At 34.0% G+C, this 109808-nt stretch overlaps 1 protein-coding gene across 3 annotated transcripts; it reads left to right on the forward strand.

Moving 5' to 3' along the window:
* The first annotated feature begins 15679 nt into the window (after nt 1–15679).
* On the forward strand, nt 15680–109521 carry LOC114330804 (zinc finger protein 501-like). Of its 3 annotated transcripts, none has more exons than XR_007696894.1 (3): nt 15680–16245; nt 41808–42647; nt 61242–61518. XR_007696894.1 is itself a non-coding variant. In XM_050645852.1 (3 exons), exons 1-3 carry the CDS (start codon nt 15819–15821, stop codon nt 109437–109439), a joined length of 1362 nt encoding a protein of 453 aa, XP_050501809.1. In that variant the 5' UTR covers nt 15680–15818; the 3' UTR covers nt 109440–109521. The 3 variants fall into 3 exon arrangements, 2 of the variants coding, with proteins under 2 accessions (XP_050501809.1, XP_028136011.2); XM_050645852.1 differs by lacking the exon at nt 41808–42647 and adding an exon at nt 108613–109521 and having other exon boundaries at nt 61242–61349; XM_028280210.2 differs by lacking the exons at nt 41808–42647; nt 61242–61518 and adding an exon at nt 108613–109521.
* Nucleotides 109522–109808: the final 287 nt, after the last annotated feature.

A 109808-nucleotide genomic window follows, 5' to 3' on the forward strand; every position in this document is an offset into this window, starting at 1 on the left:
GTGGACATTGCTAACCAGTGCTTAGTAGACAGTACGACAACCCTTCGAACAAAGGGACTCGTTAAAGAGTGTTTCGACGGCAGCTTAAAGACTATCGCGGAAACGTCGCGTTACAACGAACTGCTGCTACGATTTCCGGAAATCACGCGACCCGCCGGTATCGTGAAAGACATTCAACATCAAACGAAGCACCACATCGATACAACACCAGGTCCACCCGTTTTTTCGAAGCCTCGACGATTAGCACCTGACAAACTGCAATGGGCTAAAAAAGAGTTCGAAAATCTACGACTAGGCATCATAAGACCATCGAAAAGCAACTTGTCTACTCCACTGCACATGGTCCCGAAGAAAGGTGAGGAATGGAGACCCTGCGGAGATTATCGACGTCTCAACCAAAAAACAGTTCCAGATCGATATCCAATTCCGCACATCGAAGATTTCGGTCAGGCGCTAGCTGGTAAGGCTTATAATAATGTAATCTTAATATTAAATAAAAATTAAATAAAGTTTCTAATATAATATTTCGATGGGTGAGTTGCGGAATTTAATTAAAAAATGAATATAATAAAACAAACGGTAATTTTATTGTTGTAACGAAAATGTGTTTAGGTCTCTCGGAGAGGGTTCAGCCGGTGCGTGTTTACCGTTCGCATGCTGAGTAGTGACTAAAGAAAACAACCACAAACGATGATAATGTTTGTGTTCCTTTTCCCCTTGACCTGACCAGATGATCAAATAAATCACTATCAAGTCTGGCGTCTACTTTTACGGTTTTAAGAAAAACAATTTCGAATGCATAGGGAGCTGTTGACACACTAACTGTCTGATAAAATACTTAATTAATGAGGGTGCAGTTTTGTTGCCGCATAGACGAACAACAGATGTCTTTCTTAACCTTCGTATTTGAATATGCAGTTCGAATGACTAACGTTGTTTTGTTTTTGAGAAAAAATATTAAAATTACAATTAGCAAAAATAGTAATTAAAGCGTATCGCTATAATAATATATCTTTCCATATTAGCAGTGGCGTATCTACGAGGAAGGGAAATTTCATTTTTCTGTGTCATTTTATTCTGTTAAATAATCATGTGGACCAATAGGACTGAAAATACTAAAGCCTTTTTACATGCTGTTGTATTTGATTTTTTTATTGGACCAATAGGAGTTCGATTTTTTACTTGTGTATATATAATTTTCACAATCGAATTAGTCTAAAAGACTTTTGCTTTGAAAATTTGCAATCTTTTTCTATTAAATATCTTCCTTCTAGATTTTTTTTGTCTTTGTCATTTATAATGCACTCAGTCGCAGTTCTTTTTCATATCGACAAATTCAATTTGTTTTATGTATGGAATTTTATTTGAGATCATATTTAGAACGAATTATGGTAGATTCGTTCAATGTAATATCTGTGGCAAGACAAATTGGAATAAAAATAGCGAATTGGAATAAAATGGTGAATTTAAATAAAAATGGTCTAAAAATGGCGTCATCTAGCGGCTAATAGGTAAACTATGGTAGATTTCTTCGACGTAATGTCTGTGTCAAGACAAATTGGAATAAAAATAGCGAATTGGAATAAAAATGGTGAATTTAAATAAAAATGGCATCATCTAGCGGCTCATAGGTAAACTATGGTAGATTTCTTCGACGTAATGTCTGTGTCAAGGAAAAATGGACTAAAAATGGCGAATTGGAATAAAAATGGTCTAAAAATGGCATCATCTAGCGGCTCATAGGTAAACTATGGTAGATTTCTTCGACGTAATGTCTGTGTCAAGGAAAAATGGACTAAAAATGGCGTCATTTAGCTAAACTATGTTCTTTGTGACGTCAGCATCTATCTCACTCTTACTCATTGGAAAGGTACTTCTCTCTTTAACACATTGATTTCCCTATCTCTATAGCAGAATCTGTTTTGTTCTTCTACTTTTAGGCATGCTACCGGCCGCTTTTAAAGCGGCCGGTAGCATGCCTCGCGAGGCTGCATTACTTTGAGATTCAATGTAATGCCAAAAATAATTTTGACTATGGGTCTGGATATACGAAATGCGATTTGCGACTAAAGTTTTAAACCTAGAAGGTGAACTTTTAATCCAGTGCAATACTATTTGCGAGTCTACCCAAGCATACACCTTTTGAAAGATTATATTCTTCCACGACTGACACAAACGACATAAGTTTGACCAAATGAACAGCAGCTAACAATTCTAATCGAGGGATCGTAATCTGTTTCATAGGAGCTACTTTCGACTTGGCACAGAGTAAATTAACTTGAACCATGTTCTGACTATCAATACTACGAATATAAACGACACAAGCGTATCCCTTTTCACTGGCATCGGCAAATCCATGAAGTTCTAAGATGGGACAAGAGGAAATATTCAAAAAACGAGGAATTTTAAACTGTGAAATAAGAGATAATTCACTTTTATATTGCTCCCATACACGAATCATTTCTGAGGGAGGACGATCATCCCATTCAAGACCAGTTGCCCAAAGTCGTTGGATTAAATGCTTGATGAAAAAGGTAATAGGTGTTAAATAACCACACGGGTCATAAATTCGAGCTAATTCGGACAAAAACGATCTTTTAGTACAAGGGACATCCTGCAATTTAACTGAAAATTGAAAGACATCGGACTGTGAAATCCACTTCAAACCAAGGATTTTTAAAGAAGGAGCATTTGATTCTGGATAAAAATTAATAGAATGGATTAATATGCGATTCAGGAAATTGCGACAACAATTTGGGTTCATTCGAACACCACTTCCGTAACTCAAAGCCTCCTAACTTCAACAAAGCGACTAATTCTTCAACTAAACTTTGTGCTTCTTCGAGCGTCGAAGCACCGAAAACGAAATCATCAATATACGAAGCATTACAAACGAGCGAGGCGGCTTTAGAAAAACGAGAGCCTTCGTCCAACTCTAGTTGTTGAAGGGTTCTTAGAGCGAGATACGGTGAGGATACAACTCCAAAAGTGACAGTTAACAAACGATATTCCTGAATCTTCTCAAAGCTAGAAAATCTCCACAACACACGTTGATAATCCGTATGCTCAGGAACTACTAAAATATTACGATACATCTGACGAATATCAACACACAACGCAAAACGATTAAGTCTAAAATTTAACAAAAGCGAGACGATGTCCTGTTGTAGCTTAGGACCGACTAATAAACAATCATTCAACGATTTACCAAGCCTGGGACTTTTCTGAGACGCATTATATACCACTCGAATTTTAGTAGAGACACTTTCCGATTTAACAACACAATGATGTGGGATATAATACTTTCCCTTCGTCTTTTAGACCTCAGGGACCAACTGCATATGACCTAAATCAATATATTCCTGCATATGGGACGAATATTCCTTTTGCAAACTCGGCTGACGAAACAAGCGACGTTCTAATGAAATAAATCTGTTCAAAGCAACATCATAGCTATCTTTTAAACAAGGCGGCGATTCACGAAAAGGCAAAGACACAACATATTTTCCCGAGACGTCCCGACTATGTGTTTCCCGATACATGGTTTCGCACAGAACGTCTTCCGGTTCTGAAACTGGCTCTTCCGGTATGTTCTCCAGTTCACAAAATGCCAAAATTTCCTTAACGAAGAATCTAACGAGTCTTCCACATTTGAAAGACAAACAAGCGACGAAGAAGAAGAACAAGTTGACGAAAGGTTAGGTGCGCTAGTTGGGCCCAACAAAATATATCCAAAAACGGTATTTAGGGCATCAGGTTGTCCCGGTTTACCTTAAATTTTACCCTCTAACAACACCTTCGAAAATATACTACAACCAATTAACAAATCGACCGACTGACTACAATTAAATTTGGGATCAGCTAACTTCAAATTTTTAATATAATTCCAAGCAGAAATATCTATTTGGTTGCTGGGCAAATCCGAGCAAACCCGATCTGTAATAATAGCCTCCAAATGAAACACCGGTGACTCCTGATGACGAGGTTGGATAGATAACCTTATTTGCCCCTGATTCAGTTTCGTTTGCATCGAATTGAGTCCGTTAATTTCGAACGAGCAAGTTTATGCCATCCCAATCGATTGGCAGCCTTTCGACTAATGAACGAACTCATCGAACCCGAATCAAGAAGACATCTCAAGGGTTCTTTACACCCTTTACTGTCAATGGCATGAACCAAAACAGTACCGAACAAGATTTCCTTTTTGGTTTCATTTTTCTTTCCTACAAAACTAGCGGCACAATGGGATACTTCAGTAGACGATTCGATTCCCGATGACCCTGGACTATTATTTTCTGAGGACGATTGACTATTGGAACGGTTTCTATCGAAGTGCAACAAACTATTATGGAGATGACTACTACATTTGCTATATTTGAAGGATTTAGGACACGACTTAACTGAATGGTTAGCCTGATTAAGACATTTAAAACAGGAAGAAGACTCTTTACAAAACTGATATCTCTCTTTTGGCGATTTTTTCAAGAACAACGAACACTGGTTGAGATAATGGCTTTGTTTGCATAGAACGCAACATACTGAAGACGAATTTGTCACGAACTACGAGCTACTACGATTATGTCTTGAATCATTAGCCTGGTATTTCGAGTTGACCCTTGGCTCCGTGTTATTTGGGGCCCGCGACGACTTCTTTCCCTCCCCTGTACTACGGTCTAAGTTATCATACGCTATGTATTGGGTTTCGATGAACGCTACTAATTTTTTGAAGGGCGGAATTTCATTAGACTTATTTTCCAACTCGAATAACTTAATGGAATCAACATCTAATTTGGACAAAAGCAAATTGAACATAATGAAATCCCAGTGCTCAGTGGGAAGGCCTAAAGTTTTCAATGCGGCTAAGTTTTCTAAAAAGGTGTCTACCAATTTAGCTAGATTTTTCGAGTTAACCGCAGAGATTTTTTGAACGCCCATTATCGCATCCCAATTGGCGGTCGCACAACGACGAACATTTGTGTACCGTTTAACAATTAAATCGTAAGCAACTTGGTAATTCTCGTTAGTTATGGGCAAATTGCGAATTAAACTAAGCGGAGTCCCGTCTAAACAACCTTTCAAATATTTGAATTTTTCTACGTTTCCTAGGGCTGCATTGTTATGCACTATCGAATTATAAAGGTCTAAAAAGGATGCAAAATTAATAAAATTTCCTTGAAAACGAGAAAGATCAATACGAGGCAAACGAATGTGGGATTGATGAGCTCCACCGGACGCACAAGACGCTGGACCTGGACTTTCAGATGGTGACCCGAAGAATTCCGCGTTAAAAACCTTGATTTTGTAGAATAAGTCCAAGAATAATTCTCGGACTTTTTCTTCTTCCCCCGTATCTGAATCTGGTACCGACAAAACATTATTAATAATGCCTGTATGCTGCTTTAAAAATTCCTCCTTGATCACGTCTAATTCGCTACATCTTATTTTAAACAACGATCGTAAACTCTGATCAGAAACAGCTTTACTACCTAGTTCATAAATCGACTGAATGTCATTAAGCGCTGTATGACGAAGGAATTTTAATTTTCTGGATTTATCCATTCTAACTTTTTATATAAAAATTTCAAACCGAAATGAAATGATCAAAATAAAATAATATTAACTGTACTATAAATGAGACGATCAAAAAATGCAATAAAATAAACCCACAAACTCAAGTGTAACAAAAAAAAATTACCTACGCCCTTTGGGACGCGACGACCCGAATAAATGCAACCTAATATTTTGTTTCTTAAAACGGAGAAACGATAATTAAATCTTTAGACCCATTCAAGGAACCGAAACTCAAAACTATTTAGTACCTACTTTGGATATACAAAACTTGAATCGACCCTTGTTCTATTTAGCACGCCCCTCATTAATCACGGTTAAACAGATAAGCTTCGCTTCGACACAACGCAATACCAACGATAAAATCTTCCCTAATACATATCCCGATATCAAACAAATATAATCATTAATTAATATATCAATTATATATTATAAATATATTACGACAATTATCAAACGACAAATATATATTTTTACCGACGAATCAAACAACAAAACAAACCACCATTCAAATTTTAAATATATGTGTATCAAAATAATATTAACAATTCCGCGAGATGGACCAAAAATGTTGGTTATTAGTAGGTATTGAACGAAAACAATAATAAAATCAAAACGCGCAATCAACAATAGTTACAATACCTACACTTTAACTATGCCTTCGATAGCTTCTATTGGTAGAGATGAATGGAATTTTCCAATAGGCGCATATACACATATTTAAATCATTGGTTTGCTGCTAAATAATTCAAAAAAATATGCGAAACACTAGCGAACGAACGAACATCGATGTGTGCACACAGGTTTCTCGTCTCAATGTGTCTCATAGGGGGAAGAATTCTTTGGACCCTCAACCACTCGAAGTCCATTTCTTTCGCGACACATGTTAACCTCGCTAACAGGCGAACAAGGAAGAACACAGGAGTCGACAAGGGAAAAAAGGGAAAAGATTTCGAATTATTTAAGACAACCAAATCAATTTTAATGGAATTCAAATACATTATACGAACCGTAAACAAACTTTGTGTTTATTTATTTATACTGTTATTTATTATAATATTTATCCGTTTTGTGTGTTACAATGGACTAGGAAATACACGAAGGAATAGTTTGTTTCATTTCCTGGTCTTTAAAATGTTTATTGAATTTACCTATCATATATGTGTGGACAACCCTAATAAACAACTCATATTTGTCTGAAATATTGAAATTACACTATGATATATTTTTATTAAATTAATAACTTAACATCCATTGTAACAAATAATTAACAAAATTCGAATATGTTGATAAAAAACTTTCCAAATGGATGAGGCCGGGTTTACTTTGGGCGACAGAACAAAATTCTTCCTTTTGATTGGCCAGACGTAAGGTCCGCTTGCCACTATGCTAAATTTAGTACTGAAATTAGTACTAAAAATATTGTATCTACAAATTAGATGCGCGCGCCGATTTAGTACTAAAAATTAAAACATGTTCTAATTTCTTGTACTAAAATTGACACAATATTAAAAAGTGAGGATATATTATATTATTGTATATTACTTTTGTTTTGTTTATACATAATAGAAGTGTATCGTTTTTTTTTCTTAATTGCTAGCATCATTGTAATTACAGCTGCTGCACATAATTTCAGCTTCTGCTTCCTATTATTGTTCGCATTCATTATTTGCCTCTTTAGCTCTTTATTTTGTTTACTCAAAAATAGGATTAGAAAGGTTTAAAATACTTCTTCAACATCAATGGGTGCGTTCGGACGACCACAGCGGCTGGACAGCTGAGCCAGCAGTAGCTGTCAGACGTCACCGCTGGAAGCCAGCCGCTGAGAGATTTACTAAGCTTTCCCTATCACGGCTGGATGCAACCACTCAGCCGATTTCTGCTGGCAGCCAGCCGCTATGGTCGTCCGAACGCACCCAATATCATCAATATAAAATTAGTAGAGCGCATGCCTACATGCTGATTGTAATTCGGATAGTTGCAAACACAAACTTGATACAAACTGACATTTTTCATACTAAATCGACTCGCGCAACTAACCAATTAACCAATATTTTTAGTACTGAAATCAGTACTGAAATTAGTATAATGGCAAACGGGTCTGTAAGAAACGCACTGTAAAAGATGAAAGTTGGCGAACTCCTCAGTTCCGTTACGTTTGTCTTAAGTCCCGTCATGCGCTTACGTTTATTTATAAACAAGAGTACACAAAATTCATAAATATTTCAACTCTTTCATAGTTTCTTGCATCACCTATTATTTCTTCAGCGTCATAAAGTTAGCGAAACGGTTTTTTCAAAGTCGTTATTTTGACTTCTACCACAGCTCAAAAAATTGCACCTCGTTTGCGGATAATTGCACCATTCAAAATTTCATTTGCGGAGTTTCCGTTTTCGAGATATAAGCAAATCAAAAGTGGAGATTTCGGCGCAGCGCTAAAAATAAATGTCGATATTCAGGGTATAAAATGCCGTAAAGTCACTAAATAACCATATCAAAAAATTGCACCGCGTTTGCGGATTATGAATAAACTGGTTTTAATTGAAAATTGTGAAAATTGAAAATGTTATAAAGGAAAAACGATATTAATGTTGGTTGCCTATACTGTAGGGGCAAAGGAATGCCAGAATAATTTTCACTTTTGGTAAACCTAAACTGTAAGGCTAAAAGTAGTATGTATCATAGTCAAAATAACTCCTCCTGACTTAAAGGTAATCCCTCCTTTGAAATTTCATTTGCGGATATTCCATTTTTAAGTTATATCAAAATGAAATTTCTCGGGACAGCGCCAAAGTATATATTTCCATTATCGGGATATTTATTAAAAGCTGTAAAAATAACAATAACTATATCATTTAATTTCTTCTGGTTTGAGGATTACGAATAGACCTGGTTTAAACTAAAAATCATAAAGCTAAAAATTTTCCGAAGAAAAAAATTTTCCATTTTGGTGGTCCTAAACTTTATTTGCAAAAGTATTATCTGTATTGTAATGTATATCTAAAATGACTGTTTCTGACGTAAGAAAATCCCTCCATTCGAAATTTTATTTGCGGATTTTCCGTTTTCGAGATATAAAAAATAAAAATTTTCGGCGCCGCACCAAAGTGTTTATTTCCTTTTTGTAAATATCAAAAGCTATAAAACCACTAAATAATCATATGTATTTAGAGGTAATCCCTCCTTTGAAATTTCATTTGCGGATATTCCATTTTTAAGTTATATCAAAATGAAATTTCTCGGGACAGCGCCAAAGTATATATTTCCATTATCGGGATATTTATTAAAAGCTGTAAAAATACCAATAACTATATCATTTAATTTCTTCTGGTTTGAGGATTACGAATAGACCTGGTTTAAACTAAAAATCATAAAGCTAAAAATTTTCCTAAGAAAAAATTTTCCATTTTGGTGGTCCTAAACTGTATTTGCAAAAGTATTATCTGTATTGTAATGTATATCTAAAATGACTGTTTCTGACGTAAGAAAATCCCTCCATTCGAAATTTTATTTGCGGATTTTCCGTTTTCGAGATATAACCAAATAAAAAGTTGAGATTTCGAATATATTTTCATTTTCTGGGTATAAAAAGCCGTAAAATTGCAAAATAACCATATCACCTAATTGCTCCTCGTTTGCGGATTATAAATAAACTGGCTTTAATTGAAAATAATAAAAATTGAAAATTTTATAAAGAAAAACGATATTAATGTCGGTTGTGGTTGCCTACACTGTAGGGGCAAAGGCAAAGGAATAGTAGTGATGTTGATTATAGTTACTTTCGAGGATTCGTTACAAATCGTTACTTTTGTATAAAGTAATCATTTACAAAATAAAAATGTGTACCATTTTTATTCAGTTACAATGTGAAGGCAAAACAATCTTACTTTTCAATTAGAATACGGAGTGCAATCCAGCTCTCTGAATCGAGATTTTTGATTCTTATAGGAATCTCATCGGAGAGAGCTTAGGCTGGTTCTCCATATCCTAACTGACCAGCACCGAGAGCTTTTCCCACACATTGCAACTGAAACAAATAGGGTAGGTGACTAGCGTCATCTGGCAATTGAAAGATGAAGTTTTTCAATCCTAATAGCAACATTAATAATATTGAAAATATTAAAAATATTACTAAAAGATTTTTAAATTGAAAAACTTATTGGTACATTTTCCTGCTGACACCTCCATCCATCCATCCATCCATCCATCCACCCAATGGCACTACAGCCCAAATTGAGCCTTGGCCTCCTTCAACAAGTTTCTCCAATCATTTCGATTTACCGCTGTTCTTTTCCATGAACGCGTTCCCAGGAAGTTCCTGGCATCCTCATCGACTTCGTCTTCCCATCTCTTTTTAGGTCTTCCAACAGGTCTTTTTCCCTGCATTCTTGCATTTAGCAATTTTCTGGGGATTCAATTCTCATGCATGCGGACCACGTGCCCTGCCCACCGTAATCTCTGCAGTTTAGTGTATTGTGCTAGAGTTGGTTCGCTATATTGCTCGTATATTTCTCTATTATACCTAATTCGCAAGTTGTTATTTTCACTTATTGGGCCCAGTATCCTACGGTATATTTTTCTTTCAAACACATCTAATGCATTGGCAGATTTCTGTGTCACCACCCATGTTTCGCAGCCATAACTTACTATGGGCCTGATTATTGTTTTATATACCCGGAGTTTTGTTTTCCGGTGTACGTCTCGCGATTTGAATATGTGGCCCATCGCGAAATAGGCTTTATTTTCCAGCACAAGCCTTTTATTTATTTCCGGTTCTTCTTTGCTTGCAACCAGATCCATTCCTAGGTACGTGAATCTATTCACATGTTGTATATCGTCAATAAAGTGTTGTTGCGCCGGTCTATTTGATCTGGTTTGTATGTATAGTTTTGTTTTATTTGTATTTATTGCTAGCCCTACTGCTTCTGCACTCTGTTTCAACTCAACGTAGGTTTCTTCCGCTGCATTTATTGTTCTGCTCATTATGTTTATATCATCTGCGTATGCTGCTAATTGGGTAGATTTGTTTGTAAGTATGTTATTTCCTCTCACCGTCAACCGTCTAATTACATATTCAAGAACAAGATTAAAAAGCGTTGGAGCCAGTCCGTCGCCTTGTTTCAGTCCTTGCGTTATAGTAAACGCATCAGTGATCTGTCCTTGAATACATACCTGTGCTTCTGTTTCTGTCATTGTCATTTGCACTAGTCGTATTAATTTTGATGGTATGCTAAATTCTTCCATTATATTAGGTAGAATTGTTCTATCTATTGAATCATAGGCTTCTTTAAAATCTACAAAGAGATTGTAAACGTCCATGTCATATTCCCATGCTTTGGCTAGTATTTGTTTAACTGTAAATAGTTGGTCAATGGTAGATCTATTTTGCCTAAACCCTGCTTGATATTCACCGATGATTTTTTCCGTGAGAGGTTAATTGAAGTCTTCGATTAAGAATGTTTGTGAATATTTTGTATCCCGAACAAAGTAAAGAGATGCCTCTATAATTCTGACACAACAGTTTTTCTCCTTTTTTATGAATAGGGCAGATTATACTTTTCTTCCATTGCTGGGGGATTTCTTCTTCTATCCATATCTCTCGTATTAGCTGGTACATCTGTTGTGTCAAATTCCTTCCTCCTTGCTTGAGTAGTTCTGCCGGTATTTTATCTATTCCCGGTGCTTTATGGCTTTTTTGTATGTGGATTGCCGTTTGGACCTCCTCTAGCTTTGGGGGTCTAGTTAATTCATTTTCTTCTCCATCTTCCCCCAGTTCTTGTTGTTGTACCTCCTGCCATGTCTGCTGCTGCCTCTGTTGTTGTAATGGTGGTTGTGCCCCTTTGTTTGATACTTCCTTAAAATATGTCATCCAGGTTATCTTAATTTCGTCCATATCGCTAAAGATTTCACCCTTCTTATTTTTGCAGAGGCTAGTCTTCGGTTTGTATCCCTGTCTTAAATGTTTGATAAGTTGGTATGAACTACGTGTTTCATCGTTTCCTTAAACTCCCTTTCTATATTTAGTATCCGTTGGTTTTCGTACTTTCTCTTTTTCTGCCTGCACAGTTTATCTGCTCTTCGTCTCTTGTACTCAAATTCTGTTTTTCTCTCTCTAGTACGTCTGAGTATGTAATTCTTATGTGCTTTATTTCTTTCCTGTATAGCTTGTTTGCATTCTTCATCGAACCATGTTTCTTCTCTCCGTTGTGTCTTTGTTCCTAGGACTTCTTTCGCTGTGTTTAGTATGATACTGCTTATGGTGTTCCATTGATTTTCTATTGTGGAGTCTGCTCTGTTTTCTTCTAGTAATTTTTCATCCACTGTTCTCTCAAATCTTTCTTGTACCTCAGGGACTTTTAGGTTATCTAAGGTTAGTTTTTCTTGTTTTGGATATTTTTCCTTTACCTTTCGACTGATTTTGCATCTAAACCGTGTCTGCACTAGTAGATGGTCTGAGTCACAGCTTGCGCCACGTCTGCTTTTTACATCTAATATACTCGTCGCCATTATTTATTGTGTTTCCCTATGTTTCCCTATTACCCCTATGTACTCTTCTTCTTTTCCGATCTTGGCGTTTGTGTCGCCTATCACCATTTTAATATCGTTTCTTGGTATTGAGTCATAGATTCGTTCTAGATCTTGATAAAAGGCTACCTTAGTGTCTTCTTCCTGTTCATTTGTGGGACAGTGCACATTTATAAGGGTTATGTTAAGAAATGCGTTTTTATCCTAAGCTTGCAGATTCTTTCATTAATGGCTTGAAAATTTGTTATCAGGTGCTTCATTTTATTATCTACGATAAAGGCTACTCCAAATTCTTTATTTCCTTCATCTTTACCGCTATACAGTATAGTGTGTGTTTTAGTGTCCCGGCTACGTTTTCCCAACCATTTAGTTTCTTGTACTGCAGTGATTCCTATTTTATATCTTTTCAGTTCGTGTAGAAGGATCCTCTGTGCTCCTGGTCTATTTAGCGTTCTGACATTCCATGTTCCCAGCATAAATTCCATATTCCGTTGCCAAAGTCGTCGTCTTGATATCCGTCCATTCCGAGGCCTATCTGAAGGTTTCGTAGTAGTACTTTTTTACAAGAATAGGTTACTGGCCTATCGCCCAACCCCCTTTTCGGAGGACCATTTCTCCCTTCCTCGTCAGCCCTTACCCTACTTTCCACTGGGGTTGGTTACCCAATCTCCGGTAAGGTTGCTCAGGTTCTCCAGGGTTCACCCGTTGGTGACACCTCCAAGGCTTCTACAATTTGCAAGCCAAATGGATGCTGCAGTGAAGACAAAGGGAAGAAATTCTACACTATGCAATTCACATCCCCGTTTGCAGCTTGGTAAAGTTCCAAAGGAAAATGCACCTAGTTACTCTACGGAGTAATACGACTATAAAATAAAAATGTATACCATTTTTATTTAGTTGCAATGCGAAGGCAAAACAATCTTACTTTTCTTACTTCATCTTTCAATTGCCAGATGACGCTAGTCACCTACCCTATTTGTTTCAGTTGCAATGTATGGGAAAGCTCTCGGTGTTGGTCAGTTAGGATATGGATAACAAGCCTACGCTCTCTCCGATGATATTCCAATAAGAATCGAAAATCGCGATTCAGAGAGCTGGATTGCACTCCGTATTCTAATTGAAAAGTAAGATTGTTTTTCCTTCGCATTGCAACTGAAAATGGTATACATTTTTATTTAATACGCTCTGAGCTTCGCTGGTGTCGCTCCTAGCGGATTACTAATGCAACTTTTACCGGTAATTTTTAAATTTATTATTTAATTGTTATCGCTTAATTCTTACAACACAAAAAAGTAATTAAATTGTAATCGATTTTTTAAAGATTTTGCTAACCATTTTAACGTTCTATTAATGAAATATTAATTTCTTACTTCGGATACTTTCACAATTATCGTGTAGATGGCGCTTAGATTAATTTATAATTACATATTACAAAATATTAAAAAAACTTAAAATTCAGTATTTAAAACGTAAGTATATTTAAGGTAAACATATACACCAGAGCTTTGACCAACTAATATTATTTCCTATTAATGTTTTTAATTTCAATGTTTTAAATTAATCACTTTGACATTTATGTCAAATTTTCGGTAAAGGTTTACATACTTGTCACTACTGGCGCTCGCGACTTTTTAATTATCCCCTCTACCTACGAGCTCACAGCGTATGTCGTATTACTCCGTAGAGTAACTAGGTGCATTTTCCGTTGGAACTTTATACCAAGCTGCAGACGGGGATGTGAATTGCATACTGTAGAATTCCTTCCCTTTGTCTTCACTGCAGCATCCATTTGGATTGCAAATTGTAGAAGTCTTGGAGGTGTCACCAGGAAAATGTACCAATAAGTTTTTCAATTTAAAAATCTTTTAGTAATATTTTTAATATTTTCAATATTATTAATGTTGCTATTAGGATTGAAAAACTTCATCTTTCAATTGCTAGAAGTCCCCTACCCTATTTGTTTCAGTTGCAATGTGTGGGAAAAGCTCTCGGTAGCTGGATTGCACTCCGTATTCTAAATGAAAAGTAAGATTGTTGTGCCTTCGCATTGTAACTGAATAAAAATGGTATACATTTTTATTTTGTAAATGATTATTTTATACAAAAGTAACGATTTGTAACGAATCCTCGAAAGTAACTATAATCAACATCACTACTATTCCTTTGCCTTTGCCACTACAGTGTAGGCAACCACAATCGACATTAATATCATTTTTCTTTATAAAATTTTCAATTTTTATTATTTTCAATTAAAGCCAGTTTATTTATAATCCGCAAACGAGGAGCAATTAGGTGATATGGTTATTTAGCAATGTTACGGCTTTTTATACCCAGAAAATGAAAATTTATTTGAAATCTCAACTTTTTATTTGGTTATATCTCGAAAACGGAAAATCCGCAAATGAAATTTCGAATGGAGGGATTATCCTCAAATCAGGAGGAATTATTTTAGATATGGTGGATAATACTTTTGCTAATACAGTTTAGGCCCACCAAAATGGAAATCTTTTTTCTTCGGAAAATTCTTAATTTTTATGATTTTTAGTTAAAAGTTAAAAATTTTAGTTTAGTAAAAAGGTATATTCATATTCATAATCCTCAAACGAGGAGGAATTAAAAGATATGATTATTTAGTGGTTTTATAGCTTTTGATATTTACAAAAAGGAAATAAACACTTTGGTGCGGCGCCGAAAATTTTTATTTTTTATAACTCTAAAACGGAAAATCCGCAAATGAAATTTCGAATGGAGGGATTTTCTTACGTCAGAAGCAATTATTTTAGATATACATTACAATACAGATAATACTTTTGCAAATACAGTTTAGGACCACCAAAATGGAAAACTTTTTTCTTCGGAAATTTTTTAAGCTTTATGATTTTTAGTTTAAACCAGGTCTATTCGTAATCCTCAAACCAGAAGAAATTAAATGATATAGTTATTGTTATTTTTACAGCTTTTAATAAATATCCCGATATACTTTGGCGCTGTCCTGAGAAATTTCATTTTGATATAACTTAAAAATGGAATATCCGCAAATGAAATTTCAAAAGAGGGATTACCTTTAAGTCAGGAGGAGTTATTTTGACTATGGTACATACTACTTTTAGCCTTACAGTTTAGGTTTACCAAAAGTGAAAATTATTCTGGCATTCCTTTGCCCCTACAGTATAGGCAACCAACATTAATATCGTTTTTCCTTTATAACATTTTCAATTTTCACAATTTTCAATTAAAACCAGTTTATTCATAATCCGCAAACGAGGTGCAATTTTTTGATATGGTTATTTAGTGACTTTACGGCATTTTATACCCTGAAAATCGACATTTATTTTTAGCGCTGCGCCGAAATCTCCACTTTTGATTTGCTTATATCTCGAAAACGGAAACTCCGCAAATGAAATTTTGAATGGTGCAATTATCCGCAAACGAGGTGCAATTTTTTGAGCTATGGTAGAAGTCAAAATAACGACTTTGAAAAAACCGTTTCGCTAACTTTATGACGCTTATTTCTTCAACGTTATACATTTATAACATTGACATATCTCTGGTTTACTGTCATAATGTCACTGTCAAATAACAAATAAGTCATAGTCATTTGTCATGTCTTTGTCAAAAGACAAAAATAAATTTTGAATTTTTAGTAATTTAAAATTTTAAATTACATTTTTGCATATTGGAACTGAGTGCGAGTGGAACCAGTAATTTAGTTTAAATTCGACGAAATGGAGCTAAGTGACGCTTCTATAAAAAGAAACCAAAATGTTTTAATGTGTGACAAAGATGGAGATCCTCTTGTTAATGCACAAGTAAAATCAGAACTGGTAGAATGCTTGTCTGAAAGTAGTTACACACAGGATTCTTTATCAAACTCATATTGTTCGGACGATATTAAAATAGAAGAACATGTATTACAATATGAAGTAGATAGCCCATTCCCGATCATCAAGCAAGAAGTTAAGACAGAAATCAAAAAAGAACTGGATGAACAAGATTTAGGAGTGAATCATGGTTGTGAAACTCAATATACGAAAGAATTAGACTCAGAAGAAGATACAAAATTACAGATAGAAGCTTCCACTGAAATACACCATGAAAAACATTGTAGAAGTATGAAAACATCAAAATTACGATCCAACAATGGCAAACAAAGTAAGTTTGTAAACCAAGTATAAAAGTTATAATGAGAATAAATCAGGTATAGGCAAAATCACTAACAATAAACATGGAATAACTTAGATATCATCAGTATACTGGGAAAACCAGATAAACGACAAATTTTTAAATATTGAGTTAAGTATACCAAAATGCTCAGCTTTTTACGCTCTACATACAGGTAAAACCCAATAAATGATACGACTTACCATTCAGCAGATAATTTGTGTAATAAACAAATAAGTTACACCTAACTAACTTTTCATTTTCAAATAAAACAATATATCGCTACTTACTTCCATTAAATCAAAGTTCCGTTGCATGTAAAACCAACTAAGCACACATATATATTTGTTGGACAACAATATATTTCTACTGCTGTATATCTACCATATTCAGTAAAAAGGTGATTAATGTCTTTAACCCTTAAACGCCCAAGAGTGGGTAAAAAATGTCCACGTAATGCGTATTCCCTTGTAACATATTTATTATGTGTTTAACAATTTTCCAAAAATTTATTTATTGTTAAAAAGACAGCCTTTTGTCGAATGTTAAATTGGTTCTACCGATATTTTTGAAAATAAAAGTAATTTCTTGAGTTAAATATGGGTGGGCATAAAAAGTACACCCTTCGTAAAACTTGTTACTAAAGGTTTCTATATAATTTCTTGTTGCTAGGAACATAATCCATTTAATTATCGACGTATAATTACATAATTGACATAATTATCCGCCAATGAGGAGGCTGAAAGAAGAATGTGAAGAAAATCGACAAATCTGAATTACTGGCGTGTTAATTTTGATGTACATTGTAATGTTGTTGTAGGGTTTGTAAATTGTTTATCTTAATATTTTGAAGATGCTGTGTTTATTAAGCATAAGATTCTTAAGTTCAATCCATTTCCAATAACTCTCAATAAATATATTAGCTATTTTCGAGGTGGACATTTTTTACCCACCCTTGGGCGTACATGGAACCTAAAAAAGGTTGGGCGTTTAAGGGTTAATACAGTGTGATTTATTTTGATTTACAGGTAAAACCAGGTAAGTGATCGCACCTCGATCTTAAATTTAGGTTTAATCAGCTAGGTCTCTTAACTATTTCAAACTAATGATAGAATATTATTTCTGATATATGCATCTTTTACTAGCATATCGAATATCAAACACAATTGGTACGCTTAATTCAAAATAAAGCACTAAACTTTAAAAACGTTTTTTCTCGATTTCAGTAGAGAGAGAGAGACATACTTTATTGATACAATGTACCAAAAGGCCATCGACCGAAGTCTTTCAGCCACTTTACACAATTAATATACATTAATACAGGATATGTTTTTTGTTACTAATAATACAATACAATAATTAAAAAAAATATTTGTATGTGGCGGTAATCACAATATCACTGACAATTAGTTACAATACAGATGATGATTTAAATAGAGTTGTTTATTGTCTTGATGTGTAGCAGATTTCTTCAAAAAGAGTTCTTCCTGGATATCTACGGGCACTGTCCTCTGGTATCTTCACAATGTGGGGCTCAATCAAATTTTTGTTATTGTCATTAATAAAGAGTTATTTAAACAGCTTATTGAGTCTCTCATTAATAGGTTCAATTCCAGTTTTCTCGTACAGCATTCTGTTTGATGGATTATGAAGTGGATTATCAGGATGACGCATTCTAGTAATTTGTCGAACGCTAGTTGTTTCAGCCACTTTTATATTATTTTTGGCAGGACCTTTAGAATTATAGAAAATTGCAGAACCATACTCCAGCATGGGCCTGCAAATCATTTTATAAATATTGGCTGCTGTTTCAATCGTAATTCCCTCATTCTTGTATGTTAAACTTCTGAAGTGTTTTGGTCTAGTTATAATTTTCCTTTTTATAACTGCTGTGTGGTGGTTGAACTTCAATTTGTTATCTATTTCTATTCCCAAATACTTAACAGTTTGGGAGGGTTTAATAATATTGTCGCATATGTTTATAGTTGGTGAGTGATCTTTGATTCTATGGTTAAATATTATTAGTTTTGTTTTAGAAGGATTTATTGTTAATCTCCATTTATTCATCCAAGCTATTGTGTCATCCATCTGCCTCTGCAATAAGTCCATTGTCTTTATTAAATTTTTTCCATATGATATCACTGCAGTGTCATCAGCAAATTGTAGCAAATTAGTATTGGTTAGTCTATTGTCGCATATGTCACTGCAATAGAGATTATACAATAGATTGGAGAGTGGTGAACCTTGTGGAACTTCTTGTTGCACTGAAAATGAATGGGAATATGTTTCATTGATCTTAACTATACACCTGCGTCTTCTAAGAAATTCGGCAATAATCCATATTAGAGAAGGGGAGCATTTCATTCTGTGAAGTTTATATAACAATCCTCTATGCCAAACGGAGTCAAAAGCCTTCTTGATGTCCAAGAAAACTCCAGTGGCCTTTAGTCTTTGCAATCTTGCTGCCTGTATATTGGATGTTACTATTGAAAGAGGAAGGATTGTAGATGATTTTTCTCTAAATCCAAACTGGTGTGATGGAATATGTTGGTTTAATTCATTTATAATCTTCCTTGGATAATTTTCCCTAAATTTTTTCCAATTACTGGGAGAAGGGTGATTGGACGGTAATTTTGGGGTAGTTGATGGTTAGTATAAGGTTTAGGAATAACTATTACAATGCCTGTCTTCCACTCATCAGGGAAGAAATGATTCATGATACAATAGTTATATATGCTCATTATCTCCTTATGAATATCTGGATCTAGTTGTCTAAGGATTTTACGATTGATGGAATCTTTGCCTGGAGCTGTGTTTTTTCCTTTATATAGAGCCTCATCAAATTCTTCTTCTGTGATGTCCTGAAGAGCATTCAGATTACGACTATTTTCATAAAAACTTCCAAACCAACTATAGTATTTTTACTACAAAAGCGATATTACGTAGGTCAAAATTTTTGACGTAAGAGAACTGTCAAAACATTAGAATGTGACTTTCATTATTGTCATGTTTATTATAAACATGGTAATAATGAAAAGTCACATTCTAATGTTTTGACAGTTCTCTTACGTCAAAAATTTTGACCTACGTAATACCGCTTTTGTAGTAAAAATACTATATCCACCTCCTCTAAGGTATCTCTATCAAAATTGTTATCCTCATTAAATTTGTAGGTTTCTTCAAAGTATCTAGCAAAAGCACTACATTTTTCTTCATCTGTACTATATGTCTGCCCATCATATATCAGTTCTGAAATCTGTTGTCTAAACGATTTATATTTAGACAGTTTTTTTATTTCATTCCAGTATGTTTTTCCTTTCATGGAGTTTATACTTTTACATGCTAGGATCCATTTATGTTGTTTAAATTGTGATATAAGTTTGTGAATATCTTTGTTTAGTTCATTAAATTGTGATTTTAATGCATGTGTCTCATTTTTTTGGATCTGCCTGAGTAACTGTCTCTTCTATTTAATCAGACAAAATGAAGGGTGGAAGATTGTAATTAAAGGGTGATTTCTTCTGCTTGGGCGAATTTTCTATTATTAATTTTGACAACACAGTGTTGAAATTTTTAATGTAATTTGGGCAAATGTCATGCCTTATATTCAAAAATTCTTTCATTCTACTATTTACATTTTGTACATTACATTTTGCTATATTGGGAAGATTAATTTCATTAATGTGGTCAGGATCATGATGTAGATTAAAATCAAATTGCAAAGCCAAGTGATCACTTCCCAGATCTGGAGTTACAAGTATATTTGTGATATTGTTTACAATATTTTTAGAATGAAATAATATATCTGGAGTTGTGCATGGGTTACCTGCCATTATAAACGTAGGAGGAGTAGGTATTTGACAAAAATTAGAATTTTGAAGAAAACATTTGATTTGCTTCATACGAGGGGCTTGATTTTGGGTTAAAATCGCCAATGATTATTGAATAATCATAAAGGGATGCTTTAATGAAGATAGTTTCTTCAATTAGTGAGGAATTGTGAATATAGACTACGAAAATATGTAATTTGGAGTCTTTAAAAGGAAATGAGACATGAATGCAGTTATTAAGAGGGTTGTTTATTCGTGGAGGATTTTCTTTACCCATCTTCCATGTTTTCTGGATTGTATAAGACTGCCTCCTCTGAAGTTTTGGTTTAATATATTTCCTTTTTGTTGGAAAATAGATAGTGTTGGGAAATTCTCGAGAATGAAAAATCAGAGAATATTCTCGGGAATATTCTCGATATGGAGAATTTTATGAGAATGAACCCTATGACGCACTTGGGATATTGTTGAAGATGAAATAGGGTATTAAAAATCATGAAATTATATACAAAATTATGAGACTAAACAACAGTGTTCTTTATATATAAACAGAATACAAAAACAACAGAGAACACAAAATGTATTTAATAAAAAAAATGAAAGTTTCCTTTTAACGATAAATAATGCAATGGATGTAATGGATGTGGTGATTTAATCAGAAAACATGAGGCCTTAGGTTCAGAATCTATTTCTATCATTAGCTCATCCTGGTCATCTACATTCTGCATTTCGCTCAGTCATGGATTGAGCACGAGTGGCCAGCTCAGTCATGGATTGGTCTACATCTAAAGGGGCATTTAGACGGGCTAGTTTTTGAAGCAACATGTTGCCGAAAATATATATTTGGTATGTTTCTGGCAACATTACAGCCATCTAATAAAAATATCGCCATTTGACTGAGCCATGTGGCCGAAATCTTACTGGTATTTGAACACTATTGCAGTGCCTGATGCGTTGCCGATAAAGTCGAACTGCTGTGGAAAATTTTGCATGTTGCTTTGTATTTCTTCTTTATTTCGTGTACTCTGTTGAAATTTAATTTGGTGTTGCCAAAACATACAAAGAAAAGATGAATACGTGGTCAAATGAAATCACAATAAGGTTTATTAATGCAGTACATCGAGAGTTGTTGAACTTTGCATACTTCTGGAACTATGAGACAAATGGAAGAGTAGTGCACCCTGAATAAATACATTAAACTAAAACTTTTAGTATATATAAATAACAATTGCTAATCTTGTTGAGATTGGTATTGCGTTTCTCATGTTCATTCTTCTTTTTTATGTATCGTCTTAGCACGATTAAGGACGCAGCAACTGTCAAGAGAATATTTTTGAGAACGAGAATATTCTGGCCGAGAATATTCTCTTGAGAATATTCTCTTCTCACATCACTAATTATAGACCAGTCACAATATGGGTTAATAAAATCTTTATTTTTCCTTTCCACACACATAAAACTATCGATATTGTGTTAGCTTGTAAATAGTTGTATGTTAAATATTTCTTTGGAATACTGGTCATTTTACTCCAAATTGTATTAATGCTTTTCCTTTCAAGTCCAAACATATTGTTTTACTATTCTTTCCCTGAATAGACCTTCTTTCTCATCTTTTAGCATCCACCACTTGATTTTTTGTGGTCCTCTCCAATATTTAAGTGCAGCTAAGGTGTTAAGTGTGGTATAACCTCTTTTATGACTATCAAAGTCATCAGAAACAAGAATATTTTATTTTTTGATGTGTTTTGTGGGTAGGTATATAATAAAAAATGTGTTTGAGAGGTGTTGCAGCTGTCGAGGAAGTTGATAATTTAATTAACATGATGGAAAACTTTCAAAGAAAGAATAAATCCCTTTTCAAAATACAGAATTCAGAATAAAATTTCGGTTTTTTAAAGATGATGCAAGGTTTTTAGAAAACTTAATGGGTGATTCACTTATTATGACCGATCATATTACCCATATGCACGCTAATGGTGAATATAAAATTCTTAATTTTATGTCAAAAAATCCCCAATAACAATCTCTTAAAACCTACCAAATTTCATTTGCATATACCAACCGGTTTTAAACCAATAAAATAAATCGTCAGTTTGTAAGAAAAAATTCAACATCCCGTATCTCGGAAACGAAACTTTTGCGGACATACGTTTATAAAGCCAACTGTCATTATTTTTTCATGCAGAATTACCCCTTAAAGTTTGTCTCACTTATTTAGAAACACCGTGTATTGATGAAGGACATGTCTAGTATTATACTAGTACCTAACTTTTTTATTATCCAACATAACCGAATGAATCATAAAACAGAATGTTAAGAAAACCTGAACCTGAGGTTATAGTTGGGTTTTAATTCAGTATTTTATAAATGCTAGAACATTACACAGGATGATGTGAACTTTGAGAAAAAAATACAGTTTGATTGGTACACCCGGTATACAATGAATGTTTACCTGTTTAGCAACAATATTATTACAGTGGTATTGTTAAAGAATCAGGCTATAACATGTTCAAAAAATCACTTTAATCGGCCAACAGGTTTAGAAAATATGAGACATCAAAAATGACCAAATTTTTAAGTGGGCCGATTTCTATGCACGTAAGTTTAGTATTAGTGAAACACTTCACTTTATTAATGACTTAAAAATGTTTTTCTTTTCTTTCGTTTGTCTAAAGAACAATTATGATAAGTTTTTAATAAACCATATTTTGACCGAATAACTAAAGCTTAAAAATAACTATACATCTCGCGCCATGGGGGTTACTTTATTTTCACACGAACATTTTGTTCATCCACGAAAACTGACAAAACTTTGTATCACTTACAGATAACAAAAAAACAGGTATATATACTGTTATTGTTTTCACAACTAGCACCCCTTATTACTTGTCACTTTCCACAAGGAATTCTAACTCATAACTCTAGGAACTCTAAATAGCAACTGCCTTGAATCTCCCAACTTATACACACTCTGTCTTTCCTACTGCCTCCTACTACAGCATGCTTTAACCAATGAATAAAATCAAACATTCCTTCCATTTACTATTGATCAATAGAAAAAATCAAAGCATGTTCTTGTTGGAATATTCAACTATAAATTATTGCCTATTTTTATTAGTGTTAGAATGGACACACGCAGTCTTAGTGGGCGGACCGATTCTCCGAAACTATTAACTCGAACACACTCTTACATAAGATTGCAAAAAGTATTATGTTACAAGGGATGTGAATGCCAGAACTGTATGTTAGTTCTGCGTTCGATATTTAGTCTGTAAGAATATTTCGTTGTAGAAACACGTATCTTAATTTCTTTGTTTGTATATTATTATAATACGGTTCGGTTAAAATAAATAGTTTGTTTACGTTTATTTGTACCTTTTATTATCTTCTATTTCTAATAGGTTCTGGGCTCGGTTACGTTTTAGCTCACCTGTATTAAGATAATAATTAAAAGTGTACAGTCGCGAAGTTTTCGTGTTAACCGAATACATAATGGCGGAGAGTGCGAAATATAACGTCGAAAAGTTGAACAGCCAGAACTATCAGTCGTGGAGTTATTTAGTGAAAATGTTGCTCATAAATGCTGATTTATGGGAAATAGTTTCGAGTGAGTCACCATTAGAAGCAGACCGAAGCAGTTCTTGGAAAAAACAAAATGATAAGGCTTTATCAACTATAGCCTTACTTGTTGACGTTAATCAATTAGTGCATATACGGAATAAGGAATTCGCGCGCGACGCGTGGGTAGCGCTAAGGGAGTATCATCAGAAATCAAGTTTGTCTAGTATGGTGTTTTTGTTAAAGAACATCTGTAGGCTATCGCTAGAGGAGAATGGTGATATGGAAGCACACATTAGTTTATTCCTAGAATCGTTGAATAAATTGGCCGCCTTAGGGGAGGGAATTAAGGACAGGTTCTCAGCAGGAATTTTGCTGGGAATTCTTGCAGACTCATACAGTTTTTTTATTACAGCGCTGGAAAGTAGGCCATCGAGTGAATTTACTCTAGAATTTGTCACGAGTAAATTAATCGATGAGTACAGGAGACGTCAGGGAGCTTTGGGAAGAAATCAGGAGGAGTCGGTGATGAATTCAGTATACAAGGGCAACAAAAATAATGGTACTGCAAGCGTAGATGTAAAGCAGTGTTATTTTTGTAACCGGAAGGGCCATTTTAAACGAGATTGCTTTAAGTACAAAGTGTTTAAAAAGGAAAAGGCCAATAAAGTCACTGAAGGTATTGATGATGCATGTTTTATGGTCAATTATAGCTCAAGAGACGGAAAAAGGGATTCTGCTTCGTGGTATGTGGACTCAGGAGCTTCGAGCCACATGGCTAATTACAAAGGATTCTATACCCAATTTGACGGTAGCAGAAAGGACGTTGTAAGTTTGGCGGAGAAAGGGCAATACTCCGAGGTTCAGGGTATAGGGACAGGACTTATTGAGTGCGTGACTGGATCGGGAGTGGAAAATTTAAAAATCGACAATGTGTTGTATGTGCCGGGATTAGACTCAAATCTGCTTTCGGTGAAAAAGCTAACAAGTGCGGGACATAATGTGCAGTTCGATAAAAACGAGTGTAAAATCGGTTTAAGCGGAAAAGTTGTCGCGAGTGCGGTGCCTTCACCCGACTTATACAAACTTTCAACTGTGGACCATGGACTGAGTGTTTTGGAGCACTCCAGCAACTGTCAACATACATGGCATAGACGGTTTGGACACAGGGACATGGATGCAGTCAAACGCTTAATGGAAAAGAAAATGGCAGTCGGGATTGATATGACAGACTGTACGATTAGGGAAACTTGTGAATGCTGTGTGAAAGGTAAAAGTTTACGTAAGAGTTTTCCAAAATTTTCTCATAGCAATACATTTAATATTCTTGACTTATTACATTCGGATATTTGCGGGCCCATGAAGACTGTTACTCCAGGGGGTAAACGTTACATTTTGACTTTAATTGATGATTTTTCTAGATATACAACTATATATGTGTTATATCATAAAAATGAAACGGTAAAATGTATAAAAGAGTTTATAGAATTTACGAGTAATCAGTTAGGTAGGGTTCCAAAAATAATTAGATCAGATAGATAGGGTGGCGAGTACGTAAATAATAATTTAAGGGAATTTTTAAAGGGTAAAGGTATACAAATTCAATATACAGCAGGGTACTCTCCAGGGGTCGTATTTTCGAATTCAATAGAATATTTTCGCATACGTGTTAACTCGAATGAAAAATTTCGTATACGAACGTGAATGTGTATTTTTGAACGTCCTTCGAAATGTTATACGTATACGAGCAGAATTTGCACCGGCAACACTGCAAATTCGAATAACATTGAACTTATTTGTCATCTGAAGAGTCACAATGTTGCCATATTTGTTTCGTCTATTTCTTGTATAACAAGAATGTCTTAACTGGGGTATAATGTATAAGAATAAGATTGTATAAGAACGTTTAATGTATAAATATAACGACTTATAGTCTGAACAAATTATAAAAAAGGGCCATTTTTGGGAGAAAAGTTGTTTAGAAGTTATTTTAAGTGTAATCGAATATTAAGATTGCATAGGTATATTAGTAATATCAATTTGCAAAGTCCGCAGAAAGTGTGCCATTTTGTTTAATATTATTTTTATATCCAGTATTTACACTGATACTTTACTATTTACTTTTCAAAACTTTACTTCAAAGCGATTTTTTAAATGCACCTGTATGTAATGTGATAGTATGAACAAATTGAGGATATGGCAACGGTGTCATATGTCAAGTTTGGAGCTTAGATCCAATACTGAAATGCGTACATAAAGTTAGGTTAGGTTATATTTTCAAGGCATAATCGTACAACATGTCCTTTCTTTCTATTAAAGAATTATTTAAATGAGCCATTGAAAATAAATTTCAATGTAAAAATATTGTAGACAACAACACAATTAACACTATCAGCTAAAACTATCATGACATCTGAAATGACCTTGAAATTAAACAATAATTCGTATACGAGCATCACGATTCGACTGGTTCATACCCATTCGAGTCGCCGTATACGAAAAAATTCGTACACGAAGTATTCGAAAATACAAGACACCGGATTTCAAGCGAAATTCTTCTAATTTCGTATGCGAAATATGCTCGAATGAATTCGAAAATAGGACCCCAGACCGGGGTTGCAGAGAGAAAGAATCGATCTCTAGTTGAAATGGCTAGGTGCATGCTAAGCGATGCGGGTTTGGCAAAGAAATTTTGGGGGGAAGCGATAGTGACAGCCAACTATTTGCAAAATCGATTACCTACTAAGTCGAAAGAAAAAACGCCCTATGAATTGTGGCATAAAGTAACATTGAATGTGTCGAATTTGCAAATATTTGGGTCTACGGTTTATAGTCACATTCTCAAAGAAAAAATGAAGGATAAATTTGATCCAAAAGGTGAGTCACTGGTATTTGTAGGTTATTCTGATGAATCAAAAGCATATAGGTTGTTAAATGTAGATACAGAACGTATTACAATTAGCCGTAGTGTGGTGTTTTCCAAGAGAAATATATGCGTCGAGAAAAAGAAGGCAAAAAGTGAGGAAATATCCATTGGGTCCATGATGGAATGGGAGAAAATAGAGCTAAACGACGTACAAGACAGAGAGGTTGCAAATTTTGAAAACTCTGAGGAAATAGAAAATTCTACGGACACATCTAACACGTATGAGAGCTTAAATTGGGAACAATCCCATGACGATGACGGTGATTCTAACTATCAATTAGATACAGATCTCGATATACAGAATTCAGGTGATCGTAGATCTAGCAGAGTAAATAAAGGTGTTCCACCTGAGCGCTACATAGCAAAGTTGACAGAACTCCAAGAAGTAGAACCTAGAAACTTTAAAGAAGCGCTTGAAAGAAGTGATAGTGAAAAATGGAATCAAGCTATGGAAGAGTAAATCACGTCCTTAAGGAAAAATAAAACTTTGGATTTAATACAAGCACCAAAGAGAAAGAATATAGTCTCATGTAAATGGGTATTCAAGTTAAAAACAGGCGAAGATCAAAACTCGAAGAAGTACAAAGCAGGGCTGGTAGCAAGGGGTTTTAGCCAAAAATTCGGCGTAGACTACGATGAAGTGTTCGCTCCGGTTGCGCAGCAAGCTACTCTTCGAATTTTATTAACAGAGACATGGAGTAAAAAACTCATAGTAAGGCATATATATGCAAAAACAGCCTTTCTAAATGGAGAACTGCCAGAAAAAATTTTTATGAAACAGCCTGAGGGATTTGAAGAAAAGGATACAAGTTTTGTTTGCAAATTAAATAAAAGTTTATATGGTTTGAAACAATCTGCCAGAACTTGGAACCAAAAACTTGATGAAGTTTTATCTAAAGAAAATTTTTGTAAAATCAATATTGATACATGTTTATATATCAAGGTAATAAATAATGAAAGGGTTTACGTACTTATACACTGTGTCCGTAAAGTATGGAACAAATTATTTTTTAGCTAAACAGACCATTTTAAGAAATAATCCTAAAACACGTCGATTTTTGATTTTAATTTACCGTATTTTAAAATAATATTCTAATACACAGGATGAATTACTTTCGAGTAATGACGTCACCGTCATTTTCTTTAAATGGAACACCCCCATTTTGTCTCAATTTTCGGATTACTCTAGCTGAGCTGATTCCAAAAATGTATCACATGTTGATTCAAATTGGTACAGGGTGGACAAAAATACAATAGTTTTGTGTGTGCTCATAGAGTAACGCGTTAGTTAAATTAACAATATCAAAAATATCTACTTATTGTCTAGCGGACAGAATATGAAAGAAATTATTTCTTATCAATTTAACAGAAACATAGTAGGCAATGTTTTTGTTAAATGTCATTATTTGTTTAGTAATTTATTGATGTTCAGTGACAGTTTAGTACTACAATATTTTTGGTATTTGTGAATGTTTTAATTATTGCTTAGATTTAATTTGAAGTAGATATGGAGTTAAGTGTAAAGCAAAGAATTGAAATACTTATGATGATTGGGTATGGAGACAGATTGCGATGGAAGTGTGCAATTTGTTTAATGATAAATATCCAGAAAGACCTATAACGCGTTCAACAGTCAGTAAGGTTGAAAATGCACGGAAATCAGGTCGTCCCTCTGCAAATTCTGATACAGCATTAGATGTTTTACTTAGTTTTGAAGAAGATGCGCACACTTCTGTGCGTAAAGTTAGTCGCGATATCGGTGTTAGCAAAACAACGGTACATAAACTATTAAAGCTTGAAAAATGGCATCCTTATAAAATCAAACTTGTGCAGGAATTAAACGAAGGTGACCCCGATAGAAGAATTCAATTTTGCGAAGCAATGATGGATAACTGCCACCGAGACCCTCTCTTGGTACAAAACATTATTTTTTCTGATGAGGCCACTTTCACGTTAAATGGCGAGGTTAACCGTCAGAATTGTAGATACTGGGCAAAAGAAAACCCCCACTAGATGCGTGAGCATCATACACAATACTCGCAAAAGGTAAATGTATGGGCTGGAATTGTAAGAAATCGAATCATCGGACCCTACTTTATCGAAGGTAAATTAAACGGGGCAACGTACCTTGAGTTTTTAAGGGGGTATCTCGTACCTACTTTACGTAATTTGTTTCCCAGCAGACGTAATCCTGAAGGTTTTGATGAAAGTTTATAGTTTCAACAGGATGGTGCACCTCCACATTATGCTGCAGATGTTAGAAGGTACCTAGATGAAATTTTTCCGAACAGGTGGAATGGTAGACGTGGACCTATTGAATGGCCAGCGATGTCACCAGATTTCAATCCTTTGGATTATTTTATGTGGGGCCATCTGAAGTATGTTGTGTATCAAACGAAACCAGCAAATATTCAAGAATTAAAACAGAGAATTCGGACAGCAATAAACAATATTTCTCAAGACACAATAAACAAGGTTCAACAAGAATTTGTACAACGTTTGGGTTACTGTCAAATACAGCAAGGGCTGCAGTTCGAACATTTATAAAGTCATGTATTTCATCATATTCAGTCCGCTAGACAATAATTATTTTTGATAATATTGTTAATTTAACTAACGCGTTACTTTATGAACACACACAAAACTATTGTATTTTTGTCCACCCTGTACCAACTTGAATCAACATGTGATACATTTTTAGAATCAGCTCAGCTAGAGTAATCCGAAAATAGAGTCAAAATGGGGGTGTTTCATTAAAAAAAATTACGGTGACGTCATTACTCGAAAGTAATTCACCCTGTATATTAGAATATTATTTTAAAATACGGTAAATTAAAATCAAAAATCGACGTGTTTCAGGATTATTTCTTAAAATGCTCTGTTTAGCTAAAAAAGAATTTGTTCCTTATAGTATAAGAGCTGTGAGACATTTTTGAGTAGGTATTTTAGGCAACCTGAAAATTTTTCAGGTGACTCTTCTGTGATAGCCTAATTCAAAAATGCCGGTCTGGCTGGAGGGTAGCGGTTATTTTCCCCAAAAATCCCCACCAAATTTAAAAAAAGGGTAAAAATTATTATTACAAAAAATATCATTGACGTGACTTTAAAGTAAATTTAAATATTCAAATATAAAGAAAATAAACAGGCCAGGCGATTTGAGGGCGATTTTAACTCTGCAAGATACTTGCATGGGCGCCCCAGGATTATTTTCAGGGGATGAATCTGAACTTCAGAAGATTTCATCTGAATCTGTACATACTACTAACGAGTATAAAATATACAACTATACATGCAAAGCTATGTACATTCCTTCCGCACAGGGAGGTGCAATTGTTATTTTGACAGGGTATTTTTTAATTTTAAAAATAAATATTCTAAAAAAGACAGGTTTTTTTTTGGTGAAATTTTCCAACTGCCATGTGATCGAACAAATTACGCGTGCATATAAATGAAAAGCGCTATAGGTAAACAGGAGTGTGAGAAAGAGCGTATACCGATAGCTGTTTGCGTCCTCTGTTGTACCTGGGCGAGTCCGTTCGCTCGAGAAAAATCACGTGACCTGGCGATCCCATATTGTTGTGCCTCGAAACGTCAGAGTAATTATTATATATTATAGTTTTTTAAGTAACTTTTTCTTAATTAAAGGAAAATAATACGTACTATACAATAGATTTTGCAAATATGATAGAAAAAGACAGATTTATTATTATAAAGATGTAGGTAGAAAAGTATAAAAGTGTAAACTAAATTAATTCTGTGTCCGAATCTTGTACTTCTTCTTCAAACTCCTCATCTGAGCTTAAATATTCACTGTCTTCTTCTTCGTCAGACTCCCCTCGAGACTCAGATTCATCTTCTATATGATCTGTAAATAGTTGTAATATGTATTTAGAATTAAATAAAAATTAATTACTGAAAAATTAATTGAGTTGCTACGTATTCTCTCTCCTTTTATAGGGAGTCGAAGCCTGGACAATCACGGTCGCATCTGAAGATAGACTTGCCATTGTCGAGATGTGGTGTTATCGAATAATGTAAAAAATATCATGGACGCAACACGTAACAAACACGGAAACATTAAGGGGTGGGTATGATTTGAAATCAACATACCAAGCACATTTTTGTGATTTTTTTCGAAGCTATGGTAGAATTATTTTATTTTTGAATTAAATAAACATATTAAGTACAATTCAAAGAATATTTAAGAAAAAATTAAATCCAAAATATTGAAAAATAAGCCATGGGCGACAAATTTTGGCAGGCAGCTCAAAAATAATGAATTTTGCGGAGGACATCACTGGACTCATCACTGGATCATACGAAACAAAAAATTCAAAAATATTTAATTAGCTTATGAGTTTCACGAGGTAACAACGTCGAGTTTTTTTATTTTTAGCGATTTTTGAATTTTTGGGATACTCAGAAGTCAAAAATACTAAATTTTTGATAAACATTTTGTGAAAACCAACAGATATAATATTGTTGAACAAAAAATAAGCAAAAAATGAAAAATATCTCGACGTTATTACCTCACGAAATGTCTAAAGAAAATCTATGCAAAATTTCAGGTAGATCGGTCGAGTAGTTTTTCAGTTACAATGTCCACCGCATTTGAAAAAGCAGTTTTGAGAAAAATGCGTTTTAACTTTTGACAACTGCATCTTCATCTTCTGATTTGTCTGCCAAATCGTAAATTTATGAACATTGGAATATGTTTTTTAAATTGCGGAGTAATCTACAAAAGAGAAGGCGAACAGTTGTTTAACGTTTCTCACTACGCTCAAGCGTGCTGGCGCGAAGCCGCGGCAACGCGAGTCGAAGATAGGGATATTCAACACCCTGTGTCTCTGATAATTTTACTCCGATTATTTTGAAAATTTCATAGAGTATTGTTGAAAGTATGCACTTTTATTTGAAGTAATAAAAAAATTAAATATTTCAAACCATCCCCCCCCTTAAGAAATATAAAAAAAGGCAAAACAAATACTCAACACTATGAAGGAAAGAAAAATGAGCTACTTTGGTCATATACTAAGAAATAAAAAACGTGATGTAATTTATAATATAAGAGAAAGTATTAAGTATTAGTTATATAAGTAATAATACGTAGCAACTCAATTAATTAATCACTAATTATTTTTTAATTAATTCTAAATACATATTTACAAATATTTACAGATCAGGTAGAAGAGGAATCTGAGTCTCGAGGGGAGTCTGACGAAGAAGAAGAGAATGAATATTTATTTTGGCTTATTTTTCTTTCCTTTATAGTGTTGAGTATTTCTTTTGCCTTTTTCATCTTTCTTAATGTTTCCGTGTTTGTTACGTGTTGTGTTCATGATATTTTTTACATTATTCAATAACAGCACATGTCAACAATGGCAAGTCTTTCTTCAGATGCGCCCGTGATTGTCCAGGCTTCGACTCCGTATAAAAGGACAGAGAATACGTAGTAATTCAATTAAATTATCGCTAATTAATTTTTAATTAATTCTAAATACATATTACAACTATTTACAGATCATGAAGAAGAGGAATCTGAGTCTCGAGGGGAGTCTGACGAAGAAGAAGACAGTGAATATTTAAGCTCAGATGAGGAGTTTGAAGATGAAGTACAAGATTCGGACACAGAATTAATTTAGTTTATACTTTTATACTTTTCTACCTATATACTGATAATAATAAATCTGTCTTTTTTTTATCATATTTGCAAAATCTATTGCATAGTACGTATTATTTTCCTTTAATTAAGAAAAAGTTACTTAAAAAACTATAATATATAACAATTACTCTAACGTTTCGAGGCACAACAACATGGGATCGCCAGGTCACGTGATTTTTCTCGAGCGAACGAACTCGCTCAGGTACAACAGAGGACACAAACAGCTATCGGTATACGCTCTGTCTCACACTGCTGCTTACCTATAGCGCTTTTTATTTATATGTACGCGTAATTTGTTTGATCACATGGCAGCTGGAAAATTTCACCAAAAAAAAACCTGTCTTTTTTAGAATATTTATTTTTAATATTAAAAAATACCCTGTCAAAATAATCATTATACTTCCCTGTCCGGAAGGAATGTACATAGCTTTGCGTGTATATTTGTATATTTTATACTCGTTAATAGTGTGTACAGATTCAGATGAAATCTTCTAAAGTTCAGATGCATCCCCCGAAAATAATCCTGGGGCACCCATGCAAGTATCTTGCAGAGTTAAAATCGCCCTCAAATCGCCTGGCCTGTTTATTTTCTTTATATTTGAATATTTAAATTTACTTTAAAGTCACGTCAATGATATTTTTTGCAATAACAATTTTTACCCTTTTTTTTAACTTTTGGGGGGATTTTTGGGGAAAATAACCGCTACCCTCCAGCCAGACCGGCATTTTTGTATTAGGCTATTATAGAAGAGTCACCTGAAAAATTTTCAGGTTGCCTAAAATACCTACTCAAAAATGTCTCACAGCTCTTGGACCATTACTTTACGGACACAGTGTATACGTAGATGACATTTTAATAGCAGCAAAGGATACACAGGTAATTGATACATTTGAAGAAAATCTAAAATGTAATTTTGAAATAACGAGTTTGGGATTATTACAAAATTATCTAGGTATGCAGATTGAAAGGTGGTATCAAGGGATATATAGTTTAAATCAAGCCAGTTATATTGACAAATTGCTGAACAAGTTTATGATGAAAGATGAAATAGAGTCTAATATACCGCTGGATGTTGGATACTACAAGCTTAGCAGAGAAAAGCCGATGAAAAACAGTGAAGTATATCAACAACTGATTGGTGGTGTATGTCCCTGTAAGTTGTATCCATATGGAAAACTTTTTTTATTATTAATTTTACGAAAAAAAGTTATTCTTCATAAAAAGCTCTGAATAGTCCAAAACCTAAGATTTAACCATCAAATATCAAATTTTTTGAATATTATACGAGGTACGTCAAAAAGTTTGAATTTCACTCAGGAGTAAAGTAGCTTTATTTTTCACAATATTGAAAATTGCTATTATGAAAAATTGTTTGGAATTAAAAACTATATTCTAGTATGCAATTACATTCTTCTAATTGAAAAAAATTTTTTTTTGAAAAATTATGGATAACTAACATTATTTTCAGTTATTTCAATTCAGGTAACTCTTTTATTATTAATTTTACGAAAAAAGTGATTTTTAATAAAAAAAAAGTTTTGCATGGTCTAAAACTAAAATACAACCATGTTATGTCAAATTTTATCAATTTTATACGAGGTATGTCAAAAAATATAAATTTCGCTCAAGAGTAAAATACGTTTATTTTTCACAATATCGAAAATTGTTATTATGAAAAGTTATTTAGAAATAAAAACTATGTTTCAGTATGTAATTACATCCTTCTAATTGAAATATTCTGAACTATAAAGGTACTTTACTTTTGATCTAAATTTATCTTTTTTGACATACCTGTATAAAATTCATAAAATTTTATATAAGATGGTTGTATTTTAGGTTTTAAACCATCCAGAACTTTTTATTAAGAATCACTTTTTTTTTCGTAAAATTAATAATAAAAGAGTTAAGAGAATTGAAATACATATCTGAAAATAATGTTAGTTATCCATAATTTTTCAAAAAAAAATTTTTGTAATTGCATATTAGAATATAGTTTTTAATTCCAAACAACTTTTTATAATAGCAATTTTCAATATTGTGGAAAATAAAGCTACTTTACTCTTGAGTGAAATTCAAACTTTTTGACATACCTCGTATAACATTCATAAAATTTGATATCTTATGGTTGAATCTTGGGTTTTGGACCATGCAGAACTTTTTATAAAGAATAAATTTTTTTCGTAAAATTAATAATAAAAAAGTTTTCCATGTGGATACAACTTACAGGGACATACTGTATATTGCGGTAAATACTAGACCGGATATATTGGCAAGCGTCACCATACTAAGTCAACAGAATAAAAATCCAAAAGAAGTAGATTGGAACGAAGCAAAGAGAGTGTTGAGATATTTAAAGAAAACTAAATATAAAAAGCTTATTTTAGGACAACAAGGAACATATAGTGCATTATACGGCTATGCAGACGCTGACTGGGCAGAAGACAAGCGGAACAGAAAATCAAATAGCGGGTATATATTTTTATTACGGGGTTCGCCTATAAATTGGGGATGTAGAAAAGAGAATTGCGTGTCTCTATCATCAACTGAAGCAGAGTACATAGCATTGGCTGAAGGATGTCAGGAAGCAATTTGGTTAAAACAGGTTATAAAGGAATTTGTGGGTTTAGAGCCGGAATTAGTTATATACGAAGACAATCAAAGCTGTCTAAAACTTTTAACAAATCACAAATTCAGTAATCGGACAAAACATATCGATACAAAGTACCATTTCGTAAATGAATTATATGAAAAAGGCGTTGTTGATTTTAATTATTGTCCTACCGAAGATATGATAGCTGATATGTTGGCTAAACCGCTGAATAGGGTCAAGTTAGAGTACTTAAGTAGTAAAGGGGGTCTGTTTGACTAATTCAAAAATAATTTTAGTTGCGAGGGGATGTTGGAATATTCAACTATAAATTATTGCCTATTTTGATTAGTGTTAGAATGGACTCACTCAGTCTTAGTGGGCGGGCCGATTCTCCGAAACTATTAAGTCGAACACCCTCTTACACAAGATTGCAAAAAGTATCATGTTACAAGGGATGTGAATGCTAGAACTGATTGTTAGTTCTGCGTTCGATATTTAGTCTGTAAGAATATTTCGTTGTACAAACACGTATCTTAATTTCTTTGTTTGTATATTATTATTATACGGTTCGGTTAAAATAAATAGTTTGTTTACGTTTATTTGTACCTTTTATTATCTTCTATTTCTAATAGTTCTTAATCACACCTGCACCATGGCCATGTTATTATTGATAGGCAGAATTGTTTTTACGCTTCTGCTTAGCTTGGTTTCGTTTCGATTCAGAGATGTTCATGTAGCCCCACTGAAGACGTCTGGAGAGACAGAAACGTACGTATGGGTAGTGATGTGGACTGGGAATATTCACAATGGGAAGGAATTTTAAAAGTGGGAATAATCCCGGGAATATTCCCTCGGTCATTATATCTTCCCAAAAAGTGGGAATTTATTAAAAATCCTGCTTACTTTTAACATTTTAGCTGTTTTTAGGATGTATGTGTCTCAGTGTGATTCTGTTTCAACAAAAATGTACTTTTTATCTGAAAATAATGACATAGGGAGGTACTACAGCATTGTCAATGCTTTTTTTTCTTTTTTTATGGCCTTTGGGAACTGCGCCCATTTAGCCAGCAACACTTCTTGAAATCGACGCTTCACCATACACCAAGACCATTACGAATCCATCTCATTGTCATCATCGAATTGTCAGTGGTTATTGGGTGTGTTTTTAAAGTTAGTCTCGAGTCTTTATAAAGGCTATAGCGGGATAAGATGGTCAAAAATGCCCCCGCACCGATCAGCCCCGCTACTTATGTTTTCGATAAAGGATATAAAATTATGCCCTCATGCAAATTTTTAGCTTCCCAGATGTCCTAAAACTTTTCAAATCGAGAAAAGAAGAATTTTTAGGTTTTATTTTTTTTTGTGAGCGCAGTTTTACATTAAAAAATCTGAAAAAATTCGTGAGGTTGTATCTGTTGAATACAAAACAACCTGATTTTTTTCAGATTTTTGTAATAAAAAATGAGCCCAGGAAAAATTTTTGAAATTTTCAAAAAATTTTTAGGTGTTGATAATATGATTTGGCCAACTTTCAAATAGTATTTTTTTGTGTACATTTTGCCGTTCTTTTGAATGGCAGAGGCAGAATTTTTAATATCTGAGCGGAAAGAACGAAAAAATCGAAAAAACCGTTCTTGGCTGTCACGAGATGCATCTCGGGACAGCCAATTTTAGGATTTAGGATCCTTACTACAACAACTGAAAAAAATACTAAGAGTGTGAATTTTGTCATAAAATTTGGTATGTGGGGTTATAATAATATTTAGAACAACTTTTCCAAATAACTTTTTTCGATATCTCTAACGCGAAGCAAATCGAAAATTCACCCTGTTTGTGGATTCGCAGTAGGCCGCGTTTAAAATTTAAAGTTCAGTTGACTATTTTAAAAATTGTGAACCATCAACCTCTGTGACTGCAAAATTTCAAATCTGTATATATTTTGATAGCCGAAACATAGGGTGTCTTCATCTTAAATGCGACACACTGTATCTTATCCATTCGATAATTTATTGCAACTAATATAGTCGTATTTTTTACAGATTAAAAATATACAATGAAAATACTGACTAATTCACTAATTTTATCATGAAAAGTTCAAATTGATTGCATTGAATTATTGAACCAATTAATGCGTATTAATATAATAATATTATTATAATTATTATAATACCGGGTGTCCACTTATATTTTCCCCCATTTTAACTGCCCATAACTTCTAAACGGCTCCAGATAGAAATATGCGAATTTCGCTGAAATGTTTTATTTAAGTAAAAGTTTTGTCTGAAAGCATTGAATTTTTTATATCGCTTTCAAATACGAAAAAAAATGGCGGATTTTTGAAAAAAACGTTGTTGACTTTTTTTTAATGGAACACCCAGTATATTTTTTTGTAAATTGAAAGAAAGGTCATTCACCTGTCCAGCGATATAAAGTTTTTCAAAATCGGTTGTCAAATGACTGAGTAATTAATTTTTAAAATGAGAGGTGCAACATGGATATCACATACCTAAATACCATAACTAAGCAAATTGATATTATGTTATGCGATTTCCACATTGCAACTCTCACTTTAAAATTTAATTACTCAGTCATTTGACAACCGATTTTAAAAAAGTTTAAACTGCTGGATAGGTAAATGACCGTTTTTTCAAGTTTTTAGGTAAATGACCATTTTATCACTTTTAAATAAAAAATGGCGGATTTTTGAAAAATAAAACGTTTTCGACTTTTTTTATTAAAACACCCAGTATATTTTTTGTGACTTGAAAAAATGGTCAATTACCTATCCAACGATAGAAAAAAATTTAAAATCGGTTGTCAAATGACTGAGCAATTAATTTTTAAAATGAGAGATGCAATGTGGAAATCACATACATGTTATTTAGGTATGTGATCCACGTTGCACCTCTCATTTAAAAAATTAATTACTCAGTGATTTGACAACCGATTTTGAAAAACTTTATATCGCTGGATAGGTGAATGACCTTTCTTTCAATTTGTAAAAAAATATACTGGGTGTTCCATTAAAAAAAATCAACGTTTTTTTAAAAAATCCGCCATTTTTTTCGTATTTGAAACTTTTACTAAAATAAAACATTTCAGCGAAAACCGCATATTTCTATCTTGAGCCGTTTAGAAGTTATAGGCAGTTAAAATGGGGGAAAATATAAGTGGACACCCGGTATAATAGAGTGAGTTTTATGTATAGAAACCCTGAAGTATCTCGGAAGCGACTTGCACGTTTTTCATAGGTTTTGGTGGGTAGGGGTTTTCTAATGCAGCCGATATTACAGTGATAATTACATTGTTGTCAGATTTTCCGTTTTTCTGGAAATCTAATGAACTTTCTTATTTCAAATGGAACACCCTGTATATTTTTTGCGTTTCGAAGTGCTTAAGATATACTGATTATTTTGTATGATATATTCCCTATACCTAAATGCCATAGTTTCGGAGTTATTGCTACATTGATTTAAAAAAAAATTAAAGAAATGATAAAATTCAATTTTTTAGACCCGTGTAGGCATTATTTTACGTTCTTTGGATCATTGGGAACAAAAAAGGTCTTTTGTAATTTTTCTCTAAAGTTAATCGTTTTCAAGTTATAAACAATCTAAAACTGAAAAAAATGGAATAATGACGATTTTCAAGGTTCAAAAACAAAAATAAAAAATAATATTTTTGAAACTGCGGTGTACCCAAATTCAAGCTAAACCCTTCTTCCAGGAGCTCGCTATAAAATTTTTTGGCACGTTTTATTCTAAAACATTGCTTTTTAATAAATGTTAATGAAGCGCATATGAGAGAACCGGCGATTAACAACTAAAAAACAATATTTTAGAATGAAACAAGCTCAAATTATTTATTGTTAACTGATAAAATAAGGCTTTAGCTTGAATTTCTGTACTTCGCGGTTTCAAAAATAATATTTGTATTATTTTTGAAATACAAATTATATTTGTATATATATACATATAATATTGATTTGTGTTTTTTAACCTTGAAAATCGTCATTATTCGATTTCTTTTCAGTTTTAAATTATTTATAACTCGAAAACGATTAACTTTAGAGAAAAATTACAAAAGAACTTTTTTGTTCCCAATGGTCCAAAGAACCTAAAATAATGTCTATCCGGCCGAAAAAATTGATTTTTATAATTTGTTTAAAAAGTTTTTTTTAAATAAATGTAGCAATAACTCCGAAATTATGGCCTTTAGGTATAGAGAATATAACATGGAAAATAATCAGTATTTCTTAAGGACTTCAAAACGCAAAAAATATACATGGTGTTCCATTTGAAATAAGAAACTTAATTAGATATTCAGAATAACGGAAGATCTCACAACAATGTAAGTATTACTATAATATCGGCCACATTAGAAAACCCCTACCCACCACAATCTATAAAAATCGTGCAAGCTATTTCCGAGATAATTAATATGACAAAATTCACACTTTTAGTATTTATTTAGTTGTTGTTGTCAGGATCCTAAATCCTAAAATTGGCTGTCCCGGGATGCATCTCGTGACAGCCAAAAACGGTTTTTTCGATTTTTTCGTTCTTTCCGCTCAGATATTAAAAATTCTGCCTCTGCCATTCAAAAGAACGGCAAAATGTACACAAAAAAATACTATTTAAAAGTTGGCCAAATCATATTATCATATAATCATATTATCATATAATTTAATCCAAGATTTAATAAAATGTAATGTTTTTCCACCTTTCAATGTATCCTATCTATTGTCTCTGAACAGCAAGAATATATATGATTGTTTAATGAAATTTATCTGTGAAACTAAAATTAATCTCTAAACTTGTTAATCCTGATAATTTGGTATATTATGTACATATGAAAAAAGAAGAAGAAGAAGAAGAAGATACATAATGGAAAATGTGGTGAGCAACTTGGACAGTCCATAGCGGCCAGCTTTTGAACTGAGTAGAGAGCTGTAGAAGAGTTTGCTATGGAACTCTAAGGACCTCATTGCCTTCCTTATGTATGAACAGAAAACAAAAAAAAAGTTGTGACTGGCTAAATGACACCCAAGTCAATGCCATAAAAACCAAAAAAAAAAAAAAAAAATATTATCATAACCTAAAAATTTTTTGAAAATTTCAAAAATTTTTCCTGGGCTCATTTTGTATTACAAAAATCTGAAAAAAATCAGGTTGTTTTGTATTCAAAAGATACAACTTCTCAGATTTTTTAAAGTAAAACTGCGCTCACAAAAAAATAAAACATAAAAATTCTTCTTTTCTTGATTTAAAAAGTTTTAGGACCTCTGGGAAGCTAAAAATTTGCATGTGGGCATAATTTTATATCCTTTATCGAAAACATAAGTAGCGGGGCTGATCGGTGCGGGGGCATTTTTGACCATCTTATTCCGCTATAGCCTTTGCCTTAAATGTATATATTATATTTAAAGTGTTGGCATCTGAACAAATAGGTATTAAAGTGACATCTGAATAAATTTGCTCGAACCTATTGTAGACCTAAATACTGCGATTGAATCTAATGAACCACAAATTCACGGAGTTGTGAGAAAGTTGGATGATCTGGAAAAGATTCTAGCCCTAAACATGATCGCTTCACCTCTTCAGAAGGCTGAGGAAAAAAATCACAGCCAAATTTAAGGAAAGAAAAGCTTTTGGAATTGGAGATATTCGCTTGGTAGCTTTTTGCTACATCCATTGAAGTACATTTGACTCGACGCAGTTGTTGGATGCCATGGGCTTTATTTGCGAATGTGCTCAAAACATGAATCTTGACGTAATCAAAGTTAGAGAAAGTTTGGCCGATTATCGAGGCAAACAAGGGCTTTTCTCGAGAATGTTCATTTGGGAGGGAGTTGTTGAGGAGGCAACTATTAGACCTCTTTTTTGCGATATTAGACCAGAGATACTTGCGATTTAGCTGATGTGGCAATAAGGATCCTGAGTGTCCCTGTCACTTCTGCCGGCACTGAATGGACATTTAGTACCTTCTCGTGGAGGCACTCTAAAAAGATAAATCGTTTATCATCAGAGCGAGCAGTCAAGCTTACTTACCTTGCCTACAATTTGAAACTAATGAACAGCACTTCGAAGGAAGGTTCTTTAAGCCGAACGACGTTAACCGATGATAGGCTTAATAATGATGGACCTGACGAAGAGAAAGTCGACGACGAGGAATGTGAAGAAGAAGAAGAGGATGATAATAATGATGACGAAGACGACGACGAATATCAAATGGATGTAAATGACAGTGAGAGTGAATAGACTCTGATGTCACTACTTATAGGCCTATTCGTTTTTTAAACCAGTAATTGTTATTTCTGTAGAAGTTTTTTTCACTATTTACATTTTTGTATTTTTAAACTTGAGAAGTTGTTAAATTATTTTCTGCCTAATTTTCATCATATTGAATATTTTTCATTAACGTCGATAACAGACGGGCGACTGTGGCCGGCCACTCTGTGGATCCACAAATTAATGTAGTTTAGCGTGGGTTCTTATGCGAGCGACTGTGTGCGGCCACAGCGCCCACAGTCGCTCGTCTGTGATGCAACGCCCCCTCCACATAAGAACCAACGAAAGGTCAATCATCGGAAACTACTTTTGTGGATCCACAGAGTGGCCGGCCATAGTCGCCCTTCTGTTATCGGCGTTAATGTGATAAATAACTATTTTTAAAACAGTTTCGGTGTAAATTATAAATTCCCAAAAATTGCCGGGAAGATATGGATTTTGGGAATATTCCCTAGGAATAGTCCCTCGAGAATAAATTCCCAGGAATTCTACAGTCCCTTTCGTCTTCTTTATTCGTCGTCTTCTTGCCTTATAAATTGTAAAAGGCAGAGATTAAGGATGTTACCAGAAAGTGGTTCCAAGAGAATTTTCAGGTTTATTGTTTAGATCTTGGACTTCTCATTTCTCTTTAACATTGAAAATTTACCTTACTACCACCGCCCTTACGTACAAGTCTTATAGTTTGATTTTCTATTTTAGGGTTACGTCAGAACGTGACTAAAATGAAATCCAAAAGATCGTTGGTAACGCACACTGGAGAAAAGCGTTACCAGTGTGAAATTTGTTTAAAACAATTTAGCGAAGCAGGAACTTTGAAAAGGCATTTGAGAATACACACTGGAAAGAAGCCAAACAAGTGTGAAATTTGTTTCAAGCAATTTAAGCAAAATGGATATTTGAAAAGGCATTTAATGACGCACACTGGAGAAAAGCCTTACAAGTGTAAAATTTGTTTTAAGCAATTTAGTGAAGCAGGAACTTTGAAAATCCATTTGAGAATACACACTGGAGAGATGCCTTACAAATGTCAAATTTGTTCCAAGCAATTTAGTCAATATGGTCATTTGAACAGGCATTTAAGGATACATAATGGAGAGATGCCATACAAGTGTGAAATTTGTTCTAAGCAATTTAGAGAAGAAGGAAATTTGAAAAGACATTTGAGAATACACACTGGAGAGATGCCTTACAAGTGTGAAATTTGTTTTAAGCAATTTAGACACGTTGGAAGTTTGAAAACGCATTTAAGAGTACACACTGGAGAGATGCCTTACAAGTGTGAAATTTGTTCCAAGCAATTTAGACAAGTTGGTTCTTTGAAAACACATTTAAAGGTACACACTGCTACTGCACTAAGTACACACTAAGCAATTTAGTGAAGCAGGAACTTTGAAAAGACATTTGAGAATACATATTGTGAGAGATCAGTGGCGGCTCGTGACAATTTCAGTTGGTGGGGCCTGGGCCGCATATAAATTTTGACGAAATTACAAAAGAAAAATGAAGAATGAAAATCATGGCTCAAAAAAATACATACAGGTACTGTACTGACCCAAGGCAAATCTGTCTTATTTTTTTATTATTATTTCCTTCGCATTGCAACTGAATAACAATTTTATACATTTTTATTTCATTTTATATTGGTTTTACTCCTTTGAGTAACTAGGTCCATTTTCCGTTTGAATTTACCAGCTGAACAGACGGGGTCGTGAATTGTAAGTTTTTGAATTCCCTCTTGTCTTCTTCGCTTCAGCATCCATCTGGCTTGCTATTTTTAGAAACCATGGAGGTGTTACCAGGAAAATGGTCCAATAAGTTTTCAATTAAATATCTTTTAGGAATATTTTTAATATTCCTATTAGGTTCAAAAACTTTAAACTTTGACTTTTAGTTGCCAGATGTCGTTAGACACCTACCCCATAAACGTCAGTTGCAATGCGGGGATAAGCTCTCGGAGTTTCGTCACCTGGGGCAGAGAGCAGCAAACCTACGCCTCTCTGACGATGACTCCAAATATAGTCGAAAATCGTCGATTTAGAGTGCTGGTTTGCTCTCTCTGTTCTAGGTGAAAAATAAGACAGTTTTGCCTTCGCATTGCAACTGAATAAAAATGGTATCAACTGAATAAAAATGGTATACATTTTTATTTCATACCACTTATTTGGTTTCATTTTTACTAATTAAATACGTAAAGAACTGCACACATTCAAATACACTTCGTAAATAAGTATACAAAATAGTCGTCGATCAAAGACGATACGACTGCTGACGTCATAAACCGTAGCCTCGCTGCAGGGTACCGTTTTTCTAGTCTCCAAGAAAATCAACATTATGAACTCATTTATCTTAAAGAATATACATTTTTAAACAGTTTTATGATTGCTGTTTTTATATACCTTATAATCTATTGAATTTAACTGTATTAAAAATTAGTGAACATCCCTGTTGTTAAACAGTAATAGTATAGCGAAATGCTTAATTTTATTATACAGGGTTGGTCGAAACTCGGAATGAGTATTTTCTGAGTTGTCTTAAATGGAACACCCTGTATTTTAGTATTGTAATGCAATTATATTTTATGGTACGTTTTTATTTCTTAAGTATTATCAACCGGGAAAATAACACTATCACAAAAGACAAAATACTCTCATCAGCGATAGAGGTTGTGACATGTTCGTAGGTACAGCTGTGTAAATCATCTTTATTTCCCATTATAATGCCATTTCTCGGTGTTTCTAAGGTTGAGATTTCATCTCGTATCTTTCTTACATTTGATTAGAGGGAAAAGGTTAAAGAGAACACAGTTTTAAGTTGTAAACAGACAGAACTGGCAGCGCAGGTTCTAGTAAAAGGACAGTGTGCCCAAAAAGGTTATGTGGCCGCAAACGGCGGTAGCTGACAAAGGAGCACGTCAGGTGCTCGTGAAGATCGGAGAACTAAGAGAGCGTTGGTAGAAAATCGCCGCTTTTTATAGTTTTGATTTCCGACCAACCATAAAATTTAAGTGGGCGGAGCCTATGTCCTTCAAAAGACGTGCCCGTGGCGATATAAGCATTCCCTATACCTATGTGCTTTAATTTCGTGATTTCGTGATTCTTTAAGCCAAATATTAATTGCAGCAGAAATTATATGGAATTTTATTAGGTGGCTGTGAAAATATTCAATCAAAAAAAATTTCGAAAAAAATACATATTAATCTAGACTGATCCTTAATTTATTAAAATTCGATGAGATATCCAAATACATTCGATCATAAGAATTTTTCATCAGCAATTCCCTGATAGACGACAACCAAGAAAAGGAACTTTTGAAAATATACTAGAACGGGTTCAACAGACTAGATACTTGGATTATAAGACCGTTCGTACTAATATGCAGATCCTCAGTGACAATAAGGATTACTTTAATTTCCTTTTTTTTTTCATTTACAATAGTTTTTGTTCGATCAGATTTATCGTAATCTAAGTGTCCAATTTATTGATACCGTTCTAGTATATTGTCCAAAAGTTTCTCTTCTTGGTTGTCGTCTATATACAGGGTGATTGATTAGTGGGGTAAAGCTCAATAGATCCGCTATAGTAATAGATAGCAATAAAAGTTAATAACAAAAATTGTAGCCAACTTTAAGCTTCACATTACAAAATTAGTTAGAATGCTACAAGGTGTTCGATAAATCAGTGGCAGAACAAACTTATGTTTTTTTAAATGGAACACCCTATATTTTATTTTATATTCGAAATCCTGCTAACTTCTCAATCACAAAATATAAAGGATTGTTATGTTATACAGGGTATTTACAAAGTTATAGCCAATTTTATATGAAAATCGTAACAAGTTCAACTCCCTGTATTAATAAAAATAAGCACAAGAGCAATGATTTTTTAATGCCATATTTTTTTATTGTCAAAATTTTAAAAAATTATTGACATTGCTAATTTTCTTTATATCAAAGATACCATTTTATTTGTAGTAACTCCATCTTTAAATGAACATTCCAAATACTCTATTTTTGTCCTACTAAGTTTTAAACCTTTTTCCTCCAGAGATTGTCTCCACCGTTCCAGGTTTTGTTCTAAGTCTCTTTCACTATTTCCTATTAACACTACATCATCAGCATACATTAAGCATCATGGAATGTTACCCTGTAGTTTTACTGTTATCTGGTCCAAAACTAATGAGAACAAATAAGGACTAAGTACCGAGCCTTGGTGCAATCCTACTTTCACATGAAATTTATCAGTCTCTCCCACACCTGTCCTAACACTAGTGCCTTCATACATATCTCTCAATCTTTACATATTGACCAGGGACTCTTTTCTTATTGAGTGCCCACCCCAGAATCTCTCAAGGAACTCTATCATATGCTTTCTCTAGATCAATGAATACCATATTAGCGTTTGTTTCTTTATTCCTGTATTTCTCCATCAATTGCCTTATTATGAAACTTACATCTGTTGATCTGTCCTGCATAAAGCCAATTTTATTATCGGATATTTCAGTGTCTTCACGTATCGTGTCTGTCAATTACTCTCTCCCATATTTTCATGGTGTGACTAAGTAGTTTTATAGCCCTGTAGTTTGTACATTGTTTTATATCTTCCTTATTTTTGTAGACAGGTACTAATATACTGCTTCTCCAGGATCTAGGACGTTTCATCGCCGCCGTTTCGATGCCGCTAGTTCATCGCCGGCCGATTCATCGCCAGTCAGTTAATCGCCAACTGATATATTTCTGAATTTTCGACAGTTACATTTATTATTTATTTTTAGTATTAATTAGTAATTCTAGGAAATGCGAGATATGACCAATCCCGTTTCCATACTTTTAATCTTTTAATAGACTTTTAAACTTTTATAATATAAAATATAATTTAACACTACAAATTTAATGCTATTTAGTATCAAATTTAGGGGCAGTAGAAATAGAACAGTAAATTAATATAATAATATTTTTTATCCTTTTATTTGTCATAAGTTTTGAACTGAATTTAACGTCGTGTCGTGTCATCTCCCATAATACAAAATCAACTGACTAACTGGCGATGAAACGGCCGGCGATGAAACAGACGGCGATGAAATGGACTGGCGATGAACCGGCGGCATCGAAACGGCGGCGATGAAACGCCCCATTCCGGCTTCTCCATACATCTGGTATTTATCCAACTTCCATAATAAATTCTATTAAATAAACTTGCTAGCCAACTTGTTTCTGTTTCTCCCAATGCTCTCCATACTTCCCCAGGAATATCATCTGGTCCGACTGCTTTTCCCTTCTTTATTTTTTGAAGCACTTGAGCCACTTCCTCGTTTGTTATTTTGGTGACCATTGCTGTTACTGTCTCCGTTAACTCTACAGACTGTGCTGTCTGTCAAATTCTTCATTTAATAAACTGTCAAAGTACTTTCTCCATCTCTTTTTGACATCCCTATTGTGAATTAGTATTTTATTATTTTCATCTCGGATACATCTTTTATTTATTTATTCACGGGCAAGCCCTATTCAGATATAAATGTTACAGTGTTCTAAATTATCATAATATAACATAACAAAGTGGTTTGAGAAAAAATAATTCTATGAGTAGTACAGTTACAAAAAAAAAATAAGATAACATATAGGTCAGTACAATTACAAACAAAAGATAACACATAAATCAATTCAGAAATGTTCCAAGGTATAACGGTTTTGAGTTATCTAATACATACAGGTCATGTAACACTAATCACAATACAAAAGCTCTGGCCGAAAGTATTAAAAGTTAAAAAGTTAGGGAATATGATTTTTAAAGCTGGAAACTGATATATTAAAAATTTCGAGGTTACATATTTAATGAGTTAGCTAATCGAAGAGTTCTAGAAACATAAAGACACATAAAAGGTTTGCACCTGCCTAGTCGAACGACTGGGGACAAATAGAGATATTTTGGAGAGAAGCTCGGGGCAGTTACACAGCCCGTTGATAATTTTAAATAAAAGTATTAAGTCTCTTTGTTTTCTGCGTACCTCAAGCGGAGGTAAGTTCAGTATGCGCTCTAATGCAGAATAGTCGTAGTATACATGCATCTTAGTGGCAGTATGTCCCAGAAAATTGTGTTGGACAGCCTCAAGTTTCAGTTTATGAGTAAAGTAATAGGGGGACCAAATTGTGGAACTGTAATCAAAATGAGATCTAACCAGGGAGAAATAAAGGGATTTAATAGCTGAGATGTTAGTAAAGTCTCGCTGGTTCTCTTTATAAAGCCAAGCATCTTTATAAACTTCTGTATTGTACTGGAAATGTGTGATTTATAGCTAAGGGCGGAGTCAAGGATCACACCTAGATCCTTAGTTTCAGAGGCAGAATGTAAGGTCAGATTATTTATACTATATTCGAAGATGATTGGATGATGAGTTCGATGAAAACGAAGAATATGGCATTTGGATGCATTCAAACACATATCATTTTGGATACACCAGTTAGATAGGCGATCAATATCACGTTGTAGACTAAGTGAATCAGCCTCACATGTGATTATTTTAAAACATTTTAAATCATCAGCGAATAACAAAGTTTCACTTACTTGGAAACAGGGTATTAGATCATTGATAAATATATTAAACAACAGAGGTTCCGAGTGTGATCCTTGTGGTACACCTGAGGTAACAGAGATGGTATGAGAATAGTAATGATTAACGCTGACAATTTGCGATCTTTGCATAAGATAGCCCTTGAGCCACTTCAATATAAGGCGATCAACTCCGTATAAATAAAGTTTATGAATCAAGAGCTCATGATTAACTTTGTCGAAAGCTTTGGAAAAGTCAGTATACACAGAGTCTCAAGAGCATCTGTGAAAAAATCATTATGTTATGAGACCCAATTCTACTGATTTTTTGGATGTAAATCCAAATTGTTGGGCCCCTATAATTGGAGAGCAGTCATAACTTAAATAATCGGAAATAATGCTCTCAAAAACTTTAGGAATAGCACTAAGAATAGAAATGGGACGATAGTTACCTATATCCGATTTTCGACCTGATTTATATATTGGAGTGACATAAGAGTTTTTCCAGTAGTCTGGAAATTCCCCTGTTAATAGAGACTTATTAAATATATAAAAAAGTGGGCGCGATAGAATGAAGCTGAATGTTTTAATGAAAGTAGGGGGAATTCCATCACGACCAGGACCTTTGTTGGTATTAAGTTCAGACAGTTTTTCGTAGATTTTTGAAATTTCAATGTGATAGTTGGACACATTAACCACAGGTAAAATCTGGGTTATATGCGGATGTACGGATTAGTTTGTATAGACGGAAGAGAATTGGTTAGCAAAAAGATTAGCAATATCAGTTCCATTGAAGGCAGTACGATCTGCAAGAGTCATTGTAATAGGTATAGCGTTATTCTCCCTTTTACTACTTACACATTTCCAAAAGGATTTAACGTTATTAATAATAGAATTTTCGGTGCGTTGAATGTAGTCGGCAAAACACTCTCTTGATAAAAATTTACATCTAGTTCTTACGTTACTAAATGCTGCATAACTTTCTGGACACCTTGTGCTCTTGTATATCTTGTGCGCTGATTTCTTCTCGTGAAGCAACTTCTTCAGCTCAGAGGAGTGCCAACATGGATATTTCTTATCACAGATTTTTTTAGCGGAACAAAACGATCAATGATGGAATAAAATATGTCGTAAAATACAGAAACCATGTCAGAGAGCTCTTTTCCTTGAAGTGCAGCATCCCAATTAATTGCTTCGAGGGAAGAACGAATTGCTGCATAGTCAGCATGAACAAAGTCATAATAATACTCTTCACCAGATAGACCAGAGATACTTGCGATTTAGCTGAGGTGGCAATAAGGATCCTGAGTGCCTATGTCACTTCTGCCGCCATTGAATGGACATTTAGTACCTTCTCGTAGACACTCTAAAAAGAGAAATCGTTTATCATCAGAGCGAGCAGTCAAGCTTACTTACCTTGCCTACAATTCGAAACTAATGAACAGCATTTCAAAGGAAGGTTCTTTAAGCCGAACGACGTTAACCTATGGTAGGCTTAATAATGATGGACCTGACGAAGAGAAAGTCGACGACGAGGATTGTGAAGAAGAAAAAGAAGAAGAGGATGATGATAATGATGACGAAGACGACGACGATGAATATCGAATGGATGTAAATGACAGCGAGAGTGAATAGACTCTGATGTCACTACTTATAGGCCTATTCGTTTTTAAACCAGTAATTGTTATTTCTGTAGAAGTTTTTTCACTATTTACATTTTTGTATTTTTAAACTTGCGAAGTTGTTGAATTATTTTCTGCCTAATTTTCATCATATTAGAATATTCTCCATTAACGCCGATAACAGACAGGCGACTGTGGCCGGCCACTCTGTGGATCCACAAAAGTAGTTTAGCGTGGGTTGTTATGCGAGTGACTGTGTGCGGCCACAGCGCCCACAGTCGCTCGTCTGTGATGCAACGCCCCCTCCACATAAGAACCCACGCACTGTCAATCATCGGCTACTTTTGTGGATCCACATAGGGGCCGGCCATAGTCGCCCGTCTGTTATCGGCGTTAATGTGATAAATAACTATTTTTAAATCAGTTTCGGTGTAAATTATAAATTCCCAAAAATTGTCGGGAAGATATGGATTTTTAGAATAGTACCACAGCTATTTCTCAGTCGGAATTATTATTTTTAATTAGTTGGTTAGATTTAGAGAACATGAGACATGACAGTTCAAATAAAACACTAGATAACTATAGAGAATGTAATGTCAACGTAAATTTAAATCCCTTTTTTACATACAAATATTAATTTTGATTTCAACAGTTTATAAGAACAAAATTAGGTAATTAATTTAACAAAAAAAAATAAACCAGAACCAGCTGTTTCCTTCACATAAATATAAAATCTTTTTATTTTAGTCCCCTTTTTAAACCCATTTAATCCAACCTAAATTGTCCCTTGTTTATTCTTGTCTTCTCCCATAAAATAAAATAAAATCTGTTACCGTCCTTTTTTTTCCTTTAATAACAAATCATTTGCCTGGATAAACATACTGCAATCTTCCTTAAATTTTGTCACAATGTCAAATGGTTAAACGTCAAATATAGAACTTCTAAATAAATCTGCCAAATGTATTATTTCTAATCTACTAAATAAATGTACTTTTATTGCCACTTCTTCAAAGCCCCAGGATCGAAAAACACATACATTTACTGTACTACCGGAACACCCTAGCAAAAGAAAAAAAAAACAATAAAAATAACTGAACTAACTTCTTAAAACTGAGAACCAATAAACTGAACAAAAATGACTTCCGCTTACCTTTAACATGCAAAAGGGTCCATTAAACAACTCTCAGCCTGGCCATTAATACATTAAATTAATATTTGAGGGGTTTCCCAAAAATTCTTATCGTGCCCCAAATTTCCAGCACACAAACGGAAACCTCAACAGAAGAATTCTCAGCACAGCCCATCAAAGGATCGAAAAACTACCATTTTCAATTAAAATCTGAGAATTCAAATCGCCGACCAGGCTTCAAGTCCTTTCTCAAAATTTCTTTATTGAAAAAAAGAATGAACGTTGTTGATTTGCTAACAAGGCGTTCAAAAACAAAAAACTCTACAACAAAATTCTTCTCTCACTGACTCACACAAAAAGCATATGCATACAAACTATACATCCTCCAAGGACAAAATAATCGGTAACTAAATAACCAAAATTCAACAAACGTTACTACCAAAATTTTCAACCGTAATAACTCCACCTTTCCTTCCGGAAAGAAAATTATGTTTCTTTGAATTGAATCCCAAAGAAACTTGTTACACAAATACATACTATGTTACACTATCTACATCAGAATCCGATTCAACGTGGCTATCAAAATTATGTGGGTGAGGTTTCAAGTCTTTTACATGCCAGTGACCAATAGACTTACCATTATCATTTACTAATTATATGTACAATAACCAACCTTACGCTTTACTCTAAAATGTCCAACAAATCTATCAGCAAACTTAGATGTAAAATAATTAGCTTTATCAGAAAGAACATAGTTCTTTTTCCAAACTAAATCATTTTCCCTAAAATGAACATCTCTTCTTCTTAAATTATATCTCTCTCTGGTGTTATCTGAAGCTTTATCAATCCGCTTCTTAACCCATTCTTTCAACTTATTCATATTTTTAGAACGATCATAAGCAGGTTGTTTATTTTCTTCATTCCCTATTTTTAGATGATATTCACTTCCATGAGTCATCATCTCACAACCCAAATTAATGAAATATGGTGTTTGATCTGTCACCTCATGTTTGGCAGTTCTAATAGCACAACCTAGTTCAGGTAAATTAACATCCCACAACCTATGATTATCTTTAACATAAGCCATCAACATGGTTTTCATGATACGATTAATTCGTTCAGTAGCGTTTGGATGAGGGGTAAAATTTTGAGTAAAAAGAAATCTGATTCCAAACTCTTGACAAAAAGATCTTAGAATATTACCTTTGAACTGACTTCCATTATCACATTTTAAGACTCTGGGAACACCAAACAAAAGAAATACATTTTCTTTTAAAATTTTACTTACAGAAGTGGCAGTTGCCTTTCTCAGAGGGAATAAAAGAGGAAATTTACTGAACTTATCAGTAACTGCCAAAATCCAAGTATTACCAGCTGAACTTCTGGGCAATGGTCCAAATAAATCTGTGAATTACATTGAGGACAATTACTTTTAGTAAAACCTTCCTTGATACAACCAAAGCATCTAAACACACGTTTTGGCCTCTTACAGTCCTTAACCACGTGACCATACTCATTACAGCGCCAGCATTTAGGTACAAACGTCTCTACTTCTTGTACAACGTGATGACGAGAAGAATTCGCTCTACTACTAGAAGAAGGCTTAAACGACTCAATATTAATTCGAGTTTGCTCAATTTTTCGACACAAGTCAATTAAATCAAAAGGACTCTTTACTTCGACTAAAGTTCATCTTTCCTGATAAAAGGTAAAATGTTTTTAAGTAACATCTGCATTTTTAAACTGTCCGGAACTGGTGTTGGCATTTGTTCGAACTTACTGGTCATCTTGGCAACAAACACCAATAGATTCGTTAGATTCCTGAGTAGTATGAAGAATATCCTGCCAGATCTCATCTGCAGAAAGGATAAATTCTTCCTTCATTAAGCTCACTAAACTATCCCAGTTGCTAGCATAGTTCCTATACAATTTATAAAAACCTAAAGCGTTACCAGTAAATAAATCTCTAGTACAAGAAAATAACTGAATTTTATTTACATTACGTGACCGACAATACTCCTCAACTTCTTCAAGAAATACAGAAAAATTTTGCGGTTTACCAGAATACTTAATTCCCCACTTATATACAGGTTCTGAAGGAAAATTATTAGATGACAAGGAAACAATGGGATTAGCTGTTGAATTCGAAGTTTGATTTGTTTGGTTACTCACATTCGGTGCAGAAATATTTCGAGTAGGGGTAGAATTACCATTAGGATCATTTAAATTAAGACCTGATAAATCAATATGATGATAAAAATTAGGATCAGTAGGCATCTCTACAGAAACAACATTACTAGTTTTCAAAACATTAGACTTAGTAGTATATTCACCTATCAAATCCATCAATTTCTTTAACAATGCAGAACGCTTTGACATTTCATCAGTGTCTGTACTGTGAATACGGTACTACCAGAAAGATGTGCAAACTAGTCTCAATTCTTCTTACTTGGTTTGCAGTACCTGTAAAAACATTAACAACATCCTGAATCTCTTTTAATTTATTTTCACAACTTGTCAACTCAGCAAGAATATCAGGGGGTAAATCAAAGTTAGGGATTTTGCCAGATTTTTCTAAAACAAGGCAACTACGCAAAGTACTCTTTAACTCTTCTACCTTACAATTAGTCAAAACAATATTTGCAACTCAACTTCAAGTTCGTCTTTGACCAAACGGTCAACATCAAGTTTAAACGACATTTTCTTTTAGAGAAATTAAAATACACAAAAAAAATAAGACAAGAAAACCTCTACCTCACTTTAAATAAAAGTACATTTAACTTTTGATTATTAATTTTCAACTCCTGTAACTCTACGTAACCTATGTCTTTCTCAGGGGCGTAGCTACCGCCGTATCAGCCGTATCAATTATACGGGGCCCCCGACATTCAGGGGCCCCAGTGCGGCATGTCGAAACAAAATTCCCTTTACAAAAGATTGAACTAAATATTCTACAATTATTACACTATTAAAACGCTTTGAAACAGTGTATATTGTTTGGATATCAACATTTTGATGCAATGGATTCTTTATATATGCTTATATAAATCATATTTATCTATTTTCTATTCTCAACAGAGCTTTTTTGTTTTCAAGCTACCTTTCATTGTCAATTCCGTTGGCTGTGTATGAGTTATTGTATAATGTATGCCAAATTGCAATTTTTTTAATCGCTTTATCTTTGAATATTTGAAACAGTATGTATTGTTTGGATATATTTTCGTGTATTCCATTCTTTTTCTATATTGTATTTATGTATGTATATCTACACTTCTCCAAGAAATTAACGCACAACTTTAAAAATTGTTCATTTTTAATGTCTTATATTTCCTAAACCTGTTATTGTCCGATTTAAGTGATTTTTTTAATGTTATGGCCGCATTCTTGAGCAATCTCACTGTAATTGTTGCTAGACAGGTAAATTGTCATTATATACCGGCTGTATACCAAAAAAACTGTGATTTTTCTTAATGTTCGCTTCACTCTATGGAATATTATAGCATTTATAAAATAATGAAATTAAAACCTAACTATAGCCTGATGTTTTCTTAATATTCTGTTGTTTTATTCATTCGGTTATGTAGGATAATAAAAAAGTTAGGTAATACTAGGTTTGTTCTAACACAACGAGAACTGTCATGTAACGATCACGTTACTACAAAATAATCCGTCCCATGCGTTCTGTGTCTGTATATCATGCGTTCCATGGGATATTTTGTTTACTGCGCAGGACGGTGATCGTTACATGGACAGTTTCTCGTTGTGTTGGAACAAACCTACTTTAACAACTAGTCTTATTTTTCATCAATACATATGTACATCAATCATAAATGTATGTCCATAAACGCTTCGTTTCCGAGAAAGTGGGTGTTGATATGTTTCTTACAAACTGACGATTTTGTTATTGCTCTAAAACCCGTTGATATGTGCAAATGAAAGTTGGTGGGTTTTAAGAGGTAGTTATTGTGCATTTATGTTATACATTTAGAAATTTAATATTCACCATTGGCGCACATACGGGTAATATGACCCGTATGTGCGCCAATGGTGAATATTAAATTTCTAATTGTATAACACAAATGCGCAATAACTACCTCTTAAAACCCACCAAAATTCATTTGCATATTTTAACCGGTTTTAGGGCAATAAATAAATCGTCAGTTTGTAAGAAAAATTTTGACACCCACTATCTCCAAAACGAGGAATTTGCGGACATACGTTCATAAAGCAAACTGTCATTATTTTTTCATGCAGAATTAGGTACTAATTAGGTACTCCTTAGAGTTTGCCATACTTATTTAACAACACCCTGTATATTGACGAAAAACAAGACTAGTTGTTAAAGTAAATACTGTTTTTATTATCCAACATAAGCGAATGAATAAAAAAACAGAATGTTAAAAAACATGAGGCTATACAGTGATGAGCGCGCTAATTACCGGCAAAACAGCACAAAAGATGGAAAATGTATTAAGTTGTGAGATAAAAAGAAATGAAGCTAGTGGAGCTGGGAGATTTAGCGATAGTAACCTATAAATTTACATTATATTGATTGCTTCCCACCTTTAGACGTCTTGAATGAGTTTGGCAACTACCACTGTCACAGTGACCGTTTTAGTTGACATACTTCTCTGATACGTCTAAAGGTGGGAAACAATCAATATAATGTAAATTTATAGGTTAATATCGCTAAATCTCCCAGCTCGACTAGTTTCATTTCTTTTTATCTCACAACCTAATACGTTTTCCATCTTTTGCGCTATTTCGCCGGTTATTAGCGCGCTCATCACTGTATATTACCTATGTAGTTGGGTTTTAATTTCAGTATTTTATAAATGCTAAAATATTCCACAGGATGAGGCGAACTTTGAGAAAAAATAAAAGTTTGATTGGTACACCCGGTATAAAATGACAATTTACCTGTCTAGCAACAATATTATTACAGCGACATTGTTAAAGAATAAGGCTATAACATTAAAAATTCACTTAAATCGTACAACAGGTGTTATGAAATTCGAGACCTCAAAAATGACCTATTTTTAAGGTGGTATAAGGTACGTTAATTTCTCGGAGAAGTGTATTTGCCGGCTGCTCGCCGTTGCACCATAAGCACAGTGCTTTTTTCTTTGTTTAAGCTCATTTTCAATGTCCATTCATCCTTGCATTTAAAAAACTGAATCTGTTTTCAAACAATGAGTCTCGACAATTTAAATCTATTTTTCGACTTTGGTTTATTAGGTTTATTATTATTATCTATATTTGGGTGTCATACGCAGAACTTATTAGTTCCTAAGGTTGTATTATGTAATTTGCAATTTATTTAAATTTTGTAATAAATTGTTTTGTTTTATTTCAATATGTTTTATTTTGTATCTACTAATATTGACGATTTATGCAATTTCAGTAAACTGTATTTGTTATTGTTTTTTTCCGACTTTTTGTCAGCTTTGTCCATAAGATTGTAAAATTTTCAGTGACAATAAAACATATTTCTATTCTATTCTATACAAGCGTTTTTGCTTCTGTTGTCGTGGGGGAAAAGGGCCCCGCGACCAACTTTGATATGGGGCCCCCGTGGGGCTAGCTACGCCACCGGTCTTACTTGAACTATCTAAAAAATAAAAATCTCGAGTGGTTGAAAATCCCCTTAAGTTGGCCGCCAAAAATGTACCACAGCTATTTCTCAGTCGGAATTATTATTTTTAATTAGTTGGTTAGATTTAGAGAGCATGAGACATGACAGTTCAAATAAAACACTAGATACCTATAGAGAATGTAATGTCAACATAAATTTAAATCCCTTTTTTACATACAAATATTAATTTTGATTTCAACAGTTTATAAGGACAAAATTAGGTAATTAATTTAACAAAAAAAAATAAACCTTTTTAAACCCATTTAATCCAATATAAATTGTCCCTTGTTTATTCTTGTCTTCTCCCATAAAATAAAATAAATCTGTTACCGTACTTTTTTCCTTCAATAGCAAATCATTTGCCTGGATAAACACACTGCAATCTTCCTTAAATTTTGTCACAATGTCAAATGGTTAAACGTCAAATGTAGAACTTCTAAATAAATCTGCCAAATGTATTATTTCTAATCTACTAAATAAATGTACTTTTATTGGGACCGTGCAAGTTCGGCAAAGCGACCCCTATTTCTACGCTCTGTACTTTTATTCGCACTTTTAATTATATTGTCCAATTATATTAGTCCTGGTTACTGGATAATTGTGGCCATAGTCCAAAAAAATAGTAAGAAGAAAAAATAAGATTCAGGTTATGTTATGAAAACGTGAACAATTGTATGTAGTAAATAAAATTAGTTATTAAAATGCAGTACTGCACTCAAAATACAATTAATTAAATTTACCTTTATATAATAATTGCATATCATATCAATATTGTGGAGCAATATATAATTTTTCTGCTTCAATGACAGAAGGTATGAAATATACGTCAATTTGACAATATGAATTATTTAAGATAGTTGCAATATTTCTCCTCGACTCGCGCACGGTCGTTTCTCGTTTCCCTTCCAAGTACTTGCACACGGCGAATTGCCACTTCTTCAAAGCCCCAGGATCGAAAAACACATACATTTACTGTACTACCGGAACACCCTAGCAAAAGAAAAAAAAAACAATAAAAATAACTGAACTAACTTCTTAAAACTGAGAACAAATAAACTGAACAAAAATGACTTCAGCTTACCTTTAACATGCAAAAGGGTCCATTAAACAACTCTCAGCCTGGCCATTAATACATTAAATTAATATTTGAGGGATTTCCCAAAAATTCTTATCGTGCCCCAAATTTCCAGCACACAAACGGAAACCTCAACAGAAGAATTCTCAGCACATCCCATCAAAGGATCGAAAAACTACCACTTTCAATTAAAATCTGAGAATTCAAATCGCCGACCAGGCTTCAAGTCCTTTCTCAAAATTTCTTTATTGAAAAAAATAATGAACGTTGTTGATTTACTAACAAGGCGTTCAAAAACAAAAAACTCTACAACAAAAATCTTCTCTCACTGACTCACACAAAAAGCATATACATCCAAACATACAAACTATACATCCTCCAAGGACAAAATAATCGGTAACTAAATAACCAAAATTCAGCAAACGTTACTACCAAAATTTTCAACCGTAATAATAGTCAGAGGCAGAGATTAAGGATGTTACCAGAAAGTGGTTACAAGATAATTTTCAGATTTATTGTCTAGATCTGGGACTTCTCATTTCTCTGTAATAGACGTCGCTACCGCTAGAGCGTCTGATACGCAGACTTGTTTTTACAATTCTGCCTAAAATAGGCAGATTGGTTTCGTTTTGATTCAGAGGTGTTTGTGTCGTCCCACTGAAGACGTCTGGAAAGACAGAAACGTACAGTATTGTGCGAATTAATGTGAACAGAGATCGAAATTCAGTTTTCATAAGTTGGCACACCTGCTGTGCCTATTCTGAAGCCTTTCTTTTGCGACATAGCAAACTTCATCCCAGAAAAACAAGTTATGACCTCCAGCAAGATTTAGAAAAGGCTGGAATAAAAATTCACAACTCAACGGTACGCAGACGTCTCTTAGAAGGAGGGAGAAGAGCCGTGAGACCGCAGAAGAAACAACTTCTGACAGCGCCTATGATGAAAAAAGACTAAATTGGGCAAAAAATACGCTCATTGGACTGCAGAAGATTGGAGAAAAGTGTTATTTTCTGATGAGACCCACTTCCTAGTGCAGGGCCAGCGATCAAAATTCGTACGAAAGGCAGCCAATGAGTCACTTTCAGCTAGCCATATTAACCAAACAGTTAAACATCCCACCAAAAAAAAATGTTCTGGGGCTGTTTTTCATACTCAGGAACTGGCATTCTTATTCCTATTGAAAGTATGATCAGTGAAAAGTACAAAGCCATGCTAGGGCAACGCTTAGCTATAGAGTTTGACAAAGTACAGGCCGAAGGGACTGCAATTTTTTAACAAGATTCAGCTCCGTGCCATGTATCGAAGGTTATGATGAAATACTTCAAGGATAATACTATTACCCTTCTTTATTGGCCTGGGAATTCACCTGACCTTAATCCTATTCAAAATTTGTGGGCAATATGTAAGGCTAAACTGCAAAAATTTGACTGTACGACAAAAACAAAACTGGTGGAAGCAGTGATTAAGGTGTGATTTAGAGATTAAGCAATCACAAACAATTGTAAAAAACTTGTGGATTCCATGCCTAGAAGACTCCAGGAAGTCATAAAAGTAAAGTAATGTAAAAGTCGCATGTAAGTGTACCTAAATTTACCTTTGGTCTAAATAAATCATATTTACAAATTAATTCTGTTTGTTCACATTAATTCGCACAGTACTGCACGTATGGGGATGGTGCATCACCTCTGAATCGAAATGAAACATAATCTGTTTTTTAATTTTTCATTTTATTTATTTTGAGTACACGGAATCAACTTTCGTTGGAATTTTTCCTAAACGAATAGATGGAATGTGACTGCATATTGTAGAGTCCCATTCGTCTTCTTTATTCGTCGTCTCCTTGCCTTATAAATAGTAAAAGGCAGAGGATGTTACCGGAAAGTGGTTCCAAGAGAATTTTCAGGTTTATTGTTTGGATCTGGGACTTCTCATTCCTCTTTAACATTGAAAAGTACCCCGCACAAACCTTATGGAAATTAGGTCCCAGTGGATTTAGTTCATACGTTGGGAAATTACTCTTTGAAGCATCCCGATAAAAAGTTCTCATCTCGATCGTATCTCCATACGATCTCGATCGTATGGAGGATTTTCAAGATATAGAGGCACAAATTCGGAAAATTATAAGATTTACCGGGTATTCCAATTCCCTGAGTTACTGGTTATCTGGCAACATGTAGAAGTTTGGATTAAATAAAATTACTAGTAGTCTAGGATTTTTTCCTGGCTATCCAATGGCGACATTTACTTTGACTTTGACCTTCAACGGACGTCATCTTCTAGAGTTTCGAGGGTTTTAGCATTAAATTGATATAAACAGATTACTCGTGGGTTTTTGGGATCGCTAAACACGAATATGCCATCAGAATTGACCTCCGGAGGATGTGGTGGCTAGGGCTACTGCAAGGGACGTCATCTTTTAGAGATTCGATGGTTTTCGGCATTTAATTGATGCAAATGAATTACTGGATGGTTTTTTGAGGTCGCTAAACACGAATATGCCACCAGAACCGACTCCCGGAGCACCTGGTTTTCAAGGTCAATGAAAGGGGCTCCTGAGTTTCGATGGTCTTCGGTACAATGCAAATGGATTACTCATAGGTTTTTGGAGTTGCTGAACACGAATACCCCATCAGAACAGACAACGGATTACCTGGTGCTTAAGGCACGTCATCTGGGGTTTCGAGAGTTTTCGGTACTAAATTGATGCAAGCGGATTACTGTTGTATTTTTGGGGTTGCTGAACAAGAATATGACTTCGATAAAAGACTATGGAATCTAGTGACCACGATGAATATATAAACACTCTGAAATTAGAGTATAGTAAATCGATCTTAAAATAAATGCAGGAAAAACATGTCAGATATAAATTGAGTTTATATTTATAAATAATTAAAACAATTGAATAGCACAACATAGTTATTTTAATAAAAATCTACAAATAGCAAAAAAACTTTTCACCAATTTGTACGCTTTCTTTGAACAGCAACTCAGAAAACCTCCGAGTACTCGGTGGGTACCAATCTGTTTCCATCAATTTAGTACCGAAAACTCTCGAAACTCCAGAAGATGACGTGCGATAGGTGCTCAGGTGTCTGTTCTGATGGCGTTTCGTGTTCAGTAACTCCAAAAAGCCATGAGTCATCCATTCTTATCAATTTAATGCAGAAAACTGTCGAAACTCGAGAAGATGAATAACCTTAGGCACTAGGTGCTCCGTCGGTCGGATCTGATGGCGTATTAGCGTTCAGCGACCCCAAAAAGCCATGAGTTTTTATCAATTTAATGCCAACAACGGCATTAAATGATGTCGGATCTGATAGTGTATTCAACAATCCCAAAAACCTAATAGTAATCCATTTAATTCCTCCGAAACTCCAGAAGATAACCTGTCTTAGGCACCAGATGCTCCTGTGTCTGTGCTGATCACGTATTCGTGTTCAGCAACCCCAAAAACCTATAACTAATCTATTTGCATTAATGTAGTATCGAAGACCTTCGAAACTCCAGGAGCCCCTTTCATTGACCTTGGAAACCAGGTGCTCCGGGAGTCGGTTCAGGTGGCATATTCGTGTTTAGCTACCTCAAAAAACCCTGCAGTAATTCATTTGCATCGATTAAATGCCGAAAACCATCGAAACTATAGATGACGTCCCTTGCAGTGGCCCTGGCCACCACATGCTCCGGAGGTCAATTCTGATGGCATATTCGTGTTTGTGATGGCTTATATCAATTTAATGCCAAAAACCCTAGAAACACTAGAAGATGACGTCCGTTGAAGGTCAAGGTCAAAGTAAAGGTTGCCATTGGATAGCCAGGAAAGAATCCTAGACTACTAGTACTTTTCTTTGACCCAAACTTCTAAATGTTGCCAGATATCCAGTAACTCAAGAAATTGGAATACTCAGTAAATCTTATAATTTTCCGAGTTTGTGCCTCTATATCTTGAAAATCCTCTACACGATCGAGTTGTGCCCATGAGAACTGTTCATCACAATGCTTCAAAGAGTATTTTCCCAAAGTATGAACTAAATCCACTGGGACCTAATTTCTATAAGGTTTGTGCGGGTTACTTTACCTTATCTACCACCGCCCTTACCGTACAAGTCTTATAGTTTGATTTTCTATTTTAGGGTTACGTCAGAAATCGATTAAAATGAAATCCAAAAGATCGTTGGTAACGCACACTGGAGAAAAGCGTTACCTGTGTGAAATTTGTTTAAAACAGTTTAGTAGAGCAGGTAATTTGGAAACACATTTGAGAGTGCACACTGGAGAGTCGCCTTATAAATGTGAAATTTGTTTTAAACAATTTACTCATGCAGTGAATTTAAAAACCCATTTTAGGTTGCATACAGGAGAAAAGCCTTACAAGTGCGAAACTTGTTCTAAGCAATTCAATGAAGCAGGAACTTTGAAAAGACATTTGAGAATGCACACTGGAGAGAAGCCTTACAAGTGTGAAATTTGTTCTAAGCAATTTAGCCAAGTTAGTATTTTGAAAATCCATTTGAGAATACACACTGGAGATATACCTTACAAGTGTGAAATTTGTTCCAAGCAATTTAGTCAAGATGGCAATTTGAAAAGGCATTTAAAGATGCACACTGGAGAGAAGCCTTACAAGTGTAAAATTTGTTTTAAGCAATTTAGTGAAGCAGGAAATTTGAAAATCCATTTGAGAATACACACTGGAGAGATGCCTTACAAATGTGAAATTTGTTCCAAGCAATTTATTCAATATGGTCATTTGAACAGGCATTTAAGGGTACATAATGGAGAGATACCTTAAGCGGGCTACTCACACGCCTGCTGCAGGGGAAGCCAATGGCGCACGGCTGATTTCACACACGTATGGTTTGTTTAGCAGTAAATGGTTGACTTCAATTAGTACGGTCGTAAATATTATCAAATTTATCTGACCTGGCCCATTGTTAAGACCCACCCGGAGCGATAAGCAACCGAGGTAGACAGAGTTGGTCTGTTGACAATTAACACTGATTAGACGGTATTCCTATAATAAAGCAAAGAATCAACAAAATTTACAATAATTACTACAACAAAAACAAAAAAAACGGATGTAAAATATTTTGCTTTGCCTTATATACCCGAAATTAATGTTTTCAAATGAGTTTTAAAGTAAATTAAATCTATTTTAATTGCTAACATTGTAGAAAAACAAACATTCAAACATATTTAAATTTTATCTGAAACCGGGCCTTTTATACTATTGAAGTACCAGTACAAGTATTGACCATTGAAGTCAACCATTTACTGCTAAACATACCATACCTAGATGTTTTTTATTTTACTGTTCAGATTCAGTGTGCAAGTGAATGTGAATTGTGCCGCGCTAAATCAAGAAGTTGGCGACAATATTGTTATTACAGCAAAAAATTGGTGTAGCATTAAATATTTCCGTTGTTCTACCAAAAAAAAGGAGATACTGGGTGAAGGGGTGGCTACAGAAAAGAAAAGATCTGTGTCAAATCAAGATGATAGCCCAAATATTGTCATTACAGCAAAAAATTGGTGTAGCATTAACTCTTTCCATTGTTCTAATAAAAAAAAGGAGATACTGGGTGAAGGGGTGGCTACAGAAAAGAAAAGATTTGTGCCAACTGAACGTCATGCAACCGTTGGAATTAGATTATCTTAAGAACTTTTTGCGAATGGACATCGATTCCTTTGAAGAGCTCCTTGATATGTTGACACCAATAATAAAAATAAACAATACCACGCGCTTCGTTGGTTATGTACGAACTGACTCAAATTGGCCCAATCACACTACGAAGGTGGATTGATATAAAACTAGCATTTGATATAAAAAACAAGATTTTTGGAATTAAATCGATTTATTTCTCAACATAGTCCCCTTTTAGCTCGATACACTTAGTAAGACGATGTTCCAATTTTTTATCCCATCAGAATAGTACTTTTGCTCGAGCTCTTCAAAATAGGCCGAAGTTTTAGCGACGACTTCATCATTTGTTGCGAACCGTCCTCCGAGCCATTTTTTTTAGGTTTGGAAACAGGAAAAAATCGCTGGCGGCAAGATCTGGGGAATACGGTGGGAGTGCAACCAATGCATATCCCAATTCGTGTAATTTTGCCATGGCGACGGCCGATCGGTGAGCCGGTGCATTGTCTTGGTGAAAGAGCACTTTTTTGCGTTCTAAACCGGGCGTTTTCGACGCAATTTGGCATCGAATCGATCCAATAAAGCTGCGTAGTACTCACCATTGATTATTTTTCCTTTTTTTAAGTAGTCGATGTGGATGATGCCCTTCGCATCCCAGAAAACAGTCGCCATCACTTTGCCGGCCGAATGTGCACTCTTTGCCTTCTTCGGCGGGCCTTCGCCGCGTTTGCTCCACTGTTTCGACTGTTCTTTGGTTTCCGGTGTGTAATAATGCACCCAGGTTTCATCAACGGTGGTAAATCGGCGAAAAAAATCCAAAGGATTGCGCCGTATCATCGCCAAAAGCGTCTCCGAAGTGGTCACACGTTTTCACATTTGATCGATTGTCAGCAAACGCGGCACCCAGCTTTTTCATGTCCAAATGATGGTGAATGAAGTTGTGTACGCGTTCGTAGGAAATGTTTAGGACCTCTTTTAACTCGCGGAGCTTAATTCGACGATCTGCCTTAATCATGTCATGGACTTTGTTGATCATTTCCGGCGTGGTGACTTCATTTGGCCTCCCGGGGCGCTCATCATCAAAAACACTCGTACGACCACGAACAAATTCAGCTTTCCAAAATTTTACTGTTGCTAACGAAGGTGCAACCTCACCATAAACTTCGTCCAGGTCGGCTTTGATTTGCATATTCGTTTTACCCTTTTTGTGGAGGAACTTAATCACCGAACGATACTAGACTTTTTCCATTTCTCCGAAAACACAAAATTTGCTTGCTTTTGACGGCTGTAAAACCAAACTAATTGTTTTTAAAACTCAAAATTTTGACAGACGTCATATTATGAATGGCAAATGTCAACACCGAAAGCAATTCGGTATCAAGTAGCGCCATCTATCAAAGGCTGTTTTAATATCAATCTATCTTCGTACACAAGTGTGAAGTGGCAGGACGGCAGGGCCTGATCTAGGGATCTAGGAAGGTTCGGAGGCCCTGCCTAGGAGATAATTTAGGAAATTGCTACTGCTTGCCTACACACATCACATTTAAAGAAGCAATCAAGGACCAAAACTCTGGAATTCTCCTGGCGGCAGGCGTGTGAGTAGCCCGCCTTACAAGTGTGAAATTTGTTCTAAGCAATTTAGAGAAGCAGGAAATTTGAAAAGACATTTGAGAATACATATTGGAGATATGCTTTACAAGTGGGAAGTTTGTTCCAAGCAGTTTAATCGAGATGGACATTTAAAAAAGCATTTTTAAGGATGCACACTGAAGAAAAGCGATAAGGTACGTATCCATTAGGTTGGTGCTCCGTGTATCTGCTCGAATGGATACAGCATGCGCTCCTCTACATTATAAACCGCCACCGATTAGATCGCCGAGGGGGAGCACCAACGTATCCACTGTGTCCAGCAGCTGAAGGAAGCACCAGCCTAATGGATACGTACCTGTAGAAGTGTGAAATTTGTTTTAAGAATACTCGAGAAAGTTCATTAAGTTGATATGGTGAACAAAAAAGTTAAGCCGTGTAGAAGACAAGGAATAGTATATTTAAACGAAATAAAAAAAAGTTATGAAATAAACTGGATAAAGGACCCCGCAGAAACCTTTTGGGAAATGGCTCTCTGTCAAATGCTCTGAAACTTTGGGTTCTGGTAGTCTTTGACGTGTAGAACAAAAGACTCAATGTGCGGGTAGCTCCAAAAAATCATGATTTTAAGATATAAGCCTCTGAAGTTATAGGTACAGTGAGAACGTTTGAGTTGTAATAAATCGATTTTCTCGAGAATGGACGACTCTAGAGGTGAAGTACGAATCAGGTCGATTTTACTTTTTAAATTATAATTTTTTGGCATATAGATGTGTGATAGCTCATTTGAAAAAATATTCAATTCTTTATTCACTAATATAAACGTTAACATAATTATTTATACAGGGTGCCCAAAAAATTTTTTGAATTAAATTAATTCAGACAAAAAGAAGAATGTATATAATTTATTTAATTCCAAATACATGTTACTGTTGTAAGAAAACAGAAAAAAATGTTAATTTGAAAAATAAACATTGCTTTTCTTAAATTAAATGTTTAAACTGTTAAGGGCCCTGTGGGTGGCAGCTTTAATATTGAATTTAAGCTAAATACAATATTTATTTATCAAATAAACATTTTTCCCGTTTTCGAACAACAGTAAAATGTATTTCGAATTAAATAAATTATATACATTCTTCTTTTTGTCTCAATTAATTTAATTAAAAAAAATTTTGAGCCACCCAGTATAAATAATTATGTCAATGTTTATATTATGTATTAAATAGAGAATTGAATATCCTTTCAAGTGAGCTATGACACGACCCCTATTCTTATTTAAAAAAATCATCGATTGCGTCATCACGCTCAGATGGAGGACGTCACTAGTATGATATATTTGTCAAAAAATTATAATTTAAAAATCAAAAACGACGTGATTCGTAATTTACCTCCAGAGTTGCCCATTATCGAGAAAATGAATTTATTCCAACTCGAACGTCCTCACTGTACCTATAACTTCAGAGGCTTATATCATGATTTTTGGAGCTACGCGCCCATTGATTTTTTTGTTCTACACATCAAGGGCTACCAGAACCTAAAGTTTCAGAGCATTTGACAGAGAGCCATTTCCCATAAGGTTTCTGCGGGGTCTTTTGAAACTTTGTTTATTTATGAAGCATAACGTAAAAAATTACCGTAAAAAGTGAAGTTATGTATAGTTAGCTACAATCTGTAAAAGTTTCAAGTTTCTACATTGTAAAAAACAAGAGAATTTAGGCATTTTCCATTAAAATCGTTTTTTTTTATTTAAACAATTAATAAACATAAAAAAAATATTGACTATTCGTTGACTATTTTTATTGACTATTGTTCCCGCGAATGCATATGTCTGCAACATTTCATTCATTTGCATTGAAGAAAAGGCAGTCAAATTAACGTCTAAAAATTTGACGCAAACAATTGAACTGAAGAAAAGCGTTTAATAAAAAAACACTTCTTTCACGAAACATATTAGCAACAACTTATCAGTGTCATAGTTTCTTTAAGACATTACAAATGCTTGAAAAAATAACAATATTTATTTTTATTAAATTTATCATTTCACCCATACATAAGGGTGAAATGGCGAGGGCTTGGGGCGAAATAGTGTACTTACTACTCCTGCTTTTTACCACATTATAACATACATGGATTCATATTTTGAACAGTCTTCGTGTCGTCGAAGTTGGCAGCTAATACATTTGATCCAATCCACGTCCTTTTTAGTGTAACTGTACAGGTCACCACACCCTACTCAACAATATAATCTTTATCGTCCGCGCCGTTATCATCGTCTTGCAAGCAGTTTGTTTTTGTTTAATCACTGCAAACCAAACAAATCGGACCAAACCAATAAAAAAAATTGGACTTGGCCAAATTTGAAACAGCAGCGTCTCTAGACCTAAAGGTATGCGTGTTGGAAAAGGCCTTCACCATATTGCCGTTGCCCGAGTTCACCATTTCTCCCATTTACCATGGGTGAAATGGTGAATAGCACGGCAAGAAGTTCACAATGTTAGAGGCAACGATTTGTAGGTTGTGTTGTATATAAACAGTCCTAAGAAGGTAGAATATATCGAAAATACCTCGCGGACTAAGCTACCTGAACCAACGTCTACAAATGCATGCTTTGTATAAAAATTATTGAGCACCGCAAACAGTTTTGAACAAATTACTTACGGTTTTTAAAACGGGGATGGTTTTCACAGCCTGCTCGATGCATAAATGATAATAAAGTGTCGGCTTATACTTATCATTATGTTTGTAAAAATGAACTATGCTAATTCTTGAGGCATGGGTGATGAATAAGCAGCCAGTATGTGTTTGCAAGGACATATTTTGATATTTGAAAAGAACAGAATTAGAGATCAGAATAAATTGGATGTCCGTAAAATAAAGCTGTTATTTTATTCTCTCCTAGCCACTTGACATTGAAAATTTATCTTATCTACCACCGCCCTTACCGTGCCAGTCTTATAGTTTGATTTTCAATTTTAGGCTTACGTCAGAACGAGATTAAAATTAAATCCAAAAGATCGTTGGTAACACACACTGGAGAAAAGTGCCCAATTTGTTCCAAGCAATTTAGTCAAGATGGTCATTTGAAAAGGCATTTAAGAGTACACACTGGAGAGATGCCTTACAAGTGCGAAATTTGTTTTAAGCAATTTAGACACATTGGAAGTTTTAAAACGCATTTAAGGGTACACACTGGAGATATGCCTTACAAGTGCCAAATTTGTTCCAAGCATTTTAGTCAAGATGGTCATTTGAAAAGTCATTTAAGGATGCACACTGGAGAGATGCCTTACAAGTGTGAAATTTGTTCTAAGCCATTTAGAGAAGCAGGAAATTTGAAAATCCATTTGAGAATACACACTGGAGAGATGCCTTACAAATGTCAAATTTGTTCCAAGCAATTTGGACAAGCAGGAAATTTGAAAATCCATTTGAGAATACACACTGGAGAGAAGCCTTACAAGTGTGCAATTTGTTTTAAACAATTTAGTAGAGCAGGTAATTTGGAAACACATTTGAGAGTGCACACTGGAGAATCACCTTATAAATGTGAAATTTGTTTTAAACAATTTACTCATGCAGGGAATTTAAAAACCCATTTTAGGTTGCATACAGGAGAAAAGCCTTACAAGTGCGAAACTTGTTCTAAGCAATTTAGTGAAGCAGGAACTTTGAAAAGACATTTGAGAATGCGCACTGTAGAGAAGCCTTACAAGTGTGAAATTTGTTCTAAGCAATTTAGTCAAGCTAGTATTTTGAAAATCCATTTGAGAATACACACTGGAGATATACCTTACAAGTGTGAAATTTGTTCCAAGCAATTTAGTCAAGATAACAATTTGAAAAGGCATTTAAAGATGCACACTGGAGAAAAGCCTTACAAGTGTAAAATTTGTTTTAAGCAATTTAGTTCAGCAAGAAATTTGAATATCCATTTGAGAATACACACTGGAGAGATGCTTACAAATGTGAAATTTGTTCCAAGCAATTTATTCAATATGGTCATTTGAACAGGCATTTAGGGGTACATAATGGAGAGATGCCTTAAGCGGGCTACTCACACGCCTGCTGCAGGGGCAACCTATGGCGCACGGCTGATGGGACAATCTAGGAAGCTTACTACACACGTACCTGTTTTTTTTTTATTTTACTGTTTAGATTCAGTGTGCAAATGAATGTGAGTTGTGCCGCGCTAAGTCAAGAAGATGGCTACAATATTGTCATTACAGCAAAAAATTGGTGTAGCATTAACTCTTTCCGTTGTTCTACCAAAAAAAAGGAGATACTGGGTGAAGGGGTGGCTACAGAAAAGAAAAGATTTGTGCCACCTGAACGTCATGCAACCGTTGGAAGTAGATTAGATTATCTTAAGAACTTTTTGCGAATGGACATATATTCCTTTGAAGAGCTCCTTGATATGTTGACACCAATAATAAAAATAAACAATACCGCGCACTTCGTTGGTTATGTACGAACTCACTCAAATTGGCCCAATCACACTACGCACGTGTGAAGTGGTAGGGCGGCAGGGTCTCATCTAGGGAGCTAGAAAGGTTCAGAGGCGCCAAGGAGGTAATTTAGGAAATTGCTGCTGCTTGCCTACACACATCACATTTAAAGAAGCAATTAAGGACCAAAACTCTGGAATTCTCCCGGCGGAAGGCGTGTGAGTAGCTCGCCTTACAAGTGTGAAATTTGTTCCAAGTAATTTAGAGAAGCAGGAAATTTGAAAAGACATTTGAGAATACATATTGGAGAGATGCTTTACAAGTGGGAAGTTTGTTCCAAGCAGTTTAATCGAGATGGACATTTAAAAAAGCATTTAAGGATGCACACTGAAGAAAAGCGATAAGGTACGTATCCATTAGGTTGGTGCTCCGTGTATCTGCTCTAATTTATACAGCATGCGCTCCTCTACATTATAAACCGCCACCGATTAGATCGCCGAGGGGGAGCATCAACGTATCCACTATGTCCAGCAGCTGAAGGGAGCACCAACCTAATGGATACGTACCTGTAGAAGTGTGAAATTTGTTTTAAGAATACTCGAGAAAGTTCATTAAATCGCCATAAAATAACGCAATTTTCTCTTATATCATGCAAATACATGAAAACCTGGGTTTTGCGACGTAGCACCTATGAGTTTGGACGACAAAATACTAACAGACGAAAATATACTTTTAGACGTAAAGTGCAGGTACCACAGCCTTCTGACGCAGAATATACCGCCCTCTATAAAGTGATATAACTAGTTTGAGGGTAAATCAGGGTGATATGGTGAACAAAAAAGTTAAGCCGTGTAGAAGACAAGGAATAGTTTATTTAACTTACTTAAGCCGTCCTCTTGTACCTTACGGTGTCGAGGTAAGTGGAGAAATCAGACGTCTCCATGCCTTTCGGTCAGTAGCTAGTCTTTCTGCTTCTCTGCACCCAATATTTCTTTTTACGCAAGCCTTTCCAATATTTGCGTTCCACGTTCTTGCTGGCCTGCCTCTTCGTCGTTTGTTGTCAGATGCCGCTTTCCATACCCTCTTTACAGTTCTACCTTCACTTATTCTCGCCATATGTCCAAACCACGATAACTGTTGTGTGTCTAAGGTCCTTCCAACACCGCACCTTTCACGTATGTCTTCATTTCTTATACGATCACGTCTGGTCACCCCGGATACCGCACGTAAATATCGCATTTCGCATGATTGAATTTTACTACGGATGTTGTCGTTCACTGTCCACGTTTCACTACCGTAGAGTAGCACCGGCTCGTATACAGTTTGAAATACTTTTATTTTTGTTTTCAGGCTTACTTCTTTCTTCCTAATAAAACTTTTATTTAGTGCATAGTATAATTTTGTTGCACTAATTACCCTGCTGTTTATTTCTGGTTCTATATTTCCTTGCCCATTCATTGTTGATCCTAGATACTTGAAGTCATCTACTTGTGTAATGGTCTCATTATTCAGCTTTACATTTATATTTTCTTGAGTTTTCGATATTCATCCCAAATTTCTTAAAGGCTTCATTCCAAACATTCACACTCACTTGCAAGTCTTTTTCTGATTTTGCCACAATTACCAGGTCATCGGCATATATCAACTCTGACACGTAAACTTGTTGAAGTTTATACACCCCAACCCTAGTTCTTTTTACCTTACCCCTGCATTCTTTTGCAATTTCGTCCATTAGAATGATAAATAACAAAGGACTGAGAACACCACCTTGTCTTACACCTGTTGTTTTGTAGGATTCTAGAGATGAGTGATTGTTCGTTCTTACATTATTACGTGTTCATTTATATATACTCTTTATTGCTTGGATTAACTTCGGTTTCACATTTCTACGGTTTAATATTTCCCAGATCTTGTTCCGTCGCGCGCGATCAAATGCTTTTTCCAAGTCCACAAAACAGAGAAACAACTTACTGTTATGATCTAGGGCTTTTTCTGATAACTGTCTCACCGTGAATATGAGATCGGTTGTGGCCTCGATATTTTCTCGAAGCTTTTTCTCTAGTATTATTTCGTAGATTTTACTAGCAACTACCAACAAAGATATTCCCCTGTAGTTAGAACACTTATGTTTATCACCTTTTTTGTGTAATGGTAGAATAGTTGCAAGAGTCCAATCTCTAGGTATGCATCCGGTATGCCAACAGCTCCTTATGATCTTCCATAGCAATTGTAATCCTTCTCCTTCCATATATTTAATTAGCTCAGCCTAAATATTATCGTGTCCTGCAGCCTTGCCATTTTTTGATTTTAGAATTGCTTCCCTGCATTCTTCGTATGTTATGTCATCATCATCTTGTTGTTCATTTAAATTGTACTCCTCCCTGCCATTCTCTATTTCGTTGTTGTCTCCCATTAATAATTCCATAAAATGTTCCCGCCATCTTTCGGTGATCTCTTCATTTTTTAATAATATGTTACCATCTTTGTCCTCTAAACCTGTTACTCCGTTTGATTTCTTTTGTCTTAGATTTTTTAGGGTCCTATAGAGCAATTTCGCATTACCCTTTGCCGATTCTTAGCTTTTTTTAATTTTATTTTTAACCAGTATTCTCTGTTTCTTATATTCTTGATAATTACTTTCACTTTTATTGCTTATATACTTTTTCCACAACTTTTTCTTCTTGGAAACTTCCAATTTTATGTCATTATTCCACCAAGCTGTACCTTTCAGATATCTTCCTTTCGTTACACCACATACATTACTCCCAGTTGCATATACCAGCTCCTTAAAAATATTCCATAATATTTCTATATCCTCCTCATTTTTCCAATTTTTTTTTCGTATTTCTTCATTTAATTTACGACAGTATTCTTTCCTAATATTTTCAGACTGAAGTGTGTATACTTTAATACTCGGTTATTCGTAGCGATTTTCTTCATTTTTAATATTAAATGTCTGTTCTCTCCTTGTCTTTATTTTAGCTTCAACGAGAAAATGATCCGAGCTGATCTCATAACCCCTTTTAACACGAACGTCCGCTATTTCATTTTTATATCTGTTCTGTACTAATACTAGGTCAATAATGGATTTTTCGTTCCGCGAATCCATCACTCGTTTGTATTTATGAATCTCCTTGTGTTGAAAAAATGTGTTACTAACTTGCATATCATTCATGATGCAAAACTTGATGACTCTTTGTCCATTATTATTCCTGACTGTTTCTCCATATGGTCCTATAGGGTAGTCATATGCATTGCTTGACCCTACTCGCCCATTAAAATCGCCTACTATTATGACCTTATGATTTATTTGGTCCATTTCGCCCTGTAATTGTTCCCAGAAGCTATCTTTGAGTTCCTTGGCTTCATTTTCCGATGGTCCATACCCAACAATAATTGTTGTCTTCTCGTTTTTACTAATATCTATTCGAAGGAGTTTTTCCGAAATATTTTTCCATCTGGTGATATTTTTATGCTCATTTCTGTGAAACATTAGGGCAACTCCTGCCCTCGCACGTTCTGACTCATTAATACCCCCAAAAATTATGTAGTGCTCATTTCTCATTTTAATACATCCGCTTCCTTTTCTCTTTGTTTCAGTTAATGCTAAAAAATCCATTTTTGTGTTTTCAAACTCATCAATAAGTTCCTCTTCTTTACGATTTAGACTTTGTATATTCCACAATCCAATTTTCCAATACTTATTTTGTTTTTCATTTTTTGCATTCATAGTTCTTTCATTGTTTGTATCTTTACGGTTTAGTTTTTGCATATTTTTGTCAAGACTCGTATCGATTTTGTTATATTCTCTCATGTCCATAATTAATCTGTGCCACGTTCGTATCCATATCCATCCTCGAATTTGCATTAACTAGTAGTTTTTTGAACTAGTTGCTGCTACATTATCTCTGACTATTTCTATATCATTCGTACTATGATTCCATCTCCATTTGGTGTCTTCAATAACGATAAAACCATATCCCATTTTTATTCTTTTCCCATTTGCCTTTTCTTTTGCTACTATATATCTAAGATTTTTGTGCATATCAATCTCTTTAAATGTTAAATCGCATTCAATATATACTCGGTGTTGTTTATAACTTCTAAGATTACTTTTTGCTTTTAGTACTCTTAGTTTGTCTTCAAACTTACTAAACTCAATAATGCACATATTGTCGTTGATCTTTTGTACCTTATTTAACTCTGCCATTATTCGTAGCTCTTTATTTAAAAAGTTTCCTATTTCATTCTTAAGCTGTTCCATATCAGACGTACTTATTGGCAAACCCTTTATTATTAAATTATTTTTCTTTTTTTTTTCTTTTTGACAGATTTCTAAAGTTAGCTCTAATTTATCCATTTTTTGTTTCATACTCATCATTTCCTTTTTTAAATTTTCATTTTCTTGAATTATTTGTTTAAGCTTTTCTTTGTACTCGCTATTCTCTTTTCTGAGTTCTTTCATTTCTCCTGCCAACTCACCTACCATGTTTATTATATCCTCTAGTTCCTTATCTTTCTTTTTATTATCAGTTATTAACGTTTTCATCATTTCCGTAATTTCATTCTCTCTACCTCCAGCATTCTTTTTATTGGGAGATCGATACACTTTTCTGCTCTTACTAAAGATTCCCTCAAATTCATTACCTTTCCTTTTACCATCCTCTGATACATAAGGATCGCTGCCGCTGTCCGTCATCTTAATTTCAATTCCTCTACTATTACAAATTACTATTATAATTAATTGTTTGACTGTATTATACTCGTATTAATAATAATAATAAAAATAAATGTCTTTATTAGTATTCCAAAAAGTGTACAACAAAACAAAAATATTAATTGGTCTGTAGGGCGAGGTTCAGCTTGTACATCATTGAAGGACAGCAATGTACAGCTGCTCTTCCACCTAACCCCCATTTCCTAATAGAAGGACGAAAAACTATATTTTGTATATAAATATACTTACATGTACTGATACTACTAGATAATATACAAATTAGGTACTTTAAAACTAGTAGGCTTGGCATTACTGCTCAGATAACAAATATTTAAACATTTTTTTCTTAAAACTATGTCCGGATAATGTACGAATATCATAATCAAATTTATTCAAATGACTCACAATTGAAAAAGAAAATGAGCGTTTGAAAAAATGCGTTACATGACGTGGTAAAGAGAGAGTGTTCCTATGTCTTAGATTAAGGTTATGGACATCAGTTCTATAAGTTATTCTATTGTATAAGTATGGAGGTACCCCTTCCCGAAGAATCTTATGATAGAAACATAAAGCATGAAGTTTTCTGCGGTCTTTCATGTTTAACCACTTATTTAAAGTAGAAGTATGGCTAATACTTCGATACTTTCTAATTCCAAAAATTAATCGCAAACAGGAGTTTTGTAATTTTTGTATTCTCCTAGAATCAGTCTCAGTAAGGCATGTGTTATAAAGCACATCACAATAATTTAATTTTGATAAAATAAAGATTCACACAATAAGGATTTGGTAGCACTGTTTAATATATTACGACTTTGGTATAGAAGTTTTAGTACCCCGTATGCTCTTTGTAAACAAAGACTAACATGGTGTGTAAATCTTAAGTCTTCATCCAACCAAACCCCCAGGTTTTTTACCTTTTTGCTAAAAATTAAGTTACTATTTTCTAAAAGTAGGTTATTTGAGTAAGTTTCTAAAAATATTTTTCGATGAGAGGATCTACCAAAAACGATAGCCTGAGTTTTGGATGCATTCAGTTTTGGGCAATGATTTTGAGAAAAAATCTGCATATTTAATAAATCATAATTTATTGCATGAACTGCTTGTTCACACTCGTCTATATTAAATGACATATACAGTTGTGTATCATCAGCATAGTAGTGTTGAGTGCAAGACAAAAAAGCAGAAGGAAAATTTGATGTATACACAGAGAATAAAATGGCACCTAGTATCGATCCTTGAGGATCACCATTGTTAAGTTCTAAAAAATAAGAAATTTCTTGATGAAGTTTTACAGCTTGATATCTATTTGATAGATAAGATTTCATTAACTCGACTGCTCCTTCATCTAACCCAGAGAACTGTAGAATAGAGGATAATAAATCATGGTTAATTGTATCAAAGGCTTTCGAGTAATCCAAAAGAATTAGAATTGATATTTTATTTTGATCATAAGCTTTGAAGATGTCATCAGTAATGTTTACTAAAGCAGACAGACAACTATGCCCAGACCTGAAACCGGACTGTATAGAAGGAATAATTTTATTCTTATTTAAGAGGATTAATTACCCATCATTAAGAAACAAAACAAATAACAATTAATACCTAATACTGTGAAAAAGTTAAACACAATAATCGGTATGACTATTTTAAACAGTGGCGTAACTTAAATAAATTAGGTGAATAAATTATTAAACCACAAATGTATCATAATACGAATATAGGGGAAATTACACCATATATACAAATGCAACCCATCTAAAACATTTACAGCACGCAAAATGTTCAGTATCCAACTGCATTTGATGCAAATCAATCCATCCCAATGGTACCACAAAATTATGCGGCTCATAACAACTACGCATAGGGGATGTTTCTCACTCAACAACAAATGCAGTGTACACCATTCACGATGTCAACACAGGCCATTCCCGACCAAAGCCACCAAAATAAAGTTCAGCAGAAGATAAATTATTATTATGATGCAGTAAATCCAACTACAAGTAATCAAAACCAAATAAGAAATGTCTCACTGTCAGAAAACGAAAAAATGGAGCAAGAAAGTTCAGATAATGAAGTATTTCAACCAAATGAGTTCCAAAAAATTGAATATAAGAAGCGGAGAAGAAATAGCAACAGCCCACAAATGAAAAAGAAATCCTTAAAGGTAAGTGAAGTTGAAAATTCTATTAGCACACAAAATCGTTTTTCTTCACTATCAAATGAAGATGATACAGAGCAAAGAAATAATAACAAAAAGGAAATAGATAAAGTTCCTCCTTTTATACTATATGGAGTCTCAAATTTACCAGCTCTTCTAACATTAATTCGCTCATCTACGTCAGATTTTGCTTACAAATTGTTATCAGAAAACAAAATAAAAATCCAGACAACTACTATCGACAATTACAAAACAATCAAAAAGCTGCTGGACGACAACAAAATCGTCAGGCATACCTATACTCTACCAGAAGAAAAATCGTACAGAGTAGTTTTACGAAACATACACCACAGCACAGACACAAAAGACATAACAGCAGCATTAGCAGAAGAAGGTCATAAGGTAAAACAAATAATGAATGTCCATGACAAACAAACAAAATCACCCAAAAACTTGTTCTTTATTGACATTGAGAGAAATCGAAATAACGGTGATATCTTTAAAATCTCAAAACTGTTAAATGCAGTTGTTAGATTCGAAACACCCCACAAAAAGTAAACTATAATGCAATGTAAACGATGCCAAAGTTATGGACACACAAGAAACCAATGCACTCGACAATTTCGCTGCGTGAAATGTGCTGAGTATCACGACTACCGTACCTGCAAAAAGAAAAAAGAGGATGGCAATCCAGCAAAATGTGCATTATGTGGAGGAGCACATCCTGCAAATTATAAAGGTTGTCAGGTATACCTTGAAATTTTAAATAGAAGATATCCCTCCAGTAATGGTGTGGCTGTACAAAATCAAGTGACAAGACCAAAAGTACAAGAAAAAGAATCACAAAACAATATAAGCAGCTCACACGCTCCAGCAGAGGTGAAAACATATGCACAAGCAGCTTCAAATCAAAATCAAGTTCAAAATATAAACAGGGTAGAGTTATTACCGCAGTCAACAAATAATCAATTCACCACGTTCCTTCAACAGCAAAATAATTATCTCCTGCAACAAAACGTTCAACTACAACAACAAATAGAAAAGCAACAGCAAGCAATCCTTGAACTAACCAAGGAAATAAGACATTTGAGAGATCTAGACAGCAAAACACTAAATCCAATAATTAATGGCTCAAATATTTAAAATAGCTTTATGGAACGCCAATGGGGTCATAAATCGGAAGAATGAAATTGAGGCATTTTTAAAATTTCACAACCTAGATATAATTCTAATATCTGAATCTCACTTAACATCAGAAAATAGTTTTAGAATATCCAACTATTTAATGTACAATGCTGCCCATCCAGACGCAGCAAGAAGAGCCAGTGCTGGAGCAGCTATAATCATTAGAAAGGGTATAAAACACCATATTTTACAAAAGATTGAACAACCAGATCTACAAGCAGTCTCCATTGAAATAGAAGATTGGATCGGACCAATCTCGATAGCTGCTGTATACTGCCCACCAAATTATAGAGCTAACAAAAATTCTTTAAGTAATCTCTTTAACCAACTTGGTAACCGTTCCCTGGCAGGTGGAGACTATAACGCCAAACATACTAGTTGGGGTTCAAGACTGTGCGCTCCTGGAAGAGGCAGGGTACTACATCAAATCATATCAGAACAACACTTGGACCATTTGTCTACGTATCAGCCTACATACTGGCCATCCGACCCGCAGAAAGTTCCCGACTGTTTAGATTTCTTTGTTACAAAAGGGTTCTCAAGGGGATATCTGAGTATCGAATCAAATTTCGATGTAGAGTCTGATCATACTCCTGTAGTAGCAACTGTACATTCAGGAATTAAAGAAAAAGAGCCTCTGCCCAAGTTGCACAATTACAAAACCAACTGGCAAGCTTTCAGAGAAAGGGTTGAAGCAAATATTGAACTAAACGTATCACTAAAGTCACCAGAAGAACTAGAAAAAGAAATCCAAAATTACACAACAACGATTCAGGAACCTGCATGGAAATCAACACCTCCACCAACAAAAGCAAAACAAAAAATTAATTGTCCAATAAATGTCAGAGAAAAAATAATTGAAAAAAGGTATCTGAGTAAAACTTGGAAGCAAACTAGACATCCAGATGACAAGTTAAGGCTCAATAGAGCAGCACGACAATTGAAGGAACTACTAAAACAACTAAAAAATAACAGCGTTCAAGAATACCTAGAAAATTTAACGCCGTCAGATGCCAGCGATTATGCGCTATGGAAGGCTACAAAAAAATTAAAACAGCAACATCGTCATATCCCACCAATTAGAAAATCCAACGGAACATGGGCCAGAACAAACAATGAAAGGCAGAAACTTTCGGCGAATACCTAGAAGAAGTTTTCAAACCTATACCAGCTGCTGCAACAAATAACAATCAAGAAATCTACAATTTCCTACAGAACCAAACTCCGACAGGAGAAAACACACTACACGCTTCACCCAAAGAAGTTCAAAACATAATCAACAATAATCTAATAAAAAAGAAAGCACCTGGCTATGACTTAATCACAGGTGAGGTAATTAAAAATCTACCTACCAAAGCAATTAAAATGCTAACTCAATTGTGTAATGCGGTACTAAGGCTAAAACACTTCCCAATCCAATGGAAAATTGCGGAAATTATCCTTATACAAAAATCAGGAAAACCTCAAAATGAGCCCACTTCATATCGACCAATTAGTTTAATGCCAGTAATGTCTAAGATCATGGAAAAAATAATAGAAAAAAGACTTCTACAAATACTAACAGACAGAAATATGATACCCGACCACCAATTTGGCTTTAGAAAAGAGCATGGTACCGTCGAACAAGTTCACAGAGTGGTCAACGTTATAAATAAAACCTTTGAAGAAAAAAGTTACTGTTCAGCAGCATTCCTCGATGTTAGCCAGGCTTTTGATAAAGTTTGGCATCAAGGACTGTTGTATAAACTGAAAAAGAACTTACCAGAGGAACTATATACACTCGTTAAGTCGTATTTATCAGAAAGATACTTTCGAGTGAAGTTTGAGTCAGCCTATACAAAACTATATCCCATCAGATCAGGGGTACCGCAAGGAAGCGTTCTGGGACCACAACTGTATCTGATTTACACAGCCGACTTACCCACAAATCGTGACACAACGACTACCACCTTTGCAGACGATACTGCAATACTAGCAGTACACAAAAATCCCGTCGAAGCTGCTGCAAAACTCCAGAGAGTATTAAATCAAATAAATACTTGGGCACAAAATTGGAGAATTAAATTAAATGAACAAAAATCAAACCATATTGTTTTTACAAAATGTCACGGTGAATCACCTACAGTAACAATAAATAATAAGGTAATTCCCTCAGTTACCTCTGTAAAATATCTGGGCATGCACTTGGATAGGGGATTAACCTGGAGAACCCATATATGGAACAAAGGGAAACAACTGGGCATAAAATTTAGTAAGCATTATTGGCTTCTAGGGCGTAAGTCTAAGCTCACGACAAGAAATAAACTGCTAGTCTACAACACAATATTCAAGTATGGGCATATGGTCTGCAGCTCTGGGGAACAGCACCCAAGTCGAATGTATCCATAATTGAGAGATTCCAGTCCAAGGTGTTACGTTCAATAATCGATGCTCCGTGGTTTGTTACTAACAGGGATATTTACAATGATCTGGAAACGAAAACCGGCAGTGAAGTGATAGTGGAGTTAAGTGCAAAATACATCGTACGTCTTGAAAGCCACGCAAATGTGCTTGCAATTAATTTGTTAGACAACAGTCAGGAAACAAAACGGTTAAAGAGACAGACACCATTAGATTTACCGCACAGACATTAACATTGTTACAGTAGCTAAGTTAATATATTTATTTAATACAGTAATTTAATATTATCTCTATAGAGATGTGTGGCGCTGGTCACAATCTCTCTTCATGTCATTATTTCTCAGATAAAATGTGCCTATTGTTATATGTTATAACTAAAGACTGGATTATATGCAAAATGCATATGCATATATATGCTGCATATTTCTCATGTTTTTCATAAATGCATATGCCTTGCATATTTGGAGATTTAAGAGCATATAAATGCATATTTTGATGGGAATTTACTCTACCCCATTTAAAAATAAGGTATATATTAGTAACATCAACATCCATTAAAATAAAATGTGAAAGTAAATATTTTGCTGTTAAGCTCCTTTGTTGTTGTACCCATAAACATAATGGGCGTTATTTATAGCTGCAGGTATCATTATCCGGATATTTAAGATTTATAGACTTCTCAGAATTTACAAATTACCTAAGTAAATACCGATTATATTTTGAATAACATTACAAATATTACCTGTACTTTCTGCTGGTGTCGGCCAACTATGAATTATTCTGGGAAAACCAACCAAAACGAAATTTTAAGCATTTTAAGGGTAGGATAGATTATTTTATTTTATGAATGGTTAGTCTTAAATCAATCGCCGATTATTCAACTTTTGTGATTGCAAGTTATTGACTATACTGTGTAAAAAAATCATTTTATTATTATTGTGAAAATGCCTAAAGTAGCAAGGGAAAAATCAAGTCTTCTCAGAAGTTGGATTGGAAGTAACAATCATCTAAAAGTTATCGACAGTGAAAGTATGTTTTGCACCATTTGTGATAAAAAGGTAAGTTCTCCACTTCAATAGATTTTTAAACTTATCAAACTTCTTTGCACATCTATGTGTCTGTCTATTCTAAAATGACAAACCGTCCCATTTCTTCAAAAACTGTTTTTTAAAGTTCGCAACGGTTTGGCTTATACAGAGCGAGGTGTTGAGAGTGGCCCACCCTGTATACTACGGTACACTGACTGTACTTTATTGTTTGACGATTTCAATTTCACTTTGAGAAATAAAAAAAAATTGGGGGAGGTTTAAAAAGTTTGATCATTTTAATGTAGGTATCTATTTACGAAAACATCTAAAACATCATTATCATTATATTCCAGATTCCATGTCAAAAGAAATTCCAAGTAGTTCAACACATAAAAACTTCACTTCACCAAACTAAGCTATCAAAAAATGATAATAAACCTCGCCAGCAGATTCTACAGAACAGTTTGCAGATTCAGAATACGTCAGTTGGGCAAGAAACCTTTGCAAAGGATTTATGCCATTTTTTTTTGAACTGCAATATCCCTCTGCACAAGTTAGAACATAAATCGTGTCAAAACTTTTTAAAAACTTATTGCAAGATTAAAGATAAACCAGCTCAAATACCAAGTTCTTCAACTCTTCGGAAAAAATATGTCAGTGCATGTTACAAAGATGTGATGACGAGTATTAAAAATCAGTTAAAAGCCGAATATCTTTGGATTTCCGTCGACGAAACAACGGATACAAAGGGTCGACAAATTGCGAATCTAATTGTTGGAGTTCTTAACGACTCTGGCGATTTTAAAAACTCATACTTAATTAGTGTAAAATGTTTGGAAAAAACAAACTATGCTACAATAGCTAGATTTGTTAACGAATCCCTAACAAATTTTTTTTTACCTGATCAAGTACCATTTGAAAAAATATTATTAATGCTTAGTGATGCCGCCTCATATATGATGAAAGCTGCATCCAATCTTAAAATCTTTTTCCCTAATTTAATTCACTGTACATGTTTGGCGCACGGCCTAAACAGAGTTGCAGAGAAAGTTAGAATTGAATTTCCCAATGTAAACACCTTAATAAATAATGTAAAAAAAGTATTTCTGAAAGCACCACTACGTGTACAGGTATATAGGGAGATGCTTCCCGATATTCCTTTACCACCAGAACCAGTATTAACCAGATGGGGAACTTGGCTTAAAAGTGCTATATTTTTATCTGAACACTACGACGACATCAAAAGCGTTATTTCAAGTTTTGATCCGACTTGTACCGCTATTGATAACTGTCAAAATATTTTTAAAGAAAAGTCTATTAAAAATCAATTGTTGTATATAAAATCGAATTTCGATATCATTGAAAGTTCAATTACAAAATTAGAGGCTCAAAATTTATGTCTTCACAATAGTATGTCTATTGTTGATTCGGTTAAACAGAAAATAACAAATCTGAATGGGGAAATTGGAGTAAAAATTAAAGATAAACTTGATGACGTTTTAAACAAAAATGAGGGTTTCACTTTATTGCGTTCAATAAATAATATAATCAATTTTGGAAACTTCGATGAAAATATTAATATGGATCCGTCTCTAATAGCAAAGTTTAAATATGCCCCAATTACATCTTGTGACGTTGAGAGATCTTTTTCTGCCTATAAACAAATATTAACAGATAGAAGACATAATATTAGTTTAGAAAATATGAATCAATATATGATTATTTATTGTAACAATAAAAATATGTAAATTTGTTTTATTGTACTCTTTTTATAATATTAGTTTAGAAAATATGAATCAATATTGTAACAATAAAAATATGTACATTTATTTTATTGTACTCTTATTTATCTTGTGGTCAAAATAAAATATTTTGCCGTTTTATTTGTCACAAAACCTGAAGTTAAAAAAATATATTAAGAAATAATAATACAATTTGGTTTAAATTCAAACCTATTTATTTATTTTTTATTTATTTATGTATTTAACGTAAACCATAAAATTATTCATATAAAAATAAGTGCATATATAAATGCATATTTGCATGTTAATTGTGCATATTCAGCTTGTTTTAAAATGCATATTGCATGCATATTTTAGACATTTTTTAGTGCATATTTTCCAGTCTCTAGTTATAACAGATTGCCTAATAAACATAAAAAAAAATTTAAGAGGATCGGTACGTATTTTCGGCTGCAATGCTATTCAAATGGGGATTCATTTTTTTCGAATCCTGAGAAAACTAATAAGTATTTTTGAAAAATTTAAACACTGAATGAAAGATTACGTTATTAGCGAGGGCCGAAATTCCCTGAGAACTTCTATAATGTTTATTTTAATAAGTTACAGGGGTGAAAAACTAAGAGAAAATTTAGTGTGATTTTTAATTTCAAATATATCATTCAAAATAAACTTTTTATTTATTCTAAGGGACTTTCGGCCCTCGGTAATAATATAGTCTTTCATTCTGCGTTTAAATTTTTCAAAAATATTTATTGGTTTTTTCAGGATTCGAAAAAAATGAACACAATGCCGTGGTAATATTTTCCAAATCTATCTTTGTCTTACAACGCACTCAGCCGAATATAATATTGTCAGCATATATTGTCACTCGGACACTGACACTCAGTGACAATTTTAAATATTTGACATTGCATCGGGAATATGTTGAGTTATTGATTAAATATTATTGATATATAGCGTATTTAATAAATAATTGATTTAAGACGTGAACTTAAGAGGAAACAGTAGCGATCAACAGGTAGCGAAAACGCGTTCCAAGATTGCGGCTGTAATTTTGAATATTTTTTCGAGATATTTGGCACACATATTCGTAATATAATAAAGAATGGCGGTACAGAGCCCAATTTGAAAAATATATTAATATGTGGAAATTACTCTGTAATTAAATACAATATTAAAAAACGAACCTGTACCGCCATTAAGAAGAACATACATACACTTTCTTCAAGTAAACTTTTTTATCCGATGCCTAGATTTTGTGTCATTTTGGAACTACTAAAATTTTTTATTTCATTAGTAGTTCCAAAATGACACAAAATCTAGGCATCGGTTAAAAAAGTATATTTGAAGAAAGTGTATTTTTTTGTTCTTCTTAATGGCGGTACAGGCTCGTTTATTTAATATTGTATTTAATTACAGAGTAATTTCCACATATTAATATATTTTTCAAATTGGGCTCTGTACCGCCATTCTTTATTATATTACGAATACGTGTGCCAAATACCTCGAAAAAATATTCAAAATTACAGCCGCAATCTTGGAACGCGTTTTGGCTACCTGTTGATCGCTACTGTATCACCTTAATAAAAAGTTATTTATTGTGTATTATTTGTGGAAGATCCAAGCAGAGAATACATCAGGATAATATATTCTGTGATCCAAGTATTTTGTTGTTAAAGATGTTCAAAATTGTAAGCGTTCCATAACAATATATTATTAAAAAATCACTTTAACACTTTTCCTGTTTTCTCGATTGAGTATTAGTCTTTGTTGTACAAATAAATTATTACAATCACTGAATACATAGTCAGTGAAAAAATTATCACATTTATTAACTGAATTAATAATTTGCAATTATAAAAATAACAGTTGTCCAAGAACATTCAAAACCCATCTCTTTAAATTAATGATGACATTTTCAAGTAGAATGACATTCTAGTAATGTTTACATATCCATACCAGTGTGAATTTTACTACACGTAATTTGCCGTGTAAAGACAGAAAAAGTAGGGATACACTTAAAATATTTGTGAATTATGTACCCATAGCCTTAAGTGAGTACTTAACTGATTTTCAATTACCTTTTCTAGAATTTTGGATAATGTTGGCAGAACACTTACAGGTCTAAGATCATTTAAACTATTAGGAATTTTAGTTTTAGGTAATGGAATAACATGTTCACGTTTCCAATTATTAGGGAAAACAGAATTTTTTAAACAAAAGTTGATAATATGCGTTATATACGGAAGAAGATAGGGAATACACAACTGTAATGTTAATATGTTAATACCATCATGTCCAACAGCTTTACTTTTTATCTTATTTATTATATATAAAATATCAGTTTCAGAGACTGGATTAAAATTAAGCAATTTGTTAAAATAAGTTTTAACATTGTTTTGATAAAACATTTTTGTATCTAAGTCCTCTTTCATTTTTGGTATAACTTCAATAAAGTGTTTTGTAATATCATTTATATTCCATTTGCTACTTACATCAAAATTTTTCTTATGCTTATCGTCATTTATCAAATATTTTAAATTGTTCCACATATCTTTGGAAGATCCAACATGAATATTTTTAAAAAATGATTTTTTTTTCTTTTATAGTGACTGCTGATACTAAATTACGTAATTTTTTGTAGTTATTCCAATGTGCAATATTTTTAGAAATTTTGTAACTTAAAAATGCTTTGTCCCTATCCAGCATTAAAGCTCTGATCGTATCAGTCAGCCATGGAGCATATTTCTTTGTAATCCTGTAAGTCCTGATTGGGACATGAATATCAAGCAATGTAATAATATTTTCAGACAAAAAAGTTGCTTTACTGTCTACATCTGTGAGGTCATAAATATTTCTCCATGGTATGGATTCCAGATCAGATTTAAATTGATTATAATTTAAGTTTTTAAAATTACGACCAGTAATAAATTTTGTTTTATTGGTTTTAACCTCACAACTTACCTTTAACATTATCATTTCATGATCACTTATTTCAGGAATATGTTTTATTTCAACTGAATTTATTTTATCCTCACTTGATGTGATCACATAATCCAGTAGAGTGGATGTAGATTTTGTGATTCTTGTTGCTTGATTTACCAGCTGCTTTAACCCAAGACCATTTAGTAAATCAGTAACGAATTGTGTAGAATAATTGCTAAAGTTTAATAGATCAACGTTAAAGTCACCCAAGCACAGTATATGATCTACTAATGGTAATATTGAAGATACTGTTTCAAAAGAGTCGAAAAAAGTTTTATAAAATATTTCATTGGGATTATAGCACACACCGATAGCTAATGTTTCATTTTTAAACGAAAGCTTTAACCATATCTGTTCTATTTCATGTGTTGATTGTATAATGTTATAATTTATATTACTCTTTAAATAAACTCCTACACCTCCACCCGTAGTATTTTTATTTCTATCAACTCTTACAAACTGATAACCAGGAATATCAATAATATGATTAGAAACACCTCTACTTAACCAGGTCTCACTTACACCTATTACGTCCAAATCATTATCCAGAACAAGCCTTTTTACATCATTGAAATGAGCAACTAAAGATCTAGAATTAATGTGAGCACATTTTAGATTATTCATGATTTGCTTTATTGTTCTACAATAAAGCTTTATTGTTCTACAATGCTTGTATTCGGTCAGTCGTGGACTATGGGTGTTGGATATATGGATCAGCAAGCAATACGAACTTAAAAATTTTAGATCGGATACAATACAGATGCTTGAGAATATGTTTAAGTGCAATGGTATCCACTCCAATAAACGTTATGCTAGCAGAGTGTAATGAAATCCCATTAAATTTACGTAGGCAATTTTTAGCTCAAAAATACTGCATAAAGCTAAGAAACACTGAGTCAGACCTTTTAACAAATCTGGCTTTATTAAACATGGAAAACTTAACTAGTAAATATTGGAGAATAAAAAATTCACCACCACTAACAGATGCATTCATTGAAACCAGGAATTATACAAGAGTAAATTATTACCAATTTATAAATTTCCGTATAAAACTTTGATAAAAAAACCCAGAATCATAATTCCTAAATATACAGAATCAAATCATTTAAATAATATTTTAGTAAAATCTATACTGAGCGACTTTGTGGATTACACAGTAATTTATACAGACGGTTCTAAAAATCAAACAGGAGTAGTATGTGCTATGTATGTGCAAAATACCCATCAACATAATAATTACAAATTATCGAGTATTAGAAGTATTTTTACAGCTGAGATTATAGCCATCGAAAAAGCTCTAGAATGGATCAAAGAGAATAATATTGAAAAAGCTGTGATAATAACAGACTCCAGATCTGCAATATATGCAATTGAAAATACTGATTTTAGTTCATACAAATCAAAAAATTTATGTAGTATAAAAAATAATTTGTCTAAAGTGGAAGTAGTATTTATATGGGCAAAAGGGCATGCCGGTATACTGGGTAATGAGAAAGTAGATGAGTTGGCCAAAGATGCAATAAAAAAAGGTGAGATACTAACTCACATCTTATCGACAGATGCAATAAATGACGTCAAAGTTAGAATAAATAAAATATGGAAAAATATTACAAGCATGTCAAAAAATTTATATTTTTCTGTACATCAAGAACTTCCTCCGCCACCTGAATACATATTTAAATATAACCTGCCAAAGCAAGATATTTCTACTATCGTCAGATTAAAAACTCGACACGGGAAATATGAGCACATCTGCACAAATTAGGAATAATTAATTCATCAGTATGTTTTTGTGATAATGTTTCGATTAGAGATTTAAACCATATTTTCTTGGAATGCAAAATTAACGAGAGATATATAAATCAATTATATTACAATTTACGACAAACAAGTTCATTTTCCAATTAGTATAGAATATCTACTAAGTTGTCATAAAATGGAAATATTTATATTACTCATAAACTACTTGAAAGAAACAAATATAATCATTTAAGTGAAATACGTATAAATATAACAAAACTAATAAATTGAGGTAAAATTAAAATAAAAATCTGTGCGGCTAACGGACTCGCATCCAAGCCATTTTTTCACACACACACACACACACACACACACACATGATTTGCTTAAATCGGATGCATATATTATATATTTAAATAACATTTCTTACAAATAGTATCAGTGATTGCTTATAAATTATAATTAACAAAAAACTCCCCAAATTACCTGTAATAATTGTAGTAAATAATAAATCTCTGAAATGTAAACAAATATACGAACCTAAATAAAATAAAAAGTATACTTAAACTGCTAGTAACAATACCTACTTAAAATTAATTAACAACTAATGCCCAACGTATCAATTAGAAAATAATATTTTAAAAACAGATAAACAAATCAGATTGAGATTTGTCAAGCTCCGAGCAATTGTCCCATATAAATTTAATGTTAAATTAATTGCATTTATAAATTACAATGTAGAAAGGTCATTTTCAGATGATATGAGTTTCCTAGAACCGTTCTGAAAAGTATAGATTTTACCATGATTTTACCTTGAAATGTCCAGCAATTCTTTACCCCAAAAGTTGATCGAACTTTTTTAAGTAATTCCTGACCACTGGGTGATAACATCTCACTAAACACCACAGCCTTTAAGATTCTTCTTTTGATTGAAAACTTGTTCTTTTAGCCACTTGTTTATAAATACAACAGCAATTGGTCTTGGCCTCCTATCATTACTCCGCTTTTTTCCTAGTCGATAACAACAATCAAAACTGGTTGGTGAAATATTTATTTTTAATTTATTGCCAATTAAGTTCGCCACAACGTCAGGAAGGTCTTCTTTCTCTTTTTCACTTACGCCCATTAGAACAAGAGATTTATTACGTTTGTCTTGTTTTAAGTACTCTAAATCGGATTCTATTCTTATTTCTGTCTGAATGTTGTTTATTTTTATTTATAAAATAAAAAAATGTTTTGCAATCCAACTACTTATTTACAGTAAGTTTTAATTCAAATTGTTTATGCACGAAAAATTTGACACCAATTTCAACAAGGTCAAGTTTATTTAAACGAAATAAAAAAATTTTATGAAAAAAACTGGATAAAGGACCCCGTAGAAACCTTATGGGAAATGGCTCTCTGTCAAATGCTCTGAAGCTTTGGGTTCTGGTAGTCCTTGACGTGTAGAACAAAAGACTCATTGGGCGCGTAGCTCCAAAAAATCATGATTTTAAGATATAAGCCTCTGAAGTTATAGGTACAGTGAGGACGTTTGAGTTGGAATAAATTCATTTTCTCGAGAATGGGCGACTCTAGAGATGAAGTACGAATCAGGTCGATTTTACTTTTTAAATTATAATTTTTTGGCATATAGATCATACTAGTGACGTCATCCATCTGGGCGTGATGACGCAATCGATGATATTTTTCAATAAGAAGAGGGTCGTGTGATAGCTCATTTGAAAGGTTATTCAATTCTCTATTCACTAATATAAACATTAACATAATTATTTATACAGGGTGCCCAAAAAATTTTTTGAATTAAATTAATTCAGATAAAAAGAAGAATGTATATAATTTAATTCGAAATACATTTTACTGCTGTCAGAAAACAGAAAAAAATGCTAATTTGAAAAATAAACATTGCTTTTCTTAAATTAAATGTTCAAATTGCTAAGAGGCAGGTGGGTGGCAGCTTTAATATTGAATTTAAGCCAAAAACAATATTTATTTGTTAAATAAACATTTTTCCCGTTTTCGGACAACAGTAAAATGTATTTCGAATTAAATAAATTATATACATACTTCTTTTTGTCTCAATTAATTTAATAAAAAATTTTTTTGGCCACCCTGTATAAATAATTATGTTGATGTTTATATTGTTAAATAGAGAATTGAATAACCTTTCAAGTGAGCTATGACACGACCCCTATTCTTATTTAAAAAAATCATCGATTGCGTCATCACGCCCAGATAGATGACGTCACTAGTATGATATATTTGTCAAAAAATTATAATTTAAAAATAAAAAACGACGTGATTCGTAATTTACCTCCAGAATTGCCCATTATCGAGAAAATGAATTTATTCCAACTCAAACGTCCTCACTGTACCTATAACTTCAGAGGCTTATATCTTAAAACCATAATTTTTGGAGCTACGCGCCCATTGAGTCTTTTGTTCTACACATCAAGGACTACCAGAACCTAAAGTTTCAGAGCATTTGACAGAGAGCCATTTCCCATAAGGTTTCTGCGGGGACTTTTGAAACTTTGTTTATTTATTAAGCATAACGTAAAAAGTGAAATTATAGTTCATATAATTAGCTACAATCTGTAAAAGTTTCAAGTTTCAAGTTTCTACATTTTAAAAAACAAGAGAATTTAAGCATTTTCCATTAAAATCGTTTTTTTTTTATTTAAACAATAATTAATAAACATAAAAAAAATTATTGACCATTCGTTGACTATTTTTATTAACTATTGTTCCCGCGAATGTATATGTCTGCAAAATTTCATTCATTTGCATTGAAGAAAAGGCAGTCAAACCAACGTCTAAAAATTTGACGCAATCAATTGAACTAAAGAAAAGCGTTTAATAAAAAAACACTTCTTTCACAAAACATATTAGCAACAACTTATCAGTGTCATAGTTTCTTTAAGACATTATAAATGCTTGAAAAAATAACAATATTTATTTTTATTAAATTTATCATTTCACCTATACATAAGGGTGAAATGGCGAAGGCTTGGGGCGAAATAGTGTATTTACTACTCCTGCTTTTTACCACATTATAACACACATGGATTCATATTTTGAACAGTCTTCGTGTCGTCGAAGTTGGCAGCTAATACATTTGATCCAATCCACGTCCTTTTTAGTAACTGTACAGTTTACCACACCCTACTCAACAACATAATCTTTATCGTCCACGTCGTTATCATCGTCTTGCAAGTAGTTTGTTTTTGTTTAATCAGTGGCGGCTCGTCAGAGGAGGCAAGGGAGGCTCAGCCTCCCCATAAATTTTTTACACACTCTATACTGTTTTGTTTATCATGAATCGCGAAAACAACAATTACTCTCACTATTATACAACGTGTAAATTCCATATTGTCACTGATTATCCATACGTACGGAGCATTAGCATTAGAACGCATGATCGCGTCTCAGTTTTATTACATATTATTGTAGGCAGGACCCTGGGTTATCCCGAGATGCATGAACGGAGTCGAGAAGCCCAGCATTCTCCGTTGCTAATGCTCCGTGCAGCGCAGCAGGCGTTTAAGGAGTCCTGGTCTCCTAACAGTGGCATCTACGGCGGCATCACACGCGGCCCGGAGATATACCAAGGGAGGCAGAGTACTTTCTCAGCTCCGTTGGGTGGTTGGGTGCGTCTCGGGACAACGGATTTTAGGGTCCTGACTAAAAATAATGAAAAATCTAAAAGTGCGAATTTTGTTATGCAATTTGGTATGTGGGGTTATAATAATATTTGGAACAACTTGCTTAAATAACTTTTTCCGATATCTCTAACTCAAAGCAAAATATCGGTAATTTATCGTGTTTTTGAATTCGCAGTAGGCCGCGTTTAGAATTAAAAACATTCAGTTGAGTATCTTAAAAAATTTGAAGCTTCATTATGTATGGACTGCAAAACTTCAAATATGTATTTATTTTGATATGCATAGGTATCTATTTACAAATAGATGGAATTGTTAACAAATAAACTACACAAACTTTGGTATTAAACTTTTACTATTAGACTAACTATTTTTAAAATGATATGATATCATGAAATTATGAATTAGGATGATATTATGAAATGTAAATAAAAAATGGTCAAAAGATGGGGCCTTAAAATACATTTTTTGGCGCATTTTTTTGCTAGTGCAAATTTGTCTAGATATTTTACAGTTAGGTATAGCCTCCCCTATTGTAAAAATCACGAGCCGCCACTGTGTTTAATCACTACAAACCAAACAAATCGGACCAAACCAATAAAAAAAATTGGACTTGGCCAAATTTGAAACAGCAGCGTCTCTAGACCTAAAGGTATGCGTGTTGGAAAAGGCCTTCACCATATTGCCGTTGCCCGAGTTCACCATTTCTCCCATTTACCATAGGCGTAACCAGGGGGGGGTTTTGGGGGTTGTAACCCCCCCATTGGGATGTACTTTGAGCTCTATACGCTTAACACCATAGCCCTCAGAGACCTTCCAGTAGTTGTAACCCCCCCTTTCAGGTAGTTGTAACCCCCCCCTTAGGATCATCCTGGTTACGCCTATGCCATTTACCATGGGTGAAATGGTGAATAGCACGGCAAGATGTTCACAATGTTAGAGGCACCGATTTGTAGATTGTGGCGTATATAAACAGTCCTAAGAAGGTAGAAACTACTTCGAAACTATATCGAAAATACTTCGCGGACTAAGCTACCTGCTGAGGCAACGTCTACAAATGTATTGTATAAAAATTATTGAGCACCGGAAACAGTTTTGAACAAATTACTTACGGTTTTTAAAACAAGACTGGTTTTCACAACCTGTTCGATGCATAAATGATAATAAAGTGCCGGCTTATGCTTATCATTATGTTTGGAAAAATGAACTATGCTAATTCTTGAGGCATAGGTGACGAATAAGCAGCCAATTTGTGTTTGATTTTCTATTTTAGGCTTACGTCAGAACGAGATTAAAATTAATTCCAAAAGATCGTTGGTAACACACACTGGAGAAAAGTGCCAAATTTGTTCCAAGCAATTTAGTCATGATGGTAGTTTGAAAAGGCATTTAAGAGTACACACTGGAGATATGCCTTACAAGTGCCAAATTTGTTCCAAGCAATTCAGTCAAGATGGTCATTTGAAAAGGCATGACAAGTGAGAATACACACTGGAGAGATGCCTTACAAGTGTGAAATTTGTTTTAATAGACAAGGCGAAAACGGCGGGTTCGTTGGGAAAAATAGTCCCATGAGATTTTTTTGCATAATTACATTCGTTAGACATCCCAGAATAAGGTTCAAGAAGTCGCCCACGTGAAAAGTGGGCCAAATTTTTTTTAACAATTTTTTTTAATCAAATTGCAAAAATTATTATTTTTGGACCGGATAATTTTTTGTAGGTTTTTTGGACCATTCTGTATAAAAAAGGTATCTTATAATTTTTCTCTAAAGTTGATCGTTTTCGAGTTATAAGCAATTTAAAATTGAAAAAAACGAAAAATGGCGATTTTCAAGACTTAATAACTCGGTTAAAAGTTATTACATATTATGAAAGTCAGAAAGTGACTAAATCAAAGTTTAATGCCCCCCCTACAAGATCCCGAAGAAATTTTTGTCATTATTTTATTACTAAGCTGTTATTTTTAAGTAATAATATTGAGCGCCATGCACGTGGTAGCCGCTCTTAAATGCTGAGTGCGAGAGAGATGCCACTCCGGCAGTCCAATTGTGCATCTTACTTGCACTCACATTTACGGCGTGCATGGCGCTCAATATTATTACTTAAAAATAACAGCTTGGTAATAAAATAATGACAAAAATTTCTTCGGGATCTTGTAGGGGGGCATTAAACTTTGATTTAGTCACTTTCTGACTTTCATAATAATAACTTTTAACCGAGTTATTAAGCCTTGAAATTCGCCATTTTTCATTATTTTCAATTTTAAATTGCTTATAACTCGAAAACGATCAATTTTAGAGAAAAATTATAAGAGACCTTTTTTATCCAGAATGGTCCAAAAAACCTACAGAAAAATTATCCGGGCCAAAAATATTGATTTTTGCAATTTGATTAAAAAAAATTGTTAAAAAAATTTGGCCCACTTTTCACGTGAGTGACTTCTTGAACCTTATTCTGGGATGTCTCACGAATGTAATTATACAAAAAAATCTCATGGGAATGTTTTTCCCAACGAACCCGCCGTTTTCGCCTTGTCTATAAGCAATTTAGACACGTTTCAAGTTTGAAAACGCATATAAGAGTACACACTTGATAGATGCCTTACAAGTGCGAAATTTGTTCCAAGCAATTTAATCAAGATGGTCTACACTGGAGATATGCGTTACAAGTGTGAAATTTGTTTTAAGCAGTTTAATCGAGATGGATATTTGAAAAAGCATTTACGGATGCACACTGAAGAAAAGCCGTAGAAGTGTGAAATTTGTTTAACCTTCCGGTGACCAACCTTTTTCTCCTACACGGATGACCGTATAGGTCATCGTTTCTGACCGAACGGGGGTCAAAAATGACAACAATGAAATTATACAGAGTCCAGAAACTCTACCGACAAACGAAGACAGGAGCTTCCTCAGATAATTTTAAGACAATTTAACCCAACTCACCTAGTCCGAAAATGCTTCCCAAGGTAGCTAGAGCTCTTTAAAGATGCCGTCATGTGATTAGTTTTTCATAAATATCTCCAGAACAATTCAATTTAGAAAAACAAAAATTGCTACACATATTTACTTTCCAGAGATGAATCGATTCCATCCATTGCGAATGTCTAATACCGGTCATAGGCGTCCGTTTTAGGTAGGGAAACGATTATTTTATCGCATAACTTTTCTATTCCTAGAAAATTATCTATCTATCGTATTCTTTCCTAGAAAGATCGATTTGAAAATTTTTCGTTTCTTGAATTTGAAAAAAAAACGATGTATTTTATCAACTTGAAGCAAGAGTAACTTCTAGTACTCGAATACCTCATAATTTAATAATCTAGTCCTAAAAATGCTTAAAATTTAAAGAAAAAATAGTTATGCGATAAAATAATCGTTGACCTACCCAAAACGGATGCCTATGACCGGTACTAGAAATTCGCAATTAATGAAATCGATTCATCTCTGGAATATAAATAAATGCACCAGTTTTCGTCTTTCTAAATATTTTTTTTCTATTTATTTTTTTTTTGAAATTCATAAAACTAAAGATTTTCAAATCGATTTTTCTATAAAACAGTGTAATCTATCGACTTAAAACAAGAGTACCCAATTTAGTGTCAAAAATGCTTAAAAATTAAAACCAAAAAAGTTATGCGATAAAATAACCCTTGCCCTACCCAAACCGGACGCCTATGACCGGTACTAGAAATTCACAATAGATGGAATCAATGTATCTCTAGAAGAGATATATGCGTACCAATTTTCTTTTTTCTAAATAGATGCGTTCTGGAGGTATTTAAGAAAAACTAATTACAAGACGCCATCTTCAAAGAGCTCTAGCTCCCTTAGGAAGCATTTTCGGACTAAGTGAATTGGATTAAATTGTCTTAAAATTATCTGAAGAAATCTCCTGCCTTCGTTTGTCGATAGAGTTTCTGGACACCCTGTATAGTGTATATACAGGGTGGGGCATTAGTATGACAAAGTCCAATTACTCGTTTGTCGTAAGAGATACGAAAAAAAGTTATTTAGATAAAAGTTTGAGCACAGATAGGACCGTAATTTAAAAATATTTTCAAATATACAGGGCCACCCGTTTTGAGAGGGTGACACAAACTTTGTTTTTTAAATGGAACACCCTGTATATTTTTACATTTTTGGATTCTTCTTCTTCTTCTTTAAGTACCGTGCCCAAATTTTTAGGCGTGGGTAGCTTCCATAACAATTTGCCGATATCTTTCTCGATCTTGTGCGGCATGTAACAATTGATCTGCCGATAAGCCAGTCCATTGACGAAGGTTTCGGAGCCATGAATATTTCTTTCGACCAATTCCTCTTTTTCCGTCGATCTTTCCATTGATTATTAACTGCAGCATCCTGTATCTGCTACCTCTCATTATATGCCCCAGATATTCAAGTTTTCTTCCTTTTTTATCATCTTCATTAAGTCACCTTCGCCTTGACCTACTCCGTTTAAGACTTCTCTGTTAGAAATGCGTTGAACCCAAGATATTCTGAGCATTCTACGATATGACCACATCTCAAAGGCTTCTAATTTGTTCATCATGTTAACCTTTATGATCCAGGTTTCACATCCATATAGTAATACAGGATACACATAACATTTTAGGAACTTGATTCTTAGTTGTAAGTTCAGCTGAGAGTTGCTCAGAATAGATCTAAGTTTCATAAATGCTCCTCTTGCAATTTCTATACGAGTTTTAATTTCTTCATCCGGATTTAGTGTCTCGTTTATCCAACATCCTAGGTATTTAAAATGGTTAACTTTTGTTATTGATTCATCACTGACAATTAGTTGCATAGGGCCGACGTCTTGTTTACTAACCACAAGTAACTTCGTCTTTGTTGCATTTATTTAAGTCCGTTATTGGAGCATTCTTTAGTGACTCGATCTATAAGGAATTGAAGATCTTCGATGTTTTCAGCCATGATCGCGGTGTCGTCTGCATATCTGATGTTAATAGTTTCACCCCCGATTCGAACTCCACATTGTCCTTCCAAGGCTTCATTAAAAATTATTTCTGAGTATACGTTAAACAAAGTTGGGGATAACACACAACCCTGTCTGACACCTCTTTGAATGCAAATTTTGTCTGTTTCTTTGCCGTCTACCAGAATAGAAGCTTCTTGATTCCAATATAGATGTTGTAAAAGTCTCAGATCTTTATCATCTATTCCAATCATTTCTAGATATTGAAACAACCTATCATGTTGAACTCTATCAAACGCCTTCTCAAAATCTATAAAGCAGACGTAAATTGGTTTCTGTACTTCCCATGATCGTTGAAGTAATGTTAACATTGAGAACAAAGCTTCCCTTGTTCCCAATCCTTCTCTGAAACCGAATTGTTTGTTTCCCATTGTCTCTTCACATTTCTGCTTGATTCTATTAAGAATTATCTTAAGAAGTAGCTTGAGAGAGTGGCTCATGAGACTAATTAGTCTAAAGTCTTTACATGATGATGTATTAGGTTTTTTTGGGAGTGGAATAAATGTAGACTCTAACCATATCTGTGGCATCATTCCAGTCTCGTATATATGGTTATAAATGTTTGTTAGTTGTGAGACATTGTCGTCATCCAGAAGTTTGAGCCAGTCTGATGGTACTTGGTCAGGGCCTGGAGATTTCCCATTTTTGCTGTTTGATGGCTTTCTCTACTTCCGCTTTTAAAATGCTAGGACCAGTATTCGTATACTTTGTGGTGTTAAGTGGTGGCCTCGTATCCAGGAAGAGCTCTTTTATATAGTTAGTCCATTCTTCCTTTTTTTCATCCAAGTCGAGAATTATTTTACCTTTGGAGTTTTTCATAAAGTGAGGAGTTCTTTTTCTCTGAGTGTAGGTAATTTCTTTAAGCTTTTTGTGTATATTAAACTCGTCATGTTTTCTTTGTAGTTCTTCCATTTCACGACATCTTTGTTCCATCCAGTCCTCTTTTGCTCGCTTAACCTCGTACCTTATTTGTCGATATATCTCTCTATACCGAATCTCGTCTTTGTTTTTCCAATTTCTTCTTTGTTGAATAAGGTCTAGTATTTTATCGGTCATCCAATCCTTTTTCTTTATTGAGTCTTTTTCTGGTTTCAAAACTTCGTTTGCTATGGTGACCATGGCGGAATTCATGATATCTAGATTTTGACCGATATTTTCTTGTTCAGATCTTCCTAACTGCTCTTTAATCTCACGATTTATCTTATTTCCGAACTCATCTGCTATTACGGCATTTCTTAGGAGTCGAATATTAGGTTTCTTCTGCGTTGTGGGGGCTTTTATTCTTTTTAGTTTTAGTTTGAATCCAGCACAGAGCAGATTATGGTTAGTTGCTGCGTCTGCACTTGGGTATGTTTTTGCAGATGTAATACTGTTTCTAAACCTTCTATTAATGATAATGTAGTCAATTTGATTTCTGACTATCTTTCCCTCTTGATCAGCTGGAGATTTCCAGGTATATAGTCGTCTTTTAGGTTGCTGGAACAAAGTATTTGATATTTTGGATTCTACTCGATGTTTTCTTTCTTAAAATATAGGGTTTTGTAATATTATACGAGGTAGTTTAAAAGATAATTACGTTTTTTTGTTAATTTCGTAGCAATATTCACACCCTGTAGAATTGTAGTGATTTGACATCAAAATTTCTAAGTATGTTCAAACGATTTTTAATATAATCTACTATTGTTAAACAGTAATAGTATAGCGAAATGCTTAATTTTAGTATACAGGTTTGGTCGAAACTCAGAATGAGTATTTTCTGAGATGTTTTAAAAACACCCTGTATTTTAGCATTGTAATGAAATTATATTTTATGGTACTTTTTTATTTCTTAAGTATCATCAACCGGGAAAATAAGGTCTTAAAAAGCCCCAGGGACATCCTCCGTGTTGAAGACAAAATACTCTATCAGCCACGGGCGTAGCCAGGGGGGGTTTTGGGGGTTCAACCCCCCCCCCCCTCCGAAAAGTTAAGGTATTAACATATTTCAAATTTTTATTATAAATATAAAGATCATTTTATGTAGTTTTGGTCGTTTTACTTTTTTGAACCCCCTCCGAAACTAAAACCTGGCTACGCCTGTGCTATCGGCGGTAGAAGTTGTGACGTGTTCGTAGGTGCAGTTGTGTAGAACGTATTTATTTCCCATTATAATGCCATTTCTCGGCGTTTCTAAGCTTGAGATTTCATCTCGTATCTTTCTTACATTTGAATAGAGAGAAAAGGTTAAAGAGAACACAGTTTTAAGTTGTAAACAGACAGAACTGGCAGCACAGATTCTAGTAAAAAGACAGTGTGTCCAAAATGGCCATGTGACTGCAAACAGCCGTAGCCCACAAAGGAGCACGTCAGGTGCTCGTGAAGAGCGAAGAACTAAGAGAGTGTTGGTAGAGAGAGAGAGAGAGAAACACGTTATTTATTTATACCCCGTTTAGGCTTGTGTCTCTTCAGCAGGGCCTATTTTACCACTAGGCCCGTAAGGCACCTGCCTCGGGCCCGCATTTTAATGGGGCCCGCAAAGATCACAAATTTTTTTTTATTGTAAAATAACAAAATCAATTTTTAAAATTCTTTCATTTTACGAACATGAAATGATAAATGATAACAATAAGAGTTATATTCATAGACCATAATTCGTTCTTATCATTTTTTTAAAAGGACATGTTTTACAAAATCTTCAAAGTATGATTGTATGATGACCTTTTTGATTGAAAATAACACCATATCGATATATTTACAAATGTAGAAACGTTACTTAAAATTGATGTATGTATTTAACTATACCCATTAGCAACGCTTCAGGGGAAAGGTCTTTCTCGGTATTGAAAAGAGTAAAGTCGTATTTAAGGAATTCTCTAAATCAACAAACTCATGTCGTTTTTGGCTATTGATACAATAGTTATTTTCCTAACAAGTGCAGAAAGTCATTCTTTTCCGCACGCGACTGCAGTTTGCCGAACGACGCGAAGCGGGAGTTTGGAAAAGTGAAACTTTCTAAACTAAAATGCGTGCGCGAAAGTAGACATTTTTACACGCTCGTAGAAAAATGTAATAATCGATTAATTTAGTGAAATAAAAATCAGAAAAAATTTTAATTTAATATATTTTGTTTTTATAGTATTTATTTTGTGTTCTTTTCTTTAGAGACAGTATCTGTTTTATTATAATTATATTTTAGCTGTAGGTAATTTCTGTATATATTTTAGTTATGTAAGTTGATTTAATTTTTTTATTGTTATCTATGATGTAGGTACTATATTATACGTATACAATTTTTTTTCATGTTTAAAAATTTGTATTATATTTTGTATCATTGATTTATAATCTGAAAATAAATAAAAGGACGTGGCAGCCAGGATCATTGCAGGAAACAGGACATATTACTCATTAATGACCCTACTTAAATCAAAAATACTCTCAAGACCAGCAAAAATATATAAAAGTATATAAGACAATAATTCGTCCCACAATAACGTATGGAAGCGAAACATGGACTCTGAACCAGCGGGAAACGACAAAATTAGTGGTACTTCAAAGAAAGATACTGCGGGCTATCTATGGGCCTTGCAGAGAAGAGACAACAGGAGAATGGAGAAGACACAATGATGATCTCCAGACAATATATGGAGATGAAAACAGTACGGTTACGCTACATTAAAACAAACCGAATACGATGGGCGGGTCACGTGCTAAGATCGAGTGACGAAAGATTTCTGAACGCCACATTCTGGGAAAGGCCCGATGGCAAAAGGTCAGTTGGTCGCCCAAGAAAGAGATGGAAGGACGCAGTAGCCAGTGATCTATGCAAAATGGAAGTACAGCAATGGGAAATAGCTGCTCAGGACCGACAACAATGGAGGGAAATAGTAAACGCGGCCAAGACTCACATAGAGTTGTAGAGCCAAATGATGATGATTAATCGTATTTATTGTTAATAAAAATTTAAATTTCTGGTGCAACTATATTACTATTAAATAATTAATATATTCAAAAGAGTTATTACATTTATTATTAAATTATATTTAGGGGCCCCAATATTATGAAGTGCCTCGGGTCTGATTTGAAGTAAAATAGGCTCTGCTCTTCAGGATGTAGGAATCTCCTTTTCAGGATTGAGGGGATGATAGGAGTAAACTTGTATGTGAAAGTTAGGTGAAGAGAGTGGAGAAGCAAAATTGCTAGTGGAGCAGGGGTTTAGAAGGTGGTGGTTTTAGCATAGAAGCTATAGAGGTGGAAGAGAGAAAGTTGCCGTGAATGCACAAACCAGCCAGGAAGGACTCAAAACTGCCACTAATGAGGAACGGCTCTTGGATTCAGCGTGTGGGGGTGCAGCTTAAGTTATCTGCGATATATTAAGGGAGTTCGTTTTAGGATTTCATAGTACTCATCAGGAAGTTCGTTTCTAGCCAATTGTAGAAGATTGGCTGGAGGGAATGAAACTTTGATTTTGGGATACCTGGTGAGTACATCACCAAGGGGTTGTTAGGACATTTTTTGCCCTGTGGTTGTTTCCGTTTATCGTGCGCGAGACGTACTTGTTGCTGAGAGAGCGAATTCTCTCGTTAATAGGGGGCAATTTTGCGAGTGGATGTACTAATACCGACGGATAGCTCCAGTGCTTCCTGAGGAACTTTCTGAGTATTCTCAGAAATCTAGGTATCTATTGCACTTTCTTCTTCGTTTTCACATCCTGAAAGTTATTGTATGACTTCTAGGAGGTCATCTTGTAATGGAGCTTGGAAAAATAGAGTGAGACAGGTGCAACGACTCAAAATCAATAACAACGAAAGCTTTGAATTATTAGTTAGGCTAACTTTCGGATAATCCGAACTTTTCGGAATCCGAACAGGCTGTCCCCCCAATTAGTTCGGATTTGCGGGGTTCTACTGTAATTGGTAGCAGCGATATTGGTCTGTATGACTCTACATTATTAATTGGTTTACCTGGTTTGGGAATCATGATTAATTCAAATGTTTTCCACGTTATTGCAACCTGAATACTGCATTTATAAGGTTTGTCACTTTTACGATGGCCTTTCTAGGTAATTGTTGTAGTATTTCTCCTGTTATTAAGTCAACTCCTGGAGCCTTTTGGGATTGATATTGTTTTTGATTACGTTGGTTACTTCTTTAGGAGTAGTAGGCTTTATTATGACTTGATCAGTATTGTTCACATCAATTTCAGTACTCTCATCATCATCGTTTTCGGCTTGATTATTATTTCCCATTTCGTTATTTTGGAATACATTCTCCAAGTATAAAGCGAAAAGATTTGCTTTTTGTTTTCCGTCTCTTGTCCATGTTCCATTTTTTTTTCTAATCGGCGGAATCTGTTGCGTTGGTCTATTTATTCTTTTTGTACATTTCCACAACGAGTAGTCAGTAGTTTGGTCATCTGTCAGATCGTTTAAGTATTGGTTTACTGATTCATTTTTGATTAAACCTTCTCAACTGTTGGGTGAGGTTATTTAATAAATTTTTATTTTCTGCAGTTCTGCTTTTTTGCCATGTCTTCCTGGCTTTTCTTTTTCTTTGCACCAGTTCTCGAATTTCTTTGGGATAATTTTGTCCTTTGGTTTTTCTTATAATTTGTTAGGTATTATTCCAGGTTGCTTGTTGTATATTTATGGTTAGTGTCTCTGTTTCTTCATCAAGTTGTTCATTAGTTTTGATTGGCACATTAAGCTTAATTCTGTCACTTAACTCCTGTCTAAAGCTAGCCCAGTCCGTTTTGATATTGGTTAATGTAGGGTTATTTTCTCTTAGTATTATATGCTCACTGATTGTGAGTAGTATTAGAGAGTGATCAGAACTGGGACCATCAACTTCTTCTATTTTCATAAAATTTGTTGCAACTTTTCTTGAAATGAAAAAGTTTTAAGTCGGGTGTTTTATTTTGATCAGTGGGCCAATATGTTGGTTTTCCAGTTGAGTGCCATTTGCCGTTTATCTTTTCTATTGCTGCATGTAATTCTCTACCTTTTGTATTGGTTAACCTTGAACCCCCATACAGTGTTTTAGCATTAAAGTCTGCACCAATAATAAATGTTTTTCCAAGCGTGTTAAGCAAATGGACATAATTTTCTTTTTTTAGATTATGTTTTGGTGGAAAATATGCAGCTACTATTGTTACTTCATATTTTTTGGTTTTGACACTTATACTAGCTGCCTGGATGGCTTCGGTCTCTATATTTTCTCTTTCGAAGTGAATTAGATTATTCTTTACGATTATTGCTGCTCCTCCAAGAGCTGTGTTTCTATGGTGAAGAGTTTGATATATTTGGTATCCTCTCAGTTTAATATATGTTTGTTTTGTGAAGTGTGTCTCTGATATTAAACATATATGGATTTTTTGGTTGTTTAAGGTAAACAGCATCTCCTGCTGATGTTGCAAGAGGCCGTTTGCATTCCAATGTAATATTATTAACTCTTCCGCCATTTTATCGTCTACTAGTTTCTATGCTATTTAATCTTTCTAGGATTTTTTTATTGAATTCTTCTTGATTGTTCATGCGTTCTATTAGTATGTGTAACATGTTTGATATCGAATGGAGATCATTCTCTATTACTTGTTTTGGCTCGTTAGAGGCTATTTGGGCATATGTTTGGTTTTGGTTAACTTCTCTTGGATGGTTGTGCATAGGATTCTCTATGTCTGATGCCTTGTTTTGTAGTTTGGTTGTAGGTCTCTGTTTGTTTCGTAATTTTTGAAGAGCTATAGCAGTGGTACAATCTCTATAACTAGCTGGGTGGGCACCACCACAGTGTACACATTTAGGTTCTTTATTTTGTGGCTTCTCACAATCTTTTGTTAAATGTTTCCCGATGCATTTTACGCATCTCGGTTCTCTTCTGCAATAATTTTGTGTATATCCGTACTCTTGACACCGTTTATATTGTGGAATCAAATTCGGTTTTCTGAAAGCTTCTATGGTCACTTTCATGTTTAAAATTTCGGTAATTTCATACACTTTTTTTGTATTTTCCTCTTTACTTAAAGTAAGTGCAAAAAGTGGCAGTGGTGATTTTTCCTTTCCTCTTAGTAATTGGGTTACGTTTTCTATTTATTTTATATCCCTTATTTTTTTGGTCTTCCTGTATGTTCTTAACTTGGCAAGTTTCATGCAGTTTTCTTGCAACCACTTTCAGGGGTCTGTTCTGTTGATCTTCAAATGAATACCATTCGAGATTTGTGTCATTTAGAGTCTTGGTTAGATTTCTGTAGCTATTTTCGTCTTTTACATTAATTTTTATATTTCTACCTGCAAGCATGCTAGTTTGAAAAGATATTTGCTTACCTGATAAGTGGCTGACTAGGGTGTCGTATTTTTCCAATTTGTTTATAATGACTAGAGACTGGAAAATATGCACTAAAAAATGTCTAAAATATGCATGCAATATGCATTTTAAAACAAGCTGAATATGCACAATTAACATGCAAATATGCATTTATATATGCACTTATTTTTATATGAATAATTTTATGGTTTACGTTAAATACATAAATAAATAAAAAATAATAAAAATAAATAAATAGGTTTGAATTTAAACCAAATTGTATTATTATTTCTTAATATATTTTTTTAACTTCAGGTTTTGTGACAAATAAAACGGCAAAATATTTTATTTTGACCACAAGATAAATAAGAGTACAATAAAATAAATGTACATATTTTTATTGTTACAATATTGATTCATATTTTCTAAACTAATATTATAAAAAGAGTACAATAAAACAAATTTACATATTTTTATTGTTACAATAAATAATCATATATTGATTCATATTTTCTAAACTAATATTATGTCTTCTATCTGTTAATATTTGTTTATAGGCAGAAAAAGATCTCTCAACGTCACAAGATGTAATTGGGGCATATTTAAACTTTGCTATTAGAGACGGATCCATATTAATATTTTCATCGAAGTTTCCAAAATTGATTATATTATTTATTGAACGCAATAAAGTGAAACCCTCATTTTTGTTTAAAACGTCATCAAGTTTATCTTTAATTTTTACTCCAATTTCCCCATTCAGATTTGTTATTTTCTGTTTAACCGAATCAACAATAGACATACTATTGTGAAGACATAAATTTTGAGCCTCTAATTTTGTAATTGAACTTTCAATGATATCGAAATTCGATTTTATATACAACAATTGATTTTTAATAGACTTTTCTTTAAAAATATTTTGACAGTTATCAATAGCGGTACAAGTCGGATCAAAACTTGAAATAACGCTTTTGATGTCGTCGTAGTGTTCAGATAAAAATATAGCACTTTTAAGCCAAGTTCCCCATCTGGTTAATACTGGTTCTGGTGGTAAAGGAATATCGGGAAGCATCTCCCTATATACCTGTACACGTAGTGGTGCTGTCAGAAATACTTTTTTTACATTATTTATTAAGGTGTTTACATTGGGAAATTCAATTCTAACTTTCTCTGCAACTCTGTTTAGGCCGTGCGCCAAACATGTACAGTGAATTAAATTAGGGAAAAAGATTTTAAGATTGGATGCAGCTTTCATCATATATGAGGCGGCATCACTAAGCATTAATAATATTTTTTCAAATGGTACTTGATCAGGTAAAAAAAAATTTGTTAGGGATTCGTTAACAAATCTAGCTATTGTAGCATAGTTTGTTTTTTCCAAACATTTTACACTAATTAAGTATGAGTTTTTAAAATCGCCAGAGTCGTTAAGAACTCCAACAATTAGATTCGCAATTTGTCGACCCTTTGTATCCGTTGTTTCGTCGACGGAAATCCAAAGATATTCGGCTTTTAACTGATTTTTAATACTCGTCATCACATCTTTGTAACATGCACTGACATATTTTTTCCGAAGAGTTGAAGAACTTGGTATTTGAGCTGGTTTATCTTTAATCTTGCAATAAGTTTTTAAAAAGTTTTGACACGATTTATGTTCTAACTTGTGCAGAGGGATATTGCAGTTCAAAAAAAAATGGCATAAATCCTTTGCAAAGGTTTCTTGCCCAACTGACGTATTCTGAATCTGCAAACTGTTCTGTAGAATCTGCTGGCGAGGTTTATTATCATTTTTTGATAGCTTAGTTTGGTGAAGTGAAGTTTTTATGTGTTGAACTACTTGGAATTTCTTTTGACATGGAATCTGGAATATAATGATAATGATGTTTTAGATGTTTTCGTAAATAGATACCTACATTAAAATGATCAAACTTTTTAAACCTCGCCCAATTTTTTTTTATTTCTCAAAGTGAAATTGAAATCGTCAAACAATAAAGTACAGTCAGTGTACCGTAGTATACAGGGTGGGCCACTCTCAACACCTCGCTCTGTATAAGCCAAACCGTTGCGAACTTTAAAAAACAGTTTTTGAAGAAATGGGACGGTTTGTCATTTTAGAATAGACAGACACATAGATGTGCAAAGAAGTTTGATAAGTTTAAAAATCTATTGAAGTGGAGAACTTACCTTTTTATCACAAATGGTGCAAAACATACTTTCACTGTCGATAACTTTTAGATGATTGTTACTTCCAATCCAACTTCTGAGAAGACTTGATTTTTCCCTTGCTACTTTAGGCATTTTCACAATAATAATAAAATGATTTTTTTACACAGTATAGTCAATAACTTGCAATCACAAAAGTTGAATAATCGGCGATTGATTTAAGACTAACCATTCATAAAATAAAATAATCTATCCTACCCTTAAAATGCTTAAAATTTCGTTTTGGTTGGTTTTCCCAGAATAATTCATAGTTGGCCGACACCAGCAGAAAGTACAGGTAATATTTGTAATGTTATTCAAAATATAATCGGTATTTACTTAGGTAATTTGTAAATTCTGAGAAGTCTATAAATCTTAAATATCCGGATAATGATACCTGCAGCTATAAATAACGCCCATTATGTTTATGGGTACAACAACAAAGGAGCTTAACAGCAAAATATTTACTTTCACATTTTATTTTAATGGATGTTGATGTTACTAATATATACCTTATTTTTAAATGGGGTAGAGTAAATTCCCATCAAAATATGCATTTATATGCTCTTAAATCTCCAAATATGCAAGGCATATGCATTTATGAAAAACATGAGAAATATGCAGCATATATATGCATATGCATTTTGCATATAATCCAGTCTTTAATAATGACTGATGGTGGTTTACGTGCTGTTTGTGTCTCTTCTGCTTAACTTCTCTGTTGGTGCGGGTGGGGCTGTACTTCCTTTGGGGAGTTGCTTACCTTCCTTTTTTTTTTTGAATTTCGGACTCGAATCCATTCCGTTTCTTTACTTAGTTCTTCGTCGTCGGTGCGATATTCTATATCTTCATTGTGCTGTTGTTTTTCTTCGCCTATTTTCTTTTGTAGGATATCTATTTGGATTTTCATTTGTTGTATGATCAGATGTAGATTTTCTCTTTCTTGTTTTTCCTGCAACCAGGCGTTGTATAACATCTGCCCATTTTGACTTGCTTGATTCTCAGTAAAGAGCACTTGATTTTGTTGAAAAAGTAATGTTTCACATGATGTTCTTGATAGGGAAACCATATTGTCTTGTTCTATATTTCAGTACACCCATCTCACACTATGTCCGAAATTGCCTGGACTATTCCAGGCCAGATATTCCATGAAATATTTAACAGTTTAACTATTTATTTGTGTAGATAAAACTTTGGTACCTTATAAGTAGAATTTTAATTTTGCAAGTAAAAACTTTCAAACTTTAATAACAATCGGTTTTTAATTATCAAGTATTTTAATTGTTGTAGATGGACTTTACTGGAGAGTCGTTGGCTAACTTTTAGCTCTCTTAAAATTGAATTATTTGTTCTATGGTCGGTCAAAGGAATTCGTAGCATTCATCTCCAACAGAGCATTTCAGTGGCGTCTATCTTTCTTCTTTAAAAAGCACAAATTTTTTTGTCAAATTTGGTGGTTTAATGTCGCTGATTACAAATCCAACAGTTTTTTTTAAACAAAATGGCAGATCCAATATGGCCGAAAGAAATTCGAAAATTTTATTTTAAACGCATATTTGTTTAGAATTTTATATTATAAGGGACTTTTGAAATTGCTGGTTACCAATACATTTTCCTTATCAAGTACAATATTCAGAACCTATTACTTATGTACAACCACCCATGCATACTCAACAATCGCCAGAATCATGTAATATGCGTCATTTCCCACTTTTGTATTCAAACAACTGCCAGCAATGCATAGGCAGCTAACCTAAAGTGATTCTGTATGTTCCTACTATATATTTTAAGATTAATAAACATTAGTCGCAGAACTATGAATTTTGTACTTTTTGAATGTATTTTTACAAAATTTTGATTATTTCAAGTATATTTTCACTGTTTATGCATTAACTAATTTAAGGCATTTATTGTTACTAAATCTTAAGTTAACTTACATCTTAAGGCGCAGTCTCTCTTATGCGATTGTCGCATGCGTTTGACGCAAGCAGCAGTCGCAAGCGATGTTCTGTGCACTCCTCAAATGTAAACTTTATACGAGCGGTCTGTCTTGTGCGTCCGACGCGAGGAATCGCATGCGCCTGCTGCATCGACTGGTGATGATAGCAGTGCTTTGCAGTGACTGCATGCGTCCATTTCATAAAACAACAAAAAATTTGACATAAAATTTAAATGTTTGTTGTTTATCAACTTATGATAACGAGGTTCGAGGTTAAGAAGCTTTGTTAATTAATATTTTAATAATATGTAATTTCCAGATATAAATAAGCAATGCTGTTCTTTTCATAATTGTACAGAGAACAAACATTTTGTACTAACCATTAATGTGACACCAAGTTTTTCTTCTGGTGTTATCACTCTCTTTTTACCATTCTTGTAGGATATTTCGTTATGTCTTCCTTGATAACACATAACAAGAAATGGAACTGGTTCTTCGTCACGCGAAAGAAACTATGAAACTTGGTCTCATTATCAAACATATATTTACTTATTAAATTGGTTTGGTATCCTTCTTCAACCCTATTCACATACATTTCATCAGTTTTACTCTTTTTTTTGGTTTACCTTCATCTGAGAGCATCATTTTTAAAATGTTCCCCTCCAATTCTTGCTCTTTTAATATGTGAAGATAAACCTGTCTCTGTAGATGCTCCACTATTATTATCACAAAATAATTACTACTTACTACTATTGCTACTAATTACTACTACCTACTAATTATAAATTACTAAATATTACTATTATTATAAATGACTAATGAATATTATTAATTACTAAGTATTACTATTATTATAAATTACTAAATATTCCTATTATTATTAATTACTAAGTATTACTATAATTATAAATTATTAAATATCAATATTATTATAAATTACTATAAAGCAATGTTACTGTTATCAGTGCTATTAGATAATATATAACGTAACCTATTATTTTTAAAATTCCCGCTTTTCATCAGCTGTTTTATCTGATGCGTCTAAACGCACAAGAGAGTCAACCCCAACCACTGCGTTAATTGCTTGCGACTGCTGCTTGCGTCGAACGCATGCGACAATCGCATAAGAGAGACTGCGCCTTTACATTACTACATACTTAAAAAAGAAGAAGCTGCTTTACAGCGATAAAATTGATAAACCATAAAACGTTTTACAGCGTCTTCAATATACGCGTCTTTTTTCATTTTCTCTGCTGGCCAAAATAAACTCAGACATGCCTCACTTGTTCCAGGGCTATGAACCAGAATACATTCAGTCTGATCCTTATACCTGCATATTACGATTCTACGATAGTGTGAGAAAACAACTCTAAACATGAAAATTTCTAGATAAGGGCTTTTTTTCTCGCCTCATGACCACGTTTTCAGCATTTGGAACCATTGTGCATCGTCCGTTTGATATTTATATATCTGGGTTAACAGCTTGCTTGAATCGGCGTCGACATTCATTTTCATTCATTACATAGGTACATGTTATTAATAGAACATGTGAAAGATATCTATTGTTTAAAATATTTTTATTACATGCATATTTTCTAGATAAACATCCATATTTTTGGGTAAAATACTGCATGTTTATGCGCATATTTAATACCGTTTTATTTGCACATTTGTCTAAGTGTAGTGCCTCTAAAATAAAGCTGTGTTGTTTTATTCTGCCCGATCTACATCTACTTAACATTGAAAATTTACCTTATCTACCACCGCCCTTACTTTACAAGTCTTATATAGTTTGATTTTTATTTTAGGGTTACGTCAGAACGAGATTAAAACGAAATCCGAAAGATCGTTGGTAACACACACTGAAGAAAAGTATTATAACTGCGAAATTTGTTCTAAGCAATTTGGTAAAGCAGGAACTTTGAAAAGACATTTGAGAATACACACTGGAGAGATGCCTTACAAGTGCGAAATCTGTTCTAAACAATTTAGAGAAGCAGAAACTTTGAAAAGACATTTGAGAATACACACTGGAGAGATGCCTTACAAGTGCGAAATCTGTTCTAAGCAATTTAGTGAAGCAGGAACTTTGAAAATCCATTTGAGAATACACACTGGAGAGATGCCTTACAAGTGTGAAATTTGTTCTAAGCAATTTAGAGTAGCAGGAAATTTGAAAATCCATTTGAGAATACACACTGGAGAGATGCCTTACAAATGTGAAATTTGTTCCAAGCAATTTAGTCAGGATAGTCATTTGAAAAGGCATTTAAGGCTACATAATGGAGAGATGCCTTACAAGTGTGGAATTTGTTCTAAGCAATTTAGAGAAGCAGGAAATTTGAAAAGTCATTTGAGAATACATATTCGAGAGACGCCTTACAAGTGTGAAATTTGTTCTAAGCAATTTAGAGTAGCAGGAAATTTGAAAATCCATTTGAGAATACACACTGGAGAGATGCCTTACAAATGTGAAATTTGTTCCAAGCAATTTAGTCAAAATGAACATTTGAAACAACATTTAAGGACGCACACCGGAGAAAAGCCTTACAAGTGCGAAATTTGTTTTAAGCAATTTAGTCAAGATGGTTCTTTGAAAAGGCATTTAAGTTTACATAATGGAGATATGCCTTGAAGTGTGAAATTGTATTAGAGTTTATATATTTAATTTAAGTAAGAACTACGATTTGACTTTTAATAAAAACTTCTTTTATTTATTCAACAACATTTATTTTAAACACATCCGCTCTCCACAGAAGTTTAAATAGTACTGCTGTTTAAGGGGGGGGGGTGTATGGTTTGGAATCGACATATCAAGCACATTTTTGTGAATTTTTTTCTAAGCTATGGCAGAATTCTTTTATTTTTAAATTAAATAAACATATTAAGTACAATTCAAAGAATATTTAAAAAAAAAATCAATCAAAAATTTAAAAAATCAGCCATTGGTGACAAATTTTAACAGGCCGCTCAAAAAAATGGATTTTGCGGTGGACATCAGAAC

The sequence above is a fragment of the Diabrotica virgifera genome, chromosome 3 (assembly GCF_917563875.1).
Source record: "Diabrotica virgifera virgifera chromosome 3, PGI_DIABVI_V3a".
NCBI lineage: Eukaryota > Metazoa > Arthropoda > Insecta > Coleoptera > Chrysomelidae > Diabrotica > Diabrotica virgifera.

Bases quoted from the DNA above. Each gene is read 5' to 3' on its own strand.
- LOC114330804 (XM_050645852.1), top strand. From the start codon at position 15,819: ATGGAGCTAAGTGACGCTTCTATAAAAAGAAACCAAAATGTTTTAATG. The intron at 16,246-61,241 runs GTAAGTTTGTAA...TTTCTATTTTAG, and splicing joins ATCCAACAATGGCAAACAAA to GGTTACGTCAGAAATCGATT. The intron at 61,350-108,612 runs GTAATTTGGAAA...TTTTTATTTTAG, and splicing joins AAAACAGTTTAGTAGAGCAG to GGTTACGTCAGAACGAGATT.